The 113,148-nt window shown below is 49.5% G+C and overlaps 3 protein-coding genes across 7 annotated transcripts; 2 read left to right on the top strand and 1 right to left on the bottom strand.

Annotated features, from left to right (window-relative positions):
• Positions 1-19,502: 19,502 nt before the first annotated feature.
• PRAG1 (PEAK1 related, kinase-activating pseudokinase 1) lies at positions 19,503-61,733 on the top strand. 4 transcript variants are annotated; one of them, XM_039542176.1, is made up of 8 exons: positions 19,503-19,620; positions 19,946-20,025; positions 21,374-21,427; positions 23,208-23,625; positions 26,673-28,540; positions 46,280-46,437; positions 54,146-54,810; positions 60,394-61,733. In XM_039542176.1, the coding sequence occupies exons 4-8, from the start codon at positions 23,260-23,262 to the stop codon at positions 61,432-61,434; spliced, it is 4,098 nt and encodes a 1,365-aa protein (XP_039398110.1). In that variant the 5' UTR covers positions 19,503-19,620; positions 19,946-20,025; positions 21,374-21,427; positions 23,208-23,259; the 3' UTR covers positions 61,435-61,733. The 4 variants fall into 4 exon arrangements, with proteins under 4 accessions (XP_039398110.1, XP_039398112.1, XP_039398111.1 ...); XM_039542178.1 differs by lacking the exon at positions 21,374-21,427; XM_039542177.1 differs by lacking the exon at positions 19,503-19,620 and having other exon boundaries at positions 19,862-20,025.
• Positions 61,734-78,399: 16,666 nt separating this feature from the next.
• Positions 78,400-91,941, bottom strand: MBOAT4 (membrane bound O-acyltransferase domain containing 4). The gene is made up of 3 exons (XM_039540409.1): positions 91,823-91,941; positions 80,845-81,069; positions 78,400-79,622 (listed from the first exon to the last, which is right to left on the bottom strand). Exons 1-3 carry the CDS (start codon positions 91,939-91,941, stop codon positions 78,659-78,661), a joined length of 1,308 nt encoding a protein of 435 aa, XP_039396343.1. The 3' UTR covers positions 78,400-78,658.
• Positions 91,942-101,079: 9,138 nt separating this feature from the next.
• Positions 101,080-111,125, top strand: DCTN6 (dynactin subunit 6). 2 transcript variants are annotated; one of them, XM_039542682.1, is made up of 7 exons: positions 101,080-101,227; positions 102,789-102,853; positions 104,535-104,640; positions 106,144-106,232; positions 106,958-107,005; positions 109,830-109,972; positions 110,840-111,125. In XM_039542682.1, exons 1-7 carry the CDS (start codon positions 101,205-101,207, stop codon positions 110,936-110,938), a joined length of 573 nt encoding a protein of 190 aa, XP_039398616.1. In that variant the 5' UTR covers positions 101,080-101,204; the 3' UTR covers positions 110,939-111,125. The 2 variants fall into 2 exon arrangements, with proteins under 2 accessions (XP_039398616.1, XP_039398615.1); XM_039542681.1 differs by lacking the exon at positions 101,080-101,227 and adding an exon at positions 101,526-101,686.
• Positions 111,126-113,148: the final 2,023 nt, after the last annotated feature.

Below are 113,148 nucleotides of genomic sequence, written 5' to 3'. Positions count from 1 at the left end.
AGCAACCCGCGTAGCTACGGCTCCTTCGCCTCCTGCTGTGCTCAGGCGCCAACAAGTGAGGACAGGGCCGTGCATAATTGGTTCAGAATGACTTTCCTGTCTTCATGTTTAATTCTGAGCAAGAATGAGGAAACTGGAGAACTGGGTTGTGAAAAACTTTGGACACAGCAGCTTCGGACACAAATATTTATTCTGAATCAAAAGCCTCCTCCCCCTCCCCCCCCTCGCCGGGAGCTCAGGGCACTGCACAAACTTTCAGGAGTTAGGAGCCAGAGCGGGCTCGGCTTCCTCCTGGGAGCAAAACCAACAGGGTCAGAGCCTTAGTCTCACAACAACCCCATCCAGCAGGTCCATATCTCTGTCCCTGTTGTAAAGGTGAGGAAACTCAGGTCCAGGTCACCATTGCCTTGGACTTTGTGCATTTACGCCAGTGCCGGATAGGCATGGAAGTGTCGCATTTCACCCCACTTTACATTGGTGTAAGTGGCTGCGCTCGGCCCAGGGCATTGGTGGGTTGGGCCCGAGTCCGGTATCATTCATGTCCGTTTATGCCACTGGCCTCAGTGGCCTCGCTCCCGGTTAGACACGTGTATGTGGGGTTCGGAGCAGAGACTCGGAGCGCCTCGGCCAGCACCACACGAGCCGCGGGTGGCAGCGCATGTCTGTGGACTAGGGTGTGTTGAGTTCTCCCTGTGCTTGGAACCCCTGCCTGTCGTCACTCAGTTGGCAACATTGGATACAATTTGCCATTTCCAGAGAGCTTAGCCATGATCCCGAGGGAAAACGCTGTTCACTTGTCACTTGAGGTGAAGACACGCCAGGGTGCTTTGCCCCCCTTCCTCTGCTGGTGAGAATTGCTCACAGCACTCCACCAGGGAGGGTGACAGGAGACACGGACCCTCCGAACAGGAATGCAGCAAGAAGCAAATAAACCTCTTCAGAGCAAACACTGCTTCATCTGCACAAACAACAGTGACACCCTCCTCATAGGCTGTTACCTGGGAACTTCAGGAGATGTTCGTGGTGCGGCTCAGGCCTTGACCTGACCTGACCCTTCAAGTTCCTCTCCCCTCGACCCAGCTGGATGGTCACTTGAAAGCTAATTTTATTTCAGAGTTATGCTGTCTTCATAAAAACGTGACTCGATAATTCCTGAGTCCTCGGTAAGGGGGAGGAGAGGGTTTCATGCCCTGCTCATTAGCAAAACTGCCTTAAAACACTCTGCAGCGTTGGTTGGACCCCTGACAAAACTGGCGTGAGCTCCTTGCTGGGCAGCTTGAAAGGGAAGAGCAGGAGAGATGTAATCAGCACCCCGGGGAGAGCCTGGCTGCTAGACAACTCCATTGTTAGTCTGCCATTCACATCGCTAGCTGGGAACGGGAGCCAACCCTGCCCGGGCCCACACCGCTGCTGCCAAGGAAGGCTGAGGAAACATTATTGGATCATCCTGTTTCCTGAGGAAGTGAAAGAAGCAGCTTCCTCCTTGTAATCAGGCAAAGATCCTGCCCCTTGACTTTCATAAGGCCTTCGGGGGCTTGCGAGCCCAAAGCCTGTGAAATGTTGTTGGTTACAATTTGGTGCAGGGGTCAGCAATCTTTCAGCGGCGCTGTGCCGAGTCTTCGTTTATTCACTCTAATTTAAGATTTCACGTGCCAGTAATACATTTTAACATTTTTAGAAGGTCTCTTTCTAGAAGTCTATAATATATAACTAAATTATCATTGTATGTAAAGTAAATAAGGTTTTTAAAATGTTCGAAAAGCTTCATTTAAAACTAAATTAAAATGCAGAGCCTCCTGGACCGGTGGCCAGGACCGGGGCAGTGTGAGTGCCACTGAAAATCAGCTCATGTGCCGCCTTCGGCACACATGCCATAGGTTGCCTCCCCCGATCTAGCGTCACACGAAAGTGCCTCTGCCTTCAATCTGGCCTTGGCTTTAGTCTTCATTCAAAAGCCAAAGGATGGCAAAGGTTCAAGGTCAGCTTCCCACGTGTCACTTCAATAGGAACCCGCTCTGGGCTGTGGGTCACAGCACTATCCGTTAGGTACCCAGAGCCAGGCAGAGAGAGTCCCTGCTGCAGAGAGCTCATAGGCTTGCATGAATCCAAGGCAACATAAAATAGCATTTTCAAGCATGCCGAAGGTTCCCCGATGCCGAAGGTGGAGGAGTCATTCCCGACTCGAGCAGACATCTCTGCACTTGCTTTGATGGAGCGAGCACGCTACAACCACACACTCAATAAAGGGCTCTGCAGTCTAGCAGAGAAAGATGTACCACGCTCCAATGGCTGGGAATTGAAGCTAGACTGGAAATAAGATACCTTTTGCACAGTGAGGGGAATTAACTAGGGGACCAACTTGCCAATGGTCCTGGTGGATTCTCCATCACTGGTCGTTTTTAAAAAAAGATGGGATGTGTCTCTAACAGATCAGCTCTAGGAACTGTCTTGGGGCAGTTCTCTGGTCTGTGCTCTCCAGGAGGTCAGACGGGATGGTTGCAGTCGGCCCTTCTGGCCTTGGAGTCTATGAATTATGGAAAATAAAAGGGTAGTCATGGCGGCATGGGCAGCAGGAAGGGCTAGCCGCCCCAATACGAGCTCGTTCCAGCCCCTAGGAATGCACTCGGGTGGCTAGCCTTTCCCACCCTCCATGCAGTCAAGACTGTGCTGCTGTTTTTAGCACACTGGCTTGATCAGAGCTAGTGCAGGCCTGGCTCCCCGAGCCGGAAATCACACCTCCAGCTCCGGTGCAGACAGACGCTCTGGAACTTAAGAGCCTAAATCCCATGTTCAAAAGTGATTCCGGGGCAGATTCTGAATGGTATTGAGGTGCCTAACAAGGCAGATGCATGTGGCTTACAACCGTGCCTAAATCCCATTGGTTTCAGACTTCCTAGCCATGTTCGCGCTCCCTTGGCCCCAGCAGGTGTGAACCGCCAAGCCTGAGTGCGAGTCCTCCCTGTTCCTGCTGCCAGGCTTTGCCATCAGCCTGTTTTGTTAGTTTACACGGCGAGGTGGCTTTAGACTCTATGCCCCAACCCTGCAAACCGCTACGCACGTGGGGGACATGTCCCATTGAGACCAGTGCAACTTTTCCCAGGAGGAAAGCTCCCGAGTTGGGACTAGGACTCGGCTGGTTTCAGGCGACGTCACTCCACTGAGGTCAATGCGCTCTGGGGATTTACAGCAGCTGAGGAGCCGGCCTTTTATTTTACCTTTTTTTTTAAATGAAAACAGAACGTGCAGAATGTTGTCAAATGCACCCGGCAAAATGGGATCTTGAAGGGGGGGTCCGCACATGTGTGCTCCCCAAGGGCTCTTCTGGGCTCCCTGGGCTGTGGGTTTCAGTGGGACACGTACATTCGCCCCCGTGCAATTTTCTAAAGCTTTGGCCTAACGGGCCAGACTTGCAGAAGAGCTCAACGCGCTGGGTGCGTGCTGAGTGGCGAGCTGTAGTGCTGGCAGCACCAAGTCCCGAGCAGAAAGGGGTTTGATTTTACAGCCTCTGGCTTGGCTGGTTTGGACACAAAAGTCCTGCATCTTGGCAGGGGGTTAGACTAGATGGTCCTCGGGGTCCCTGCTAACCCTGTGGTTCTAGGGTTCTAGGACGGTGCAACACGTTACGATCTCGCCCCCTTCAGTCACCCAACAGAGCAGCATCGCATGCTCCTTGGCCACGTCGCTAGGGTGGACAAAACCATCCCAGCCCCCACACCCTCAAGCTCTCCATCGATGTGCAAAGGGGTGCACGCCTGACCGGACCTGGCACCCCCCGCAGGGCTGCCCCAGAGATCTGTGGATTCATAGGACTGAGCCAGATCTGGGAACTTCACAACATGATGCCTGGTGCAACCCCGTCACCCGTAGTCACTCTGGCTGGCGCAGTGGTCCCATGTCTGGAGCACTGTTATGAAAATCTGGCCACCCGTGCTGCTGCACACGTTTAAATAACCCCTCTGTTTGTACTGATGAGTGGAAATCATTCTTTCAGTCACAGCAAAGACCCCAGACAGAGTTCCCAGCACTGAGGAGCTGTGGTGCCCTGTTCGCTGTACTATGTCCCTTCTTCCAGTCAGTCAGCAACACTCCCTTCTTGTTCCCCTCTTTCTCTGCCTCTTCCATGTAGCTCCCTCCTTCTGGACCGCAGCACCAGGGATCACCTCTCTCCTGCTGTGCTCGAGGGATGCCAGCCTTGTGCACCTGCTGACCTCCCTCTCCCAGCCGGTGGGTGTGACACGTACATCTGTTTCTGTGCAGGGATGTAGCTGTTTGCTCCCATCATTAACGTTCCACCAGCCAGGGCATTCAGAGCCATTGTGTCTGGCCCTGGCTGCAGGCACACCCCCGCCCCCTTTGCTATGCGTGTCTGTAGCAGGGGAAGAGGATGCACCATTTGTGGTGGGCTAGGAAGGGAAGCTGATACCGGCCATGCCGATGGTGCAGCTGCTGCCTGTTGATTAACACCGGAGCGCTCTGACCACATCCTTCGTAGGCTCTAACCGCTGCAGCACAAGGACCCGCCTGATTGTTTCCTTTACAAATTGAGCGCAGGTTTCATCCGTCAATCAGACTCGCTAGACATTCAAATCTAACCAAGAGGCGCCCGCCCGTTGTAGCCTGTGTGCCCTGGTGACGGGTGCTGAACAAACACACCAGCGGCGTGACTGGCATGTGGCTTGCCAGAAGCTCTGGCTTCACTTCAGCTCCCTGTCCAGCAGGGAAGCCAGGAGCTGTAGGCACAGGAAGGAAGATTGTGTCTCTAAAGCGCTGCACGTCTTCCCTTAGTTCCACACTGCTGGTCCTTTAGCAAAGAGAAAACGAGTAGGGTTTTGAATGTGCATAGAATGAGAATGGATCTGTGTGAAATTTACATACATTTGCATGCCGCTTGCCTGAAAAGGAGGGAGAGAAAGATGCAGGCCGGTGGCGGGGCTGTGCTAGGAATGCAAAGGGGAGCAAGGCAACAGGGGGATTCGGGGGGGGGGGGGCGGCGCTGCATTGACTGGCGGGGATAATGAGGGGGATGAGCTGCAGCACTGCATGCTGGGAGGGGTAGCCCTATAGTCTCCGGGGATGCACCCTCACGTGCAAACCCGTCTGTGGGGGTGAGGCCACGCTTCAGTGTCTGAGGCCTGACAGGGGGGAGGGGGTCTCACTTTTGGCCCCCTGCCTAGGAGGATCTGAGTCCTAAACACGTAGCAGGAAGCCAGGCGGCTGGGGCAAGGAAGGGTCAAGCCAGAAGTCCTGCAGTGGCGCAGCGAGAGCGGGCAGAGGTGCTTTGGTGTGATACTGTAGCCCTGATCCTGATAGCGTTCCTTGTCCAGTGTTGGCAGAAAGCCCCCGGTCTGTGTCTGTTTCCCACTGTCCTTGCCCTGCCCCACTCTGTCCCCCACCATCTTTGTATTCCTGACAATGCTGGGGCTGGCTCACAGCAGACAGCCTCCGTTACCGCCCCTTTGGGCGCTAGAGAGACGCCTGCTCGGCAGGTGTGTGGCGCTCTGAGGCCGCAGTCGGTGAAAGGAGCTACCGGGTGAACCGAACGCTCACTCCCGCACACACGCCTGGCGTCCAAACGTGGGCCGAGCTCTGCCTGATGCTGCTGGCCTTGGCAGGGCTGCATGTCTCACAGCACGACGTGAGCGTCTGGCAGCTCCAGCACCAGTTTGCAGAGCTGGCTGGGAGCAGATGTCCGGGGTGGGGGGCGTGCTGGAAGGACCTTACAGCTGCAGATGGGCTGTGGCGCCCTTATCGGGCTGCCTAGGGGAGGGAACTCACCTAAGAGAGGTGGCTTGTGGGTGGGGGAAATAATCTTTCAGAGACTCCCTATGGACCCGTGCAGTATCCGAGGTGTGCAGAGCAGAGCCCCAGTTCTGTGCTCCTTCTTCTCTGCATTCAGCCTGCACAGCTGCGCTGCTGTGTGCGTTTAGACATGCAGCTAGACAGATGAGCAAAGGCATGGGCCCACAGGGCCTCGTCTACACTCAAAAGCTGATGTAGCTGGACTGGCAATGTGTAGCCTATGAGCCCCCGGGGGCCCTGGGAAGGCAACAGAAGCTGACCTCTCTCCCCTTGCTATAATACTTACCCCTTTTTGGCCCTCATGATTAGCCAAGATGTGGGATCTAGTGGTTTGGTTCCGTTAGGAGGAGTAATTGATGATGGAGACGGATATTTCTTTGATGCAATCCTGTTTGCTTATACAGAATGTACAAAGTCCTGGCTCCCTGAAAACAAGAGGGGTCAGACAACAGGAGACAGTGTCATGGCTCCTAGTTCCAAGTCTCTTTCCAGCCAGCACTCTGCCCAAAATGCTCTCTCTCTCTCCAGGCTTTTTCTCAGGCCCCATTCACAATGCTTGTGCTGGCTGTAGCCTTGTCTTTTCTTCCCAGCTCCACCGATCAATGCCCCAGCCCAGATGTTTACTACATTAGTCCCTAGGAAAACCCCTTGGGCATGTGATTCAGCTTCCACTCAGGTCTTGCCCTCAGCCTGTGCTTTGGGTGGCTCTTATTGTTTCAGTGACCTGGTTCCATAAAGGAGCTCAATTGTTTTTTACGCTTACCCTGAATGAAGGGCAGGTGTTACAACCACCAGCTTCAATGAAGTTTAACCCAACCCATAACACTACCATTAATCTATGACAGCTGTCCCTGCATCACAGTCCTTAAGGATCCCTCTCTCCTATCATTGGGCCATCCTGGTTGTTTTGGTTTTTAATTTTAGAAAATGGCCCCCTTAATCTTGGAGTTTTCCAAGAGGACGTCCCTGAGAGGTTCCCCAGGGTACAATCTGGACTGCCGAACAGCTGTGTCCCCTCAGTTCGCCAACCTGGGGGTGCCTTTTACACTGCTTCTCTATGAAAGTAACCACTCCTGGGCTGCCCACACACAGCCTGTAAATCACTCCCAGCTGTATTATATGAGTGGCATAGCCAGCCACTTCTGAATTATATTACAGAGCGACACCAGCGAATTCCCAGTCCCCAGAAATGTGTGTCATCTTGTACTGCCCAGCTCTCTCCTTTTGGACAATACAAGCTCATAGAAAGTCTGTCATTTCAATAACAGAAAGTGATACGCACAAATTTTATTATCCCAAATGGAGGCTCCTAAGCACTTCAATCCAAACACACACTGGTTCAGATAAAACAAGTTTATTAACTACAGAAAGATAGATTGAAGGGATAACAAGCAAGTCAGAATTGGTTACAAAGAAATAAAAGGTAAAACACAAATGAATACCTAATTTAACAAGCTAAGTGATTTCAAAGCAAAAACTCTCTCACCACCTGCTGCATCAGTCTCACTGGCTGACCTCCTTTCAGACAGGATGTCCCTCTAGTCTAATGATGCTTCTTTTGTCCTTCACGTGTTGTCCATGCTGTGAGCAGAGATGAAGGGAGAGATTGTTTTTTTCCTCTGTTCTCACTTCTTATAGTTATTTTCCTCTTCAAAAATCATCTCCAGCTGGGGTTCAGGAGACAGGAAAATCTGTTTGCATGGGAACCTCTAACTCAGTGGTTCTCAAACTTTTGTACTGGTGATCCCTTTCATACTGCAAGCCTCTGAGTGTGACCCCAGCCCCTATAAATTAAAAACACTTTTTTATATACTTAACACCATTATAAATGCTGGAGGCAAAGCAGGGTTTGGGGTGGAGGCTGACAGCTCACGACCCCCCCATGTAATAACTTGGTGACTCCCTGAAGGGTCCTGACCCCCAGTTTGAGAACCCCTGCTCTAACCGTTCCTTTGCCAACTGTTCCGTTGTCCCACTGCAAGGCATCTGGTAGCAGATTTCGGCATGAAGGAGTGCCGTGCCACACCTAGTCATAATGCATCGTGGTGCATTAGGCAGAACCCAAATGGGTCTGAAAATCAATCAGCTGACTTGAACCTTCCCCAGAATCAGATTTGGCAGGAGTAGACGATGCCAAGACACCAAGAGAAAGCCTGTTCTTTGATGTTTGTAGCCAGCCAGATCCAGAAAGTGTTGGGATAAAATCCAGGTTGAGGAGATTCCTAGGCTGGGGTCCAGGTTAAACAGATAGCATTTGGATTCTGACCCAGCACTCTGCCCAGCATTAGTTGTACTTAGAGCTGGACAAACTCATCCATTCCCATGATCATAGGACTCAGCTCACCTTGACTTTCCTTCTGGTTCTCATGAGTTTCAGTATTTTTTAATGAAAGCTGAGAATCTTACCTAATCACATGGATTCAGGAGAAACGGTGATTCTTGCAATACAATTATTAGCGCTGGCAACATTGTAAAATACTTGTGCTTGGGGTTCCAGTTCTTGGAATTTTAAAAAACAGTCACCTTCATCCTCCCCAGAGAAACGCTGCCTTTGCCATGAGCCCCGGGACTCAGCCCATACTCTCATTTGCAAGAGAAAGTCTTTTGCATGTTTTAAGATGCAACAGTAAATCTCTTCACTGTAAGGCTGGATTGCCTGGAGAACCACAGTTAACTCCAAGCTTGTAGCAGTGCAGGGAAGAGACTCATCATGGGTATGTCAAAATAGTATCAAGTTTACATGGAAATGCGCAAGAGGCACCAGAGATTTAACTTGTAATTCAGCTGCACGTACTCAAGGGAATCAAAACTTTGTTGTCAGGAGATGGAGCAGTTTTTCTTTAATCTTTCTTTTTTCCAATCCCTTTATATGTGACTGGGGCCTTCTGAAACGCTCTGAGAATACATGATCTTCTAATGGTGTATGTAACACCAAACATTTACTGAGAGATTGGAGGGCAACAATACTTCACACTATTTTGTCAGTTTGTTTTGTGCCCTGATGTACCCTATAGTCACTCTGACGGTTCCCTCTCACTAGTTCCCCTGTTGTTCGTGTGGTCTTTCACATAGCAACAGAGAAGGAATGTGTGACTGTCAATAACAAAGATTGACAAGCGGGAGGCAGAGGGAGGCGGGGCCTGGAGCTACTTGTACCTTATTTTGGAATGAGTTAGATTTCGGCTGGGTGGGGCCCCAGAACTTTGGCATTTCCTGCCTTTTGAGTGCTTCTCTTTGAGACATCAGCTTGCTGTCTGGTGTTAGAGGGTCACTGTGTTAATGACAGGGCCCCAGTCATCCTCTCTGCAGAAACAATCCGTACTGGGGACTCTGAATTTCCCCTCCTCCCCACCGCAGCTAGCAGAGGCCTGGCCTCAGGAGGCTGTCAGAGAGATGGAGGAAGTGCTGTTTGCTCCCTGAGCGCTCACCACAAACCAATGGATCTGGGCAAGAGGGAATCAGAGGAAGGATTCACCCCCCTAGCCGTTCCCTTCGGAGATGGGCTATCGGGACCTCTGCCGTCAGATATGGCCATACCCACCTGGGGGCTTCCATTGCATCAAGGCCATTCCTATCTTACAGGACAGGTGAACTATTGGACTGGAGCGGAGTTCCTCAAGGGTCGGTCTTGGGACCAATCCTATTCGACATTTTCATTCATGATCTTCATGCAAAAAGTAAGAGTGTGTTAATGAAATTTGCTGATATACAAAGTACCATCAATACAGACGAGGATCAGAACATTATACAGGAAGATCTGGATGGCCTTGGAGCCTGGAGTGATGGAACTAGGATGAAATTCAATAGTACAAAGTATAAGGTTATGCACATAGGGTCCAATAACAAGAATTTCTGCTACAAGCTGGGAGCTCATCAGTTGGAAGTGACAGTGGAGAAGAGAGACCTGGGCATGTGGGTCGGTCACAGGATGACTATGAGCCACCTTTGTGATGCAGCTGTGAAAAAGGCAAATATGATCCTAAGATATATCAGGTGAGGCATGTCCAGTAGAGAGAGCAAAGTCTTGATGAAATTGCACAAGGGCCTGGTAAGACCTCGTTTGGAATATGGGTACAATGCTGATCTCCCATGTTTAAGAAAGATGAATTCAGACTGGAATGGGTGCAGAGGAGAGCTACTAGGATGACTGGGGGAAGGGAGGCCTGTCTTACGGAGGAGACTCGAAGAGGTTGATCTAGCAAAACGAAGGCTGAGGGGGGATATGATTTCTCTCTATAAATACATTGGGGTAAACACTAGGGAGGTGACGAGCTATTTAAGCTGAAGGACGGTGTTGGCACAAGAACAAATGGATATTAACTGGCCATGAACAAACTCAGGCTGGCAATTAGAAGAAAGTTCAGAGGGGTGAGGCTCTGGAACAGCCTCCCAGCAGGAGCTGTAGAGGGCAAACAACTTGATTAGTTTTAAGAATGAGCTGGACAAATTTCTGAGGGCATTGTCCTTTGGGGTTGCTTGTGATGGTGGGGGATGGGGCTCGGCATCCCTGAGGATCCTCTCTGGTTTCTCTTATGTTCCTAAATCTCATGCGTCTGTACTTCAGCCGGTCACCTACAGGGGTCAGGGTGTCTTCTGATGTCAAATGTATTCTGGTGTCTTTTTGATTTTTTTGGCCTCCGTCCTCTTAAGCATCAGGGATGGAGATAGGACACTGGATGGGTGTATGGAGTGGGAAGCTCTGAGGTGGCACCAAGCATCCTCTCTCTCTCAGGTGCCTGGCTGGCACTTCTAGCTCACATGCTTATGTCTCGCCATGTGTGGGGTGGGGAAGGAATTTCCCCCCAGGTCAGATTGGCAGTGATCTTGTGGGTTTTCACTTTCCTCTGCAGCGTGCTGGTGACTGGCCAGGATTATCCGTGTATCTCTCACTTTAATCTTTCTCTGCCCTCATGTTCTCTGCCTGTGGCACGCCACAGTCTAGTATCCTGTGGGCTGTAATGTTTTGGTCTCATTTCCATTGTTGGGTTTAGTGTGTGGGTTGCTGGTGGCGTTCATGGCCCGTGGTGTACAGGAGCTCAGACTAGATGGCTGGTTATTCCTTCTGGTCTTAAACTGTATGACTCTGGCAAATGTCCTTTGTGGAAGGTGCCACGGAGTACGGCCATTCCCCGCCAAACAAACCCCCCTGAGTCAACAGAACCACAAACCCCCAGAGGGGACCAAGTTAGGCAGCAGGATGCTGCTATCTCTGTGCCTCTCCCCCCCAAAGCTGTGCACAGCAGCCAATTTGGTCAGATATTTGTGTGTTTCCTGGCTCGCATGTCTGGACAGGGAGCCGGTCATTCCCCAAGGGATGTGTTCACAGGAGGGAAACGGTCTGGAGTCTGTTCCCTTGACATGTGGTGAGGGGGGAATGTTCCTCAAGCAAATGTGTCAAATTAGCTTTGTCCGTTGCCAGCAGGAAGGTCAGCAATTCTCATTACAAGGCTTTTCCAACTGAATGTGTGTGTGTGCGCACGCGCGTGAACACACATAGCTGTGCGGGGGGGGTCGCTTGGGGCGGTATCTGTGTGTCGCTAGTCTCTATATCAAATGGTAGCTGTAAAATCATACTGTGTCAGAGCTTGTCTCTCCACATGCTTAGGAAAAGAAAACCACCATTGTGCTGATGTGAGGAAGTGCCAGAGCTTGTCCCAAATAACTTGGTCATCCTGTTACTCAAGCAGTTCTCCTGGTCATTACTGTTTTATCCCACTTAATACGAATGCAATTTGTATTTCTGTACACACGAGGGCATTATGTGAAGAGGGGAAAGGGCACCATCAAATCTCCGTGCTGACACATGGTCACTATAAATTGAGGGATTGAAAGGCCTTTTTTATGATTCCTTTTGAACTCTGGGAAATAGAGTCGCCCCTGTTCTGTGCGGGGGATTCCCCACCTCCCCCCATTCCAGTAAATCGCAGTTATACTGGTGGGGGGTGAGGGTTGTTAGCCTCCACAACGTCCCTATTATTCATTGACTGGGTAAGTAATTCGGGGCAATGAACCTTTTTCACATTCGAATTTTAAAAGTGCGACCGTTCAAATGATTGTACCATTACCATATAGAAACACAACCCCATTGTCTAGTTATATGGAAAGATAGGTAGATAAGGAAACTGCTGACTACAGAGAGGTTTTCTTTTCTTTTCTTTTCTTTTTTTAATGGAGAAGGGCTGCTGACCGAGTGGTTCTGATCTGGCTCAGATAAAGGGATCATTGTTGCTTGCAGTCAGCACCACCCAGGGAGTCAGGCGTCCTCTTACGGGGTGTGCGAAAAATCCTTCAACAAGACCATTTTGTATGCAAGGTTTCTTCAGAATGGCTCCGCATTTATTCTTTGTGCATAACAAACAATATGATTGTCTAACATTCATACAATACCTTCATCGGAGGATTGCAAAGCACTTTCCAAACTGTAACTCATATACAACTGGGGACGGGTTCTGCCCTCACCTCGTGGCATAAATCAGCAGTAACTCCATGGATGTAGATGGAGCCACACTTCGAGATCACAATCAGGGCCGGTCACTTCACTTCCTCCATCGCTGAAATGCAGCCACCTTTCAAGTGTAAAGAAGCAATGCTCTGCAACGCTTCACACAGCTTTGAGCAGGAAGTAAAGGAGGTACCTTTGCCAAGGGGGATTTAGAACCAGCCAGGATGCCTGGGTTCAGAGCCGTCTCTTGCAGAAAGTACCACAGGTGGTCAGACAATTACCCCAGCAATACGGTGTCCCCTAATGCCAAGCTGGGGCATTGGTTCAATACACTTCTGTGTCACCAGTATGATGAAGCTCTCCTACGTCAGGGGTGACCAGAAATTGATGGCCATAGGCTGGCTTTTTGTGGGCATTAGATGGGTGGGCTCCACCCAGTTCCTGCTGGTGACCACCCATCCCATGCCCATGAAAAGACGCCGTATGAGGGCTCACAAACTATTTAAATCAGACTCCTGGGGTTCTGCTGACCACATCTAAAATTTCCAAAGGAGTCTACATCACCATTCAAAACGTTTTAGGAGTCCACAAATGAAAAAAGGTTGGAAACCGCTGCTTTAAATAGGTTGTGAGCCCTCTGGTGATGCTCCCTGTGTTGCATTGGTATGCGTTCACTGCTTCTGGAAGTGTGATTGCAGTATGTGTAGACATACCCAAGGTAGCTTTAATCGTGCTAGCTCAGGTATCAATAGCAGTGAGGCCGCAGCGGCATGGACTTCAGCATGGGCTGGCTGCTCAAGTGTGTACCAGGGTCCCAGGGAAAGCTTGTGTTGAAGTCTGTGATGGAGTGGCTTCACTGCTATTGGTGCTGGTTAGATTAAAGCTCCTGCTGCAATCACACACGATGATAGTCTGTACCCCGATGTTCATCCCTTTTTCCAAGTCTGCGATAAATTTTGTGCAAAGTATTCCTTGTGAGGTGGTGTTTGAAAATTCATAGTTCGCTGATCATTATTGTCCTGGTAAAATATGTTTGGCAACATTGTATGTAAAGATATAAGATTCTACTATATAACATTACTGAGATATTCCAAGTTTAGAAACGCAGCCACAAACCAGTTCCTCAGAGACAAAAGGCAAACTGACGCCTCAGCCAGATGTCAACAAAATCAAATGGTTCAGTGGCCACTCTTTGACAGGAAAAAGGGTGTGAGTGAGAAATCTACATTTTGGCAAAGAAACAGCTGAAGGTTCCCATCCCCACAGACTTGCTGTCTCCTGAGCCTCAGTTGGAGATGATTTTCAAAGAAAAAGAGAACTATGAGAGAAAGCAACAGACACCCCAAAATATTTCTCCCTTCATCTCTACTTAGGGCATCAACCACACTTGAAGGACAAAGGAAGCATCTTTGGACTAGGAAGGCATCTTGGCAGATGGAATTCAGCCAGTAAGACGTCTAGAACCTGTAGAGAGCGAAACTTTTGCTTTGAAATCACTTAGCTTGTTAAGTTAGGCGTTAGTTGAATTTTACCTTTTTATTTCTTTGTAACCAATTCTGACTTTTATGCCTCATTACTTGTAATCATTTAAAATCTATCTTTCTGTAGTTAATAAACTTGTTTTATTTAAACCAGTTGAATTGGATTGAAGTATTTGGGGAACTCCATTTGAGATAACAAGATTTGTGCATATCATTTCCTATTAATAAAATGACAGACTTTCTATGAGCTCGCATTGTCCCGGAGGGTGCTGGGCAATACAAGACACACATTTCTGTGGGGAAGTCTGGGACTGGGAATTTGATGGTGTTGCCTGCAGTGTAATTCATGGCTGGCTGGCTCAAGCACTCATACAGTATAGCTGGGAGTGATTTACATGCTGGAGGCTGGGTGTGGGCAGACCAGGAGTGGTAGTTCTCACAGCGAAGCAGTGTAAAAGGCACCTCAGGTTGGAGAATTGAGGGGACGCAGTTGTCCATCTGTCTAGATTGTATCCTGGGGAATGTCACATACCCTAACTGCATTGTGGCCATACCCTCTGTTTTAGAAGCCAGGCAGAGCAGCAGTGGGTGTATGTAACTAGGCCTTGCACGTTGTGTATATTTATTTGCCTCCCCTTCCCCCTGTGCCCTTGTGGTTCCTCATGCTTTGTTGGTTTTATACAGAGCAAAAGAAACAGCAATGGGCTGATCAGCTCTCAGAACGTGCTAGGTATCTGTGGCTGACCAGACCCTGAAAGTGGTTTGGTGGCTTGCCTCGCTGAATCGAATCTGTCTGTCTCCAATGTGTGGCCCAGCAGAGCACAGTGTATCTAGATGCCGATAACTGTAACAATACGTCTACAGAAACAGGGCAACATTTCCCAAAGCAGGTGCCTCGCAGTGGCACACAAATCAATCATCTACTGATAAATCGAAATATGGATCAGAAGTGCTGAGCGCACAGCAGCGCCCTTTGATTTTCAGCGGGAGCCGTGGGTACTCCACACCTCTGAACACCAGGCCATGCAAGTGATGACATTTTGAGTATAGTGTCGGTAAAGCCTTGTGTGCGTTGGCTGAGTGCATTGTCATCAGTCCACTGCTGAGTGACTCAGTCTCCAGTGCCATCCTCCCGGCGGTTTTCGAGGGCATTATAACCTCTTTCAATCAACATGACAACAAGAGAACAATACACGCTGAGCTGATGCTTCTGAGGACAGTGGCTGGCTGTTTCTGTGTTACAATAGCATTGTCACTTTTGTCATTGCTCAGCAGACAAAAGCAGCACTGTGCAGTGATTTAAAAAGCCACGTTTCATTCTGGGCACCTGTTCCTTGGTAGCATTCAGTCAAGGGTGGCTGCCTGTCATGGCGAATAACTATTTGCCAGTTATGTACTGGAAGAGAATGCCGGTTAAAAATAAACAAAAATGAGCAGGGTTTAAAAACAGCAAATTCCTCTTCAAGAGGATATCTACCAATGACAGCTGATCTGGGATGACCTGGCTGGCCTCTCAGGCGTTTTAGGAGTTACCGCATGGCCCTAGGGAGCATATTAGATGACACAGCTTTATTTTAAGGAGATTCAGTGACTTAATCAGTAAAAGCTTTTCTTTTATGCTCAATTTGCTCGATCTTTTGTAAACTATTCTCCAACAAAACCGCCCCTCCTGGGAGAGGCATGCCGAAACAGCTGCAGGTGTCCGACAGCTGACAAAGACCCCTTGTTCGTCAGCTCCGTCGGCTGTGGTTTAGTGCCCTCCCCCGCAGCCACCACCTCAAGCAAAAACTGGATACCCAGTCAAAAGAGCTATTATCCCAGAATTTCTTAAGCAAGCAGAGCAGAGGTCCCTCTTGGATACTGTCCCCCACCCAAGCCAAGAAATTGCTGCATTGGTCATGATCGACTTCTTGATTCTCAACGCTCTGTGCAGAGATGGGAATTCATAGGATTGTCATCTGGGCAAAGGATTAAGCAGTACTGGTAAGATGACCCACTCTGCCATCAGTGCTGTTACTGCTTCTCTTCAGTTCATCTAAACTAACAGGGTTCCTAGTGCTGCCGCATCAAGCCAGCTCCAAATTTTAACTGAAGTCTCACAACTCTTTGAAGGGTAATGCTGCCCAGGTCCTGTGAAGGACAGGTTGCAGCAGTGCACGAAGCAAACTAAAACAATGCCAGATAGAGAGAGAAATTTGGATTTTCAGGGACAAATTTGTTAACTGTGTTTGAGAAGCAGCATGGTCTGTCTGATGGACTGCATGTGGGTCTGGCAGTCAGGAGCTTTGGTTTCTAATCCCAACTCTCCTGATGACTCGCTACATGGACTTGCTACATAAATACGAAGAATCGATAATGCAGATGTTAATAGGGAGATAACTTTGTTGGGGGATGATTCAGAGACCCATTAAAGAGTTCCCTTTTTATGTCTTATTTTAGTAATCTCAGCCCAGAAATTTGGAGTTTGTTAGCAAGGATGGGAATCAGGAAGAGGGGAAGTGTGTGAGATTTGGGTGGGTCTGGCCTGTCTGCTTTGGAGAGAAGTTGTGAGGGCTGCTTATGGGTTCTTGGCCATGAAGGGGTGCAGCTCCTGCAGCCAGCCTGTAGGGGAGGGGGGAGGCGATAGGATGAGAGCTCTGCAGGTCTGGTGAGGATCCACTTGCACGTAATAGGAATGCACTGAGCACTGGGGTGACTGCCCGCATGATGATCTTAGGCGAAAGGGGGCCTTAATCAACTCAGCGTACAGCACTCCAGGGATCTCATCCAAAGCCCATTGATGTCAAAGGAACTAGTCCCATATGATAAATTGCCTGAAATGTTTTTAGATTCTTAAAAAGAACAGGAGTCCTTGTGGCACCTTAGAGACTAACACATTTATTTGAGCATATTTAGAGTCTTAATTATTCTGCTACCATTATTTACTTGCTTATTATATAAGGCTGGTGGGTGGAGGTTCTTTCACTACTTTGTTACCTCTGACTTAATCGCAATAACATTTTTATGACTGGGATGTGGCTCAGGCAAACTGCGTCTTAGCACAGGCCCCACCAGTGAGCTTTCACCCCAAAGCTCTCGGCTAACACGGGAAGACACAGCACAGATGCATGGACCAGTGCCACTGTGCAGGGTCAGTCAGAGCTTTTTTCCCATGACGAGCTGTACTACCTTAAGGCCCGCGGCTGTGCAGTGTTCGGCACCCTCCCCTGACCATTGACAGGTAAATAAATCCTGGATTTGCTAAATACGAATGTATAGAGAGCATTTAAAAAGGAATTTTAAGAGACATATACGTTTCTGTCACTCTCTCCGAATCTCCATTCAGAGGTTGGGACTCTTGGGATGGAGACAGCCATTTTAATGCTACTTTCTGTCGGAGGTTCAGTTTTGTAATGCAAAAGATGGACTGTAAAAATCACCATCACCACCTAAAAGCACAGAAATCAGGGAGTTCCAACCTAACAGGACAGTTGGTTTAACTAGTAATAGATTTATACTTCTGGTGGGAAGAGGGGACTTAGAATACCTGATAACAAACATCCTTGAAACTGATCTTCACCCGTGCTTTCTAATTCTCCAACCTGGCCAGCTGGGAACTCCCGGGTTGCTCATTAATTTTTCAGCTTTGTTATATCTGACACTCTAAAAAGAGTTTGTGATCAACTCTCCTTTTGTAAAAAGGTGAAGTGCTCGGAATAGTGGAGTTTTCATACACAGACGTGTCTCTGGGATTGCTTTAGGTCCTATGACGCACTATTCATTCAGCACTCAGGAAAACTACACATCAGATGAGAACCTGACAGGGTTACCAGAGGGTCTATAATTTCATGTTATCATTATTATATGTTTATATTTTACCGGGGGGAGAGGGGGGATCAGCAGCTTTCATAGAATCACAGAACAGAGTCATAGGGACCTTGAGAGCTCATTTACTCCAGCCTCCTGCACCGAGGCAGGGCCAAGTAAACCTAGATCATCCCTGACAGGTCTTTGTCCAACCTGTTCTTAAAAACCTCCAATGATGGGATTCCACAACCTCCCTTGGAAGCCTCTTCCAGAGCTGAACTCCCCTTATCATTGTATGTTTTCCCTAATATCTAATCTAAATCTCCCTGGCTACAGATTAAGCCCATTAGTTCTTGTCCTACCTTCACTGGACATACAGAATAATTGATAACAGTCCTCTTTATAACAGCCCCTAACATATTGGGAGATTATTATCAGGTCCCCCTTCAGTCTGATGTTCTCAAGACAAAACATGCCCAGTTTTTTTAACCTTTCCTCAGAGGTCAGGTTTTCTAAACCTTTGCTCCTTTTTGCTGCTCTCCTCCGCAGTCTCCCTGATTTGTCCATATCTGATCGAAAAGGTGGTAGCTAAAATGGGGCACTGATCTCCAGTGGAGGCCTCACCCGTTTAGATGATTATTGCCCGTATCTCACGTACAACACTCCTATCAATACACCCCAGAACCATCTTAGCCTTTTTTTCACATTGTTGACTCAAATTCAATTTGTGATCCACTATAGGCCGGGAATCCTTTTCAGCACTACTACTGCCTTGCTAATTATTCCCCAGTTTGTAGTTGTGATTTGAGTTTTAACTTCCTCAGTGTAGTACTTTGCACTTGTCTTTTACATTTTATTTTTATTAAATTACATATTTAATAAATAATGTACTAAATTGCTGTAAGAGGCTCTAGGGGAGGGCTGTGGTGGTGCTGAGGGAGGTGGTTGCAGGATGCTGCTAGGGAAGAGCCATGGGGGGCTGTGGGAAGATTGGGGGAGGGGTTGGGGGAATGCTAGGGAGGCCATTGGGGGTGGGGTGCTGCTGGGAGGCTCTAGAGGAGGGCCGTGGGGTGCTGGGGAGGCGGTTGTGGGTGCTGCTAGGGAAGGACAGTGAGGAGGCTGGAGGAAGGTTGGGGGTGCCGCTGGGGAAGGATTTGGGGGAAGGGTTGGGGGTGTGCTAGGGGAGGCCATTGGGGTGGGGGGTGCTGCTGGGGAGGCTGTAGGTGAGGGACCTGGGGGTGCTCTGGGGAGGCGGTGAGGAGGATTTGGGGCTGGAGTTGGGGCTGCAGCTGGGTCCAGCTCTAGGGCAGGGCGGGAGGGTGTGCCACTGGAAGGGGGCTCTGGGGGAGGGTTGGGGTGCTCTGAGGGAGGATTTGGGGCTGGGGGGTGCTGCTGGGCCCGACTCTAGGGCAGGGCTGTAGGGGAGGGTTATGGGGGGCTGGGACAGAGGGTGGCTGGGGAGCTGTAGGGGAGGATTTGGGGCTTGGGGGTGCCGCTGGGGGAGGCTGTAGGAGAGGTTATGGGGGGCTGGGGAAGTTGCCACTGGGGAGGATTTGAGGCTCGGGAGGTGCAGCTAGGCCTGGCTCTAGGGAGGGCGGTGGGGGTGCCGGTGGGAGAGGCTATGGGGGTTGGGGTGCTGCTGGGAGAGGATTTGGGGCTGGAGCTCGGGGTGCTGCTGGGGGAGGCTGTAGGGGAGGGTTATGGGGGGCTGGGGAAGCTCTGGGGGAGGATTTGGGGAGGGTTATAGGGGGCTGGGGAGGATTTAGGGCTCAGGGGGCACCGCTGTGGGCGGCTGTAGGGAGGGTTATGGGAGGCTGGGAGGATTTGGGGAGATTTGGGGCTGGGGTGCCGCTGGGGAGGATTTGGGGCTAGGGATGCCTGGGGTGCCGCTGGGGGCTGTAGAGGGGCTGGGGTGCTGTAGGGGAGGGTTATGGGGGCTGGGGAGGCTCGGGGGTGCCGCTGGGACTGGAGGGGGCTCAGTGCCCGCCCGCCGGCCGCGCTGTCCCAGGAGGAGGAGCCGGGAGCCCCGCCCCGCAGTGCCGCTCTCCCGGGCTCGCAGGGCGGCGCTCTCCGGGCGGGCGGGCGCTGAGCGGAGCGGAGCCGGGGTGCGAGGTTCGTGCGCCCCGGGCGCGTCTCCAGCCCCTCCCCGGGCCGGGCGCTCGTGCCGCAGAGCGGGGGCGGGTTTGGCGGGTGCCGGGTCTCTCCGGGACTCCCGCTGCCGGGGTCTCTGCCCTGAGCGCGGCAGCTGCCCGGGCTCTCTCGCCGGGGCGGGGGGCGGGTTCCCGCAGTGTCTCTCCATGGGCGGGCGCCGCTCTGCAGCCAGCCCGGGTTAGTCCGGCTCGCGGGGGAGCAGAGCAGGGGCCGGGCCGGGCTGGGCTTGCCCGGCTCACGAGGGGGTTTCGCTCACTCCAGCTGCGCTCCTGCTCTTTGCACGCAGGTCACTGGGGAATGGATCCGCTCCTGCCTCGCCCGCCAGGGACTTGAGCCCTCCTCGCCGCGAGAGTTTCCTTGGCGCAGGTGAGTCTCCCCAAGCACATGGCTCCACAAAGCCCCCGGCAAGCGCCGCCCGCAGCGCTGGGGGTGGGAGCTTGCCAGCCCCCGGAGCTGACCGCGCGATTTAAAACACGCGGACTGAAGCGTTTGCAAGCGGAGACCGGGAGTGTTGCATGAAGTTGTCGAAGGCCAGAGCACTTCTAGTGTGACTGGAAACCGTGCAACGAATGTGGTCTCGCTTTATTTAAACTGAGCTTGGTTTCGAAGTGGATTCCTGCCACTGATCGCATACAGCGCGTGTCAAACAGTCTGAAAATCGTGATTCGACTCTTAACTCCCTGACTTTCTTTAGCCAGTGTAAAGCTACCACTTCCTCTTTGCCCGCATGTGCTTCTTACCTCCGAAATAGCTAAACGGGGCTAGGCTGAGTTCAAATGGCCTTGGTTATGCCTGTAAGTCACCCCCTTATCACCTTGGCATTAGTTTAACATACTTTACAACCAGCCTCTATTTTCTATCGCCCAGAAGCATGTGATGTCTTTTAATGGCTTTTTATTTCATTGAAGATTCTGATTCTTTGAACTTAGTGATTCCAGGAACATTTGGGTTAGCAAGTTTCAATCTGTTGCTTGAATTTCATTTCCTGTATTTTGCAGTATTGGGGAAAAAAATTGTATTTTACGGTAGACGTATACTTTTAAAATTACACTGCAAATCTATAGTTATGGAAATCCTCTAGCATTGTATTGGCTTCACAGCCCTGTGTGACTTGATTTGTCATCAGTGGAACTTTATGAACAAATTTTCATAGAGAGATTCCTGTTGAATAAGGTGGATTTTGCATGGGGGGGGGGAGTAGTACAGAGAGGTCTGTGATTGGTGTCATTTCGCAGAATTTGCATGATTGGGATATTTCCATTACTCCCATCTTTGCTCTTCTGGACCTGTGATAGTATCAAAACTGACTGTGTAAATTTCCATTGGTTTAAAAAATAGTCCTTATGTACTACCTAATGTAGATACAAGGTAAAGTTTTGCTAATAGTTTAATTACTGCAGTGTGGCTGTATATAGTAATAGTTGTTCTCAATGTTGATGTTACAAACCTGCAGCAATTTAGGAAGCTTTTTTTCAAACAAACAAAATCAGAATGTGATCTTCCATTCTAGTCCTTTTGGCTCCACAGATAACTGTATGCGTGCAAATAGCTTTACCTTTTGAGCATTTAATGCTGCAGAATGTGCAGTTAATTAAACGTCTGAGAAGATTTTCAAATGTGAGATTATAAAAGGTGCATGCAGTGACTTAAATGACATATCTGGCCATATGTGACACAATGAGCTAAAAAAATAACAAATTATCATCTATTGCAGAATTTCTTTTTGCCTAACCAACTGCAAAGGATTTGGAGATGTAGAGGAACGAAGGTGGGTGGTTTGTATATCAGGTGAAAAAAGCTCCCTCAGCTTAGTATATTCTTTAGTGTGGTTATTAATGAATTTTAATTAAATAACATTAAAAATGAAAATTAGAAAAGAAGCAATGTCTAGTTTCTTTGATGTGGATTTAAGTGAACTTCACTGTTACTGCCCTCCCCTCCAGTTATTTTTATGGTGGTAATAATTTGTCTTTAAGTTAAGTGTCACGTGACGCAATAGTCCTTGTGAGGCTAATTTAGCAATTTTTGTCATGGTATTGAACATGTTTCCCATTATAATCCTTTTGCCTACTTTTTGATCCCACTACTGGGATAACAGGGATATTCTGCCCTCCGACTATACAGACGGTCAGAGTTCTAAAACAGTTAACTACAGCATTATAAATCTAAAGCAATTTGAAAAATCTGAAGGGAAAATAAAGCAGGAATATATTATTTGTAAAAGTGTGTAGGCTACAGTAATGTGTTAATTATACTGAATTGTGGAGCTCTGGCATTCACCCCGTAGTTAATGTCGCAATTGAATTTCCATTAATACCATATTTTGCCCCCTTCTGGAATCCACCAAAAAGTAACGATTGACTTAAAATTGGTAAACTGAGGCCCGGAGCTGAGGTAGACTTTTCTAAAAACAAATTAAGTAGATCAGACAAGAGGTTCCTGAATTCTAATATCCTAACATTCGAAATGTTGTTGCCACTTTACAGCAGAGAAATAGATCATAGTTTGTTGGTCTCTCTCTGAGAACTAGTGCAGAGCACTAAAGTTTAGTTGATCAAAGTCTAATTTCAAAAGTGAACTTTTAAATTTGGACCACAGCTAAAAATTGTTGACTCTTCTGAGCTTAGTATAATGGATCAAATGACCGCTGAGCTTTTATTTAAAAACCCCTCAATCTTTAGCCCCCTTTCCTTGCAGAGATAAACTTCAGAATGCAAACTGATTATTAGGGAGTCTTGTCAGTGTAAAAAGATCCGTTTTCAACCAAACAACCCAGGAGCTTGCACGGGACTCATGATTCCTTCAGCATTCAGGAGGGCCATGTTGATATGTGCCTTTTTAATAATGTTTTTGTGCGGTTGAGACCTAGAATATGATGTCTTTGTAGTGCCACCAAACGATACTGGAGCCTCAATTTGCAGCCTAAGTCTGGGAAAGCTAGTGCCCTTTGCTTTAGGGCAGGGGTCGGCAATCTTTCAGAAGTGGTGTGCCGAGTCTTCATTTAGTCACTCTAATTTAATGAGCGCTGCACATCTTCCCTTCTCAGCAACCTCATGGTTTTCCTCGGGCCAGCTTTCTGGGACTCCAGTCCGTAAAGATTTTCCTAAGGGGCAGCGCTGTTCGGCTGCAAGTGTAGCCATACCCCTAGCCTTTGCTTCACCAGTCCTGTTTCTTCCAGACGTAATTTTGTTTTTTAAAGGGAATTCCTCCCCCGAATCCCACTTTCACAACCATGAATGGATATTTACAAGACACACCCTTGGTATCAGTTACCCTTACCCTTGGTCTAGAGACCCAGAATGAGGCTGGTTACGTGTGCTTGGTAAACAATCAATTCATTCTTGAAGGAATGCTGCTTGTTTGATGTACCCTCCGTCCTTGTAGAGTTTATGCGTAGAAGCTGAGGCTTTTTAGGTGATTGTACAGGCTTTACCTAAACAGTGAGCCTTTGTAGTGCAGGTAGAGTAAGTGTAATTGTAACACCCCCCTAATCCCAATTTAAATGAATATCTTCCAATTGTCATGTATAAAATGTTCTGCCTTTCCAGGTAGCTCAGCTGCAGGACAGTCTAAATCTTTAAGACCATCTTCAAAGGGTGAATGCAAAATGACCAGCAGAGCTCAGTACACACGATGCAGAGGGCCATCTGTCTGAACCAGGAGGACTTGAAAATGTCTGTGTGCAGTAACTTTGTGGAGCACATTTGGAAGCCTGGCTCCTGCAAAAACTGTTTCTACCCCAAACGTTCCCACAGGCTGCAGGCATCCCTGGAGCTGGAAGCTAGTAGCTTGCCCTCACGCACCCTGAATGGAATTAGAGCCAAAGCTGAGGATACACCTCGGGAGGATGAGTGTGTGATTGCCGCACCTTACTCGAAGCCAACGATTGCAGTGAAGCCAACAATGATCAACCCAGATATTTCTGACGTCTGGGCGGATGTGAATATGAACGCAGACATCTCGCAGGTAATGATTCATAAGGGGTGTGGTATTGTACAGTGCTGCACCCGTTATATTATTTGCTTTCGGTGGGGCGCAATAAGGATATTTGCCATGACAAGACTACTGTGCATCCACCTCCATTACTTTTTATTTCTGGGGGTGTGTAAGCCAAGATCTTTCTTTTCTGCCTCATCTGCTTTCCACTGGGTTTTAAACCCCTCGACAGCAGAGGTTTGTGTTTCGGCTGCAAAATGCTTGGCTTCCTGCGACACCACTCGTTAAATCTGGTGGGACCTTGTGTAAATTAGATAATACTGACCAAGATCACAAACAATTCTTGAAGAATCATGTATAAATCTGATACTTTAAAATAATGGTAGTCGCTCAGTATCTTGTTATGTTTTTAATTGTTTTTTTTTTTTCCTGGTGAAAATTTTCTGCTTGACAAGCCGAGGACTGAAATTCTCTGTTTCTATGCTGCATGGGGCAAACAGGGCCTCACTGCCCCGCCGTGGGTCCCTCTTTCCTGACTGGGACCACCCGGAGGGGTGAGAGGACCTTCATGCCCAGATAGTCCTTGGCCTCTCGACTGAGAGCAAGTTTGCCTAATGTAGCCGTTGCTGTGATGTAGATTCCTGCTCACTAATAACGGAACAACTTATTTCACACAGACCATCAAACCACCATCAGCTGTTAATGGTCCTCTGTCAGAGTGGGCTTATAACCTGGCAGCCTAGTGAGTGTTTCTCTGTTCCATTGTAAATCTCCTGAACCATTCAGTCCCCCTTAATATCTTCCTAAATCCGATGAATGAAGGGAGTACGGCGTCTTAAGCAATGGTTACACCCAGAGATGGAACTAAACAGCAGAGTTCAGCTCAGCGTTTCTCCCAAAGTCTGGGGGCGTTCAGCTCTGGAGGTTTGATTCACAGCCTTTCTCGCTATGCCAGAGAAATACTTGGTTACCGTGTGTTTTCTCTTTGCCCGATCCTGCTCCCTTCTCTGATATCCTTGAAATCCCTGCCTACGTGCTAACCCCCGCTGACTAACCGGTGAGCAGAGGAGGTGTGTCAGTGATAAAGCTGCATTGCAAGGTCTTCCATTATAGCTGTGTTGAATTCATCCAGCACCAGCCGGCTCTTTCTTGGATACAAAGACTTCTCCCACCCAGCCAGAAAGCCAGAGGATTTCCTAATGTGTGCCCTGCTCCTCACCTACGGTGGGAGCTGCTAAGAATAGACTTGGCTATAGTGAACCATTTTATAGTGAAGTGGAATAAAAGGGCTCCAGTGCGTTTTATTAGAGTTTCAGTCCTCTGCTTTGCTTCTTTTTAGGGCCAAATCCTCATTCAGGTGTTGGAGAAAAACAGAGTTCTCACTCTCTCTGGTTGGATGCAGCAAATCAGATACTTTATTATCTCTAGCAATCGCATGGAGGGAGAGAGCTAAGCAGGTCTCTCCCCAGGTAAACAATTACAGCAGCATTTATACCTTTTTGTTACATACAATAATCAACAGCTGCATTTTGTTTATACATAGGTCATCCTGATATCTTATTTTTCACATCTGTTTAGACTCTAGTCTACATTCCATACTTATCTAACACAAGGTCGCAACAACTTCTCACACAGTTCCTTCCCACTCACCTCACACCATCCTCGCTTCTACAAGTCTCATGTGGTTAGGATTACAGTTAGCCTGACTCTTGCTCACAGAAGAAACTGTTTGCATTGAAATCCCCTTCAAATCCCTGCCAGTTCTTGCTCTACTTCCACACAGGTAAACGCAGCTTAAACTTTGTTGAAGCCAATGGAGTTACACTGGTTTTCCTCCTGTTAGTGATGGTAGAATTTGGCCAATGGTGAAGTTTCAGTTCCTTATAAGTGGATTCTACCATGTCAAATCCCTAGGAATGCGACAATTTAGCATTTAACAGGCATGGGTTGCACTCTGCATTCCATGGGATTCTCACTTCTCTTCTCTTATTGAACAGAGGACAAGAAGATTTATCACTATCTCATGGGGGAGGGAGGTGGCAAGGAAGAATCCTTGATTCCCTGGTCTTACTACAGCTGCTTTTCAATGGGAGTAAAGATAACGTCTTCCCAAATGCGATGGGCATGCCCCCAGATACGTACAGTAGAACCTCAGAGTTACAAACGCTTTGGGAATGGAGGTTGTTCGGAACTCTGAACAGTGATTCTCAACTTGGTTCTTTTACAAGTTTACTGACGTAATACAGCGTTGAAACTTTACTATGCAGAAGAAAAATGCAGTTTTAAACCAACTTAAATGAAACAAACAGAAATAGTTTCCTTACCTTGTGAAACCTTTTTAAAAAGCTTTCCCTTTATTTTTTTTAGTAGTTTACATTGAACACAATACTGTACTGTATTTGCTTTTTGTTTGTTTGTTTTCTGCTGCTGCCTGCTTGTGTTCTTCTGCTTCCAGATGAGGTGTGTGTGGTTGACTGGTCGGTTTGTAACTCTAGTGTTCGTAACTCTGAGGTTCTACTAGTGCCTCTGGCAAGGGCAGGAAGGAACCAGATCGAAGAAGAGATCTTTTGCCAAGTAGGCCCTCTCCTGTTACAGTGGAAATTCCACATATAAGGAAGTGTTTTTCCCATGGGGAACCCTTTGTTTTAAGAGGGTTCCAGTCTGTAAGATGTACAGCTGCAAAGCTGGTTTAGAAAATGGAAAGGGAAATAATGCCACATGGAAGATATACTCTTAGAATTAAAGAGGCATAGATTACAATGTTGATTGCTGTAATAGAATACACACCTACAGTACGACAGGTTGAAAATGTTATTCCCTGTCCTGACTAGGAAGGAAAGAGGATACCTTATTCACTAGATTGACATACTTAATAATGCAAGGACTGCAAAGGGTGCAGAAAGTAGGACACGTAGCTTCAGCAGACAAGGTTTCAGAAACCACCTGTGTGGTGAGTACACAAGTGTGGAGCAGAACTAACCACACACCTGAGGGGAGTTGGCAACAAAACAGCATTTGCCTTTTTCTTTCTTTGAATGCGCATCCTGAACATGTGTTTTTATCGTTGGCCCACGCAGGTCAGCTGGAGAATGGCCTCTGAAAACCACCTCATTGTGAAGCCAGGAGAAGCACAGAGGACGTGCCTCGACCATTTCAGCACCAGTGCTGGGCGAAAGCCCTTCATTCATGATACACCAAATGACTGTGCACCTCAGTATCTCCAAGGCTGCTCCAGAGAGGGCCTGCCCAGTCTGGAAAGCAGAGGGGAAAAAAATATCCCCTTCAACAGTTTGGTGTTGGAGGGCGAGATGGGTGGATGGGAGGACAGAGCTATGCTTCGTAACAAGGAGAAGTTCGCCTGCCCACAGAGAGGGTTCTGCCACCAACTGTCCATCTTTGCTGATCGAAGCCCTGATTCCACCCCTGACTCTGCTGGGTGTCCAGCCTTTCGACAAAGAGATGGCACAGCAACGCTGTCCTCGGAGAGCAGTGACAACTGCTGTTCTCCGGGCTCTGAGAGTGAGAGCGGGGAGTACTGTTCGATCACAGACTATTGTAGAGAGAGTCCTGTCCCACCAGACGCGCCGTGTCCAGCGAGCCAGGTGGCACGGCGTGACAGTGAAAAGCCAACCCCGAGGTGCTGGGGGCAGCAAGAGACCGCAGTGAATCCACGGGCAAAGACGAGGGCAGTCAAGTTTTGTGAAGATGAGTGCAGGCTGCTGAACTTAGACCGGCGTTTCCAAAGGGAACACTGTTTACAGGACTCTCTGCAAAATAAGACACGTTTGGAGCGAAAAACATTAGCACTTACCTCCGGCACTACCACCCTGTCAGACAGCGTGTTCAGCAGCAGCAGTCCCCTGGCTTTGTCCCAGGAGGACGATTACAGTCCATTCCTTGAGCAATCGAGTCTCGTCCGAGGCAACCCCGGGGAAAACTCGAGCGACCCTCTGAGCACCGTCCTGGCACCCCAACGTGCCCCTCACACACAGCCTGCGCCCAATGATCCCATTTATGCCGAGAGCACCAAGAGAAAGAAGGCGCAGCTAAATCATTCTGGCGCGCAAACAAAGAGAGAGGGGCCGGCCCGCAGCCCTCTCAAAGAGCAGGCCCAGGGCCTGTGGAGAGATGGGGTGCGGTACCTGAGCAGCGAAAGGGAGTACCAGGACTCGGCCACACAGGTAGCAGCAAAGATTACCATTATGGCAGCGCACACAGAGGAGGATAACAGGACAATATTTCTGAGCAGCCCAGACTCAGCTGTTGGGGTCCAGTGGCCCTGCACTAGCCCCACCTCTCATCCAGACTTTGCAATCCCTTCGCCTTCCTTTGGGCACAGAGAGGGCTCTCAAGCCGGCAGTGAGACGGGTTCGGGGGAAAGCAGCCCAAGGTTTCACCAGCAAATGCACAGCAAGGGCATCGTTAATGAGAGTCCCGCTGTTCCCCCAAAGATGTGCACGAGCAGCCCGCCTGGCAGCGAGGGGACTCCCAGGCCATCAGTCAAGCCTCCTGGGGCAGAGCTCTGTGATGGTAATGGCCACAGTGACCCCAGCACCCAGTTCTCATCAAGGAACTGTACAGATCCCAGTGCCTTGGGGACACTGCCTTCTCTCTGCTCTCATGGCAACAGGGTCTCTGCCGAGGAGCCCCACAAGAGTCCTCCAGGCTCGTCCTACGAGAGGAGGCATAAATACTACGGTGCAGGATGGAGCAGGCAGTGCCGGATAGAGGAGGAAGAGGAGGAAGAACAGGGCTTTTTAACCTGCACACAGGCCAGGGAAATGGAGAATGGAACAGCTTGTCCCCATCCCGTGGAAGGCTGCTCTGGGCAGGAAAAAAAGACTGGGATGAGCAAATCAGCATCTTTTGCTTTTGATTTCCCTAAAGGCAGCAGTGAAACTGAGGAATTTGCACCACCACCTCCACCTCCAAAGAAACAGCCCAGGTAGAGACCGGTGTGTGTGTGTGTGTGTGTGTGTGTGTGTGTGTGCGTGCATGGGCTAATTTACATACTGTAGATAGTCACAAATGATATGTTCTAAATCAGTGGTTCTCTGCCTAGTTACCATTGTGGGCCCTATACGAGGCCAACAATGGGTTATGTGGACCGCGTCCAACGTTACCTGTAGGGCCCTGTGGATGTCACATGGGCCGCAGCTGGGTGCTGATTGGGCTGCAAGTTGAGAGTCACTGTGCTAAATGCTCACGGCAGAATTGTCTGCTGCAGGGATAGATTAGAACAGGGGTGGCCAACCTGAGCCTGAGAAGGAGCCAGAATTTACCAATGTGCATTGCCAAAGAGCCACAGTAATACCTCAGCAGCCCCCCCAGCAGCTCCCTGCTCCCCCCACTCCCAGCGCCTGCCAATCAGCGCCTCCCCCTCCCTCCCTGCACCTCCAGATCAGCTGTTTTGTGACATGCAGGAGGCTCTGGGGGGAGGAGTGAGGGCACTGCAGGCTCAGGGGAGAGGGCATGAAGCGGTGGAGTGGGGGTAGGGCCTGTGGCAGAGCCAGGGATTGAGCACTGAGCACCCCCCGGCACATTGGAAAGTTGGCACTTGGAGCTCCAGCCCCGGAGTCGGAGCCTGTACAAGGAGCCACATATTAACTTCTGAAGAGCCGTGTGTGGCTCCGGAGCCCCAGGTTGGGCATCTGCCTCAGTTGAATTTGTTTGGAAATTTTCAGCTAAAATGGTTCAGCCGTTCCCAAGAACAAAGCTAGGGGGAAATACCTTGTTTTGTGTGTGCTTAAAAAAAAAAAAAAAAAAAGCATTGCAGTCATCTGGTTGAGAAGCTTAGCACCTCCCTGTTGTGAAACAGGGACTTGAAATTTGGTGGTATAGTATGTGATCACATAACTAAAGACTATCATGATGTATACGCACAAGAAGGGAGGATTGAAGTTGCATGAGCCACCTTAATTCTGGCATATTCTAACTCTTGAGTGCTTGACTTTGCAACCTTAAATTTCTTTTTAACATAGGTTTTGTGTGTGTGTGTGTGTGTGTGTGTGTGTATCTATCTCCAAAGAAACCTAGTGAGTGAAAGCAATCCACCTGGGAAGGATACAGTTGTGCTAAGCATTAAATCACACTAGGCTTCCATTATATAACTGGCACTATCAAAATGTGTTAAATTCTTTATCTGCAACTGAGTGTCCGTCAAAATTGAAATCCAGTCAGGAGATCTAATGATGAGGGGTAGTGACTTTCCCCTTCCAGTCACTGGTTTGAATTCAGCCCAGGTCAGTAACGACTGAAGTACTAACACCTCGTTGCTGTCTGGTGACCTGGGAAATGCATTTGGTGGGCTGTGTCCCATCTCAGTGCCCAGGTAACCCCATCACAAAACCCAGACCCATACCTGGACATCCCCAGTGAGTGTTAATGGAGAAGCTAAGTATTGCAAGTGCATGGAGGCTGAGCTGCCCTCTCAGGTTATGGTTAGGGTATATTTATTGGCCGAGGAGAGTGGGGAAGCTTGCAGGCCTGCTGCCTGTGCCTTCCCTGTACTTGTTCTGGGGATAAATGTCCGTGGAGGAGCTCAGCCTGCAGGGCTGTCAGCACTTCCTGTCAGAGCAACTTGAAACAACTCAGCCCAATGCCAGCTCTCTCAGTACGATTGCACAGACTGAAAGCTCTGCCAGCCCGGTGCTCGGCCATGTAAGCACTTAGATCAGTGGGTGTGCGTGAGGGTCACCGCCACACCTGAGAACTGGCTTGGGGGCGGTAACGTTTGAACCGCCTGGCTGCATGTGAGATGATAGAGTCACAGTGTGGCCAGAGTCAGGGGGTGTCCTGCGGCTTGGAGAACACGCTGTGAGCCAGACTCCAGTTCCGTGCGTTTGCGAAGGTTTCTTACATCGTAACTAAGAGAAGAAATGAGCTTTTTGAAATGGTTTAACAGTGAACAAATGACGTTTGTGTGTGGGGGGGATAACACAAAGAACAAAAAGCTTTAAAACCCATCCCGGGCTGAGGGACAAGAAGGTGTTCCTGGCACGGCAGCTTTTCTGAACCTTACGTGGCCCTCAAGCAAAACCAACTTCAGACGCTCTGACTGCTAAACTGGGGCACCTCCATGTTGCAGGCAGAGGCAAGAAAGGGGCTACAGAGAGAATGAACTTTCATGCTTTGTTTTGAACATTTAAAGATCTCAGCTGAGACATTTTTAGCTGTGAGCCCATGAATTTCCTTTCAGGGCTGTTCCTGCTCTGTATCTTGCATTGAGCTGTGGTTTGTGATTGAGATTTGGTCTTGTTCAGACCTAAGAAGCAGAGACGGTTGTGGTGGCTGGTTGCTATTGGGAAAGGACAGTTCAGGACCTCCCTGAGTCTCACTTGAGCATGCTGGAATTCATACAGGAAATGGCTCCTAGGAGAGAGAAACAGAAGTCCCTAGCAGGGTCGGATGAAAGCAATCTGCGTCCCTCGACACCATCAGTCCCCCCGGCCCTGCCCCTCCATTGTGGCCCCACTGACCATTTGGAGTGGCAAGGTGCTCCCTCCCACAGCCAGAGAGGCAGAAGCATGGAGTCCCTTTTTCCAGGCAGAAGCAATGGCAAGGGTGGTCCTCTTCCTCCGGTGAGCAGCAGGGGGGGCAGTGGTGGTGGCAGGAGGGCCCTCAGTTCTAACATCCCAACTACTGGGGCATCTGCTTGGATGGGGGAGTCAAGCCTGCTGCGTTCTTTCCCTCCTGCTGGGCTGGGGTTGGAGTTAGCAGCCCTCTGCTCGTAGAGGTATTGTCTCAGGCTCTTTGCACACTCAGGCAGAGGTTACTGCAGTTGTTACTCTTGAGTCACCTTTAAAGCTTTTCTTCACATCTTTGAGGGCCAGAAAGTACTTAAAAATATTGCGATACTGACATCCTTATTGCATGACTCCTGTGTCTCTGGTCCTAGATAAGCCTTCAATCAGTCCTTAGTTCTATCCACTTGTACCTGGATGCCAGTAGGCATCGGGTATTATGGCTCACTAGCAAATGCCTTGATCCAAGCTGCCAAACCTACCTTCTTATCACCCAAAGAGCACAGACTTGCCCAGCTGTCAAACCTCCTGCAGCCACCACAAGAAGCTACCCAATCGGGGCACAGCTGCACCAGTTGGATAAATTCACAGAGATTGGGGGACTTTTGAGTTCCCTCATTTTCCTTTTAACCTCTACTTCTTTGAGCATGTTTCATGCACAAGATGCTGTACTCTTCTTTGTGCGTATGCACAGTATGTATTTGTATGTGTGCACTGATGTATGTACGGGGTGGGTGTATATATTATTACTCGTCTTGATCTGTGACAAATACTGCAAGCAATAGTTATACAAACTATTTGCTTAATATATGAAACCTTAATAAATATTATTGATTGAAATGGTCAGAACACAGTCAAAACTTAGTCACAGAAGATGGGAAAATCCGTTTCTTTGGCTTCCATGACATTGAGACTCGTGTGGAGGTGTGAGGCTCGATTCTTACCTGTGGCTGAGGAACACTCAGTGCAACCTGGGAGGGGAGGGATGTGTGCAAAAGTGACTTTAAGCCAACTTTGTGCTCTCCTCATCCTGGGCAGTCTGTGTGCAGATCTGGCCCTAGGCTAGCATACTTTGGAACTGTCTAAAGGCTGCTCTCAGTTATGCTAGCTGTCAGTGGCATTATAGCAGCCATGCATTGCCTGTGTACAGGGAGGCAACGAGCATGCCCGCTGTCCACTAGCCACGCCCCCTACACCAGCCTGAGGGAGGAAGGGTGGCATAGGAGCCATTGTGCCAGCTCTGGCACTGAAGGGTCCTTCCATATTGGCACATTGATCCTCCCATGGCCTACTAAAATGGTTTAGGGCCATTTTGTGCTAGCAGAGCTGCGTAAGGCAGATTCAGTGTAGGGGAGAATCTGGGTCTTAATATTTCTCGCTCATTTAAATGTCTCGTTATAATAGTAAACAGATCTTTGCTACACGCTAGAAACCAAAGAGAAGTTGGCATGGGAGACTAGTGAGCTTTCACACGCGGTAGTTAGATTAATGGAAGACAGAGCACATCCTAGAACCAAGTGGGGAAACGGCTTTTCTTTGGGGAGTAGATAAGGAATGCTTGAAAATAGTTGCCTTAAACTGTACCTTGGTGAAAGGAGCTTTGCGCATCTATCAAAGTGTGGGGAAAGTAATGGGGAGTGATGAGAGATAAATATGAAGGCATAAAAAGCAAGAATGGTCCTTTAACAATATCTGACTTTTCAAGGTAAAAGGAATTTCCCATTAACTTCTGTGGTGTCTTCAAGCAGGAGTCACCTTGAGACTTGACAAGTATAAACCATGGGCCCTGACAGTGCAACAGTGCAGGAAAAGAGGGTCACAGTGAGACATTGTATATTGAAGTTAAGCCCCACGCACTCTTCCCGGAGTTGAATTTATTCGTTTTTCCTTTTACATCTCATGCTTTACTGCACACGTGTGGTTTTGTGCGGGAAAATGAAACCTATTTGATTGGCTTTTCTAATGACACTTAATTACTTATTTTAAAGCAATCTAGAATATATTTTCATACTAATTTCAAAGCTGAGAAACAAAGACCAAACATGTAATGTTTTATGGTTGTTCAACCTCGGCTATAACAGTTTAAAAAACAAACCAACAAAAGCCACCTTTGCAGTATTTTCAAGGTGCAAATGAGGCTCTGGTCTGGAATGAGAGTTATCTCCAAGGTAGCTGAAAGCACAGTTACAGAAGGTTTTAAATAATGGGGTTGTGCCCCTTTTTTGTATTTTTGGATATATACAAAAAGTCATAGAATATCAGGGTTGGAAGGGACCTCAGGAGGTCACCTAGTCCAACCCCCTGCTCAAAGCAGGACCAATCCCCAGACAGATTTTTACCCCAGTTCCCTAAATGGCCCCCTCAAGGATTGAACTCATCCCTGGGTTTATCAGGCCAATGCTCAAACCACTGAGTTATCCCTCCCCCCTGAGGGCCCCTCCTGGACCTCTTGTGTATGTTTAAGGGGGAGCGGTACTGCTTGTTTTAAAACGAGACTGTTAGATCTTCTCTCTCCTGGAACTCTGTGGAAAACCAAAGAACTAGTTGAATTATGACATCACAAGAAAAGAGATTGAAAGGGGAAGGGATTTTTAGTCTGTTTCACATTAATTAGCCATTGTAACAGTTTACAAAGCAATGTGGTGGATTCTCCATCACTTGGAGTCTTTAAATCATCATTGGACGGCTCGTTCTAAAAGATAGGCACTGTTTCATTCACAAGTTATTGGGACTGATGCGGGAATCTCTGGGTGAAATTCTCTGGCCTGTGTTATGGACCAGGGTCAGACCAGATGATCATAATGGTCCCTTCTGGCCTTAAAACGTATAACTCTTTAATCTTTTTTTATAAGCCATAACAGGTTAAGGTTATTTTTGGCATTAGTTCTCTAATTGTTTCCAACATAATTAATACATCTTCATCATATATTCTAATAAATACATGACTCATATTTTGAAAGTGAACGGTGTATGTAATAGACGAGTATGGCTCGACAAATGCTGCTGTTAGTCTGTGCTGTAAAACAGACCAGATAAATGAGATCAGGGCACACAAAGGCTGCCTGTGTGAGGGTTGGAGCTTTTGACAGAAGCTTTAGTGTCTTACCATGAAAAAAGGAGAGAGAGGTACAAAGTGATGATAGAAACAGAATCACCAGGAAAAAGCTTAAAATGCAGAGCGATCAGATTTGTTTCTAACTGGAAATGATTGCAAAATGGATGATCACGCTAGATCTGGTTTTTATGAATTGGTATATGATTTTACATGACTGTCTAATGCTAGCGTTCAGAATTTTATCATCTATTTAAAAACCCCCACAGGGCCAGCTTCTGCCATTTGGGTTTGTGTGAGTGGATCAAGTGGCTGAAATAATTATTCTGACAGCAATCACTTTTCTTTATCATTTCCTTTTTGTTTAATTTTTTTAGAAATACAAAGTCTATTCAAGTCAGAAGGACGAATGATAGAACTCGACTTTATTTTGAACTTCATATTGCTAGGACACTGTAAATGCATGAACAGTAACCAGGGTCATTAAAGCAGTCTTAAGATATATAGCCCGTTTTACAGTTGCCTTTAGGACGGCCTTAACTAAAGTACTGGAAATATGTAATAATGAGGAAAGCAGAGAACAAAATACATCTACAGAATACGCAGATGCCGACCTGGAAGCACATCTCATGCACTAGAGGGTTTTTCATGGGGCAAGGTGGCTTCAGAGGTGAGCTCAGCAAAGCATTTAGGACTTCGCCCAGCTCTGCTGAAGTCACTGGAAGATTTGCCACGGAGCACCACAGATGCAGAATCAGGCCGTTAAACGTGCATTTCAGCATGTGGTTAAGACAAAACCAGGAACGCTTCTGACACTGTGGATGTGTCGTCAGATTCTCTTTGCCGGGACACTTGCTGACGTGAAGGGACAAAGGGGAATCCGTGTTGTTCTAGGACAGTGAAATAGCTGACTTGCAGTAGTCTCTGTGGATGTGGTGTCACTAGATAGATGGAGACCCTACAGAAATACAAAGAAGAATCCATATGTACTGATCATAAAGGTGACCATTAACCCTCACTCGTTCGATGGGGAATTTTAGTCCCATAAAAATAAGCTCTTGGCAGAGTCGGCCCCTGTGTGCGTGTTTGTGGGTCGAGTTAGAGTGCAAACCAGTGTATATGGGATTGGATGGGGGGAGAAATCCAAGTAGTATCTTGATTTTTTGTTTAAAGGAAAATGATGATTGTTGGTGGGGGCTGGGGTAGTGTCAAACGTAGATCAGAATAAACGGAAACAGGAAACATGCTCGCTTTTAAAAATAGTCCCATATTGAAATAGCGATTGTCTGACTTTACTTCCGTTCATGTCTGTGGTGGCCAGGCATGTGCAAGAAAGGAAAGCACGACTCAGACAGGCACAGGACAGAGCTCGCTTCTCAGGCTCAGCATCCCACAACGTTTTGTGTGCAACAGAAAATCATATGTTGGTATCCCTGTGTGTGATTCTTCACATGATTATTGCTTGGCATGCTGGACAAAGATGCATCCTTTATTGGCTTGGGCTACTAGGAGTCAGCAAAGAAGGGATACATGGGGCCACCCTGTTCTTGTCTCTCAGACCTAGTTTGAATAGCTACTCTACTTCCGTGCCCTCTGTAGGAGTTGGGTAACGGGGCACGTCCGTGGCTTCCAGAGCAGTGCAATAGCGTGGTGTTAACACAAGAATGACACGTCTGATGAGAATACAAATTTCACTTCCCCCCTGATTTACACTAAAGAGACCATGCATTGCTGACAAGTAGGCTGAGCGCTGGGTACTGCTGAACTGGGGCTCAAAGTGCTAATGCTACGAATGTAGTCAAGCACAAGCCGTGTTCAGCACCGTGTCAGAAAGGGGTTTCTGCAGACTTGTAATTCTCTGTTTTAAAGCCTGTTTTCAAATGTTCGTTCCTGTGCAAGTGGAGGGAGTTTGTTCCCATACCCTTGTCCCGGCTGTCCCAGGACAACGATAACCTCATGCTTTTCCACTGTGCTGGAAACCAGGGGCACCCCATAACATACGATTCTTGGAGCGTGAACGGGAGGAGAGCAGGACCCATCTGCAAAGATGGTGCCCGCACAAGTGTGCACTCTATCCCCCTCCACAAACAGCCCGAAAATCATTATAGCTGCTCCAAGCCACCAAGATTTATAATGATTTGACCAGGTTTCTGGAACATGCTGAATGTGATTGGTCCCTGTATGCACTTATAGGCAGGATCATTGTTGTTTGTGCTATGGACTAAGTGTCAGAGGTGCCTAAGATACAATTAATAGAACTCAGTAAAAAATGAATTGTTAAAGTTGGGTGTTCCTTTGAAATCAAACCCCAGATATGAGACAGCTTGTTTGAATTTGAATGCTGGCCATGTGTTTTAACAGTATAGCTCCATTATTGTCATTCCTAGTTACAATACGGTAGGTTAAGTTTACATAACCAGTGAGACCTCTGAATTTTAAGGTATTTTCTTGCCAGTTTAACCCAGATTTAATATTGTTGTCAGGTTTGTGCTTGTTTTATTTTGTAATAGTCAATTTGGAGATGTTTCCTAAAAGGTTGTTGCATCTTTTATTGACTCTGAGGCTTTGTCTAAGCTGCCAAGCTGTCGACGGGTGCTTAAAAAAGCCCTCCTCCCCTGAAAGACAAAAGTTTTGCCGCAGCAAGGGGCAGTGTGTACTTTCCTGCCAACAAACTGAATGCCGCTCGCCGGGGGTGGAAGTATTTTGTCGGCAAAAGTGCCGACAAAGAGCATTTACGCATGCCGACTTTTAGTGACAAGGCTGCGTCGACACAGCCCTGTGGCTAAAAGCTCTGTGGTGTAGACAAGCCCTCGGATGAAGTAACGGTCATGAAAAGTGTATTCACCAGTAACAGTGTCTGCATCTAACTTGAATTCAGTTGTCTGCAAATGGAAAAATAAATTCATTCCCTGGCTTCGTAGATTACATATGTATAGCTTTTAGGATTCTGAACTGTCAAGCAGTTATATTAAAGCCTATGAATCAATAGCACTATACAATGTAACCATCCAGCCCCTTCCCAGCTTGGAGGCTTTGTATTATGCTGAACAGATGGGCCTTTGCCGTTCAGTTCTGCATTACAGCAGAGTGCTGCAGACAGCACTAAAAAGTAGCCTGTCGGGGATGGTGGACAATTATTTCTTACGTACAGCACCTAAAGCCATGACCCTTTTAAAAACTGAGCCCCAGTATCGCAATGCAGTCTGTCAGAAGAAAGGAACAGCAGCAGAACAAACCAGAAGGGAGCACTGCACTCCATTACGGAGAGCTAACTGTCTTTCCAGAGTGGAGGTAGCGATTGGGTTTCTGTTTAAACCACTCTTTGGATTCCTCTTTTGATTTCAGTTTGGGATTTCATGTGCGTGTTTCTGCCAGAGGATTATTTTTTAAATCTGTGATTTATCAGACAGGTCATTTGGGAAAGATGACTTCTTTGGAAATGAAGGCTATGCCCTTCTTTCTTTTTCTTCAAGTTTCCCATCTTTTTTTTTTTTTTCTTTTTTTTTTTTTGCCACTTAAAAAGTAGTGTGGCTTGAAATTGCTAATTTTTGGCCTCATTGGGGAGTGGTGGTTTTTGCATCCTTTGGAAAGCAGATGGATTTAATTTTTGCAATATTTCTAGGTTTTGCAAGTGTCTTAGATCTTCATGCTCCATACACTTGGTGCGCCTCTTATCTTCTTCCACACTACAGTAAATCCCCTCCAAACAGAAGGAAAGTGCAGTGCAAGTTGTACCTTTTTTTGCCGTGTGTGTCTATTTATGCAGGAGAGAATTTAGGACTAAGCTATAAATACTTTAAAACGTGCATGTCCCATTCCTGAGAGTTGCGATCAGCTCCTTTTGTCTCCAAGAGTGTGTCTACACAGCAGCAGGGGGCGGGTAGACCGAGATGCAGTAGTTCAGGTTGAGCTAGTGGGCTTAAAATAGCAGTGTTGCTGTGGCAGCACAGGCGATGGCTCGGTCTAGCTGTCTGACACACACTCACCCAACCCTCTTGGTGGTAGCCTGAGTTATCACCCGTGCCACAGTGACCACAGTGCGATTTTTAGCATGCTAGCTCGTGTAGAGTTAATGCATGTCTGTCTGCCTGCGCAGGGGAGCAGGCCCCCGGCTGCTTACCCCAGAACTGCAGACAGCCCTGTATTCGAGTGTGCTCGTGTCTCTTCCCATTTGCACCGTGCCTGCATTCTGGGCTACACATGTGAAACTGCAATATTAGAAGAAAATAGATTGCAAAATTCTTTGCCTTATCTATTGTGGGTTGATGGATTTCTAGAGGGTTGCACACCTTGACCGAAGCAGAAAGCAGCAGCTGCAGCAGCTGAGGGGGTGGAGGTTAATAAGTATGAATGTTTCAAGGTGGACAAACATTCCCCAGCACAATGCTCCCTTTCATGTAATAATTGCACCACGGCTGTGCTGGTCTGCACTGGAGCAATAGTGCTGGCTAATTTATTCGGGTTGCTGCTTCCCTTTTGTTATACACAGCTCATTTCCCTCCCCCCCTTTTTTCAAGAGAATGCCTTGCAGAAATATCTACCAGATTTGTCCTGGGATTTTGTTTTGTTTTTCTTTCTTTCCATTTCTTACTGTGTTATTTATCAGCATTGTCTTGATACTCTAGGTCCAATCTTTAAAGCAGCTATTTAAGAAGAAGTCCTGCAAAATCCCTTTTGGGGTAAAGTACATGTCCACAAGTTGAAGAAATAGAGACCAAAAAGGATTTGTCTCTTAGTATAATGCAATGTGTCCTTCTATCATGGTAACATTGCAGGCCACTAACTGAGGCCTTCTCTATATTCAAAGCTGCACCTGTTTTAGTAAAGCTGGGTTCTGGAACCAGATTAAATAAACCAGTGCAAAACCCATAGGGAATGCCTAGGCTGCAGTTGGGAAGTGAGATTCCCAGCGCCGGTAGACAGACTTGTGCTAGCTCAGCTCGAGCTAGTGTGCTAAAAATAGCAGTGTGGACGTGGCAGCTTCGGTGAGGCCCCAAGCTCAGACCAGGGGCTTGGACTTAAGCAGCTCACCTTACCCACCATTGAGCCGCAACGTCCACACGTGCTTCCCAAGATACACCAATTAAGGAACCCAAGCAGACCCATTGTATCTGGCTGTGGCACTCTGACAGAAGGACTATTGGGACTCAGAGAAACCATTCTCAAACCATTGACCACCCAAAGGGCCAGCTTCCTCCAGGGCATAACCAACTTCCTCCATAACATTAACAGCCTCCCTCAGAACACCATCATGGATGTCACTTCTCTATACACCAACAGCCCTCACAGTGACGGCATAGCTGCCTGACTAATATTTACAGGACAATGGACAGCCCTCTGACATCCACCCCAAACACATCGCCAGATTCATCCATTTCATCTTCACCCACAACAATTTTACATTCAACAACAAACACTTTGTCCAAACCATGGGAACAGCTGTGGGTGCTAGGATGGCTCCCCAGTATGCCAACCTCTTCATGGGCTGCCTTGAAGAAGAAAGTCTGGACAGATGCACCACAAAACTGATGATATTTTCATCCTCTGGACGGATGACTTAAACTCCCTCATAGATTTCCACCACAGCTTCAGCAAACACCAACCGTCCATTAAACTCTCTATGGAGCACTCCCACTCTAGCATCAACTTCCTAGACGCCACGATCAGCTTCAACAATGGAACCCTACAGACAACTATACACAAGAAACCCATGGATCACCACACCTACCTTCACAGATCCAGTAACCACCCAAACACACCAAGAAATCTGTTACCTACAGCCAGGCACGCAGATACAACAGAACATGCTCCAAGGAGAAAGTCCGGGATACACACCTTAACACACTCAAAACCACCTTCACCAAACAAGGATGTTCCACCAGGGAAGTAAATCGCATCATGGAATGGGCCTCTCAAATGCCCCGAAAGAACCTGCTTCAATACAGAAATAAAACCTCATCTGACCACATGCCCCTAATTGTCACCTACCACCTCACACTGGGACGCATACAGGGTATCACAAACAGCTACAACCCATATTCGATGGGGACCCCATCCTGAAAGAAATCTTTCCTGAACCTCCTTTTCTGGCCTTCAAACACCTCTCCAAGCTCATCATCAGAAGCAGGCTCCTCACCCGGGGTGCTGGAACAATGTGTACAGTGGGGGTGCTGAGAGCTGTTGACCCAACCCCTGTATATTATGGAAATCACTTCAAGCCGGGGGGGTGCAGCAGCTCCCCAGCACCCATAGTTCCAGCAACTATGCCACAGACCAGCACTCATCAACTCTGAGCAGCACCAAACCCGGCCAGAACCCCAGATGAAAAACCTGCAGACATAGCTCCACTGCTACAATGATCAACAACACAGGATCCGTTCTTAGGATTCAAGGTCTGGAAAACCTGCCTTATAGCGTGTTTAAGGTTGTGATTGGGTCACCTCTTAATCTGTAGGCACCTGTACCTGGTTGTAGAGAGCTCTGCGATCTAGCAGGCAAAGGTAGAACGAGATTCAGTGGCTGGAAGTTGAAGCTAGACAAATTCAAACTGGAAATAAGGTGGAAACTTTCAGTGTGAAGGTAATTAGCCATTGGAGCAGTTTGCCCAGGGAAATGGTGTTCTCCATCCCGGGGAGTCTAAATGAAGATGGATCTTTGTCAAAGTTCGGCTCCTGGGCTTAGTCGTTGAGGGCGAGACCCACAAAGGGAGCTGAGGCCTGTGTTGCAGCCCATAACTTTTAGGCACCCTGCCATGGAATGGAATCCAGAAGCCCAAGTTGGGGGGCCATGCTCCTGGTACAGTGCACAGGGAGAGTTTGGCACCTGATAATGGGATCCCCAAAAGCCAGCAAGCTGGGCGGGAGCTGCCTAAACCAGGGAGATGCCAAGGAGAGGGGTGTGGCCCTAAGTTTAAGTCAGAGGCAGGCACGCGTCTCTGCCTGGGATTCACAGCAATGAAACTCTTAGTCCTGATATTAGGCGCCACACCTAAGCCCTTTCTTGCAATAAAAAGAAAAAATATGAAGAGGATGCGCCCGTGTACCCTGTAGCCCTGTGGTTGGAGCACTCAGTCAGACGAGATGGGGGGCACAATTCCCACCTCTGCCTGATGTGGGGCAGGGTTCTGATCCCTCATTGCCCAGCTCTCAGGAGAGTGCCCTGACACTGGGTTATGGCTCTCTTCACTATCCCGTCAAAACTCTTCTACTATGTATAAAGAAATAGCCTTTGGAACAGGTACTTGAACGTGGGTCTCTCACCTCCCCGGCGAGTGCCACAATCAATGGGCGACAGCCATGCTCTCCCTTCCACTGGCTCGGTGAATCGTTATTTATATGCAGTGGAACGATTTCAAGGAGAGAGATTGAAAGACACCCACCCCGGAATGCCTCATCCGGGTTAGGACACTCCTGAGAGGTGGGAGATGTGGCAGAGGGGGAAATTGCTCAACCCGGGAGCTAAAAGTTATAAACAAAGGGGAGACTCCTCCATTTGTACGAGGCCTGAACTGCTGGGTGGCCTCAGAACACTCCTGCCGGAGCAGTCCCACTGGTAAGATAGATGTGGGGGACACCTCGTTTGAGGATCCCGCTGGGGCTTGAGGTGAGATAGGTGCATGGGCATCAGGACCAAGACAGTTGTGCACATGCCCAGCGGCAGATTTTTTGGGTACTGCAGGGACTTTACTGGCAGAAATTTAAGCACCTACAGGCTTAGGCAGCAGCTGGGCTGGGATTTTGAGGGCCTAAGTTTTGGATTTAGGTGCTGAAAGTATCAGTTACGCACCTAAATCACTTTGTAAATCTGATGTAGCCCTGAGTGACGTTCTGTTGGCTGTGCTATGGTGAGACGCCCTAGATGGTTGTAATTGTTCCTTACGTGGATATTAACTATGGTCAACATAATTTTCCTTCTGAGGGAATAGCATCCAGGGAACAGCAACAGGCACCCTTGTGGTTGTGTGTCTGTGTCATGAACATATCCTAAAAGAGCAGGGAGTGTTCAGACCAGTTCAACTGGGCAAAACTTCAGTGGAAATTGTGTCTGAGTGAAGGAATTTGGCCCTATGTTTTTCTGCAATAGTCTGTATAAGCCTTCATTGTTTCGCTCTGACCCTACTGGCCTGGTGAGCTGTTCTTCAAACCCTGGTTACAGAAGAGGGGGATGTGGAGCAGACACATCTAAACCATATTGGAGATAATTCGCTGCCCTAGCAGTCACATCTGAGACTGAGAGTTGCATGCCATGTAGGAAGCAGCAATTTCTATTTCAGTTTTGTGCCTGCTCAGGAAGTGCATTTTACATAAGTCACTGAGGTACCGGGAGGAAATAGAAAGCTCTCTGTACATCTGACTTCACCGCAATGCCGGGTTGTGCAAATGCAACTGCCTTTGCAACAGGATCACTCCGTTCCAAAATGGTGGCTCAGAACACTCTGTTGTGTGACTGTCGTGTGCTGAAGGAGTAGGTGTGGCTGTAAGCAAGGACGTTGGACCCTGCTGAACAAAGTTTGATCTCATAACCTCATATTCTGTACCAGGATGGTAAGATACCTTTGCATATTTTGGTTTTGTTGGCTGAAAAAAATCTAAGGAAGGATTTTAAATAGCTTTGTTTTCAAATTTATTTTTAAAAGCATGATTGTGTTACAATAAGACATTTATTTGTCTTCTGTACAAATTAAGAAATTCAGTTTAATTTTACACTTTAAATTTTTTTTCCTTTGGATCTTTTCCAAAATATCACTTAGACTTCCAAACAGGTTGATTCACAGTTGTGCATGAGTGTCTGGGTATCATGCTGTTGACGGAAACGCCCAGCTAAGTTTTTCTAGGTATGGGAAGGGGGTATTTTACAATGAATGTAAAAATACACTTATTGTGTGTGTGGATATTTTTACATGTTTTATTGTAAATGAACTTAAATTTTTAAGTGTAATTATTAATTGTGAATTATAAGGTACCCCTGAAGTTTCATAAATTGTCTAGAGGAAGCCTACTGCAATGACAAACTGTATGTGCCAAATACATCCTGGACACACAGTCATTGTCTTCAGAGGAATTATGCCCAGGGTGAACTCCGCTCAACTTCCCATTAATATTTTTAGATCAAGCATGCTCCTACAAAAGGGGAAGTCTGACAAAGGTTTCTTCCTGTCCTTTTCTTTAATTTCCCTGTCAGCAAAGCTAGAAGAGCGTAGTAAGCATTCCCTCTCTCCCTCTCCTTCTCTAAAAAGCATGACAAAATTAGACAGCTTACAGCATTTCTTGTGCTCAGAGTTTTTCTAAAGAAAAAGTAACCATATAAAAAACAGTCCCTGCATTCCCTCAGAGTGCCTCATTGGTACAATGCAGAAGAGAAATTCTATGGGACTAGGCTGTTTCAGGGAGGTAGGAAAACATCTGTTTTTTGTTGTGGGTTTCTTAATAGCTATTCAGCCTTCCGAGTAGGAAAGGAGGTTTTAACTGGTCAGACAGGAGGCACCACGGAAATCAGTTCTCCTTTTGTAAATGACTTGTTATCCCATTTTGATTTTAAGAAATATTCTATAGAATTTTATCAAACAATTACATTTTAATTTCATTTGACAATTACTTACAAATAATCTAACCTTCTTCACCAGTGTGTCTGGATACAGTGAGAAAGTATGAACTGTAACAGAGCCGGATGCGTTTGCACCATTGTAAAATGACCAGCTTTCAAGGGAAGTTATTATTTGCCAGGGAAAAAAATGTGGAAAAGGCCTGGGTGTTGCTTATCTTAAACAAAAGTTAATTGATAATAGTTTGTGACTTACTATAAATTATTCATCTAAACTATAACTTTGACATACTGTAAACAACGCTTCTATGTTTCTAGATAAAACTCTGTCTAGAAAATAATGGAACTTACTTTAAAATACTTTTTTTAAGTCTTCATCTTTTTCATGCTTTCATTTTCTGTGCAGTATTTCCTTTGTCTCAAAATAGGTGAAAAGACTCCACTTCCTGCTAAGTAGTATCAGTACTGTGGCTGCTTTCAGAGCCAGACCCAAGAGCCAGTCACAGTTATGGAAATATGGAATCAGGAACAGACAGTTGTTTTAGCTCAGTGTCTCAGTTTGTAGAATGGGGTTAACGATAGTCACCTCCTTTGTAAGGTGCTTTGAGATCTCCGGATGAAATGCATTAGATATTATCATTTCTTGACTTGCACATCAAAAACATTGTGAAAGGCAAGTGTCGGCTTTAAGGTCCAGACTCCTGCCATCTGCTCTGTCCATCCAGTACTTGAACTCTGAGTGTGGACTGACACTCACCTTGGAGACACTGCCAGGGCTTAGTCAGCTGTGATGCAATGTGGTCGCGGAGCCCAGACTTGGTTTTAGCTGGTGAAAGGAGCAGCAGACCAGAGCGAGGGTGTTGTTTGGTGCATTGGTTTCTGTGTGTTGGAGTTGGTTCATGTCTGTGTTGACTTCCTTCACTGACCTGCTGGCACAGTGCATTTCTTGGGCCAGAGCTGGGAAGCTGGAAGCGCTCCCTATAGCTCCGTGTTGACAATGAAAGGTTTGCCATGTCAGAGTGTTGGCTGGGATAGAGATTTTACTGACAGTGAGTGGGTTTTGATACAACTCATTTTTATTTTTATTTTTTTTTTAAACAAACTCCCCTATGCCTTGATGTGTGTGCAGCTACCTGTGGGCTCAGGTCTGAGCCTGTAAATCTTTCCATTTTGCTGTGCCAAGCATGACATTCCGGGATGCAATGCAGAGCAGTGAGGTGTTGTCACCAACCACACACTGGCTTCCAGCAGCCTTTGGTGACTACTTACAGGAAGACCTGGACACATTCCCAGTCCTGGATTTTCTGCCCAAATCGTGTGTTCTGTTCCAGCCCCCTCCTGGACAATCCAGATATATTGGGTCCCTTGCCCCTCAGCGGGGATCAGTATAGGACAGCCTGCTACCTTAAATGGAATTACCCAAATAATTCATGACACTAGGTTCGTTTTAATTAAAGAATAAAACAAGTTTATTTAACTACAAGGAGACAGGTTTTAAGTGAGTACAAGTATAAGGCTTTACAATCAGAAATGGTTACAAGAGAAATCAAGAGAAGACGGTTTCTAATCTTAAACTAGACTTGGTTCAAGGTGAAATTCTTGCAAATTCCCAGTAACGTTGCTGACAAAGTTTGAGGTCAAGATCCCCTCCCAATGTCCAACTGCTGTTTCTTTTGTTTTCTTAGGTGAAAAGGGGAGAGATGGATCGGGATGGATGTCCCTCACTTGTATAGTCCAGTCACCCTTGGAAATGCTTTTTCCTGCGGGTTACCCCTAGATAAAGTTCATGCCCGCTGTGAGGTTGGAGCTAAGGAGTTTGGTGGTGAAAGAGGTTTCATGCTGCTGTTTGCTAATACGTAGATTTGCCTTGTTTCCCCCTTGCTGGCTCAAGGACCTTGTTTATTCCATATATGTAAATGGAGGTAAACACACATTCCTTTGTTTAAGACCTGCTTGACCAGTTCTGCCTAAGCAGGGCTGCATGGATTTGAACATGTGCTACCAACAACCATTCAGGGGGAATTGATAACTTTACCTAGAATGTTGCTACATACATTTCATCATATTATTGACCAGTGAATTATTAGTTTTCAAATGATACCTCACAAGACCGATTTTGCACAAAGATTATTACAGTAGTGTGTAGGCTGTGAACACAGGGGTTGCATTCCGTCACACCAGGGCAATAACAAAACGAGGTTTTTTTCCAATATGCACAAGGGCCCATGTTCGCCAGGTGTACCCACTGGGTCCAGGGCCTTGTGCCTGCAGGCCAGCTTTGACCTCCTCCCCGGATGTGTGCTCATGCGGGAGAGACCCTCACCAAAGAGAGATCCCCACCGCAGGGGAAGTGTGTCCATTCTATATTGGGCAGCTAATACGTGTGGAATGTGCGTGTGTAGGTGCCTGAGTATGGCTTCTACAGTAACGAACAGGACAACCCTGCCTCCCTGGTTTTACTGCAGGAACAAGAGGTCAGACCAAACCGGGCTGATGTTTGTCAGCGAACAGTGCAGCGATGCGTCTTCCCCAGACACGCAATGATTCCGTTTGTTGTTTAACTTTCTAGGCACGCTTTGAAAATGAACAAGAGTAGCTCTGAGCTGGAGAAGGTTAGCAATGGCTCTGCAGAGAGCCTCGGCCCACCTTTCCGAGGGATCCACGTCAGCTTCGTGGCTGGCTCCACAGACAGCCTCAACTCTGACACAAGGACTGCCAGTGATGGAGGTAATTAAAACTTGCTCCGGTGTGGGTGTGGATGTATGTGGGGGCTGATGGAAGGGGCTCTCCACAGCCCGAAAGCTGAAATCCCTTGTTTGTGCAGTATCCAGACCATAGAACAAGTACGACATTGGCAGCACGAGCTTCCCCTACACCAGTCTCTGTATAGCTCAGCCCTGACCTGGAGGAACCAGCTCTAGAGAGGAGTTCAGCTTCCATACCTATGTGGGACCCAATGCTGTTCCTACTGTAGTCCGTGGCAATGCTTCACTTGATGTCCATGCAAGCAGGATCTGGCCTCTGCCCTCTCTACTGAGCCTGCTGGCAAGGATGACCAAGCTGCTTGTGATGGTCTGGGAGGAAGGCCACCTGCTGTCTTCACAGTCCTGGCCCACCAGGCAGCCATGACGCTCTGGCACAGGAGACTAGTGCTGGGTTTGAAGCTGGTGATCTCAGGTGAAAGATGATGTGTCCCGTTACCAGCCTCTGAGCTGTCCAATTCTCCTAACTCTTACTGATTCTCTCAGAGCAGCACAGTTTTTATAATCTGTTTGACCAATGCCAAAATCATTCTTGCTGCTGTTTTTCTTAGACTCGAGACCAGCCAATCCCACACCTCCTCCCAAAGATACAGAGGGTCATTCATCTTTGACATGTGATTGCCTCAGTGGGTTGCCGGGGTAACAGAGTACCTCCTGTAGCTCTACTAAAGGAGACCAAATGTACTGAGAGGGAAAGGGGTTAGCATGGCATGGAGCGCACAAGTATTTCTTGAAGGCGGGAGGGGGATTCATTAGTTTGGATTTTCTTTGAAAAGTAGATATTCTACCAAGTCATTTTTTCCCTAAGTATATTTAACGTAGACATGTACTGACACATTACACAGTCCAGCAACTATTTCCTTTGCAAATCGCCATCTTCATGTAATGGAAGTTCTGCCTCTCCAGAAGCAACAATTCATAGCGATAAAATTCAGACCTAGTTGTCTGGAAATGACATTTTCCCAGTCCTAGCTCAGAACTTAAGAGGGGGAGAGTGCCAGGAAATTTATAAAAGGAAAAAAAATCTTATTGCATGTCAGACTTGTGCTTTCTCAACCTATAGCTGTCAGATGTGAACAGAAGGGGAAAGAGGTTTCCTTGTTCACTCCAGTGACACAAGGAATTTTAATTTTCTTAAGAAAATGTTTGAGAATGATTTTTTGGCTAATAGAAATGAGGAGCAGGGCTCATTGGCCAGAGCAGGCATAATCAAGATCCAGTTGATTTCCAGACACGCTTGACCAAAAATTCAGTGGCAAGAGCCATGCATTCCGCAGTGGTCCAGTGCAATCAATTGGAGGCTCTGCCCTAGCTTCAGATAAATTAAAAGAATGAGGTATTTATTAAAGAACATTTTGAAGTGTACAATCCAGTCAGTGTAGGATACTCTGTGCCATTTACTGGATACAGGAACTCCTCGCTTACCATTGTAGTTATGTTCCTGAAAAATACGATGTTAAGCGAATCCAATTTCCCCATAAGAATTAATGTAAATGGGGGCGGGGGGTAGGTTCCAGGGAAATTTTGTTTACCAGACAAAAGACGATCTCTCTCTCTCTCTCTCTCTCTCTCTCTCTATACACACACACACAATATAAGTTTTAAACAAACAATTTAATACTGTACACAGCGATGATGATTGTGAAGCTTGGTTGAGGTGGTGGAGTCAGAGGGAGAGATATTTCCCAGGGAATGCCTTACTGCTAAATGATGAACTAGCACTCAGCTGAGCCCTCAAGGTTTAACATGTTGTTAATATAGCCTCACACACTACAAGGCAGCACAAATAGAGGGAGGGGAGACAGCAGGGCAGACAGACACACACGGTGTGTGTGAGAGAGAGAGAGAGAGAGATGCGCATTGCCCCTTTAAGTACGCCGACACCACTCTGAGTACATTGCCTTTTTAAGTAGATCAGCAAGTTGAGACAGCTCCTGTTGCCAACAAGTTCCCTCCATCCTGAGCCCTGTTGTGGGCCCCCCCCCCCGCTCTATGGGAATGGGGTAAGTGAGGGGCAGGAGCAGGGGGAAGGGGAACACCCTGACATTAGCCCCCCTCTTCCCTCACCCCCCCACCCCCCACCCGCACAGCAAGCAGGAGTCTCTGGGAGCAGCTCCAAGGCAGAGGGCAGGAGCAGCACATGGCAGTGGGGGAGGCACAGCTGAACTGCCTGGCAATTGCTAGCCTGCTGGGCGGCTGCCACACAGGGAACTTAGGGGAGGGGGGGAGCTGATAGGGAGCTGCCAGTCCACCCTGGTTCCAAGCCCCCACCAGCTAGCTGCAACGGGCTGCTCTTCCTGCAAGCAGTGCACAAAGCAGGCGGTGGCCAAACAATGTTATAAGGGAGCATTGCACAACTTTAAATGAGCATGTTCCCTAATTGATCAGCAACGTAACAATGAAACAACATTAACCGGTACAACTTTAAGTGAGGAGTTACTGTATTTTACACTCCCTCTGCATGTTGAATTTTCAGTATGTGGTTGAATTTTGCACTAAAGACTATTAAGGAAGCAGTCAAGGGAACGCTGGAGACTTTGCTGGTTAGGCAGTGCGCAGATGGACCTTTATGGCACGTGGGATTAGGTCTAAGAAGCAGTTTGTGGTTGTGGACTCAGTGTGTCACTTGGATGTTAACATACTTTACAGTGAAATAGGAAACCATGTGGACATTGAAAGCTAATGATGCAAATTTCAAAGTTTACCAGCTCCCTTTATGGTGAATGGGGCAGGTCACACCTCTCAGAACTCTGATTTCAGGCTGTCTGCAGACTCAGGCAGACCTAACTGCATTGGTTTACTCTATTTGAAGGATTTATTTGCAATCAGAAGGGCAAGAAACCTAGGGCCAGATTCCTGGGTGCGGCCAAGCTTTGTCCAACGCAGGCCCCAACAGGGTGAGGCAAAGGTGGCATTAAGCAGGTTCTGGCTCCCCGGATTATTGGGCTAGTTGGGTTCCCAGCCAGCCCCTGGCTCAATTTAGAGCAGCCTCAGGCCTGTTCTACCCTACGACATTGTAAGCTCTCTGGGGCAGGGACTATCTTTTCATGACTTGTTTGTCCAGAACCTAGCACTGGTCAGGGCTTCTAGGCAATACTGCCACATAACTGATAACCCATGATAGTAATCTAAACTACATTCAGATGCAGCAGCACCCATGAGACCCTCTAGTAGCCAAGATTAGCTGGAGGGCAGCATAGATTCCAAGGCCAGCCAGGCCTGTTGTGACCATCTGGTCTGACATCCTGTATAACACAGGCCAGAGAACTTCCCCAGAATAATGCCTCATGCACTGGCCATGTCGCCTGTGCTGCGGGCTGCAAGAGAGGCTGTGTAGTCATTCTTGCAGCGTACACCAGCTGGGGGTATTCCTCAGTGGTCAGGCAGGGCAATGAATCAGACCCTCTTTTTTTTTTTTTAATGCAAGCTTGAACTCTGGAGCACAACTGTATTAGAAGGCTTGGGCTCTGCAGTGAATTCTGCAGCAACAAGACAGCTAAGTACGTATAATGCAGGTAGGCCCGTGCTTACCTTCCTAGATCTCTGCCAGTAGCCCATCAGCCTGCTTCACAATGCCCAGACCGCCAGTGAGAGGAGGGTGCCAGCAGGGCGGTGATTCCTGCCCTAAAGAAGTGATGGGGGTGGCTGGTGACACAAACGCTCCCTGGTAGGGAAACCTGTTCCTGCATTTCACAAAGGAAGTGAACGGGAAGCCTTCTCTTTCTGAGGTTTGGCTTCCCATACACATATGAGAGTGTAGGTCACATGCCTCATGTTGGTTGGCCATTTTCAAATCATCAATACAGAAATGGATTTTCCTCCGGAAAAGTGTTGGCCTCTTTGTACTCCATCCGGAGAATCCAGAAAGCTGCTGGATTTACAGCCTTGTGAATGAATGTTCACATTGCCTCCCCAGTGTGCCTTCCCTGGGACCTAGCAGCACCATCTCTTGGCCTGCAATGATCCTTCCAGTACCAGTGAGTACTTATGGTGGGGGATGCATCTGCAAAGTAGATAACTGGGACTGCTAAATTTACTTCATACAGGCCACCGAAAGTCTATCAAAGGTAACAGCCCTGTCACTAGCTGCACCTGAATCAGCAACTGACAGGTGAAAGGTGCTCTATCTCATTACCACTCTCCTGTGTCACCGGTTGCATGAATTTCTGTTTCTAGAAATGAATAGGTGGCCAGTGTTTCACTTTGATAATCTGCAAATGATCTGTTAATGTCAGCATTGGAACCAGGTTCAAAGAAGAAACAGGTTTTACTGCTGCCCAGCTCACAGTGAGCAAAACTCTGCCATGAGGTTTCACAGATCTGGCTCTGTGTACACACAGGGCTAGGCGGTTTAGGAAGTTTTTAACCTAGTCTTAAATTATTTCAAAATATTTATATTGTCAGTACAGATATTCTCCTAATTCCCCACGACACTTTAATATTCAAATATCTTGTGCCATAATTTTTCATCTTTTCTAAACGATGATTATTACTTGTACATTTTTTTGCTATGATAAAACACTTTTCCCTTTTTTCCCCATGACAAACGAGCAGCCTTACTCCTGGCCAGTTTTAATGAGATGGGAAAACATTCATAAAGTACAGCTGACTGAAACGAGCCGCGTGCCAAGATCCACAATCTGGTGCGCGCACATGGTTCAGCGGCGGCATGTGAACAGAACTCCATTCTTAAAGCAGATAGGTTTGAGACTGTGCCGAGTGAGTCAGTGGAGGACTTTGCAGCAGGGTGGAGTCGGCTGAATCCTGTGCCTCCCCTCCAAACTTGAACCTTGTCCTGCCGAGGAGTTCAGTGTGTCACCTCTTTCGCGCTACTCTGACAATGCTAATCCACAGTGCAGAGCTGTGGGTAACATGAGTCAGGCTCTCCTTTCTTCTGCCTTGCCTAGCCTGTTCAATTACTGAGCTACTGTCGCGTAAAAACTAAACCGGCTTTGTTTGAATGGGGGTTGCTGAACAAGTATCCTTCAGTATTTCATTCTGAACTCCTCACAAGTGACTTCACAGGTTAGCTATTTCCCAGCGACCAGCTTTACTACTGTCTTGGCAGCTAGCACAGGGAAAAGTGCCACAGTGTTTCTTCAAACTGCCGTCGAACATCAGCCTCTTCCTTTCAAACACCATCGACTAAATCCGATAAAATCACTTACACTGTAGGTATCCCATTATGCATGATTTGCAATAATTAACGTATTGGATTTGGGTGTAATCGTATTGTGCACATCTGGGTTTGAAAGCCAGCTATCTTGTAGGACTTCCTGAGGTTTTAAAAACATCACAAGTCATTGTAACCACAGCGGGTTAAGACACCCCCTGAGGTACGTCTACACTGCAAAACAAAACCCCACGGCAGCGAGTCTCAGAGCGTGGGTCAGCCAACGGGCTCGTGGGGCTCCTGCTGTGGGGATAAATGTAGGAGTGTAGACGTTCCTGCTCAGGCCGGAGCCTGGGCTTTGAGTCTCACTGCTGCAGGGTGTGGTGTGGAGTTTGGGGTTTTTTTCCACAGTGTAGATGTACCATTAGTGCCCCAGGGAGAGTTCCCAGAGCACCTATGCCCACCACAACACAGTCCATGGGAAGGGTCTCAGGCAGGGATAATCACTACCTCCACCCCATATGGTCCCACTGAAAGAGGCTATGAACACCTCCCGTAGAAAGGCCCTTGGGTCCTGTAGGAAGCCAGGCTTGGAGGTTCTGTGTCTCTGCACCGGGCTCCCTGCCCACCCCAGGGTCTGTAGCAGTGCAGCTCAGGTGGTGCCATGCTACCAGGGCCTCCCTGTGGTCGGGGGAAGAGCCCTTTGGGAAAGATGATAAAGCTTCAGGCTGCATTATCCTCAGTAACTTCCTGGGGGCAGCGGGGAGCTTGCATGGCTTCCAGCCAGCCCACTCCTTCTCCAACCCGTCCTGTCTCCACCCCCTTCCCCCAGCTTAGACCCCTGACTAAGGAGCAAGAAATGCTGCTGCATACGCAGCAGAGCCCCCTTTGCAGGCAAAGGGAAGGAGAGCTGCACATGGAAGGTTTTCTCCATGCAGAGACAATGGGGTATGAGCTGGGACTCTCTTTGGGACATCATAGGGGAACAGATGCCTGTAACGCAGAGAGAAAATACTGTTTCAGATCAATTAAATTATTAACCCCTTCCTGACAGCAATCTTTGGTTCCCATTTCTTGTGGGGGGGGATGCAGATAAGGGGGAAAATACATCAACTGAGCCTGCTGCAGCCCTGTGTTTTTCTCTGGGGTTTCTAATGACAGTATATAGTGACCCATGCAAATGATGCTTGGGGCTGTTTTAACCTGACATTCAAGAAATCTGAGAAGCGGTCTCCACAAGGCATGTAATTCTGATTTAACTAGCCGGCTTGCAACACAGCTAGATTTGAAAAGGGGTAGCCAGTCTAGGTACTTGGGAGGGCATTTTGCTCCAGCAATTGAGATTTCACATTTAAAACTGGAGTTTTGAGCTGTGGCTCCTGGGCCGTCGTATATTAAATGTTTCTATATGAACAGTATATTGCTGGCGGGTGCAATACACTGTCCCACTGTAAAACACAAATGCTGCTGTAAAAGGCTGCTCCCTGTGGTGCAGTATCTCACACTATATAGAGAAACACATGCTAAATTGTCTCAGCTACACCTCTGTACTCTCCATTGCAATACCACGTGCGCTATCAAGGTCTTTTGACATCAATGGGCCAAACTTTGCCTCATGTTTGTTCATAGCTGAGAAGCACGTGAGCCCCTGATGCTGGCTGGGGACAGAACGCCATGGGGAATTTCTCCTTACTTGGTGCCGGTGGAGGTGACTGCATGCTTTTGCGGATTGGCAGGAGGAACCGGATATGTGGTTATAGCGGTATATTGCCTTCGGGAAGGCTGTGGGGAGACGGGGATGGTGTAAACCACATGGCCTGTGTGTGTTTCCCAGCCCGCCCATTCAGTTACTCCCTCCTACAGGGAAGGTGTAATCGGTCCCAGAGCTTCCCACAACAGTCTGAGCTGGCTCCATGGACCATGTAAGATGTGTGAGAGCCGTGGACCCACCTCTCCTCTCCTGCTTGCCCCAGGCATGCGTCGGGGTGCGTATGTGGACCACAGCCCTGCTGTGTGCGGAAAGCCGCCCATGTCTGTTCAGAGCTCCGTTGAAGTGAGTGGTGCTGGGTATAGGAGCAGGGGGCTGCCTGTACCAACCAGAGTAGAGGCTCAGGCCGAAGCTTGTAACCCTGGTGACATGCTGCGAAGAGCTGGCCACATCAGGCCTCGCTCAGGCCAGCCCTGCCACTGCCACTCATAGGAACAGTCTGAGTCCACGTGCGCCACGCTGAACTGATGATCACTCCACGAGGGTAGCCTGCGCCTCCTGGCGATGGCTGTTGGCTCTGGTACAAAGCTCCCTGTACAGCCACCTTTCCTGGTCTCTTAGGAACCTCCCTATTTGGAGCTGCTAATGTACTGAGCCTCCGCTCTGGCTACTTACCGTACAGCAGATCTCCTGTTTTACAGCAGGAGCATCCATGTTAATAAGCGACAAGCTGGGGACACTGGTTCATAAAGCCAGTTATTGTAGTTGTGTCTTCTAGGCAACCATCTGACCACAGCCACTCTCTCTTTTGCACTGAAAAGCCAATCTTTTCTTCTGTTCCTTTCCCCGCAGGCTCCAATGAGGACAGGTCTCAGGGCGCACCTCTGCAGCCACCCCCTCTGCCACAGAAGAAAACAGTAAGCCGAGCGGTTTCATCTCCTGATGGCTTTTTCTGGGGCCAAGCCTCTCTGGGTAGAACAGCGAATCCCACCAGCCCCAGACTGAACATCAGTCACTCCGAAAGCAATGTCTGTGTCCGAAGGGAATCCCCGTTCAGCTACTCCTCTCATGTGGGAAGCAACCACCACACATTCTCCTCCTCCGAATCTCTGGAAAACGCCTGCAAAGGAAATGGCCATTGGGGTCCGACTTCGAACAAGAGCAGTAGCGCCTGCCTCCAGAACAGAAACCTGCCACCATTTTCATCCTCTCAGCTCAGTGTGTCCAGCCAGGTTTCCTCAGTCTCCAGCCTTCAGCTCCACAATCTGCTCAGCAATATTGACAGCAAGGAGGGGGTGTATGCCAAATTAAGGGGGCTTTATGCAGAATCCTTGCGCCGCCTCGTTGCGAAATGCGAAGACTGTTTTATGCGTGATCAGAAAAATGAACTGCATTTCAATGAAAACAACTGGTCTCTTTTTAAGCTGGCATGCAACAAGCCCTGCTGTGTTTCTGGGGATGCCATCTATTACTGTGCCACCTGCTCGAAGGACCCTTCCAGCACCTATGCAGTGAAGGTACGTTTACTTTATTGGCGTTGGCTTTTTTGCTGTCTCTCTGATCACTTACGTTGTAGTGAACAGGAATATACCCCCTGGACACTGTGGACTAAATTGGGCGCTGGTCCATTGACGTCCATTTCTGGGAAATTATTCCAGGCCTTGACAGCATGTGAAGCAGAGCTGTATAAGCCAATAGCTTTAACTTCCAGACAGTAATCCTTCCAATATGCAATTCCGGGAGGGTTCATTGCTGTATCCGTTTCTGGACAGCTGTAGCATAACGGAGTGTTCCTCAGAGAGCGCCATTGCTGTTCACTAATAATACTTCCCACTTGCAAGTTCTTTACAACCGTAGCACCCTTGGGAGGTAGTTGATGATATACCCATTTTATATGTGGGGGAACTGAGGCAATCCACAGCCACAGAGGAAGTCACTAGCAGAGCTAGGTTGGAATGCAGGAGTTTCTGAATTTTCCTCTCCGTGCTTGTCCTCTAGAGCATGCTGTCTGTTTAGAATGCTGAGGCTATTTCTGGATGGAAGCGAAGCCTGGACTTTAGAATAGATGGTAAAACCTTGGTAAATTGCCATCAGACTATGGTGTCATGTTTTATGAATTGTTGGCTTTGTCTGTCTCAAAGTTAACCAGGGTGATACTCCACAAATGGGTGTAGTCTTTAAGTAATGCCTTCGTAAATCACCAACATGATCTCCCTTGCTAAGCTCAAATCAGAGAAATCATGCTTCATGTGGTTGTACCAAAGGCCAGTGACACATTCGTTGGTAGGGACTTAAAATGAACTAGTAGCAGTAGTTTGGTCTTCAATTAGCAGAATATTTTCTCTTCATTGCATAGTGATGAGGATCAGTTTTCACTCTGTGCTAGGCCTGTCTGCCTCCAACATACACAAGCTGATTAAAGTCACATAAAAGACAGGCTGTTTCCTTTCTGGCTGACGGCGTCTGTCCGAGACCCCTTTGAGTCCATATGTTATCTCAGCACCATCTGTATTAAGACCTTATGAACCACAGGAATTGATAGAGGGATCTTTACTTACCATCTAAATAAAAAGTTTACACATGTAACATAAAAACTGGCCGGTCTCTTCACATATCCTAGTGTGCCTGTTTGAGACACAGATTTTAGACTAGAAAGTTCGGCTTTCTTAATCCGAGACAGATGTGGCCTGATGCGGCCCACACATCCCAAAGCACTCAAGTGTTGGGGGAGGGGGGCTAAATTTTCTCCTTGTATAATCTTGATATTTGGCCCCTGCTGCACAGTCCCTAAGGCCTGCAAAACGGGAGCCCAGATCCTGAGGGCCTCTGCCTGTCGCATGCTTGCTGAGCTCTGGGTAATAGTCCTTCTACTGGTCTGCTAGGCTGGGATTTTCAAAGGAACATAAGGTGTCTAACTCCCTTAGGCTTCTTTGATGCTCCCTGCCCTCATGCTCACAGCCCTGCAGAGTTCAAGGCACAGTTAAGGTACCATAATGTAGGAACTGGTCCAAAGCTCGTGGCTGCCAATGGGAGTCTCAGGAAGTATATAAAGTAATCCCCAGCTCGCGACACGTGTAAGATCACTCGAGCAGCCATAAAATTTGACCTGACAGGGTTAGAGCGTAACCACAGAGCCCTTAACTCCAGCGACACACTGTTCTGCTACCGTTATTTTTAAAAGGGAAAACAATGCTCAGACCAAAAACGTGTCACACTGGAGAGTTACCCAGACTGAAAACCCCTCCAAGGAGGTTTTAGTTGAAAAGGGCCAAGATACATTTGCAATTAACATTCCAAACAAATCAAACGTTCATCACCTAATTTAACCGGAGGATTTTAAGTAGGCAGAATATAGTTATAGACTGTGAATGCTGGTCAGAATACCCCTGGATCAACACTTACAGTGGAAACGTGCAGGTTTAACTGTACCGTGCCTAAGTCCAGGTTCATTTGTTCCTTTACCCCTAAAGGAAAGTCTGTCCAGCGAATTGGAATAGCCCTTTTCGGTGCATAGCACAGAGTGGGGTCACCCTGGGCTGATTTACTAAGAAGAATTGAGACTTTTCTATTGTCTGTACAATCTGACTTGCTTCTTAGTCCCAGTGTGTGCTTAGCATGGGGGGAGTTGTTGTAAAAGAAGGAAACAACTCTTTGTCTTACGTAACAGGCCTGTACTTGTGTCCCCATCTCGAATGTGCATTTATTCTGCGAGCCTGGCAGACAGTACGGTGCTGTGATTGAGCCAGAGCAGACAGAGAGAGGTGCAAAGTGTGTCTCAGCGATTTTCCAGAGTCCTTTCATTTTCATTATTAGAATATGACTGATCGACATATCTCCCCTTCCAGTGGGAGTAAAGATGACAGGATCGGCACCTAATCTTGGGTGTCTGTGCAAAATGTGCCTGGGATTGCAGTGCCAAGTAGGAAAAGTTGTTGTATAGTTGTTGTATAGTCCCTGAGCAGATAGGCCGGTGCTTGCAATAAAAAAAGAAATGCCTGTATCAATTTTCTGTATGCTACTTATAACAGAGTTATTAGGGGTGGGCAAACTTTTTGGCTCGAGGCCACATCTGAGTATAGCAATTGTATGGCGGGCCATGAATGCTCACGCATTTGGGGTTGGGGTGCAGGAGGGGGTGAGGGCTCTGGTTGGGGATGCGGGCTCTGGGCTGGGGCCAGAAATGAGGCGTTCAGGGTGCAGGGGGGGGGGGTGTGGTGTGGGGGAGGGCTCTGGCTGGGGTGGGGCTGGGGATGAGGAGTTTGGGGTGTATTCGGGTGCTCCGTGAAGGGACCGAGGGGTTCGGAGGGCGGGAGGGGGATCAGGGCTGGGGCAGGGGGTTGGGGCACGGGGGGGGGGGGTGGCTCAGGGGTGCGGGCTGTAGGCAGTGCTTACCTCAAGTGGCTCCTGAAAGCAGCGGCACGTCCCTTCTCCGGCTCCTGTCCTGTCCTTCCTTTGTAGCTCTTTGATGCTAAAGCTCTATAGGGTCATGCGTTAATTTATAATATATCCATGGGCTAGTTTCCTTCAAACCATCCTTTAACAGCATAAATGGGCAGGCACGTCAGACCCTTTCTACTTAGAAAAGAGAGAGAAAACAATCGATTTTTAAATAGCTCTTCCCCATAGTACTCGGTCACTAGAGTTAATGCCCTGCAGAATTTGAGTTTTAAAGTATTTTGCCAGGAGCACGAAAGAACCTGAGCCCTCTAAGTCCTACTTCGTTATGTTTGCCCTCATTGTAACTTAGATGACAAAACTGATGTTGTTGTGTCCAGGTTTGCCCCCATTTTACAAGAGAGAGAAATTTGCTCCAGGGTTTGAAACCTCCTGTGCTAAGTTCCAACCCAGAGCGAATTCACGTGGCTGAAGTCTCAATAAATCCCTGCATAAAAGGGCTTACAATGGAAACGCTGAGAGGCCTGTAATTGTTGCGGAGCTAATGGATGTTGCTACGATAAACCTATTTTTCTGCAGTTATTCATGCTGTCACAATGGGAAAGTTTAAAATTAAAAAAAAAATAAGTTGAGTGTAGATTTATGTGAACTTTGACCGGGGTGGTGGGCCAGGAACTTACATAATGCTTCCCCTTTTCATTTTAGGTTGGTTCTTTTGTTCTTCACTTTGCCAATCATTCCACTGATGTTTGTTTTCTCTTTATAGTGCTCATTTTTCTTTTTGTCACGAGTATTGGCGTGAAGCTGGGCCATTGACTTGAGCTGCTTTTGTGCTGCTAGCTGCTTAGATTCGCCATCGTGCCAATACCAGAGCCTTTCGCCGGCTTTTCTGGCCACCATTTCAGTGCTTCACTAGTACGTGCAAGGCAGACGTGAAACAAGTGGTGGGAGAAGGAACAGTGAAAATAGTTTTAGGGCTTATGGGGGAGAGATGTATTTCTGACTGTAGCCCTGGAAGGCGGGAACTCCTGAGATTAATCCTGGTTTGCACACCAATGGCCAGAGAGTGGCACCTGTCCATATCTTTAGGACATAAGAACCTTTGAAAAACTGGCCTCACGTCGCTCTGTGGTCTTTAGACAGGTCACTCTGATCCCGTGTTCACTACAAAATCAATCCTGTCTGAGGACCCGGGTTCAATATAGCTAAAGCCCTGCCTCTGTTGCAAGACAAAACGGGGTTTTAAGCATGTCCGAGGAGAAGTGTGTATGTACCCAGGTGCCATGACATCACTGCGTCATCAACTTTTTAGCCTTTGTTTCCCTGTCTGTGAAATGGGGATAATGCTACATATTGCCATACCTCCGGAGTGTGCTGAGGATTAGCTGCTGTCTGTAAAGCACTAGGTATTATGATCTGTTTAGTGGCCACTAGAACAAACTGTTCATAGACCCACATTTTAAGCTGGGTATTTTGTCTCTAACTTTCCTTACAATTACTCGGTGAAGCCGTTGTGTTCTATCAGCTATGGAAACTCAGCGTGCTTTTCCCATCTCCTGTTTCTGCCCCTCTGGGCCAGCAGGCGCAAACTGGAGGTGGGTCCATCCTTTGGCCAGAAGGATGGTGAGCACAAAAGATGAGGAGGGGCAGGGAAAGCTGGGTGAATGCTCTGAACTGAAAACACGTTCTGAGCAGGGACAACAGGCTGTTGCCCATCTTCACGTTGTACGTACAGCCCTGGACTCCTGTGCCCTAAATTAGCAGGTACCACTCGAGAGAGCTCTTGGAGTCATCACAGATAGTCCTTGGAAAACATCTGCTCCATGTGCAGCGGCAGTCAAAAAAGCGAACAGAATGTGAGGAACCATTAGGAAAGGAGTAGATAAGTAAATATCTACTCCACTATATAAATATCACAATGCCACTATATAAATCCATGTTACATCCACATCTTGAGTATTGAATGCAGTTCTGGTCGCCCCATCTCAAAAAAGATTCATTAGAATTGGAAAAAGTACAGAGAAGGGGAACAAAAATGATTAGGGGTATGGAACAGCTTCTTTCTGAGGAGAGATTAGTAAGACTGGGGCTGTTCAGCTTGGAAAAGAGACAACTAGGGGAGGATATGATAGAGATCTAGAAAATCATGACTGGTGTGGAGAAAGTAAATAAGGAAGTGTTATTTACTCCTTCTCATAACACAAGAACCAGGGGTCTCCTGATTAAATTAATAGGCAGCAGGTTTAAAACATCAATCTGTGGAACTCATTGCCAGGGGAAGTTGTGAAGGCCACAAATGTAATTGAGTTAAAAAAAAGGATTAGATAAGTTCATGGAGGATAGGTTCATCAATGACTATTAGCCAAGAAGGTCAGGGATGTAACCCTTCTGGGTGTCCGTAAACCTTTGACTGCCAGATGCTGGGACTTGGCAACAGGGGAAAAGATCATGTGATAATTGCCCTGTTCTGTTCATCCCCTCTGGGGCATCTGGCATTGGCCACTGTTGGAAGACGGGATGCTGGGCTGGATGGACCCTTGGTCTGCCCCCATATGGCCGTTCTAATGTCCATATGTTATGCCCTGAAGGAACAATTTCCTGATAAGCTGGAGGCACGGCTGCTGGAGCACATTTTGCCAAGCAGTCGGAGACTGGGTGAGTGACCATCCTAACCCACCCTGTTATCGCTTGTTTTCTCTTCACAGATTTGTAAAACTCAAGAATCCAAAGCGTCTGCTTCGTACCACAGCCCCTCGGTGCCAGTTCACTTCAACATCCAGCAGGACTGTGGGCACTTTGTAGCCTCTGTACCCTTCAGCATGTTGCTCTCCTCTGACGCAGCAAAAAGCACTTCTCCTCCGGATGGCCCTGGCCTCTCCTGCTCTGCCAGCGAACGGGATTGCGTGGTTGTCATCACCCGCGAAGTGCCCCACCAAACCGCAGCCGACTTCATGAGGGATGCGGCACCTTGCCATCAAACCAAGCCGGAGGTGTACGAGCGGCGGGTGTGCTTCCTGCTCCTCCAGCTCTGCCAGGGCCTGGAGCATCTAAAGGAGCATGGCATCATACACAGAGATCTTTGTCTGGAAAACTTGCTGCTAGTTCACTGCAAGCCTCTGACTGGCTGCAGTAAAACCAAAGATGAAAAGCACTTGCCCAGGCTCATTGTGAGCAATTTTTTGAAGGCCAAGCAAAAGCTGGGTGCCGGGGACTCCAAACTGAAAAAGAGTCAGGCCCGGCTGGCCCCAGAGATTGTGTCGGCCTCTCAGTACAAAAAGGTTGATGAATTTCAAACGGGCATCCTCATCTATGAACTTCTGCACCAGCCCAACCCTTTTGAGGTGAGGGCCCATCTCAGGGAACAGGAGTACAGCCAGGACGACCTCCCCCCACTCCCCAGCCTGTCCATTTACTCCCGCGGGCTCCAGCAACTCGCTCACCTGTTGCTGGAAGCCGACCCGATCAAACGCGTCCGCATCACAGAGGCAAAACGGATCCTGCAGTGTCTGCTCTGGGGTCCCAGGAAAGATTTAACAGACCAGCCTCTTAACCACGAAGAAGCCCTCTGCGGTGCTCTCCAGAACTGGATCGACATGAAACGGGCTCTGCTGATGATGAAATTTGCAGAGAGGGCAGTGGACACTGAGCGGAGCGTTGAACTGGAGGACTGGCTCTGCTGTCAGTATTTAGCGTCTGCAGACCCAGCTTCCCTCTTTAACACACTGAAACTCCTTCAGCTTCTCTGATCTCAAAAGCATTGCAAACCGAGCAGCAGCAACAAGGAAAATGAAAGATGTTTCTAAGGCTGATGTTCACTCGCCAGTAATGGTACAAATCACTTTCACACTGATGGCAGATCGCTTACTAAGAACAGGATGCGATCTTTTTCTCCCCCGAAAAAACAAAGCAAAATCTGTGTACATTTCCGGTTAATTACATTGTTTTGAATACCGTAGACTGCAAACAAAGAAAAACGGGATGCCTGCTATTTTGGTATGGTAACTCTTTGGGCAAATAAAAACTTGTGCGTGTGTATGTTTCCTACCGAGCAGAACGAGTTTGTGTTGAATTTCATGGCAGACATGGATCCCTGTTGGAACCAAACTTTATTCCCCATAAAAGATGGAATGTTTGAGGCAATTTGCCTATTCAATGATCTCCTGTTTTGCAACCTGGTTCTCTTGCCCATGCGACCAAAATTGCAGCAGTGCAGAATGCCAGTAGAAAAGAGCCAGACTCCCTGTGTGGGTTTTCAGCTGTACTCAGGAGCAGGTAGGATTAATGTAACAGGATGGGACACTCCTCATCCCCAGCAGGGACTGGGACTAGAGAAGCTGCAGATTTTCAAAGGACCCCAACACCCAGATGTGTGTACATTTCGGAACAGTTCCTTTTACTAACCTTTTCAATCCCCCATTTCTGTAAACCAGCTTCCAGCAAGCACAGATTTGTCATACCTAGGCTAATCTTTGCATACCCCAGGGACGGAGGGACGTGCCCAGAATTTCCCAGTGTTCCCACCACCAGGTCAGGTTCATTGGGGGTAGTGATGAGGGAGTCCCATCAGCTAGGCACTGAGGTCTGGGATCTGACTACACGTTCTGAAGGGTTACCAAAATCCCAGACCAGCTTGGCTCCATCTGATACCAGAACCAAGACAAGGCCGCACGCGGCTCTTTAATCCACCTTGTGAGAGTGGGGAACCTCCGGCGATGGGCTGTTAGTGTGGATTAACTCTCAGGCTGCAAGGGGGCTCTTGCTTAATGCCAGGGAGCCTTTTAAAGTTAATGAGACTGGAACTCCACCTCCAGTGGCTTGGGAAGGTGGGGTCTTAGCCAGAATCTTACTTTCCTATGGCTCTGTTTTCACTGGCCTGAGTTTAAAAACTATTTGAATGGGCTTGGCTAGCTATAGTGACATCCCAGAGCTGCACCACCAGCCATGAGAACGGCCATACTGGGTCAGACCAAAGGTCCATCTAGCCCAGTATCTGTCTACCGACAGTGGCCATGCCAGGTGCCCCAGAGGGAGTGAACCTAACAGGCAATGATCAAGTGATCTCTCTCCTGCCGTCCATCTCCATCCTCTGACGAACAGAGGCTAGGGACACCATTCCTTACCCATCCTGGCCACTACAGACTCACCCTTGTGACTAATGCTTATATGCCTGTCTCCGCGACAACCTTCTCCTTCCACCGCCCTCTGTTTGTCTCTGGGATAGATGCTCTCTCTGTGTTATTGGCTTACTATGCTTAGTAGAGTGGTGCCCTGATTTTGGGGTCCCCCTCCAAGCCCTTCAGAGGAAGGTGAACAAAGCTATAAGGGGCCCGCCATTGGGGTCTAGGGCTGGCACTTCCTTCCTGGCACCATGGAGTAATGGGCTGGTGCCTGGCAGCAGGAGCAGCCCGAGTGGGAATGCCCAGAGTCTGAAGCGTGTTGTGCCAGCCGATGCCCTCGGAGGCTAAGCAGGGGTGTCTGTGACACTTAGGGAAATGGGGGTGCTTGGAGGAGTGTTGCATTCAGTGCTTGCTTGGAGAAGATGGGAGAACCTAGCCCCCCGTGATTCCTGCGTCAAGCCAATAATGTCTGGTTGGGCTAGAACAGATGGTATCAGTTTGAAAAGCATTTGATCTTTCAAATATCTTAAATCTACATGTAGACGAAGGGCGACCCCAAGCTAACGAAAATCCCCCCCAGCTGGCTTTGCTGGCTGCTTTTCAGCATGCTGTTCTCTGGCGGGCTCATTCAGCAGAGCTGCATGTGCCGGCACAGCAGTGAATGAACTCACCCAAGAACTGTTTGCAGCAGGAAAAATAAACTTGCTGGGCCTGGCCAAGAGCGTTACTCAGCAATGACTGCACATCCTGTCAGTGAAGAGAGTCCTTTGTAAACTAGCTGTGCCCGGAAAGAAGGAAACCCTCAAACACCTAGCGGTCCAATCTGTTCAGAGAGGAAGGTGTGGAACAATGGAATCCTCGTGCAGCCGGGCTGCAGCGTCTGTTCCATTCATTGTGGCCGGCTTGGACGTCCTCCCTCTCTTCCATGCAGCTCGGATAGGGGAGGCCACCGGGCACTGTTGGGTGCGCAGCTCTTTTGAAAATCAGAGCACCCAACAGTGCCTACTTTTAGGCTCCTATTTTTTTTTAAATCTTGGTCTTTATTTTTAGGAGTAAGCGTGTGGCTGGAGCCAAATTTACAATTCAAAAAGGCATTTGATGTTCCATGTTACAAGACCCTAACACATAAAAAGGGATAAAAATCCCAATGTTCCTGTCGTCATTTCTGGTCCTGTCATAACGAATGACCCCCAAGGAGCTGAGCCAGGTCCCTGTGGCTGTGTGTGCTGGTAGCTCAGGGAGGTGACGCTGTCCCTGGTAAGGAGGCGAAGCCAAAGGCAGACTCAGTCTGCTCAGCAACCGATAGGGAGTGAGATGCCCTTCCCTGGGTGCCCCGGGGGGAGGGGAATGATTTTGGAGCAATCTGGAGCCAGCCAGGGAAAGGGCAGGACTGGCTGCGTGGGGAGTTGGCGAGTCCCAGGCCTGCGTCCAGGGGCCTCCTGAGAACTGGCCTCTGGGGCCCTGAGAGCAAGATCCCTGAGCCTTTCCCGCTCCAAGGTAACTCCCCGTTTGTAGCATTTTGCTGGGAAAACTTTCCCCGGGCAGGCTGAATTAGCCCCCCCACCCCCCGCCGCTCTCCAAGTGAGATGAGTCACCTAGCAGCTAGCCCAGGGCTGCTGGGAGCGTGTCTGGGCACTGGGGTCGGAGACTAAGTTGGGATTTTAGTAGGGTTCTGGTTTCAGAGTGGTCGCCCTTGAGCCCTGCATCCTTTGGTGGTGATGGGAAATCGTGGGACCAGAAACAGCCTGACTCCTGAATGAAGAGGACGCCTGCCAGCAGCGATAATCAGCCCTCTGCAGGGACTGAGGAGTCCAGAGCCATCTCTAACCCTGAGGATTCATCACGGAGTTGTAAATGCATCATCTTTTAGTTAGCCAGTCAGGGAATTGTTTGGGAGACCCCTTCCTCCCTGAACTGTGTCCTCAAGCCAGGGGTAAGGGTTTGGGGATTGTATTACCTGCTGCCTACTAAACCTGCAGAGGGACTGACCCCCTTATCCCACTTGAGTCTTTGGGGCTGTACTGAACCCAGCCACCCAAGTTGCTAACTGCTGCACAGAAGATATCGTGGTCACAGGTCATCAAAGGCCCCTACAAGGTACGCCTACCAATGGGATGCTAATTTTAGGTCACATGTATTATCTGCGTGGGCACCAGTCACCCTGAGAATAGTGTTTTACCCTGTTATGTTATATTGATCTCCTGTTTAACATCATTACTGTGTGTGTTTGAGTTATTTCTTGGGATTCTCACACAATCTGGACGGTAATTGGGAGTTACCCTGGGGTTAGAATTTTCCTCCCAAGCTGCCCTGGTGACCCTGCCGGGAAGGAGCAAGGGGGTGGAGCACTGCCAAATAAATTCATATAGAAAGAAAATAAAGAAGTTACACCCTGCTGAGTGGGTGGCAGGATCCAGAAGAACCCAGGCCTGTCCATCAAAACCCATAAGAAGATTGGTATTAAAGGAGGTAACCTGGTGGAGAGGGGGCACTATGTGCTGGAAGAGATATTAAATCTTCTGCTTCAGGACTTAAGCTGATCTTTGACTATCAGAGACAGAAAGCGACCCACTTCCACCTTCTGCTGAAGCTTCTGGGGCCAGTTGTGTCAGACTAACAATATTGTGTAATTGGAATTAAGCATGGAATTAAGGTTTAATTAAATTCAGTGAAATTAATCTTATCAAATTAGGGTTAACACCCTTGGCATTCATTGTATTACAAATGTAAATGTTTAAGTACATTCTGAGATTGTATGGAACTTCTTTAGAAGGAAAACAAGATTAAGGCAATATCTGGAAGGTATGAGGAAGTTCAAAGGTCTCTTTGGAACAATAGGTATGAGGTGGATTTCCTCAGGAAATACCTTGAGGTGAGGGGAATGCAAATTCTCTCCCTCTGAAGCCAATTCTTTGATGATACACTCGGGGACAGGGGGAGAGAAAAAGAGACCCTCTGTATTAACTGCATGTGTCTGGAAACTCCAGTCCAAAGACCCCTGAACTGTATAAAAAGGAAGCTGAACAGGTTATGAGTGGGCTTGTTCTGAACTACGTGTAGGGCTGTCTGACTGTACTCTGGGGCTCGGGAGGAGTGTTTGATTCAGTGCTTTCTTCTGGGGTGCTGGAAAAACCTCACCCCCTGTCAAAAAAAACCTAACAGAATGTGAGGAGCCATTAGGAAAAGGATAGATAAGACAGAAAATATCATAATGCCACTCTATAAATCCATGGCAGGCCCACTCCAGTTCTGGCTGCCCCATCTCACAAAAGATATATTAGGATTGGAAAAGGTACAGAGAAGGGCAATAAAATAATTAGGGGGTATGGAACTGCTTCCATGTGAGGAGAGATTAAAAAGACGGGGACTATTCAGCTTGGAAAAGAGACGACTAAGGGGGGATATGATGGAGGTATATACAATCATGAATGGTGTGGAGAACGTGAATAAGGAGTGTTATTTATCCCTTCACATAACACAAGAACCAGAGGTCACCCAATGAAATTAATAGGGAGCAGGTTTAAAACATGAAGTACGACAATGCATGGTCAACCTGTGGAACTCATTGCCAGGGGATGTTGTGAAGGCCAAAACTATAACTGGGTTAAAAAAAGGACTGAGATAAGTTCATGGAGGATAGGTCCATCAGTGACTATTAGTCAAGGTGGTCAGGGGTGCAAACCTGTGCTCTGGGTGCCCCTAAATCTCTGACTGCCAGGAGCAGGGACTGGCCGGCAGGGGATGGATCACACAACAATTGCTCTGTTCGTTCCCTCTGGACCATCTGGCACTGACCAGAGTCAGAGACTGGCTACTGGGCTAGATGGCCCATTGGGCTGCCTCAGAATGGCTGTTCTGATGAGTTGAAGAACTTGTAACCAGATGGGTGCCCTAAGGCAGGGGATTAAAACTGTTCTTGTCAGAGCCTATGTGAGAGGTGGGATGTACTGTGGCAAGCTTATTGGCATGGGGGTAGGTTCTTTTGTTGTTTAATAAGTTTTCTCTGTAATGCTTTGTACTTTGACTAAAGTAGGGTCGCTTAAAAAGAGCAGTGTGGTAACTTTATATCTGGAGCAATTACATTGTGACCCATCTCTGAAGAGAAGAGAAGCTAAGCAACCTGGCTGTGCTGGGAATGACCCAGTGAAGGCAAGAGAAGTGTCCAGCCTGCGAATAGCCCAATCAGAAGGGAGACAGAGTCGTACGTCTCCACCGCAGGGAGGCACCAGCTGGGGAGTGGAAAGCCAAGAGTGGATGCCCTTACTGAGCCACTGCCAGGGAACTCCAGGAGCAGTTGCCCTGAACTGACACAAGTCATTGCCAGAGGCAAGAGGGTGGATTAGGTGGCTGGCAGGTCTGCTCCCGTCTGGCCAGTCCTATGTTCTTACGACACGTGACTGCTGCTAAAAGGGCGGCTTTAAAGAAGCACTCGCCCTTCATCTGCTGGGCCTGAGAGGCTGTCCTGTCTCATGGCTGGACTAGGGAACAGAAAGGGGCAGGGTCTCTTCTTCCCACCACATCGTTCCCGCTTGGCAGCCCAGGCCTTGCACTTCGTTGATCGGACTGATGGAGTGACCTGCCTGGCCAGAAGTGAGTCCGGGGAAGTGCCAAGGGGAAGGAAGTCACTGGACAATGCCCTCCGTCAGACCGCTGATGTGTGGCGTGATTAGCACAGAGAGCAAAGCTGCAAGTGCTTCTACACCCATTACTATGAGCAACTTACTGGTGCTGAGGCCTAGCAATAGGCAGGTGCTATTGTGCTGTCTTGGTTTGGTCCTTTTTTGGTCATTTGTCATGAACACCTTTGTCTAGGGGGTCCCTCGGGGTTCACAGTTCACTCCTTGCCATCTGTTCCTGCCCCAAGGCCTTGTCTGCACTCGGAAAGGGGGCGGGGCCGGCAGGGGTTCCCATGGGTTAGCTGGCACGTGGTCACTCGCATGGTAAATAAGCACTTTTTGCCGAGGGTAGCTGCACCCCTACACTACCCCCTGTTTGAGCCCTGCCTTGGGATCTAACTAACACCTTCTGAAAGTCTGCTCAGACAAGCTTTGCTGTAGCACGTGCTAGGCCTTGTCTGGACTAGAATAAAGGGTGGGATGTTAGCTCAGACTGTAACCCGACCGCTTACCACATGCTAAATTGTACACAGACACAGGTTGCCTCGGCTGCCTAGACTTTAATCAGCGGGATCCCAAGGCCTCCTGCCCCCCTCTAACTTGGTAGCGTCCCCCCGCCCTGCTTTGTTCTCTCTTTGCACTGGTATAAGTGCCGAGTACCCAAGGGCACACCTTTGGGTGTGCGCTGAAAGGCACGTCCATCAGTCCCCGTGCTCCGTCTCCCGGGCAAACATTGCACAATATTCCGTGCCCGGGGGGGGGGGGGTCTGATGCTCGCTGTGTTTTGAGAGCGGGTCGGGTGTTTGCTCACCGAGCCAGACCACAAGGTAATGAAACGCGGGTGGGTTATTGTTGGGAAAGGAGCTAGGTGGGGAATATTTGGCTGAGACACAAAAGCTAGAAATGTCTGGTCTGCTCCTGGCCAAAGTCCAAGCCGTCCCTGAGCGTGGAGCGGAGGGAGCCTGGCGGTGGCACGCCCTCCTGCCGTGGCTGCAGGGAAGGCAGGCAGTGCTGTTCACGCCAGTGCTTGGCAGAGTTCTGCCCAGGCCTGCAGGCCACATGGCACCTGCCCAGGACCACTCCCAGGAAGCCAGGACGTGCCCTGAGGCTCCCCTTGCGCATCTGCTGACAGGTCATCAGGTGAGGCAGGGAGCTTTGCAGCTGCCCCGCTGGGGTGCCAGCCTCCACCAGAGCCCCTCCCCATATGAAGTTCCTGATTCCCCAGGGCAGCCGGTGTCTCTCAGCTCTCTATGAGCTCCTGTGGGCAGGGACTGTCTCTGGCACAGGACAGCACAGCACAATGGGGCCCCACATGATTAACAAACAGTAACGCTGCCCCTCCTGCAGCGCTGCCTGCAGACAGGAGGGTCCTGCTTTGCACCACTAACAGCATCAGCATCCTTCATGGACCCTGCCCAGCCAAATCGGCGGCAGGAGTCTGAAAACGCCTCCTGACGGGGCGCAGGCTGTGTGCCAGTTAGGACTGAGGTGTGGGGGAACTCCTTTCCGCCCTGGCCCGCCCCCTCTTCGCCTGTATGGGCTGCCTCTCCCCAGGCCCATTGGGGCTCGCTTGGCAGAAACAGAGGGGCCCGACTCCCTGAAATCGGAGCTGTTCCCTTTCCTCGGGGGAGCCACCAACGGGACGTAGCCACCTGCATTGGTTCGGGGGAAGTGCAGGTGTTGAGGGAGCAACACACGGAGAGAGAGGTTGCAGGGAGCCCCCTTTTAATTCTCTTCTTCCACACAGACGGTTGTCTGCACAAACGATGACCCAGCTGCTCTGCCTCATTGACTGTGGTGTCGGCTGTGAGATGGTGGAAGTGCGCCACGTAGGGGGCTGCCGTCTCCTGCTCCTGCTGGAGTTTCCTCAGAGCAGCCTCAGCCATTCGAGCCCAGCACAGGCTGTGGAATGTCACCGCCATGGACTGGCGGGAACCATTCCCGTTCAATGGTATTGGGCTCTCAGTCTCCAGCAGGGGGCAGGCCCAGTCATCAGCACGTTGACGTCCAGGCTCACCGGGCACCTGGAGGCATATCAGGAACAGGAGGAGAAACAGATTCACGAAGCCCCGGAACTGCTGGCAGGACCCATGTAAACGTTCCGGTTGGGGAGCCCTATGACCCTGTTCAGGGCAGGGCACTGCAAGGCGTGCCTGAAAAGTGGCGATCGCTGCACACGGCTGGCCTACCTCTTCCTGGAGTAGCTAGTTCTCCGGGGTCAGCGGCATGACCAATCCTGCAGGACTTGGTTAACCACCTAAAGGTGGGTGGGCCATTTGGGTGAGTCTGCTGCTTCCAGCGACAGCGGCTGGGCAGCTCGATCCATTCCTCTCACGCCAGGCCCGCTCCTGGGGGTTACAATAGTCCATACGAGCTGTCAGGGCCAAGGCCTGGGCAGCCTGGCCTAAAGGTTAGGGTTGGGCACGGGTCGAGAGACCAGTTACCAGGAACCGGGCCAGGGTGGAGTGCCAGGAGATCAGAATTGAGACCCAAACCGGAGGGTGGGACCCAGGCGGCAGTGACCAAGAGTCAGGCGGAGGCAGGAGGGCAGGATCAGAAGGCAGGAACAGGCACCGTGGCAGGGTGGACTGCTCCTGCCCAGCCCCACACAGGGACTGCTTGCCCCTTGGACTGGGCCTGCTCAGCCCCATACAGGCTGGTGCAGGAAACCACTCTCAGCATTGGGCAGTCATATTTATATGGCCCCGAGAGCCAGGGCAGAGGGGTTATCACCAATCCAGCCCTTAGACTGGCAGCTATTTGTGGGAGGAGAGGAGAGGTTGCGTTAGGCCTCACCCCGGCCACATGTTGAGGGGTGGCTTTCCTCCCCCTGGCTGCCCCACACATCACTTGCCAGGGGCCTGACTGCTTGGGCTTGAACTTCCTCTGCACAGCGCCAGTGGCTTTCCGCAGTGCTGGGATGAGTCTGCAAACAGGCCCAGGCTGCCATCTGCTGGGCTATCCAGGGCTAAAGCCCGTCTGTGCCTTTCCTAAGGTGCACCCAGTGCTGCACCCGGGCTCCCTAGAGGTGGGGGGTTTGCCCCAGGACCCCCGGTGATGTCACACGCTCCTGTAGCAGATATGGCCTGGTAACAGAGCTCCTTATACACACCAGCAGATCCTTTCATGCTCTGCCTGCTATGGCTGAGGTTAGCTTTAAATAAGGTTGGTTACACGCAGCACCACCTCGCCGCTGAACGGTGTGACACAGATTCACACCCTTACCATTGAGACCGGGCGTGCAGGGTCGCAGGGCCACTCGGCTTCGGCCCGGCCACCTCTCCGTCGCAGAGCGGCAGACAAGCCAAACCGGAGTGGTGCTGCAGCTGGCTTTAGCCACTTGAATGTTGGGAGGGACGCAGTGGGGGGAGAGCTGGCAGGAGCAGCAGTTGGGGGGGGACTTGCAGTTACTGGAGGGGGCCAGCAGTGGCCCCTGATGGGAGAAGCCAGGGAAACCTGCCAAAGGGCAGTAGGTTGCTGAGGCAGCTATGGGGGGCCTGTGGGGGCTCCCTGTGGAGAAGGAGGGAGCCAGGGCCAGCGACTGCGGGGGGAGAAGGCCCGAACACCACTGATATGGGCCAGTGGAGCTTGGAAGTTGTGGGGTTAGAGTACATTGTCCCCGTTGGCTTAGGGTCCCTAGACTGGCAACCATAGCAGAGGGGAACCACCTAGAGACAAGGGGTAAACAGGGCCAGCTTTAGGCCAATACCACCAATTCCCCCAAATCAGGCCCCGCGCCCAGTGAGAATCTCTTCCCTGGCTAGAGGCGCCTTTTTAATTTTTACTCACCTGGCGGCGCTCTGGGTCTTCAGCAGCAGTTCGGAGATGGGTCCTTCGCTTGTTCGGAGTTTTTGGCGGCACTTCAGCAGCGGGTCCTTCAGTGCAGCCGAAAATCTGGAGGGAGTGAAGGACCCGCCGCCGAAGTGCCGCTGAAGACTCGGAGCACTGCCCGGTGAGTACAAGCCCCACATGTTTTTTATTTTAGGCATTTTTTTTGTCTTCCCTGCCGGGGCGCCGTCAAAACTATTTCAATTAGGCCCCGCACTTCCTAAAGCCGGCCCTGTTCCAAAGAGTAGGGCACTTGGAGCTAGGGTGAGGGTTCCTATGGGTAGGGCTTCCCGCCCTAGGGTTATGGTTCCTAAAGGTTGTGCACTTGTATCTAGGGTGGCACCTATGGGTAAGGTGCCACACCCTAGAGTTATGGTTTATATGGGTAGGTCACTTGGAGCTAGGGTTAGGGTTCCTATATGTAGCGCTTCCCGCCTTAGGGTTATGCTTCTGAGGGTAGGGTACTTGGAGCTAGGGTTAGGGTTCCTCAGGGTAGGGCACTTGGAGCTAGGGTTAGGGTTCCTATGGGTAGGACTTCCCATTCTAGGATTAGGGTTCCTAAGGGTAGGGAACTTGGAGCTCGGGTTAGGGTTCCTATTGGTAGGGCTTCCCGACCTAGGGTTATGATTCCTAAGGGTAGGACACAAGGTGCTAGTGTTAGGGTTCCTAAGGGTAAGGAACTTGGAGGCACAGTTCGCGTTCCTATGGGTAGGACTTCCAGCCCTAGGGTTAGGGTTCCTAATCATAGGGCACTTGAAGCTAGGTTTAGAGTTCCTAGGGGTAGGGCACTTGGAGCTAGGGTTAGGGTTCCTATAGGTCAGACTTCCCGCCCTATTGTTAGTGTTCCTAATGGTAGGGCACTTGGAGCTAGGGTTAGGGTTCCTATGGGTAGGGCTTCCTGCCCTAGGGTTATGGTTCCTAAGGGTAGAGCACTTGGAACTAGAGTTAGGGTACCTATGGTTAAGGTGCCACACCCTAGCGTTATGGTTCCTATGGGTAGGTCACTTGGAGGAAGGTTTAGGGTTCTTATGCGTAGCGCTTCCTGCCATAGGGTTATGGTTCTGAGAGTAGGGTACTTGGAGCTAGGGTTGGGGTTCTTATGCATAGGGCACTTGGAACTAGGGCTAGCGTTCCTATGGGTAGCACTTCCTGCCCTAGGGTTAGGATTCCTATGCGTAGGGCACTTGGAGCTAGGGTTATGATTCCTATGGGTAGGACTTCCCGCCCTAGTGTTAGGGTTCCTAAGGGTAGGCACTTGGAGCCAGAGTTAGGGTTCCTATGGGTAGGACTTCCTGCACTAGGGTTATGGTTCCTAAGGGTAGGGCACTTGGAGCTAGGGTTAGGGTTCCTAAAGGTAAGGAACTTGGAGCTAGGGTTAGGGTTCCTATGGATAGGACTTCCCGCCCTAGGGATAGGTTTCCTAATGGAAGGGCACTTGAAGCTAGGTTTAGGGTTCCTATGGGTAGGGCACTTGGAGCTAAGGTTAGGGGTCCTATGCGTAGCGCTTCCTGACGTAGGGTTATGGTTCTGAGGGTAGGGTACTTGGAGCTAGGGTTAGGGTTCCAAAGGGTAGGGCACTTGCAGATACGGTTAGGGTTCCTATGGGTAGGACTTCCCGCCCTAGGATTAGGGTTCCTATGGGTAGGGCACTTGGTTCTAGTGTTAGGGTTCCTATAGGTAGGGCACTTGGAGCTAGGGTTAGGGTTCCTATGGGTATGGCTTCCCGCCCTAGGGTTAGAGTTCCTAAGGGTAGGGCACTTGCAGCTAGGGTTAGGGTTCCTATGGGTAGGACTTCCCGCCCTAAGGTTAGGGTTCTTAAAGGTAGGGCACTTGGAGCTAGGGTTAGGGTTCATATGTGTAGGGCTTCCCACCCTAAGGTTAGTGTTCCTAGAGGTAGTGCTTCTTTCCCTAGGATTAGGGTTCCTAAGAATAGGGCACTTGGAGCTAGGGTTAGGGTTCCTAGGGGTAGGGCTTCCCGCCCTAGGGTTATGGTTCCTAAGGGTTGTGCACTTGTATCTAGGGATAGGGTACCTATGGGTAAGGTGCCATACCCTAGCGTTATGGTTCCTATGGGTAGGTCACTTGGAGCTAGGGTTAGGGTTCCTATGCGTAGCGCTACCTGCTGTAGGTTTATGCTTCTGAGGGTAGGGTACTTGGAGCTAGGGTTAGGGTTCCTAAGGGTAGGGCACTTGCAGATAGGGTTAGGGTTCCAATGGGTAGGGAACTTGCAGATAGGGTGAGGGTTCCTATGGGTAGCACACCCCGCCCTAGGGTTAGGGTTCCTATGGGTTTGGCACTTGGAGCTAGGGTGAGGGTTCCTATGGGTAGGGCTTCTCGTTCTAGGGATAGGGTTCCTAAGGGTAGCGTACTTTGAGTTAGGGTTAGGGTTCCTATGGGTACGGCGCCCCGCCTTAGGGTTAGGGTTCCTATGGGTAGGGCACTTGGATCTAGGGTTAAGGTTCCTATAGGTAGAGCTTCCCGCCCTAGGGTTAAGGTTCCTAAGGGTAGGGCACTTGGAGCTAGGGTTAGGGTTCCTAAGGGCACTTGGAGCTAGCGTTAGGGTTACTAAGGGTAAGGAACTTGGAGGTAGGGTTAGGGTTCCTATGGGGAGGACTTCCCACCCTAGGGTTAGCGTTCCTAATGGTAGGGCACTTGGAGCTAGGGTTAGGGTTCCTATGGGTAGGGCTTCCCGCCCTAAGATTATGGTTCCTAAGGGTAGGGCACCTGGAGCTAGGGTTAGAGTTCCTATGGGTAGGGCTTCCCGCCTTACGGTTAGGATTCCTAAGGGTAGGGCACTTGGAGGTAGGGTTAGTGTTCCTATATGTAGTGCTTCTCTCCCTAGGGTTATGGTTCCTAAGGGTTGTGCACTTGTATCTAGGGATAGGGTACCTATGGGTAAGGTGCCACACCCTAGCGTTATGGTTCCTATGGGTAGGTCACTTGGAGCTAGGGTTAGGGTTCCTATGCGTAGCGCTACCCGCTGTAGGTTTATGCTTCTGAGGGTAGGGTACTTGGAGCTAGGGTTAGGGTTCCTAAGGGTAGGGCACTTGCAGATAGGGTTAGGGTTCCAATGGGTAGGGAACTTGCAGATAGGGTGAGGGTTCCTATGGGTAGCACACCCCACCCTAGGGTTAGGGTTCCTATGGGTAGGGCTTCCCATCCTAAGATTATGGTTCCTAACGGTAGGGTACTTGGAGCTTGGGTTAGGGTTCCTAAGGGTAGGGCACTTGGAGCTAGGGTTAGGGTTCCTATGGGTAAGTCACCTTGGTCTAGGGTTAGGGTTCCTATTGGTAGGGCTTCGCACCCTAAGGTTAGGGTTCCTAGGGGTAGGGCACTTGGAGCTACAGTTAGGGTTCCTATGGGTAGGGCTTCCCGCCCTAGGATTAGGGTTCCTAAGCAAGGCTGACTTTAGGCCAATTCCACCAATTCCCCCGAATCGGGCCTAAGAGGGCCCCGCGCCCAGTGAGAATCTCTTCCCTGTCTAGAGGCACCTTTTTAATTTTTACTCACCTTGTGGTGCTCCGGGTCTTCAGCAGCAGTTCGGAGATGGGTCCTTCGTTTGCTCTGGGTCTTCGGCAGCACTTTGGCATCGGGTCGTTCAGTGCCGCCGAAGATCTTGAGTGAGTGAAGGACCCGTCTCCAAGGTGCCTCCGAAGACTCGGAGCACCACCCGGTGAGTACAAGCCCCACGTGTTTTTTTACGTGGTTTTTTTTTTTTGTCTTCCCTGCCGAGGCCCCGTCGAAACTGTTCGAATTGGGCCCCGCACTTCCTAAAGCTCCCCGTGGGGGTAAAACCCTGTGAGGAAGGAGGCAGTTAGGCTGACAGTAGAACTGCAGGGCTCTATTAGGCCGACAGCAGGACCAGCATAGGATGACTGGGCCGACGGCAGGACCAGCATTTGATAACTAGGCCAACGGCAGGACCCGTGCCTGGCAAACAGGCAGGACCAGCACCAGGGATGAATGGGCTGATGGCAGGACCAGCACCAGGGATGACTGGGCCGACGGCAGGACCAGCACCAGGGATGAATGGGCTGGTGGCAGGACCAGCACCAGGAGACTGGGCCAATGGCAGGACCAGCACCAGGGATGACTGGGCCGATGGCAGGACCAGCACCAGGGATGAATGGGCCGATGGCAGGACCAGCACCAGGGATGACTGGGCCGACGGCAGGACCAGCACCAGGAGACTGGGCCAACGGCAGGACCAGCACGAGGCGACGGGGCCGACGGCAGGACCAGCACCAGGGATGAATGGGCCGACGGCAGGACCAGCATGGGGAGGCTGAGTTGACGTCAGGACCAACGCTGGGCAAACAGGCCAATGTCAGGACCAGCGTGGGTCAACCGGGCCAACAGCAGGACTAGCCCCAGGCAAAGAGGCCACTGGCAGGCCCACACTCTGTGTCTATGTCTAAGTGACCAAGTGACTGATGATTTGGGTACCTCAAGTTTTGGGGCTCTGGTTTTCCAAGGGTGGGGGCTCAGCACCTCCTGAAACTCAGGCCCTTTAAAATAACTCAAGTTGGGGCCCCAAAATTGCTGCTTATTCTTGTTAATTTAGGCCTTAACTCTAGCATGACACGTGGGGACTTGGAGCCACCTGTGCCAGACAGCTAAGGAGTCCTCTAGCTCCTGTCAAAATGCACACGCAGGTGGAGGGCTGGGGCTGGAATGCACATGAGCACATGTGTAACGGGACTGAGGTGGGGTGAGCGAGTGTCAGGAATGGGGCGTTACTGAGGTACGGGGGAGGGACACAGATCTAGCTCGGCCCTGGCTGGCTGGGCTCCACAGGCATCATGGCAAGGAGGATCTGAAGGTTGAATCTGATCATGAGAAACCCATGAACCATCAACAGCCTTCACTTGCCCCAGACTGGCTTTACTGTACTTCATGCAGTATATGTAACACCGGGTACATGGCAGTAGAAAGCTTTGGTTTAGCTACATGTAAGCAGGGGCTGAATGAGCTCTCCCCTGACCTCTAGTGATGAGCTGAGGGACAAGACTTCAGGAACGGCCCATGTTTGAATAGAGACACTGCCTATGCGCGCAGCATGATGGGGCTGCTTTGCCAAAGGGATCACTTTTGGCCGGTGTTTGGTTACGAGTCACTTGAGTGTAGGGGTAATGAAATGTTGTTGTCCTTACTGTCTGAGTAAAGGGGGACAGAACTGTACTTAACCTGTCCTGATTGAAGGGATCACCCTGACTTGAATATCGCTCACTAAGCAGGATGCCAAATGCCAGTAAAGGAAAGAGAAGGTAGGAACAACAGATGTTCCTGTCTGGTGATGTGGGCTTTGACTTAAGGAATCCAGGACACCTTTTGATTCTCTCCTCTCTACTGTTTAAAGACAGCTGAGTAGGTTCAACTGAGATTCCTTGTTTTGTTCAGTGATCACTAGAGCTGAAATCACTGACAACCAGGTGCTGAACCTCAGACCTGCTATTGGACGGTGTTGCAGTGAAAGAGACTGTGCAGCCTGCAGTAGCAGTGTGGTTCCCCGCTGCCCTCTGAAATCTCTGAGAGTGGGGTTAAGTGGTGGAACCTCAGAATGTAATGTTGCAGCAGAGACACTGTGGTGGCAGAGGGTGGCAGCAGAGAGCCTGGTGGCAGAGGGATGACCGCAGCAGAGCAACCCAGAGTGCGTGGCCAACGGCTGCAGAGTTTAACAACAGTGGCAGCTCCGTGAACCAGTTGCAGTGGTGACTGCAGCAGCTGAGACTTTGCTCAACTCCTACCTGGCCGGGAGTGGGCGGTGAATTCATTTGAACATACCTCCTAACTCTTGGTCTTCGCTGACCAAGGACAGCACCTGTGAGTGGGATGCCGTGGTGGGGAGGGGGAAAGGAATGGTAGGTTAAAGGAGCATTTGTTCGTCTGACTTTCACACTGTGGCAAAGAACATGGCCCAATGTACTCTGGGGTGGGTGTTGGCTCGTGGTCACATACTTTCGAATCATGGTTGGGGTGTTTTCCCAAATGAATGCTGGGTTCCTTCCCCTTTTTATTCAACGTTTTCTTTGCAATACACAGACTCCATGCCTGTGAGAGGGAAAATATTGCCTCTTAGAGTCACCCTGGGGTGGTGCTTAATTTAGGATGACCAGACAGCAAATGTGAAAAATCAGGACAGGGGGTGGGGGTGGGGGGGGTAATAGGAGCCTATATAAGAAAAAGACCCCAAAAAAGGGACTGTCCCTATAAAATCAGGACATCTGTCACCCTAGCTTAACTCTCCCAGTTTATTGGGTTGGGACTTGAGCAGGTTCTGTTTTGTATTGTTAAGAGGAACCCCTAAGGGGTGCAGTTAGACACTCAGCCATCCTGCACCCTCAGTTATGTTGTGCAGCCCCAGGGAAGTCATGGCTAGCGCCCAGGACAGAATGTGGACTTCTCCACCCTGGACTCTCTTGCTGAAAAGGGCGGGCTCTGCTGGTCACACGGCGAGTGAGGCAGAGTCTGTGCTGCCAGGAAAGCCCAACAGCAGCAGTAAGTCTCAAAGCCAGGGTACACAGACTCAGCGTTGGGCTACCGTGGTAAATATAACTGTGCAGCTGTTCCCATGCAGGCTGGAGCTTGGGGTCTGAGACCCACCCCTTTTGCCCGGTTTCAGAGCCCAGGCACCAGCCCAAGCAGAAATGGCTACGCTGCTATTTTTAGCACCATAGCGCAAGCCCCATGAACCTGAGTCTGTAGACCTGGCTTCTGAGGCTCGCTGCCAGGGGTGGTTTTTTGCAGTGTAGATGTGCCCAAAGTTATCAGTGGGTCTTTTTCGGGGGAGCTATCTGCAAATAACGCCACCTTGCTCAGACACCCAGGGCCTGGGGGGACTTCATTCTTCACGAACTGTTTAGCAGACCTGCTCCACTCACATAAATGAAACTGAGTCCTGCCATATGAGGACTGGTTCAAATGAAAGGACAATATGGACACTCCTCCCCCAATCCCCCATCTCTCCCCTCTAGCAAGGCCCAGTGACTGGAAGGTGAAGACAACAAAGTTCAAAATGGAAATAAGATGCAAACGTTTAACAGTCAGGTTGTCTGATCAATGTCACAGATTACCTAGAGGCATGCTAAATTCTTCATCACTTGGACCCTTTAAGTCAAGACAGGATGTCTTCTTCTGAAAGATACGAGTTATTTGCCGGATGCGGGAATCACTGGCTGAGGTTCTTAGTCTGTGCTATGGGGCAGGTCAGCCTGGATGATCTAATGGTCCCTCCTGGCCTTAGAATGTGAGAGTCTATTTTATGTGATGAGATGGGTTTAGGGGGGACTAGGGGCATACCCAGACCTAGAGAAAACCTCTCCCTACCACGGGGACAATCTCCATCTCTCCTACGCTCTTTATGGCTCCTGGTGAATAGCATGAGGGGGTGGTGGGAAGAACAGTGTGGGTCAGACGCATTTTTCTTTGGCTCTCGCGACCAGCCACAGCAGTGAAACGCCGTACAGGAGAGGGAAGACGCTGTTGTAGGAGGCGCCCAGCAGCCAGAGTGTAGAGAAGCTCCTCATCTCCACCGCAGCCGTGATGTATGCAATAATCAGCTGGGTCTGGACCCAGGTCAGGGCCTGATACAGCACCTTGGTGTGCCAGGACTTTGCAAGCGAACGGAGAAAAGGGTGAATCCGGTAATCAGCCTCCACCATCGCTGCCCAGCACAAGAAGCCAAACACTTGCCCTGGGTGGAGCCCGTGCCACCAGGCCGAGAAGGCAAAGGTGGCCAACAGGGGCTGGGCCGGGCTGCGCTGGAAGACGAGTCTCCTCAGCCACCGGGAAGTGCTCCTGTTCCAGGTCCTGGTGAAGAGGGCTATTCTGTTGGTGGTCTCCAAGGTCCATATGTCTGCATCAGAGAGGTCGCTGCAGGCAGCCTCTGCACCGGGGGCGTGGCCGAGCTCCAGCCCAAGGCCCGCTGCGCTGAGGAGAGCCTCGTCAAGCACCCACTGGGAGTAATAAGCCAGTCTGAAGAGCAAGGCGGAACGCCACATGACGTACACGCAGCCAAAGCCTGTGCAGTCCGTCATGCCGGCCAGCGGGGCCACGCAGCTCCTCACAGCCGTTCTCAGCAGGTGCAGAGCCAGGGCACGAAGGCATTTCTGGCCTGCAACTCTCCAGGGAGCTGTGGGGCGTGAAGTGCACAAGCCCTGGATCTGGACCTGAAATCTCTGGAAGGAGCAGAGCGGGCCTCCCAGCAGGGCAGGGAAAAAGAGCAGGTAGCTGCATAGAGGCAGCGCCCGCAGCAGTGGCTCCCTCCCCTTCCTCCACTCAGCTGCCATAGTCACCTTCCCTTCGTGGATATCCAGAGCCAGCGATGTGACCTTCTGCGTCTGCAGCATGAGAGACGAGAGGGCGATCGTCAACCTGCAAGGGGGGAGAGAGCAAGCGGAGCGGTGGTGAGCGGAGTCCCGTAGTGCATGCCAGGGCTGGTGTCGCCCTGAATGAACACGTAGCGATGCTGCGTGCGAGGTCACGCTGTGCGGAGGGCTCCTGAGAGCGAGATGGCCTCCTCCACGCGGCATGACCTTGCGAAAGTGCCAGAACATGGTTCTGTTCCAGCCACTACTGCCAGGGGGCAGCTGCAGCATCAGCCCCTTCTGTGCTGGCTTGGATCGAGACACATTCTGGCTGCATGGGGCTGGACCTGGCCTGTATAAACATTAGGTCATAGCGGGTGGAGCTCTGCCTCAGCCTCCCTCTCAGTGCTGCAAACACAACTTAATAAGCAGCCACTAACCACTGCCCTGCCCCTCCCATTTTCCTGCCTTACACAGCTGTACGGATGGCTGAGCCAACCCTGCTGCATGTCTGCAAAAACCAGTTGACGCCGTGAGCCACATGTGGCACCAACCTCAATACCCACACCCGGACCTTTCACTGCCTCACACCCGGACCTTAAAGCCTCAGCATGCTTAGTGACTGCCTGGTTATTTGCAGTGGGCCTGCTCCGCTTCTGTCTGTTCCCCTGAACGTGCCTGGCACTGGCCCTGCATCTTGCCAGGAGGAGCTGGCCGGACCCAGTGCACAGTCAGAGCGTGGGATGCCCAAGTGGGACAGCTGAGTCAGGACAGGGATGGGAGCAGACTGACATCCTGATGGAAGAGAAGTGATTCCACCACCGTCAGTGCTGCCCTGGGGGGATGCTGAGCGCCCGGCCTGGCGAGCGAATGCTGGAAAGGTCATGAACATTTCACATCTGGAAAGGTATATGGAAAAGTTGGGGCCACCTGATTTTAGCCCTGAATGACTCTGGAAGGTGCTGAGCATGAGACAGAAAAGGCAAAAACCAGGCTGTTAAACAGTGGGAGAAATCTTCTCCCTAGAATGCTGAAGCAGACATAGGAAAGACAAGCTTTGTTAAATACGGGGACAGCTTGCTATAGCATTTCATGTGAAAAGAGAGTGCATGGTGTTAAGAGACATGGAGTGTCCTCAGGGGAGTGTGACTGCCCCTAGGGACCACGCAGATTCTGCTCGCAGTTATGCCCATACAGCCCAGAAAAATCTGGACAAGTCTTGATGCGAAATCTGGCCCAGGCTGGGTCATTTGAGGAAACAGGTGGGCTTGTGCATTGCTGCCTGATACCTGATGCATGGGGCTCCTTGCAGATAATGTTCTCTGTAGTGCAGGCCCAGGTGGCAGAGAGTCTGCCAGGACATCTGGAGCACAAATGCCCACGTGTGGACCTGCGGTGGGCCGACTGAGTGGAAAATGGCCACGGAGCAGAAGGTGGGGATGAAGAGCAGCAGGGCGTACCATCCCATGGCAGCACACGCTAGAAGGCAGCCTCCCACCAGGAGCAAGACGTACCTAGAAGAAATCAGAAATGTTTGCAAAGGCTTTCTGAGGCCACAGAGGTTCAGTGGGTTTGGCGTTGCCCAGCACTAAGACAGCCTGCGGGTGAGGTGGGGCTCTCGATTCTCTCCTGGGGTGGCTTTGCCATCCCTTGTAGCTTCTTGCCTTTGTACAGACTGCCCCTCCCGCTGCCCTCCCTCGTCCGCGCTGCTTCAGTGGTCTAACAGACGGTCCCTGAGGACCAGACAGCTCATGGCACTGCCTTCCTCTTGCTTCATTTCCAGACTCATCCCTCCACCAACCCCAAAGCAGACCTGGCCAAGTGCTGCATTTTCTCCAGGCGCGCTCTCCTGCCTCCACCCAAGCCCTGCTGGGTTCCCTCCTTGGAGGCTCTTCAATGCCAGCAATAGCTGGTGATTCTCAGGGTTAAGTACATTTTGTCTCTAAATCTTTACAAACTCACCAGTGTAGCCCTGCTCTTTAGCCAGCCCTGCCACAACATCGTCCCTGGGCCAACGGAGGCTTAGTTCCCCATGCCAGTGCGGCTGTGTTTGACATCACCCATCTTGGCCACACACTCTTCTCTGAACCCCTGCCAATGTCCTGGGCAGCAGGCGAGACATTCCCTACACTGCTGTGCTCAGTTCTTCCTGGCAGAGCTTGGCACTCACCCAGGGGCAGAGGGAAACCCTCAGAGCACTTGAAGCTGTGCCTCCCTGGGTAATTTCCTAACCCTAACAGAGCACCATGCTGCTGATCATCACAAGCACGAAGGCGCTGAGCACTGCCAGCTCTCTGATCTCCAGGGACTCACCATCCACCAGCATCGTCTTACGCTTTTCTCTGCTTTAGCTGCCCATAGTTTCCTGTTCCTCCACCCGTTAGAGGCTGGGTACCTGTGCAGCCTAGATACGCATCTAACCAGAGCGCTGCTGTGACTGACAAGGTGGAGGATGCCACATTCTGTGAGCCAACCCTTTGGGCCTGTGGGAACTCTCCCAACCTCCCAATGAGACAGGTGCCACTTGTGAGGCCTGGTCTACACTACACGTTTAAACCAAATTTAGCAGCGTTAAACCAAATTAAACCTGCACCCGTCCACACAATGAAGCCCTTTATATCGATATAAAGGGCTCTTTAAACCGATTTCTGTACTTCTCCCTGATGAGGGGAGTAGCGCTGAAATCAGAATTGCCATTTCGAATTAGGGTTAGTGTGGCCACAATTCGACGGTATTGGCCTCCGGGAGCTATCCCACAGTCCACCATTGTGACCGCTCTGGACAGCCATCTGAACTCGGATGCACTGGCCAGGTAGACAGGAAAAGCCCCACGAACTTTTGAATTTCATTTCCTGTTTGGCCAGCGTGGAGAGCTCATCAGCACAGGTGACCACGTAGAGCTTATCAGCACAGGTAACAATGCAGTCTCCTGAGAATCGAAAAAGAGCTCCAGCATGGACCACACGGGAGGTACTGGATCTGATCGCTGTATGGGGAGAGGGTTCTGTGCTAACAGAACTCCGTTCCAAAAGACAAAATGAAAAAACATTTGAAAAAATTTCCAAGGCCATGATGCAGAGAGGCCACACCAGGGACTCAGTACAGTGCCGTGTGAAAGTTAAGGAGCTCAGACAAGCCTACCAGAAAACCAAAGAAGCAAATGGAAGGTCTGGGGCAGGGCCGAAAACATGCCGCTTCTACGCTGAGCTGCATGCAATTCTAGGGGGGTCCGCCACCACTACCCCACCCCGTCCGTGGATTCCGAGGTGGGGGTGGTAATCGCAGCCATGGCTGAGGATTCTGCGGACGGGGAAGATGAGGAGGAGGAAGAGGAGGATGAGCTTGCAGAGAGCACACAGCACTCTGTTAGCCCCAACAGCCAGGAGCTTTTTCTCACCCAGACGGAATTACCCTCCCAGCCCTCCCAAGCCACTATCCCAGACAATGAAGCCATGGAAGGGACCTCTGGTGAGTGTACCTTTGTAAATATAAAACATGGGTTAAAAGCAAGCGTTTTTTAATGATTAATTTGCCCTGAGGACTTGGGATGCATTCGCAGCCAGTACAGTTACTGGAAAAGTCTGTTAACATGTCTGGGGATGGAGCGGAAATCCTCCAGGGACATCTCCATGAAGCTCTCCTGGAGGTACTCTAAAAGCCTTTGCAGAAGGTTTCTGGGCAGGGCAGCCTTATTCCGTCCTCCATGGTAGGACACTGTGACTTGACCACGCCATGCATGTAGCAAGTAATCTGGTATCATTGCATGACAAAGCCTAGCTGCATATGGTCCCGGTGTTTGCTGGCATTCAAGCAACATCCATTCTTTATCTCACTGTGTTATCCTCAGGAGAGTGATATCGTTCATGGTAACCTGGTTGAAATACAGGAATTTAATTAAGGGGACAGAGATGGCCATTCCTACTGGGCTGTTTGCCTGTTGCTTAAAAGAAATCCTTCCTTGCAGGTAGCCAAGCAGGGGGAAGGGGGTGTGATTGGCGCTGAGCTTTTTCGCGTTTGGCTAGCAGCGATCTTCCCTGCTACCAGCCACGCAGTGGAGAGGGGGAAGGGGGGGTGTTTAGCAGTGATCTTCCATGATACCAGCCATGCGGTGGGGGGAGGGGTAAAGCGATCATCCCAGAGAATTGGATGGGGGGGGTGGTTTCTGCTGCTGCATGTTAACAGAAAAGAAGCAGCGCTGAACAGATTTTGCTTGCTATTTGGTAAAGGAGGGCGCTGGATATATAAAGGCTGCAGAAGCCGAAAGACAATGGCTTACCATGGCTGCACGCAAGCCGAATTCTGCTGCCTGGACCTGCATCTGTGAGATCTCTAACACCAGAGCCGCAGGCACTCAATATTAAGATGCAAAATGTGACCTTGTAGTGAAATCACATGTGCTATGTAAGGTGAATAGTGTTGTTCACCGTGAAAGAGTATAAGCATTGTTCTGTAAAATGTATCTTTTTAAATACTTCTCTCCCTTTTTTCCCTCCCTCATGCAGCTGCAAATTTTTCAAGCCCCCTACTCCATCCCAAAGGCTAGCTCAGATAAGGCGGTGGAAAAAAAAGACGCGAGATGAAATGTTCTCAGAAATCATGGAAGTGACCCGCAATGAAAGAGCTCATCTGAATGAGTGGAAGGACATGGTATCAAATTACAGGAAAGATGCCAGTGAACATGAGGACAGGAGGGACGCTCGAGATGAGAGGTGGCGGCAGGAAGATCAGAGGTGTAGGTAGGAAGATCAGCGGTGGCGGGATGCAACTCTGGGGCTGCTGCGTGATCAAACTGACATGGTGGAGCTTCAGGAATGGCAGCAGGATCACAGAGTGCCGCTGCAGCCCCTGTATAACCACCCTCACCCCTCACCATGTTCCATATCCTCTTCACCCAGACGTGTAAGAACGCGTGGGGGGAGGCTCCGTGCACCCGCCCACTCCACCCCCATGGACAGCCCAACCAAAAGGGTGTCATTATTTTGAAATTTTTTTAGTGGCCTTTTCCTTCCCTCCTATCCTCCTCCCAAACCACACCCGGGCTACCTTGTCAGTTCTCTCCCTCTTTTTATAATGAATTAATAAAGAATACATGATTTTTAAATGATAGTGACTTTATTTCCTTAAGCAAGCTGTAATCGAAGGGGGAGGGTGGGTTGCTTACAGGGAATGAGTCAATCAAGGGTGGCGGGGGTTCATCAAGGGGAAACAAACACAGCAGTCACACCCTACCCTGGCCCGTGATGAAACTCGTTTTCAAAGCTTCTCTGATGCGCACCACTTCCTGGTGTGCTCTTCTAATCTCCCTGGTGTCTGGCTGCACGTAATCAGCGACCAGGTGATTTGCCTCAGCCTCCCACCCCGCCATAAAGGTCTCCCCCTTACTCTCACAGACAAGCAACAATAACAAAGGGGACCTTGGTTTGGCTGAGGTCTGAGCGAGTCAGTAATGTGCGCCAGCGCCAGCACATTCTACCACCATTCTGCACTTGCTCAGCCTGTAGTTGAACAGCTCCTGACTACTGTCCAGGCTGCCTGTGTATGGCTTCATGAGCCATGGCCTCAAGGGGTAGGCTGGGTCCCCCAGGATAACTACAGGCATTTCAACATCCTCAACTGTTGTTTTCTGGTCTGGGAAGTAATTCCCTTGCTGCAGCTGTTTAAACAGAGTAGTGTTCCTGAAGATGCGAGCATCATGAACCCTTCCTGGCCAGCCCATGTGTATGTTGGTGAAACGTCCCTTGTGATCCACCAGTGCTTGCAGCACCATTGAAAAGTACTCCATGCGGTTTATGTACTGAGTGCCCTGGTGCTCTGGTGCCAAGATAGGGATATGGGTTCCATCTATTGCCCCACCGCAGTTAGGGAATCCCATTGCAGCAAAGCCATCCAATATGACCTGAACATTTCCCAGAGTCACAACCTTTCGTAGCAGCAGCTTAGTGATTGCTTTGGCTACTTGCATCACAGCAGCCCCCACAGTAGATTTTCCCACTCCAAATTGATTCCCGACTGACCAGTAGCTGTCTGGCATTGCAAGCTTCCAGAGGGCTATTGCCACTCGCTTCTCCACTGTGAGGGCTGCTCTCATCTTGGTATTCTGGCGTTTCAGGGCAGGGGAAAGCAAGTCACAAAGTTCCATGAAAGTGCCCTTCCGCATGCAAAAGTTTCACAGCCACTGGGAATCATCCCAAACCTGCAAAACTATGCGGTCCCACCAGTCTGTGCTTGTTTCCCGGGCCCAAAATCGGTGTTCAATGGCTAGAACCTGCCCCATTACCAGCAGGATCTCCAAAGCGCAGGGGCCCGCGGTTTAAGAGAATTCTGTGTCCATGTCCTCATCACTCTCGTCGCCGCGCTGCCGAAGCCGCCTCCTCCTCGCCTGTTTTTGCAGGTCCTGGTTCAGCATAGACTGCACGATCATGCGCGAGGTGTTTACAACGTCCATGATTACTGTCTTGAGCTCAGCAGGGTCCATGCTTGCTGTGCTATGGCATCTGCACAGTTCACCCAGGAAAAAAGGTGCGAAACGGTTGTCTGCTGCTTTCATGGAGGGAGGGGTGAGGCTGTACCCAGAACCACCCGCGACAATGTGTTTTGCCCCATCAGGCACTGGGATCTCAACCCAGAATTCCAAGGGGCGGGGGAGACTGCGGGAACTATGGGATAGCTACCCACAGTGCAACACTCCGGAAATCGACACCAGCCTCTGTACATGGACGCACACCACCGAATTAATGTGCTTAGTGTGGCCGCGTGCACTCGACTTTATACAATCTGTTTTATAAAACCGGTTTCTGTAAAATCGGTATAATCCCGTAGTGTACACGTACCCTGAGTTTGCCCTGCTAGCCAGCCAGGCAGCTTTCCAGAGGACTGTCGTCCAGGGTGGATACACAGTAAGGGCTCCGGTGAAGTCCTCTGATTTGAACTTTGTATGTGTCCTCCAGGCTGGCAAATCCTCAGTAGAGGCTTTGGCCCAAACTGTCCAACCTGGGCATCCAACCCAAAGTGACTTGATTCCTAAAAGTGCTGGTGACCTGCAGTGCCCTCACATGCTGGTGGGAGAAGGGGTGCTTGGCATGTTTGAAAATGTAGGCTTGTGCATTGAATCCAGCTGCTGGCTTTCTGTTTGGTTCATTGTACAGTAACGCCTCACTTAAAGTCGTCCCGGTTAACATTGTTTCGTGGTTACGTTGCTGATCAATTAGGGAACATGCTCATTTAAAGTTGTGCAATGCTCCCTTCTAATGTCGTTTGGCAGCCGCCTGCTTTGTCCACTACTTGCAGGAAGAGCAGCCTGCTGCAGCTCGCTGGTGGGGGCTTGGAACCAGGGGGGACTGTCAGCCCCCCATCAACTCCCCCTATCAGCTCCCTGCCCCCCTGTGCAGCAGCCACCCAGCAGGCTATCAATTGCCAACAGTTCAGCTGCCCATCCCCCTGCTGCCATGTGCTGCTTCTGCCCTCTGCCTTGGAACTGCTCCCAGAGACTCCTGCTTGCAGTGTGGGGGGAAAAGGGGCAGCTAATGTCAGGGTGTTCCCCTCCCCCCTACTCCTTCTGCCCCCCACTTACCCCTTCTCCATATAGAGCAGGGAGGGGACACAGAGGGAGAGAGACAGAGAGAGCTTGGGGCAGCAGCTGCTGTCTCAACTTCCTGATCCACTTAAAGTAAGTGGGTCAGCTGACTTAAAGGGGTAGTGTGCATCTCTCTCTCTCTCCCCCACACACACAGGGTGTGTGTCTGTCTCTGTATGCTATGCTGTTTCCCCTCTCTGCATTGCTGCCTTGTGTGAGAGGCTACATTAACAACACGTTAACCCTCAGGGCCTGCTCTAGGTTTTTTGCTGCCCCAAGCAAAAAAAAATTTGGCTGCCCCCCCCCACACTTTTTTTTTTGCTTTTACACATGTTTGCACTTTGCAGTTTTGTTTTGACTGTTTAAAATTTTTTTAAAAATGAAAACAGAGAATTTGTAGTTAGTGAAATAAAACAATTTCCCACTAGTGTAATTTTAACATTTAATTTTAACAAAATTACAATTACAAACAATTTGGGTTCAACTATTCAGTAATGAAAAATGTTAGCGTCTTCCAGTTTCTCATAAATTAAAAGAATTTATATGAACTGAATTTTTCTGTTTTTTATACTTGCATAATCTTTTAATAAGTCAGTAAAATCTAAATTTTTTGCAATAGTACTTTCAACTGAAATTAATGCAAATCCTGATAAATGATTTTGAGACATGGTGGACCTCAAATAATTTTTTAGTAATTTCAGTTTTGAGAAACTGCGCTCACCAGAAGCCACTGATACTGGTAATGTTAGTAATGCTATAGCAGTGTTTGGAGTGAAAAAATCATTTCTTGCTAAAAATTCTAATACTTTTAGAGGAGACGTTTTAGGACTTATTAGCTCAGATAAATCTATTAATTCATATAATTCTACTGCATTAGTGTCAGCAGCATTATCAGTAATGAGCGCTAAATGTAGGTTTTGGCAGTGCTTCATGAGGTCGTCTTTGGAAAACTGATTTTTAATATTTCCAATATCATATAAAAATTCAAAAGTTTCACAATGACCATGCAACTGACAAAATCTTTCTTCAGTGGAAGTTATAGCTACATCCAAAATACAATAGAAACATTCAACTTTAAACCTTTTGTTTGGATCGAGAATAGGATCATCATGAGCCTCATAACAAAACTGTCTTGTTTTTTTCCGAGGACGAATGAATTGTTGAGGTGCAAACGTCAGTTCAAAATCAAGATCCTCTGCTATTGTTGTTGCTTCTTTGACAGTTTCTTCAAATCCTTCATCTGAACAGTATTTTTTAAGTATGCCAGAGTTTTATTCAAAATCGTCTTTGCCTCGGATATGTCTATGGTTATGTTCTGCATAACTTCGCTGGTCAAATTAATTTGATTTAGAATATTATGCCAAATAACCATGCAACATGAAAATTGAAACTGCATCATTTTCTGAGCCAATGTTTCAGCTTCATGTTGAAATGAAGGATCATATGACAAGTCCTGGTTTATTTCGAATAGTGCACCGTAAATCTCTCCTGATGAATATCGGAATGGTCTAATAGCCGTCTATCCTGCTATCCCATCTAGTTTGACTTAGAGGTTTAAGTGTGAATTTTTGTTCAAGATGCTTCTTCAAGACTGCCCAATGGTGTGTGGAAGCACTAAAAAAGTTGTACATTGCTTGCACTGTGGTAAAATATGAAACGGCATCTTTAGATGATTTGGCAGCATCACCAGATTGAGTGAATGCGCATGGCAAAGAATGAAAAAAGCTCGATTGTTTAAATTCAATATTCTTTGCTGTACACCCACATGTCGTTCTCGCATGTTTGAGCCGTTATCGTACCCTTGGCAGTGCATATTTTCTAAAGGTATTCCATAGTGTTCCAATCTCTGTAGAATTACATCTGTGAGGGCTTTCCCAGTACTTTCGTTCACTGGTATAAATTCTAGAAAGTGTTCACAAATTTTCACTTCTGCATTTTCATCAATTTTCAAAAATCGTAAAACTATTGACATTTGCTCGGTTTTACTCAGATCTTGAGTACAATCAACTGTAATTGAGTAATATTTGGCAAGTTTCAAATTCGATAAAATTTCATTATGCACGCCATTAGAAATTAATTCTATCATCTCATTTTGTGTATTTTTACCCAAATAATGGGTGTGAATCTCTCCAACTTTCACTCTTCGTACATGCTCAGCCATAACATTATCAAATTTTGCCAATAACTAAACCAATTTAAAGAAATTTCCATTGTTATTCTCAAATAAAATATCTGAGGATCCACGGAATGCGAGGCACTGTTTGGCTAGGAAATTAATGATTGCCAGTAAACATTCCAACACAGCTTGCCAATGTAGAATTTCTGAATTTAGTTGACATTGTTGTACCACATCGATTGTTGTACCGGAATGTAATCTGTTTGACAGCTCAATCCAATTTGTCAATGAGCGTAAATGATTTTTTGATGTTTCATGTTCTTTCAAATGCTGATGCAAATTTCGCCAGTCATTAAAACCTGCAGTTGCCAGAAAAATGTCCGAGTTATAGAACAGTTTGCAGCAAAAACAAAAAACTACATCTTTGGTCTGTGAATACACTAACCACGAGCTATTAATTTGTTCCCCATTTTTCATTTTTTTTCTTCATACTGGATGGCATAAATAGATGATTCGGCTCATTAAATGGATATTCAAATGTAGGATCTAGTTTTGAAGGACCTTTTTTTTTACAATAATCATTCGCATTGCATCAGTAATTATTGTCGGCCATGTACTTGGATCCGATCCTATGTCAGTCTCTCCATCTTCCAATAATTGTTCTTCAGTTTTAGATTTGGATAACAGTTCTTCGTTTCTGGACTCTTCAGCTGAAGTAGTAAATCTTTGGATGGATTGTGATTGTTCGTCTTTATCAGTTAGCGAAGATAATCTTTGGTCAGATTGTTGTTCATCTTTATCAGTTGATAAAGATAATCTTTGGTTTGATTATTCATCAACTGATGAAGACCAATCACCTTCAATGCATTGCTTAGAGCTTTCTCCTTGATTGTCAACTTTTTTAAAATACTTTTTTGAAGTACGAGATAGTTTTCCTAATTCTTTTTGCTGTTTCTCTCTTTGTTGCTGGTAGGCAGCACCAGAAAGTCATTTTAGTTTTTTTCCTGGCATGTTAGCCCTATAACCACTGGCACCGACATGACAGAAATTAGCGCGAATGGCGCGGATAGGGCAGCACAGTACACACACGTAATCATGATTTGAGTGACCGATATTTTTCACGTCACATTCCTATTGCACTACTGTACTTGCCGTAGGTAAGGCGCTAGTCATTGGGGCGAGAGAGCTCCCCCTGAGCTCGGATACACACTGGACCCAGCCCTGCTGGCGTTTTCCCAGCGCTGAGGCCGCCCAGCTGGGAGCCCAAGGAGCATGCAATGGAGAGAGCTCTGGGGCTGGAGGAGTCAAGGAAGAGGGGTTGGGCTTGCTGGACAGATGCTGCTGCCCTCTGCCAGGTCGCTCGCCCCCTGCAGGGGGGAGGCAGAAGGAGACTCCAGGCACCGGTGCACTGTGCAGGCCTGCGGGAGAGCAGCAGGGACACGCTCCCCACTTAGCCAGCTCCCTGCCCCTCCACACCCCAGTGGCAGAACAACAGGCTGGTTACCGCCCACCGGGGCGGTCAGGATCCAGCCCAGGATGCTGCCTCAAGTTTGAGCTGGGGCCCCAGCATTATGCCACCCCAAGCACCTGCTTGTTTAGCTGGTGCCTAGAGCCGCCCCTGTTAAACCTTGAGAGCTCAGCCGAGTGCTAGTTCATCACTTAGCAGCAAGGCATTCCCTGGGAAATATCCCACCCTCTTCCACCCTCTGACTTCACCACCTCAACCAAGCTTCAGAATCATCATAGCTGTGAACAGTATTAAATTGTTTGTTTAAAATGTGGGTATATCTATATAATATATAGATTTTTGTCTGGTAAAAAAAATTCCCTGGAACCTAACCCCCCCTATTTACATTAATTCTTATGGGGAAATTGGATTCGCTTAACACTGTTTTGCTTAAAGTTGCATTTTTCAGAAACAAGGGTAAGTGATGAGTTACTATATCACTTGACTGACCTGCAAGTCCCGTTAACTCCAGAAGACCTGAGTGAACTTGGGGCACTGATTTCCTCTCCCCACTCTTTCCTCGGATTATAACCCGTGACTGCTGCCTCCATGCCCAACTGCGGAGGTGAGGTTTTATAAATCACCTAACAGGAACACTAGTCCCTCTGCAAGTCAGGGAGACATGTGCTTCTGAGTCACTTAGGTACCTTTGAAAATCCCACCTGAAGGTCACAAGTTCTTCACTGATTCCTTGGAACATGACCTGTGATTCAGATTCATATAATCTCTGCATCTTCAAGCCAGATCTGCTGTAGCTTGCAGGTCTTTAGGCATTTAATGATACTTTGTGATTCTCCAGCGCTGTTCATCTACGTATCTCAAAATACTTGACAAACATTAATTACATGGGGTGAAACCGAGGCACACAGAGCTTGTGATAAGGTCACAGTGTGACTCAGTGGTAATCATGAGTAGATACAGAGAGTTTTGATTCCCAGATCCTTGCTGTGCCCATCCCTCTTCCTTAGGAAAGAGGTTAGCAAAATTGCCTCACCTGTGAAACCTGCACTTAGACTAGAATCCACCACCAAAGCTCATGAGCATGGACTTAAAGCAAACATGAAAGCATACCTGGCATTTAGCGAGAGACACCCAGAGATGCAGAGATAGTGAAAGGAAACGGCAAATGGAAACGCAATCAGCTGGTAGTAAGCTATAGGGTGCGGAGCAAGTGGACTTCCCCAATCCATTGAGAACCTGCTTTTCCAGAGAGTTAATTCTGCAATGGTCTTCAGTTCCTGGGGCACCTGGATGAAGAACTGAAACTTGGGTCTTTCCCCCTTCTGTTTATATGTGGCAGAAAGGTGGGGTTAAAGCCAAACCCCAGATAAGCAGTGTAAATGTGTCTGTCAGAGAGCAAAGCCAGCGTGCGAAGGAAACAAGGTTATCTGAACTGGGGGGCCTGGCACACCGTGATACATGCAAGAAGAAAAGGAAAATATTCTCTCTGTTTTCGTAAATGCTATTTCTGCTAAGTACCTACACCCCAGGACCTGTGTTCACATGGAAAACATGCTGCTTCATATTTGGGCTGCTAAGTTCCTGAGCAACCTCCTGCTTTTCGATCCGAGGGAGTGTTACACGCAGAGATAAGCGAGCATTCTTTGCCAACATGCAGCTTAAATACCAAGCTATTGGAACACCTTGGCGATGGGTGAAATGACTTCAGCAATTATCCGACGACTAAAGCAGGGCAGTCGCGTTTGCTTTGTCTCTGTGTTCTGATACCCCCGCCCCTGCAGCTGGATAGCGTCTCATTCAAGCTGTTGGAAGGGCATGGAGGAGCCAATGGAAAGACAGCAAATGAGCTAGACCTGCTGCCAAGGCTGCAGGAGGAGTTCAGTAGCAATACGGAGACACAACAGCTCCTTGCATGCACCCCGAGATGCGTCAGGCTCCAGTTTTCCCTTCCCATGATCTCAGGGTCATTCACGGCAGCCTTGGTTGTATCCCTGGCCAGTTTACCTTCAATATGGTGTAGGTGTGTAACTTCAGGCTTTAAAACATTGGCCTAAATGTATAGCAGAGAGCTCCAAAATGTGCAGGCCAGAGCCGCACACCCAGCAGCCATGGTGCGGACAGTTCTGTAGTTCTGCTCCCCACGAGAGCCATCCTGAGAGTCCCTCGCTCCAAGGAACTTCTGAGGCCTGGACATGCATTTAGCCAGCTAGCTGTGTTGCATGTAACAGAAGGATATTGGATGTCCTGCTTCATCCGAATCCCTCAGCTCCAAGTGGTGGTGATGACTATGCCTTCGAAGGGGGTGAGGGGACATGCCAGTGGAACTGGCTGTTCCCAGCTTCCCTCGTCCAGGCCAGGCCTTTATTTCTATGGGGGATTCACAACATGCAGGGATGGCAGGTGAGAAATGAGACTATGGAACAGGAGCCTTCCCGTCTGTGAGGTCCCCAAAGGCCATTTCAGGGCAATAAACGTGCCGGTGCTCCTATCCCTGCTGTGGTAACACAATTGCAGGACTGGGAATTTCAGGGCAACCGTCAGGCATTTCTGAAAGCTGGACCCTGCACCAACACTAACCCCAGGTGCACATATATATATAGGGTGACCAGACGTCCCAGTATTAGAGGCCTTGACTTATATAGGCACCTGTACCCCCTACTCTGAAAAGAGTGTCCCGATTCTTCACACTTGCTCTCTGGTCACCCTACAGCTGCAGTAAGTTAAGAGTCAGTTTAACAGTGGTTACACATTCACCTACAGATCACTTTGTCCCCACGAGGGGAGGTAACTGGCACTCAGCACTGCCCTGCGCTCCTCCCACAGCAGGACAGCTTATTACCCCACCCAAAGGCTGGCAAACCAGGCCATGCAGAGGAAAGACCCCCACAGATAAAAGTGAGTGTTCCAAGAGCAAACAAAACACAGACATCCGCAAACCAGGCAACGTAGAGTTAAGGTGTCATAGCCGCGTGCCCTCTTTGAGCACTACACAGTCCCTCGGGCTGATTGGTGTCTTTCCTCTGCTGTCCAGCATTCCCTGGATCAGCGGTGCTGCAGAGGGGCCCAGCAGTGGTCCATTGCAGGAGATGAACCAGAAGGGTGAGTGGGAGTCATGCCAGGCATAGACAATGGCAGGTGGTGTTAGGGAAGGGTGATGTTATATTCCCAGAGTTAGCTCCACAACAGGATTTAGACACCGAACTGCCTGATCTGCTATTGATTATGCCCAGTAGTGCAGGGATTAAGGCATTTGCCTGGGATGTGGCCAGGCATCTGATGTGCATAGGTTGGGAGGGACGACACCTTGGTGTCTGAGGAACAGCTTGGGGAAGTGGGATACCTGCAGACAAGTGATCCAGGATGGTGGGATAAGCCTGGACCGAGAAAACAGACTTGGGAATGCCTTCCGCATCTGCAGAGCAGTACAGTTGATTAAGAAACATGAAAAAGCTTTCTCACAACATCCTGTGGATTTCAGGTGTGCCACCCAGATACTGGACACCATACCCACCGCAGTACATCCTCCCGTTAGGGAATGATTGTGAGCAATTGCTCCCGCTTTGCATCAGCTGCCGTAGGAAAGGATAAAAGAGGTGCTGGAAGCTAATGTAACAAAGGAGGGTCACGGTCTATGGGCTGTGCCCACTGTGCTGGTTAAGACAAAAGACAGGAAACTGCACTTTTGTGTAGATTCCTGAAGAGTGAACCAAGTCACCCATAAAATACCTATCCCTTACCTAGAACTGAAGATTCCTTACTGGCATTAATGTCAGCAAGTTTCTTCCCATGGTGCCAGAAGACCAAGAAAAAACTGCCTTTGTAACACTCGTGGTACTTTATGAATTTACAAGAATGTCATTTGGGTTATGTAGTGCTCTGGGGACATTTCAGAGATTGGTAGAGCATTGCCTGGGCTCTGAGAACTTTGATACTAGTTTATTATACACCTCTACCCCGATATAATGCGACCCAATATAACGCGAATTCGGATATAAAGCAGTGCTCCGGGGGGGCAGGGCTGCGCATTCCAGTGGATGAAAGCAAGTTTGATATAACGCAGTTTCACCTATAACGCAGTAAGATTTTTTTGGCTCCTGAGGACAGTGTTATATCGGGATACAGGTGTATCTAGATGACATCACTGTATATTCCAAATCCTTTGAGAAACATTTGCAATACTTGCATGTGGTATTTGACCTATCTGGGACATACAGTGTCTTCTGCAGGGTGGCTACTGATCCAGAGAAACTGAAAGTGGTAGAGGAGTGGCCAGTACCTGCTGCTACAGTACAAGACGTTCTTGGGATTTGTCCGATATCATCGTTGATTTCTTAAGCACTTTGCTAAAGTTGCTCTGCCACTGAATGAACTGCTAAGAGAAACACCGGAGGTGAGAAAATTTCTAAAGCTGCCCAGGTAAAATGGAGTGCATAGTGCAGCATTTGAAGAACTGAAATCTCCCCTAGTGCAACCACCTATCCTGGTATATCCAGATTATGAACTACCCTTTAGAGTGTACATTGATGCCAGCAACAAAGGATTGGGAGCTATTCTTGCTCAGGAACAAGATGGCAAGAAGTGAGTTACTGCTTATGCAAGTCAGGGCTTAAAGAGACCTGAGAAAAAAAAAAGAAAGACGGGAAATACAAATCATTCAAATTGGAATGCCTAGCGTTCGTCTGGGCAGTAACAGAAAAGTTTCAGCATTATCTTACAGCAGCCTCATTTGCAGTCTTTACAGATAACACCCCACTGACATATTTGCAAACCGCAAACTAGGGGCATTGGAGCAACCATGGGCTTCCTCTCTGGCAAATTATAACGTCACTGTCAGAACAACCGACTGCACAGAATGAATGTGAATGCCAGTGTCGTCTAGGCCACCACAAAAGGTGATTCCAAAAGAAGATTCAGGTGACAAGGTCGCTTTAGAAATGCCGCCGTTTCTAAATGTCCCTATCGAGGAAGTACGGGTTTATTAACAATATTACTAGGAGTGCACAACTGGTGAAAGAGCAATTATCAATGGTTCACTGTCAAACTAAGTGGGTGTTTATAGTGGGTCTGACAGGGGCCAGTCCTGGGTTGATACTATTTAATATTTTCATTAATTACTTGGATAATGGAGTGGAGAATATGCTTATAAAATACGCAGATAACACAAAGTTGGGAGAGGTTGTGAGCACGTTGAAGACAGATTTAGAATTCAAAACAACTGACAAATTAGAGAATTGATCTGAAATCAACAAGATAAAATTAAATAAAGACAAGTGCAAAGTACTTAAGAAGGAAAAATCAAATGCACAACTACACAATGGAGAATAACTGGCTAGGTGGTAGTACTGCTCAAAAGGATGATCTAGGGGATATACTGGATCACATATGAATGAGTCAACAATGTGATGCAGTTGTTGAAAAGGCTAATATCATTCTCTGGTGTATTAACAGGAGTGTCAGACACAGGAGAACAACTGATGGCTTCCTCTTTATAACAGCACTTAACATAGTTGAAAACTGTTTTCAGTTCCCCTTCAGTCGTCTTTTCTCAAGACTAAACAGGCCCGGCTTTTTTAATCTTTCCACATAGGCCAGGTTTTCTAAACCTTTATCATTTTTTTTGCTCTCCTCTGGACTCTCTCCAATTTGTCCACCTATTTCCTGAAGCGTGGCAGCCAGAATTGGATGCAGTACTCCAGCTGAGGCCTCACCAGTGCCAACTACAGCAGTGTGTGACACTCCTGTTAATACACCAGAGAATGACATTAGCCTTTTCAACTGCATCACATTGTTGACTCAATCGAAGGAGATTTAGGTTAGATGTTAGGAAAAACTTCCTAACTCTAAGAGTAGTTAAGCTCTGGAACAGGCTTCCAAGGAAGATTGTGAAATCCCCATCACTGGAGGGTTTTAAGAACAGGTTGAACAAACACCTATCAGAGACAATCTGGGTTTATTTGGTCCTACCTCAGCACAGGGAGCTGAAAGCGATGACCTCTGAAGGTCCCTTCCAGCCCTACATTTCAGATCCTATGATCAACAGGAGAGATTTAGAGAGTCCCAACCCAATAGCCTGACGGTTATGGCACCCACCTGGCATGCAAGAGAATGGCAGAGTAGGGACTTACCCTGTCTCTGACAGTCCAGGTGAGTGCAATAACCACTGAGCTATTGGTTATAAGAGAGGACACCACCTCCCCCACCCACCCCTTTTTTTTTTTTCTGGTGAGAAAGGGCTGACCTGACAGCTGACACACCTAACTCCAGGAGAGGGTTCACAGCTGTGAATCCAGGCAGATACAGCACCAACTGTCCTTGGGCTCAGGCCCCACCCCCCTCCTTGGCATTTCCTAATGACCAGTTTGGAAATCCCCAGGGGTGAGCTGCCTGGTGAGTCCCCGGCTGCGTCCTGCTGCTCCCAGCCCCCCCCCCCCCGGCCCCGTGTGAGTATCTGCGCCCCTCCCCCGCCTTCCCTGCCACAGCCACCCCCTGCCCGCAGCCACCCACAGCCGCCCCCCTGCCCACAGCCGCCCCCAGCCACCCCCCTGCCCACAGCCGCTCTCTGCCCGCAGCCAGCCCTTGCCACAGCCACCCCCTGCCCGCAGCCGCCCCCAGCCACCCCCCTGCCCACAGCCACCCGCAGCCAGCCCTTGCCACAGCCACCCCCTGCCCCCAGCCAGCCCCAGCCAGCCCCTGCCCCACCCCCTGCCCACAGCCACCCACCGCCAGCCCCTGCCCACAGCCAGCCCCTGCCCACAGCTACCCACAGCCAGCCCCTGCTACAGCCACCCCCTGCCACAGCCATCCACAGCCACCCTCTGCCCACAGCCAGCCACAGCCAGCCCCTGCCCACAGCCACCCCTGCCCACAGCCAGCCCCAGCCAGCCCCTGCCCACAGCCAGCCCCTGCCCCAGCCACCCCTGCCCACAGCCACCCGCAGCCAGCCCCTGCCCACAGCCACTCTCTTCCCGCAGCCAGCCCTTGCCACAGCCACCCCTGCCCCAGCCAGCCCCCGCCAGCCCCTGCCCACAGCCAGCCCCAGCCAGCCCCTGCCCCAGCCACCCCTGCCCACAGCCAGCCACAGCCACCCCTGCCCCCAGCCACCCCTGCCCACAGCCAGCCCCTGCCCCACCCCTGCCCACAGCCAGCCACAGCCAGCCCCTGCCCCAGCCAGCCCCTGCCCCTGCCGCCCCAGCCACCCCTGCCCACAGCCGCCCCTGCCCACAGCCACCCACAGCCAGCCCCTGCCCACAGCCGCTCTCTGCCCGCAGCCAGCCCTTGCCACAGCCACCCCCTGCCCCCAGCCAGCCCCAGCCAGCCCCTGCCCACAGCCAGCCCCTGCCCCCAGCCACCCCCTGCCCACAGCCACCCGCAGCCAGCCCCTGCCCACAGCCGCTCTCTTCCCGCAGCCAGCCCTTGCCACAGCCACCCCTGCCCGCAGCCACCCGCAGCCAGCCCCTGCCCACAGCCAGCCCCAGCCAGCCCCTGCCCACAGCCAGCCCCTGCCCCCAGCCACCCCCTGCCCACAGCCAGCCACAGCCAGCCCCTGCCCACAGCCACCCCCTGCCCACAGCCAGCCCCAGCCAGCCCCTGCCCACAGCCGCTCTCTTCCCGCAGCCAGCCCTTGCCACAGCCACCCCCTGCCCCCAGCCAGCCCCAGCCAGCCCCTGCCCACAGCCAGCCCCAGCCAGCCCCTGCCCCAGCCGCCCCTGCCCCAGCCACCCCTGCCCCAGCCAGCCCCAGCCAGCCCCTGCCCACAGCCAGCCCCAGCCAGCCCCTGCCCCAGCCGCCCCTGCCCCCAGCCACCCCTGCCCACAGCCAGCCACAGCCACCCCTGCCCCAGCCACCCCTGCCCACAGCCAGCCCCTGCCCCACCCCTGCCCACAGCCAGCCACAGCCAGCCCCTGCCCCCAGCCAGCCCCTGCCCCTGCCGCCCCAGCCACCCCTGCCCACAGCCGCCCCCCTGCCCACAGCCAGCCCCAGCCACCCCTGCCCACAGCCACCCGCAGCCAGCCCCTGCCCACAGCCGCTCTCTGCCCGCAGCCAGCCCTTGCCACAGCCACCCCTGCCCCAGCCAGCCCCAGCCAGCCCCTGCCCCTGCTGCCCCCAGCCACCCCTCTGCCCACAGCCGTACTCTGCCCACAGCCACCCTCTGCCCACAGCCACCCCCTGCCCCACCCCTGCCCCTGCCAGCCCCTGCCCCCAGCCGCCCCAGCCAGCCCCTGCCCCAGCCACCCCGTGTGAGTATCTGCGCCTCCCCGCCTTCCCAGCCCCAGTCACCCCAGCCACCCCTGCCCACAGCCACCCGCAGCCAGCCCCTGGCCACAGCCAGCCCCTGCCCCCAGCCAGCCCCTGCCCGCAGCCGCCCCAGCCAGCCCCTGCCCCAGCCACCCCTACCTGCAGCCTGCCCCTGCCCACAGCCGCCCCTGCCCCACCCCTGCCCACAGCCACCCGCAGCCAGCCCCTGCCCACAGCCGCCTCTGCCCCACCCCTGCCCACAGCCACCCGCAGCCCGCCCCTGCCCACAGCCGCCCTCTGCCCGCAGCCAGCCTCTGCCCGCAGCCACCCCCTGCCCGCAGCCACCCCCGGCCCGCAGCCTCCCGCAGCCACCCCCTGCCCACAGCCACCCGCAGCCCGCCCGTCTGCATCACCTGCCCACAGCCAGCCCGTGTCACTCCCTGCCTCCAGCTAGCCCTGCCCCACGCCCGTATCTGCAGCCAGCCCCACATCCACTGGTGCCCTGCAGTTCCCAGGGCAGTAACCCTGCACACCTGCTTCAATGAGCGGGGGGCAGGGAGCAGCTGGGACCCACACATGTGCACACCCTAGAGTGACCAGACAGCAAGTGTGAAAAATCGGGACGGGGGTGAGGGGTAATAGGAGCCTATATAAGAAAAAGGACCCAAAAATTGAGACTGTCCCTGATCACCACCCACACATGTGAAACGGAGCTCATTTCTAGTTCAGCCCCATCTTTTTAAAAAAGAACTTTAGGTAGGGTTAAAATACATCTGTATTTTCCTGGACATGTCAGGCTTTTCGGTTCTTAATCACCTCCTGGGAAAATATGGACGTATGGTAACCCTATTGGTACAAAAAATACATGCTGTCGCACATCCCTTAAATCAGAACTTTTTATAGGGAACCCGTTGTTAAGATTTTGGCAGCTCATCACTGGAAATCCCTTTCTCTCCTCATACACTGTACAGGGAACTGAGCACTTAACTTGGGACTGAGGAGTCTGCTGGGCTGCAGGGTGCTTAGTTAGGTGTTTCTATACACAGCACTGCAACACCTGAGCCCTTGGGGTATGTTTACACTGTGGCTGGGATTGGGTCCTCAGCTCAGCTAGACAGACTCCCACTAGCATGCCAGAAATAGTGGTGTGCAGCAGAGACTTGGCTAGCCACTGACCTCAGACCCAGAGGGCTTGAGAGCCCAAGCTGCCACATCCCCACTATTTTTATCATGCTGGCTTGAGCAGCACTAGCACAAGTCTGTGGGAGGCTGCTGCCAGGTGCAGTATAGACTTACCCTGAATAGCTCCAGCCCCAGTTCCCATTGTCATCCCCCCAGGGACTGTTAGCACAGGATGGTACTGGCTGCAGCGTCCACCTCACCGCTGCTCCTCCTTGGCCAGCCTTGGGAGGAGCAGCCCAGCGCAGTCCTGAGCCATGGGGCTCACGTGGGAATACCCCGTTTGTGAGAAAGGGAGAGGGGCACCGTGGCAGGGACTGGGAAGGATAGAGAGCAGCATGCTGGGCACCCCCACACAGTCCCTCCCTGCCAGGGGCCCCCAACCTGTCCCCCCCGCACAGCCCCTCCCTGCTAGGGACCCCCAGCCTGCCCCCCCCACAGCCCCTTCCTGCTAGGGACCCCCAACCTGCCCCCCCCACACAGCCCCTCCCTGCCAGGGGCCCCCAGCCTGGCCCCCCTGCACAGCCCCTCCCTGCCAGGGGCCCCCAGCCTGGCCCCCTGCACAGCCCCTCCTGCCAGGGGCCCCAGCCTGCCCCCTGCACAGACCCGCCCTGCTAGGGTCCCCCATCCTGGCCCCCCTGCACAGCCCCTCCCTGCTAGGGACCCCCAACCTGGCCCCCCTGCACAGCCCCTCCCTGCTAGGGACCCCCAGCCTGGCCCCTCCCGGGCACCCTGCACAGCCCCTCCCTGCTAGGGAGCCCCAGCCTGGCCCCCCCTTTCGGGCACCCCCACAGCCCCTCCCTGCCGGGGACCCCCAGCCTGGCCCCTCCCGGGCACCGCACGCAGCCCCTCCCCGCCCGGCTACGCGCTAGGCTGGCCCCGCCCCCACACCGCCCAGGGGCGGGACCACGCCCACATCCTTTCTTTCCTGTCCCATCCTATCTGAGCGCGCAGAGCGACCCCCTGAGCCGCCCCGGCCCCGGCCCCTCCCCCGGCCAGGGAGGCCAATCGAGCGCTGACGCCGAGAGTCCCCCCCGCCCGGAGCGCAGGCCGAGCAGTCGCTGGCCGATCGGGGAAGATGGCGGAGAGGACGCAGAGCAGGTGAGGGGGCCGCCGACACCCCGGCCCGGGGCAGCGCTGGAGGCCGCGATCCCTGGCGGGGCGGGGCCGGGCGAGCGGTCACTGGGCAAACACCCGCCGCTGGCCCCAGCTTGGCCCTGCCAGCGTAACGCCCCGCCCCGCTCCCCGGCTACAGCCCCGGCCCCCCTCCCGGGCCGCCCCACCCCGCCGCCCGGCTGCAGCCCCGGCCCCCCTCCCGGGCCGCCCGGCCCCCGGCTACAGCCCCGGCCCCCCTCCCGGGCCGCCCCGCTGCCCGGCTGCAGCCCCGGGTCTCCGCCGGCCTGTGCGGGTCTTCCTTGTATCCGGTGCTGGTGTCCATCATTCAAGAAAGCTGTTCCTCCATTCCGGAGGGTTCAGAGCAGACCCACGCGAATGATTCAGGGACTGGGAAACGTGCCTTGTGATGAAAGATGTTTCCAATGGCTTTGGGGAAAGTTCTCAGTAAGTGGCAGTGCTGGCCCTGTGAGTGAGGGGGGTCTGAAATGCAAGCCGCTCAAAGAGAGGTGGTGTTTGGTTGAAGAAACTCGGGGCTTCGAGCCTTTCCTGTTGATGGAGGAAGAAGCCCCCTAGCCAGGGAGCACCCCATTTGCTTCTCTTTCTCTAAAGAAAGAGCTGTCCCACCCTGCAGTTCCCTTCCCCTGCCAGGTGAAGGGGGGAGGAAAGAGACCCCCCACACTTCACTATCTCTCCCATGTAGGGTGTGGGGAAGAGAGAGAATACACAGCTATTGCATAAAAGCTCTCTTTAAGTGTCCTTAGATATCCATCCTCTAGGAAATTCCATTAGGTTTTCTAAAATTCCAGAGGTTAGCACCTGAACCTCCCACCCCCAACTATATATATAGATACTCTATCTTGGTAGAAATTGGGATGGGGAGTACCAGAGATGTGCCACTGCATGGCCTGACACACTGTGTACATATACTTTTGTTTGGCTGGTCACAGTCCTGCCTGCAGATGTGAACTTGTTTCAGGTCCATTTCTTATCTTGTTCGCTTTCTTTCCTGTCCCATCCTATCTGTGGATACTGAAGTGCTGCATTATCACATAACCTCAAGACCTGAGTCTGATCAATAGTAAATACTACTACTGTCTCCCATGCCACCTCAATGCCGTTCAGTGTCTCCTTTCTTTGTGTGGGAATGAAATGTTCCCTGTAATCACATGACTCAGACTTTTTGGCTCATCTCTGTTTAGTTAGTGCTGCAGAGATGAGAGGAAATGCAAAACAGAGGTGTTCATGAATCTAGAAAGAGTCACTATTTTTATCTTTCGTTTCTTGACAGAGTGATAGATTTTAAAAATTCACATTTAGAGCCCCGAGGATTTTTCTCATTGGTTTATACAGTTATCAGTTGAGATGCTCAAGTGTCTCTTTAAATGTATGTATGATCTTCTGAACTGTGGAGCTCAGTGAAAATGTTGAGAGTAGGTGCAAGTTGGATGGAATCCGTTAGTACAAATCTACCCAGCTTTCTTAGGCTTCTTTCTTGGCCTTAAAAAGCATTGTGTTTATTTCTTTTAATATTAATTTTTGGTTGCAGTGTGAAGATTGCTCCTGGAGCTGTTGTCTGCGTGGAAAGTGAAATCAGGGGAGATGTAACTATCGGTAAGAGAGACTACAATGCTGCTTCTTTTGTCTTGTTCTTCCCCAGGAGCACTACCCTATTGGATTTGAATCCGTACTTCTGAAAACGGAAGGTAGTGTATGGAGCCTCAGTTCTCTGGTAGTCAATAACTACCCAGGATTTAGTGACAGAAGACCATGTGTTTTCCCAGTAAGTTATCTGTGGCATGCTTGCACCTCTGTGGTGGAAATCTAGCCCGAAGTGAAGACTAGTGCAGTAAATTCTGTCTTCGTGTCACTGCTATCAATATTTCCTTTGACACAGTGAAGACCTCACGAGTGGCACATGCAATCTGACTCACTGTGAAATGCATTAGACATTCTGTCACATAGCACCCACTTGCAGTGCCCTCACAGTCTGAGCTATTCAGACCTTTAGACTAGAGGGCAATTTTAAAGAAAAGTGGTAGGTTTCAAACTGGCTCCCCTTTCATACACACGTGCATAACTTACACACAGCCCTATTGAAATCCATTGGACTATTCACATGCATAAATTTACTTATGTAAGCATTTTACAGGAGTGAGAGTTCAATTCTTTCTTTTTTGTTCTTTATATTATGGTACCACAGTTCACACAGTATAATTCCCCACAGAAAGCCTTTGTTTACTGAAAGTTCAGGATGCATGAAGTCTGCCTTTCAAGAACTAGTGGGGTCCTGTTGTGTTTTAAATTGGAAACCCAAGAAATGGTGAATTAAGCTTGCACTGTCAAACAAGAACTCGAACCCTGAACTCTGGCCCTGTCAAGTTGTCAGTCTAACACCTCTTCTTGCAGAGTATCAAAAATGCGCATCACAGAACATTGCTTTTATCATTTGATTCATGTACATACATTTCTAATCTTAAGCCCCCAATCCACCCAGTTTTTCTGCAGGAAGATTCCTGTGCATGTGCAGAACAGCAAGCAGGATCAGTGCCTGGCCTTTGCTTTTCTCGTGTTCTTTAATTTCTGGACTGGGCACATGTATCCTGTATATGGAGACATGTCATCTCTGTGTGTAATGGCCATTGGAATTATAGGGTTCAGTTCTCTATGTATGTCACTTGGCAGGATTAGACCTCTAATACTGTGAGCAGTTACTGCCTTCGGTATGCTTTTTGCCAATCAGAAACTTGGGCAGAGGAAGGACTCTTGTATTTGTCTGACCATAAAGAGTTTCAAATAGCCCACCCACTACCCAGTTCAGGTTGTAGTAGTCTAGCTTTCCTGGGGTCACTGATAAAATGAAACTGTGGCTGGAGATGGTGTGAGCATAGTTATTCAGGCCATAGCTATAGGAGCAGGGCTAAGATTGCTTGGCATTCTTACTTGAGGAGCGCAGCCTGAACTGTTGCTAATATTTAGATTTTGTTTTGAATTCTGACATTCTTGAATGGTTGATACTCATTGTCCAAGGACATACAGGGAGACTGGCAGATCTGGTCCCAGGCCAGTGCCTTAACCACAAGCCCACCCTGCCTCTCAGTTGAGTTAAAATGTATTTTTCCTATGTTTCGGGTAATCATGTCCATGTCCCTTTCCTTTGTTTCTGGAATTCTTGTGATGTTGAAACACACATGACACATCTTCAAATGATTTCCCCGCTTGGGGCCTTCTCTCTGATTTTAGTAACATCAGTTGTTTAGATTCTGCTAGTAACAAGCTTATCTTGTTTCCACAGGACCAAGGACAGTGATTCACCCTAAAGCGCGAATCATTGCAGAAGCAGGACCAATAGTGATTGGTGAAGGCAATCTCATAGAAGAGCAGACATTGATCATAAATGGGTTAGTAAGAATCTTGACAATGCTGTTGAAGGCACAAATATCTCTGTTTAATACCATCACTGGCGGTCTCAGCAGGCGGCTCAGGACTGAAAGAACATAGAAGATAGATTATCTCTTAGCCCTAGAATTTGTCCCTCCGGATTGGGGCAGTGAGAGGGAAGCCTCAGCTGTGGCTCCCTGTGTTGTACCTGTTCTGGGCTAAGCAGAGGACTGGAGTCTTCTGAGCTGTCACTCTAATCTAGTTATCAAAAGTGGGGATGCTTGCCACAGCTGCACGGTATTAGCTGTCTGGAACCGCTTATAATATTTGGGGGCAGGAGAGAGATGGCCCAGGTTTCAATGCAACATTTGTCCCTAAAACTCTCTCAACCCAGTACTGCTATTATTGCACACCCTGGTCTGCCCACCTTCTCAGCCACAAAGTCATGTTTACATGGCCTGAGAGGAAGAGAAACCTTCATCACTGTGTTAGAACCACAAATTATTCCTATTTGTGCTTGTCAAATACATTTGTCACTTTGTCTAGAAAAAAAAATTTGCCTGCAAAATTCTTCCCTCAGCTTCATGATAAAAATGGGAGATACACCGCAAAAACCAGACGGTCAATCCTTTTGAAATAGCTACCTTAAAATGTTGCAGCACGTTCCTTGAGATTTGTCTGGCGTGTAGGTAGGGCCGGGGCTTGAGCAGCTTTTGCCTTCGCTAGGAGGGTGGTGAAGCCTTGGTACGAGTTACCTAGGGAGGTGGTGGAATCTCCTTCCTTAGAGGTTTTTAAGGTCAGGCTTGACAAAGCCCTGGCTGGGATGATTTAGTTGGGGATTGGTCCTGCTTTGAGCAGGGAATTAGACTAGATGACCTCCTGAGGTCCCTTCCAATCCTGATATTCTATGATTCATAGCAGTATGGTGGAGCAGCAGTCACAAAGCTGGGGTCCATAAGTTACTATTGTCTACTTTCTGTTTCCCTCTTAAATGGACTTTCTGAGAAGCAGTATAAGGATGTTATGAATTAGGAAACAGTCCTCTTCATCCCTCTCTGTGTTCTCAGTATTTCATCACTACTGAGATTCAAAAAATTGACTTTGAGTTTGCTGTGTTGAATTTGAGGTTCATCTCAACCCTCACAGCAGGCTTGAGGTCAAGAAAACATTTTACAAAACTTTCAAAGCTCATTAGAAATATTTCCATGGCTATTCAAAGTTCTAAGTTTTCCAGTTCTCCTTCAGACTAACTCCTTCCTCTGCTCTGTTTGTATCTTAAACATTGCAGCATTCAGTGACTGCATGAGACTCCAGAAACTGACTAGCCTCTCTTCATTGTCCAGGCTGGGAGAAATGGATAAGTAAACCAGCAACCTTATATTTAAAATTAAATGAGTAGGATTTAATAATCTAAAATGCGGTAGAGATTCTAGGGAAGGACACTTTTTCCTTTCACTTGATCTCTAAGGTGACACTACCCTTTGAATGTTCAGTTCTAAATGTATTCTTCAATCCTCTTGCAGATATCCTGAAAATATTTCACCAGACATGGAAGAGGTGGAAGCAAAACCAATGGTCATTGGCACCTATAATGTTTTTGAAGTTGGCTGTTGTATCCTTGCTAAGCAGTGATGTAAAACGCAAACTTGAACACGTTAGTATTCGATATTTTCAAAGCACTGTACAAACGTTAACTGTCATACCATTCCTGTGAGGTAGCTAACTTTTATTCCCGTTTTACAGAGGGGAAAAAAGGACACAGAAGAGTTAAGTGACTTGCCCAAGGTAACACAACAAGTCAGTGGGAGAGCAAGGATTAGAATATGGGGCTTTGACGAACCACAAGAAAAACAGATATGTGCACTGGCCACAACCTGCTCTCATTTGCAGCATTGGAGGATCTGGAGACAATTTGTGTTCAGTTAGAAGAGGGCGACTCTTGTGGTTTGAATTTGAAACTGAAGTTAGTCACTTGAAAACACATATCTTTATGTGAAATAACATGGGGGCCTTATAGGTTTCAGGACACAGGAAGCGCAAAATCTTTCTAGATTCAATGCGATAAAAAGGAAAAAGGTGAAATATTAGGCAGCAGTAATTTCCCACACATTGTAACTATAGGCCTTTCTGCGTGTCTTGTTGGAATACTATAGTCACAGCTTCAGTGTCCTGCCTAAGCAATGAAAATCAGTGCAGGACACACGCATAGGTCCATGAGCACTTTCCTTCCTGGGTTGTGGGTTTATGTTTTTGAAGGAGGGGTTATGTGGGTATTTGTTGGTGGGAATTTGAGATATGGGCTTAGAATTATATATTTTCTTTAACTATAACTTGTAGGTTCACAAGCAATGAAAATGGGAGATAACAACGTAATTGAATCAAAAGGTAAGTGTTACTAATTGTGTCTTCATGCTGAAATCATCAAACACTTCTTTGGCAGGTTTGATGCCTGTTACATTATGTTGTGTCTGTTAAAGCCGGGGGTTTATGTACTTGCCTGTTGCGTAAGATCTAGTGCAGGGGTCTCCAACATGCAGCCTGCGGGCCGCATTTATTTCCTGCGGCCCGCCATAGACGCCGACTCCACTAGCAGCCAAGCTCCCCCTCCGAGCGCGCCATGTCTCCCCCTGAGCACGCCACATCCCCGCTCTTCCGCCTACCTCCCAGCGCTTGCCACTGCCAAACAGCTGTTTGGCGGCGCTTAGGACTTTCCAGGAGGGAGAGTGGAGGAGCGGGGATGCGGTGCTCTCAGGGGAAGAGGTGGAGAAGAGGTGGGGCCGGGATTTGGGGAAGGGGTTGGAATGGGGGTGGGGAAGGGGCCTCATGGTCTAGACGAGCAGTCTGAGGTATGAAGTTTAGCATGTGTGATTCTTTGCTGTGAGCAGTTGGGAAGAATGTTTGTTAAAAGTGGCAACATATTTTGTATGAATAGTTACTTTAAGAAGTTCCTGCAGTTACAGCTATGTTGATAGATTGTTAGTGTAGCTCGTCATCAGTGATACCACATAAGAAATAGTTACAGGTGTTTATATTATATTAAAACCCTCTTCGCATTACAGTTTTTAAAAAGTTAATACATTGACTTTTAATAGCATACTGTATTACCCTGAAAGTAGTGGAGAACTTTAAATACCTGGGTAGTGTCATATCCAGTGATCCATCACTGGATAATGAGATCAACGCACAAATATCCAAAGCAAACCGGGCACTTGGTTGTCTGCGTGTCAAAGTTTTAAATCACCACAACATCCGGATGTCAACAAAACTGCTTGTGTACAGAGCTGTTGTTCTTTCATCTCTTTTGTACGGGTGCGAAACATGGACACTATATAGGCGTCACATCAAGCAGCTCGAAGCATTCCACATGCGCTGCCTCCGCAACATCATGAAGATCCGCTGGCAAGACAAAGTGCCCAATCTCGAGGTCCTCGAGAGAGCCCAGATGACAAGCATCGAAATGATGATCATGAAGTCACAGCTACGTTGGACCGGTCATGTCAGCCGCATGGATGCCAACAGAATCCCCCGCCAGCTTCTCTATGGTGAGCTCTCCCAGGGCATCCGGCATATAGGTCGTCCACGGAAACGTTACAAAGACACCATCAAAGCCAATCTGCAGTACAGCAGTATCAAGCCTAGGGACCTTGAGGACGCCGCCAGCGACAGAACACAGTGGCGTGCAACAGGCAGAAATACCTGCATCACCTTTGAGGCAGGCCGCTGCCGGCATCTACAAGAGGCACGTGAACGACGTCACAGGGCATCAGCAGCGCACAACCCACTGACTGCGAACTTCCCATGCACCATCTGCAGCCAAATGTGCACCTCTAGAATGGGCTTGTACAGCCATCAGAGAGCACACCACCATGAGACCAACAACAGATGAGCTGCACAGATTTGTCATCATCGGATCGATGGACTACCAAGAGATTACCCTTCCTTTTTTTTCATTTTTGACTATACTTTTGTATCGTTATATGAAAAGGTTTCAGTGATGCGACCCTCGGGCCAATGTACTGGTCCTCATGTGGCCCTCAGGGTGATCTGAGTTTGAGAGCCCTGATCTAGTGCAGCATCGCTTTGGCATCTGTTAAATGTTCTCTCAGGCCCTGTGTACGACAGGAGGGAAAGGGGCAAAGGGGTGCTTTTTAACATGGTAGCTGGTCAAGGTAAACCCTGGTCAGGAAGCTGACCAAGCAGCATGTGTTAAAACTACAACTGTCTTTTTCTGCACTAGAATTGTAATATGTTGGTGTTAACACCACACCTTTTTTCCCAGTGGACTATCCCCTACCCTTGCAGGGGGGTGGACTACATTATTGAATGGCTTGTGCCATCTCTAACTCCCGTGATTCCAGTCAATTAGCAGCCTTCCCATTTGAAAGCACAGAGCCCAGCAATTTGAAAGCAACGTTTAATTGGCCTTAAAAGTGGTGAAGAGGGACCGAATGCAGCGGTGGCTTCTGTTCCTGCTGCAGAGCTACTGAATTGGGATCAAAAGGGTTTCGAGTGAATTTTCTAATGACTTTGACTTTTGGATGCTAGTCTATGAAAGTTAAACTTCTGTTGCCTGCAGGCTGTTGGAGCACATCTCCTGATAATTGCACAGATATGAAACGGAGATTGGTAACCAAGGGAGACATGGGAGTGAAATGAAGACTAAGTTGGGCTGTGCCCAGGATTGGGAAGGGGCTCAAAGATAGCATGAAGCCAGCTGTGTGGCACTCCCCCTCTTGAGTGCTGCAGTGAGTGCACCTCACAGGATTATTGACTCGCTCCAGAGCAGCTGTGTGCACACTCGGTAACTGTGAATGCAGCTTCCTCCCTGTGAGACTGAAGCAATATACACTAGATGTGATTTGCATGTTGTATAGCGGATCTGTGACAGGGTTGCAGTGCAGGGAAGGTTTTCCTGCACAATCGGATGGGGAAGTGGCTGAGTTGCCTTGAGAGACCAGGGCATGGAAGTGCGAGCACTGTGCAGTTACGTGAAGGGAACAGGGTGGGAGGCAGGTATATTGGAGCAGGCGTGAAGGCTGGTAGAAGTCAGGACAGAGAGGGCTGGGCGAGCGAAAGGAGTGTTTGAGACCAGCATGGCAGTTTGAATGTGTGTGAATATTGCCTGTCCTGGCTCGAGGCACTCTGGTTGCTTTGATTGTCTCTGCCTCCCCTTTCCAGCCACGGCAAGGGTTTTTTCTCTGTTTTGCAGCCGTTGTTGGTCGGAATGTGATTCTGACCAGTGGCTGCGTCATCGGGGCCTGCTGCAACATCAACACAAATGAAGTGATCCCGGAGAACACAGTCATCTATGACGCGAAGTGCCTTCGCCGAGTGCAGACTGAACGGCCACAGGTGGGTATCTTGTACTGCCAGGGCATGCTGTCTGCCGCTCCGCACTGAGCCACGCAGTTCATTTCCGTTCATCTGAAGCAGGCACACTACCCCACGAGAGAGAAGAGCTGCTAAACATGTGATCCAAGACGGGGAAGCAAAGCTGGGAGCCAGATTTGCAGAGCTTTCTTCCAGCAGGAAAACACAGTGTGTCACTCCAAAGAACGGCCCTCCTTAGCAACCCTGCATAGATCCTCTGGGGCAGCAGGCAGGGCAGCCAGTGGCCCCCTTTGAGGTTCACTATCCTGCTCTTCTGGGAGCACATTTAGTCTTGACAGCTTTTTAACCAACTATACTCTGGTCCTTCACTGGGAGCTTCAATTTAATTTCCTTCCATACAGTTGGTTTGCAGTATGTCAGAATTCACTGGGCCAGACATTGAAGGCCTGTCACTTAGGAAATATCTGGAGTGTGTCTCCCCCTAGCTGCCCAATACAGCATAAACATTTGCCTTGTGCACTCAGGTTAAGCTTCTGTGCATCTGCCACTTTACATGCCTGTGTTTAACTGTCCATCCTTTGGTCTCCAAAATTGCAGTGCTGTTACAGTAACCCAAGGGCCTTGGCCCAGGACCTCTCTAAAGCATGTTAGTGACCAGGTGCCTTGGCTATACACAGACTGGTGCCAGTCCCACAGATGGCTCTACACTGTCAGACTCGTGCACTGGGCTGGAGTGCTGTGGCATCAATGGAGTCTGCCCATACAGATCTTGGGGCAGGATTGGGGTCTAAATTAGGTGACTGACTTACAGAGCCAGCTCCACTGTGTTTAACATGCCTTTGTTTCTTACCCCTTGCCAGTGCTTGTCTAATCTGTTGTTCCTTCTAGCCACAAACACTACAGCTGGATTTCTTGATGAAAATCTTGCCAAATTATCATCATCTAAAGAAGACCATGAAGATGACATCTACTCCTGCGAAGAGCTGAGAGTTTTCCCCCCAAGTACCATTCCCTCATCGGCAAAAGGAGTTGATTTGGGAATTGTCCCTCCATTTCTAGCACTCCATACGCACGGGAGGTAGCTGATCTTTCCTCATGTGTTCCATTGGGAGAAAACTTTTTTTTTTGTTTTTTACTATTTATATTTAGTAAAATATCTGGCTCTGAAGTCTGATTGGCGGTTGCCTTGGTTATAATATTGTACACAATTCCTTCTGGATAATGATATCCCCAGTTACTCCTGTGATGGAGGACAGAAATTGTCTTTCAAAGGGGCACAAAAGGGGCAGATGATTAAAAAATATTTCACAGCTTATTTTATGCTATTAATAAAGATGTTACTCTCCCAGCTTTTTCATTTTAATGATCCTATTTCATCTTGGAGACTTTCAGGCACTAGTAACGTCAAAATGACTAGAGGCATCCTGGCCGAGCAGGGAGAGCCAGTAATGCTGGTTCTTATTTACTGGTGTTATGTTAGCACCTCCAGGGGCCCACAGTTTATAATCTAAGTAACGTTTATAGTCTAAATAGATTAACTCCTGTGCTCTTATCTCAGCTCTGACGGTGCCCCCTGGGTGGTGGTAGTGGAAAAGGCACTTAGTTTGCCTAAAGTGACAGAGTCCTGTGGCACCTTATAGACTAGCAGACGTATTGGAGCATGAGCTTTCATGGGTGAATACCCACTTCATCAGACGCAAGTGGTGGAAATTTCCAGAGGCAGGTATAGTGTTTGAGGCAGCTCCTCCATTTATTTACTGTGATGCTGCTCTGACTCTTATGGCCTGGCAGAGCCTCGAGGATGTCTCCTATTCTGGGGGGGGGGGAGGGGGAAGAATGGCTGATGAAAGGTTTTTGCTGTTTGTTTTAAATAGATTTCAGAAATTTAAAAAACATCACTCAATTTTCAGTCTTTCTGAACCAAAACCCCATCACAAATCCTTTCTGATTGACAATTTAATACCTTTCTGTTAACCGGTGTGTTAGAACACTGGAACGAAGTTAGTTCAGGAAACGGTGTATTCGATAATCAAGGAGTTGTTCTGCCACTGTTTCTAAAACAAAAGGAGCCCTGTCCTGTGTGTGTACTGAACCCTGTCAGCACTCACAGGGAGTTGTAGAACAATGGAGGCTTCAGAGGAAGGACCTCAGGAGTGAATATTGAAAAGTGCCCAAAGCCTGGAACAAACCCTTAGCTGAGACCTGTGGCCATTTACCAATCCTTCAACCCAGAATTCATTTTCTGGGTGAAAAGTTGTCTGTATTACAAATATTAGAGAGGGCAAGAGCTGCCTAGGGGAGCTGGACGTTAATTCTAATGGGATTTGTGGGTCTGAGACACTAAATCAGCTCTGAAATTATCAACCTGAATGTTTTAGTGAGTGCCACCGTACAATGATGTTTTGGGGGTGGGTTAAGCATACTAGGAGCTGTAATCCTGTAACTCCATAGGTAAATAATCACACCCCTAACTGCCCTGTTATACCAGTACAACGTTCCAGTGTGGACCCCTCCCAGCAAACCCGCTCATGGTCCAGGGGGGGCTTGCTAAGCTTCCCAAGTGCCATTAAAGCTCGGGGAGGAAGGCAGATGGGGTGAGGAGACCCAAAGTCAGTGTCAGGACACTTCAGATGGGCCAACTCATCAGCAGTTTGCTCCTCCGCTAATCAGCAGCAGAACAGCATTCACTCTTGGCTGCCATGGGGCAGAGGGCTGGGCTGAGAAACCCCTTTCTCATATCCCAGCTGTGCCAGGCAAGTGGATCCCAGCAGCCAGGGTTTTTGGGGAGTTGGCCTAGCCCAGAGATAGTCCTAATGCTGCAGTTCTTCATGTTCCCTTGGCAGGTCACCGCCTCCCACCTCTGTTCCTTGCTAGTATGTCCCATTGTCAGGGCGTGAGGGTGCTGTTGGCTCCAGGTGCGGGAGCTAGCAATGCCATGTGCCTGTGGGTTTCTTGCACTGAGCTCACGTTATTACCCAGCCGTACAACATTGTTCTCCCATGAGCTGTTGCTCACATCTCACCTGCAGACTGCCTTGAGATCAGTGATCCAGGTCTCGTTACCCCAGTCAGTGGTCTCCCTTTCCTAGACAACATCCAGCCCAAAGTTCTTCCCCTCACACGGCATGAGAATGAACGATCCTTGGAGCTGTACCTAGGGAGCAACCGCAGTTGGGGTCCAACTTCTCACCAGGCCCT

This window comes from Mauremys reevesii, linkage group 5, assembly GCF_016161935.1.
Source record: "Mauremys reevesii isolate NIE-2019 linkage group 5, ASM1616193v1, whole genome shotgun sequence".
In the NCBI taxonomy this organism is placed as follows: Eukaryota; Metazoa; Chordata; order Testudines; family Geoemydidae; genus Mauremys; species Mauremys reevesii.
This window is presented reverse-complemented; position numbering and strand designations above follow the sequence as displayed.

Bases quoted from the DNA above. Each gene is read 5' to 3' on its own strand.
- PRAG1 (XM_039542178.1), top strand. From the start codon at position 23,260: ATGCAAAATGACCAGCAGAGCTCAGTACACACGATGCAGAGGGCCATC. The intron at 28,541-46,279 runs GTAGAGACCGGT...TTAACTTTCTAG, and splicing joins CCTCCAAAGAAACAGCCCAG to GCACGCTTTGAAAATGAACA. The intron at 46,438-54,145 runs GTAATTAAAACT...CTTTCCCCGCAG, and splicing joins AAGGACTGCCAGTGATGGAG to GCTCCAATGAGGACAGGTCT.
- MBOAT4 (XM_039540409.1), bottom strand. From the start codon at position 91,941: ATGGATTGGGGAAGTCCACTTGCTCCGCACCCTATAGCTTACTACCAG. The intron at 81,070-91,822 runs GTATGCTTTCAT...GATTTCTTCTAG, and splicing joins TGTCTCTCGCTAAATGCCAG to GTACGTCTTGCTCCTGGTGG. The intron at 79,623-80,844 runs GTATCAGGCAGC...CCCCCCTTGCAG, and splicing joins CAAGGAGCCCCATGCATCAG to GTTGACGATCGCCCTCTCGT.
- DCTN6 (XM_039542681.1), top strand. From the start codon at position 101,649: ATGAAAGATGTTTCCAATGGCTTTGGGGAAAGTTCTCA. The intron at 101,687-102,788 runs GTAAGTGGCAGT...TTTTGGTTGCAG, and splicing joins GGCTTTGGGGAAAGTTCTCA to TGTGAAGATTGCTCCTGGAG. The intron at 102,854-104,534 runs GTAAGAGAGACT...TTGTTTCCACAG, and splicing joins CAGGGGAGATGTAACTATCG to GACCAAGGACAGTGATTCAC.